The sequence below is a fragment of the Pongo abelii genome, chromosome 9 (assembly GCF_028885655.2).
Source record: "Pongo abelii isolate AG06213 chromosome 9, NHGRI_mPonAbe1-v2.0_pri, whole genome shotgun sequence".
NCBI lineage: Eukaryota > Metazoa > Chordata > Mammalia > Primates > Hominidae > Pongo > Pongo abelii.
In genome coordinates, this window is record NC_071994.2 from 92,900,003 (window position 1) to 93,044,181 (window position 144,179).

Below are 144,179 nucleotides of genomic sequence, written 5' to 3' on the forward strand. Positions count from 1 at the left end.
TCTATACAGTGAGCCTCTCATATGCAGAATAAGGCAACATTTTCAAGCAAAACCTGAAATTTTGTGGCACAGCACCTGGTGAGACTGTGGGTTTGACAAATATCTTGCCACTCTATCATCAAGTTAAACATTATTCTTTTTTATTAAAGCTTAATAATTAAAACTTAATTCTGCAAGTGAAATTTATATATACTGCTTTATTAGTACATATGTATGACACTTTGTTTTCAAACATTGCCATAACCTGTTGAAAGGAACTTGAGCTTCAGAGTTACCAAATTGCCTCTGCTATGATGGAGAAGAGGAGGAAAAAATGCTTAGATAAGAGCAATTTAACTTAAATGGAGGAAGTGGTGAGTTTTGTTATGTTAGAGGCTCACTGAATCATGAGCAGGTCAAATGTGTCAAATAGCTTCATTGAGAGACTGGTTTTCAATACTCAAAGTTTTTATATACCATTAGCTTTGATGGAGAAATTGAAAAGGATTGCCCTACGTCAATAGTGTTGCTTTGTTAAGTGTGCTTTGCAAAGTACAAGTATCTGCCAAGATGGTAATAATTAGGAATTACTTTTTGATAGCAGCCTTCTGTTGCAAACTTAATTAACAGAATTTTGAATGCTTGCAGTGTCTATATTGACAAAAGGCCAAAGACTTATTGAGCCAGCTAACTGGGCTTTTTACAATGGCTTTTCAAGTTTGCAGATGCCGCCTACAGAGACGACAGTCATATTTGAGGTAACATTGTTCATTCTTGGAACTCTTTACATTTAATTTTTTTATTCAATATTTGCCTTCTCATTGAATTATAGGCTTCATAAAAACAAGGATCATATTCTTGGAATTTTGCATAATGTGTGGCATGTTATAGCCTCTCAATAAATGTTGGTTGAATGAATAATCTAATTTTAATTTAGGAAGATTATTCAAACTGGCAAACTGTGTTAAATAATGCATTGATTTATTCCATTACTCAAACTTCAATTAGCAATAAAAAACACAAAATGAGCAAGAAAAGATAAATTTAATAAATGGCTTAGCAACTTTATTCATTAGTTTCTACCTTCTCTTTCTTCAATAATTCTTTTCCTGGAGATAATTTTGATCTGCCTCTTGAGGGCTATGTAGTCAACAGTGAATGGTCCAATGGGTAGCAAATAGAAAAAGCCAAGCGTCTAAAAATTGACAAATTACACAATCAATCCCAAAAATGTTTATATGTACAAAAATAACATTTGATATTTTTGAGACCTTTGTGTGTCACCTGTTAAACACTGGAGAGTTATTAAAATCCCAGTATTATTTCATAATGTCACACATAAAAATAATTCTGAGTGCTCTTGGAAAATGTTTCTTAAGCCATATTTGAGGGGTTTAGTTACTTCACTGGATATTGAACCTTTTGAATAATTCTATTCTAATTCCCTATATATGGTGTTGTGTGTATGCATATAAGGGAGAACAAACTTATTTTGTTGTGAAAATGTTTTTTGAAAGATGTTTCTCTCTAAAATAGAAAACACTGGAGGAGTCAGTCAAGGAATGTCTAACAGGCTAGCAGCTGAAAAAGCTGAAGTTAGTTGGGACTTAAATTGCATGCAAACATTTAGAAATCAATAGTTCATTAAGGAGGTTTGCTTCAAAGTTAAGTACCAGGTATGCTACAAAAGTTTCAAGAAATAAGTCATTAGGCATACCTATCAACAATTATGTTCAATTCATAGCCATTGAAACACAAGGACAAAAAAAATTATGTCCCAGAAAAATAAATTTGACTCTTCCAGTCACTTGTTAGGAGCAAATGTGCATTACCTAAAGCTATCAGGGCTGCAGACAATGCTGTGAAGTTTATCCTAGATATACTACTGTCTTTGAAATCAACATAGCAGTTTTGCTTTGGCTGAGAAAACTACTTTTGGTTAGATACGTGAAGCCAATCATAAATTCCTAAAATTTTTCTCTGAGATGAGATGGTTGGATGCAGGCTATTTACGATGGCCACTATTTTGCAAACCCATCTTTAAAGAGAAATGCTTCATGAATGTAGTATGGTGAGGACAGGGGAATGACAGGGGCCATTGTTAATGTAGGGGTCAATGGAAAGCTTACCCTTCACCCTCTGAAGTTTTGCTGGAAAATGAACTCACAAAAGGCAGACTATTAGGAACAAAAGGCTTACAAATTTATTGAACAACATAGCATAAGGGAATCGTAGTAGAATGATTACCCAATAACCAATGAGGTAGAGATGATAATATACCTATCTTTTTAGAGGAAAGGAAGATGGGAATGTGTCTATAATTTTAGGAGGGTAGTAAATGAATTTTAGGGGAATTCAATGGGCTTGAAGAATATACAATGGCCTGGGACAAAGTCTGTTGGCCCTACAGGGCAGACAACAGTTGTAACAGAAGTCTGCCAGTTGTGTTGACAGACTGCAGTCCTTCTTCCTGAGATATTAGTTCGGTTAATGAAAACTCAGGAAAGAAACTGTTTTTTTGTTTGTTTGTTTTTGCCTTTAGTAGTTCTGGACTTTAGGCAGATAAGGGAACTTTAAAGAACAGCTTTATTCTGTGCTATGGGAGAGACAAAGGATTGAGAGAGAGGAGCTGGAACAGACGGGTATGGTCAGAGAGACCCTCTGGCTTCTTCAGTTTAGCATGTCAAAGCATCATATTTTGGGAAATTGGTGTCTGAGCTTCAGCATTAAGAACCTACTCTCAGTAACTACTGGCAGTGCAAGGTCCTTTCAATGATTACTTTTACTAATGGGAACCTAAAACATTCCAGTGAGGCAGGTAAAAACCTCTGTTAAATGAGTGGAAACAGAATTGCAGAAATGTGGAGTTTTGTTTAAGTAAAGGGAAACAAAAGAACGCAATCTCATCAATTTTGATGCTGACAGTGATTGAGGTATTAGTGGTGTTAACAGCTTTAACAGCAGAGCACCCAGGACCAGAAATTCTTTCTGAGTTTGACGAGTGGGAAATTATAGCAGAGACTCTGGAAGAAGAATAACCAATAGATCAGGAAAAGCAATACTTAAATTCACTTCTGAGCCAAAATTGGGCATTTTGGGGGATGGGCGTGGCAAACAGCAGTCGAGTTCTTTAGGAAATAATTAGGGATATTTTCAGCAGCTCCCGCCACCTACTATGTCCGGGTTACTGCGGGATCCACAGAATGGAAGTTGCCCGCCAACAGGAAGAATGCCTCCTCCCTCTGCAGGGCTTCCTTTCCCCCATCGAGGGCCCCTGGGGACCACAGGTCCCCAGCGGGTAGGGCGGAGGCGTGGCCTTGCGAAGGTCAGCGGAGGCCACCCAGCGCTCACAGCCTTCTGCCAGCGCACTCTCTGTTTCTCTGCAGTCCCGAAGCTCGCAAATGTAGCAGGCGCCCCAAGCTCGGTCCTCAAGAAGCCATGGCGAAGTCCAGGGGCCCTCTGTACCTTTGGATGTGCTTGGCTGCTGCGCTGGCATCTTTCCTGGTGGGATTTATGGTGGGTAAGTGAAAGAAACACTCTCCCCTGACTCCGGGGCTCGTGATTCCCTGCAGAGATAAAGGGAGAAATCCTGGAGCTGGAAGGGATTGGACTGTACGCTAGCTCTGGCCGGCTGGGCTAGATATGATAAACTCTGCAAATTTCAGCAAAACTAGAAACCAGATGGAATGTATTTTGGGCTTCCTAATAGACAAAGTGTGCTCGAAATTCAAATTTATTAAATGTTCACTGAGTTCACTAAAGACAACCTACAGCTGTCACCATCTGCAGGGATGAAAAAAAATCGTTTTTTTCCAAGCAACGTTAGTGAGTCAAAACTTTCAACTAATACGGGCAGCACTAAAAACAAAGCAAAACGAAACAAAACAAAACAAAACCCTGCTCTATATGTAAATAAACATTTGTGGAATGTTCCCTATGTGTCAGGGACTAGAGATCCAGGGAAGAACAAGAAAAGCCATGCCTTCATGCGTAACGTGAGAAAATGAAAGAGCTTCTCTTAAATAAAACTCCTTTTAAGCATCTAAAAATTATATTACATATCAGAATTTACAGGTTTTCTGCATTTAATATGAACATTATTTTTTAAAGCTCACCATGATCTCTTTGTCAGATAAAGGCTTTTTGGGGGGAAGGACGGAGGGGTGGCTTCCAGTTTTAATAAAGTCAAAGTGATTTTGTGTATATGTGTGCATGTTTTTGTATTTTTTTTTCCTCAGGCTGGTTTATTAAGCCTCTCAAAGAAACAACCACTTCTGTGCGCTATCATCAAAGTATACGGTGGGAACTGGTATCCGAAATGAAAGCTGAAAACATCAGATCATTTCTTCGGTAAGTTTATTTTACGTATTTGATCTCAAAAATCATGTTTAAAATATCACAGTGAGAAGCATATTATACCTGGTTGTATGCATGAGGACAGTCTTCTCTGTGTGAAATTACATATTAGTCATCAACTTTTTTTTTTTTAATGTCTCTTTATACCAGTCTTGGGGTGAAAAAGTAGGTCTTTCTTCCCTAACTTTATCTAACAAGAAGTATCTGGTTGGCTATTGAGAGATGTTTCAACTTCATGTAACTTTGGATCTAACTGAATGTTATTCTTTGTTCTTCAGTGCCTGGGTTTTAATCAGCAATTTTTTTAGATACCGTATTCTGTCAGGGAAAGTTGACTTTCCCTTAGCTGGTTGACTAAGTGATTTAGTGGAAAAGTGATCAAAGTGTCTGATTCTGTCTGCCAAAAGTTAAACCTTTATCCCATTTTGCAGGTATAAATTTGTTGTTTACAAATAAGACAAAATGAAACCAAAAAGAATCATTGCCATTCCTCCAGCTTCTAACCAGGAAAAACAGTGGAAACTGGGGGAGTGATCATAAACTCCTTAAGAACAATGGCCATGGTATTTATTTCTGTATTCAGACTCTTTCAAATGGGTGTTATTTTTTAAAATCAGCTTTAGTGAAGTATAATTTACATAAAATAAACTGCATCCCTATAAATCCTACAATTTGAGAGTTATGACAGACGTATGCTATGCTGAACAAACCACCTCCTCCATCACGCTACAAAAATATTCCATTATGCCCTTTGCAGTTTATTCCCCATCCCCCTCCATCTCTGGCACTAGGCAATCACTAATCAATTTTATATCACTGGAGATTCATTTGCATTTTCTAGAATCTTATTTAAATGGAATCATATAGTATATGCTCTTTTGTATCTAGCTTCTTTTACTCAGAATAATGATTTTGAGATTCATCTAGATTGTTGCATGTATTAGTAGTTCATTATTTTTATTGCGGACTAGAATTCCATTGTATGGATATACTGCAATGTGTAGTTGATGGAAATTTGGGTTGATTATAGTTTTTGACTATTGTGAATAAAGCTGCTATGAACAGATGTTTACAAGTCTTTCTGTGGATATGTGGTTTATTTCTCTTGAAATGGTTGAGTTTGATGATAAGCGTTAAGTTTAACTTTTTAAGAAAATGCCTAAGATAAGTGAAAAGTGGTTGCATCATTTTGCATGTCTACCTCAAAATAAGGAAATCAGTATTCCAAAGAGATATGTGCACTCCAATGTTTACCACAGCAGTATTCACAATAGCCAAGATACGGAATCAACCTGATGATCAACTTCCATCGACAAATATTATGGTGTATATACAGGATGGATTATTACTCAGCTTAACAAAGAAAGAAATCCTATCATTTGTAGCAACATGAATGGAACTAAATGTCATTATATTAAGTGAAATAAGCCAGGCACAGAAAGACACATATTGCATGATGTAACTCATATGTGGGAGCTAAAAAAAAATTGATCTCATGGAGATAGAGAATAGAATGATGGTTACCAGAAACTGGAAGGGTAGTGAGGAGGGTAGACGATACTGAGGGGTTGGTTCAGTGGGTACAAAAATACAGTTAGATAGAAGGAATAAGATCTAGTATTACATAGCACAATAGGGCAACTATAGTTAACAATAATTTATTGTATATTTCAAAATAACTAGAGTGGATTTGAAGTGTTCCAAACTCAAAGAAATGATAAATGTTTGAGGTGATAGCTATCCTAACTACTCTGATTTGATCATTACTTATTGTATGCTTGTATCAAGATATCACATATACCCTATAAATGTGTACAAGTAGTAGGTAGCCATAAAATTTAAAAATAAAAAAATAATTTTATAAATCTATTCACGGCTTTGGCTTATTTTGTATTTAGATATAAGTTGTTTTCCCCCTGTGGAGTTTTTTGTTTGTTGTTGTTGTTGTTGTTGTTGTTTTGAGACAGAGTCTCACTCCATCACCCAGGCTGGAGTACAGTGGTGCGATCTCAGCTCACTGAAACCTCCATGTCCTAGGCTCAAGGGATTCTCCCACCTCAGCCTTTTGAATAGCTGGGACTGCAGACATGCATCAGCACACCCAGCTAATTTTTTTATTTTTGTTTATTTGTTTATTTTTGTTGTTGTTGTTGTTGGTAGCTAGAAGGTCTCATTATTTTGCCCAGGCTGGTCTCGAACTTGTGAGCTCAAGTGACATACCCACCTCACCCTCCCACAGTGCTAGGATTACAAGCATAGGCCACCATCCCCAACCCCCCTATGGAGTTTTTAGAGCTCTTTATATAGAGTTGACTATTGAGTAATGTGGGCATAGGGTGCTGACCCCCATGCAGTCAAAAATCCACACATAACTTTGAACTCCCCCAAAACTTAACTATTAATACCCTACTAGTGACCTTAGCAATAAAATAGACAATTAACATGTATTTTGTATATGTATTATATGCTGTATTCTTACAATAAAGTAAGCTAGAGAAAAGAAAACGATTTTAAGAAAATCATAAGAAAGAGAAAAAGCATTTACTATTCAGTAAGTGAATGTAGATTTTCATGAAGGTCTTCATCCAGTCTTCACATTGAGTAGGCTGAGGAGGAGGAGGAAGAGGAGGGGTTGGTCTTCGTGTCTCAAGGATGGCAGAGGCAGAGAAGGTAGAGAAGGGAGGCAGAAAAGGCAGTCACATTCTGTTTAATTCTTAGACATCATGCCTGTTTTTTACTTTTTCTTTTCTCTAAAAATATTTTTATACACTACCAGTTCTTCTTCCTTCATTTGCTTTAGTTTTATTGCCTATATCATAGAAAGGACCGTGTTGTAAAAGAAGTCAAAAGCAGTCTTGAATAATGGAAACCCTTCTGCCAGATTGTCTAATATCATCTTGTTTTCTGGCATTGCTTCTTCTGTGTCTTCTTCCTCATCATCTGGTACTGGTTTAGAAGTATTCATCTCCATCAAATCGTCTTCTGTTAATTTTTCTGGTGTCTACTACCTTTTGAATTTTTCCAAGATTACTATCATGAAACCCTTCATCACTCAATCTTTTTTTTTTTTTTTTGCCATATTCACAATCTCTTTCATGATTACCTTGTTTGGCTCTGTCATCAATCCTGTGAAGTCATATCAACATCTGCACACAGTTTTCTTTAGCAGGAATTTGTTGTGTTGGGCTTGATGGCTTTCACAGCATTTTCTATAACAATGATGGCATCTTCAATGGTGTAATTTTTTTCAGAATTTCATGAAGTTCTGTCAGGGTTCTCTTCCGTAGTATTGACAGTCCTTTCCATAGAGTGCAGTGAGCCTTAAAATTCTTATTATGACCCCTTGATCTAGGGGGCAAATTAGAGAGATGTGTTTGGGGGCAAGTAGATTACTTGATCTCAGCGTTTCTGGGTAGCCAGAGGTGTCTTCCAATACCAAAAGAACTTTAAAAGGCAATCCCTTCCTGGCAAGGTATTTCATGACTGCAGGAACAAAGTATGGGTGGAATCAATCTAGAACATAGGTTTCTGTTGTCCAGGCCTTCTTGTTGTACAACCAAAAGACTGAAAGCTGGTGTTTACCTTTTCCCTTCAAGTCTTGGGGGTTAGCAGCTTCATAGATAAGGGCAGTCCTTATCATAAACCCGTGCATTTGCACAAAACAGTAGAATTCGCCTATCCCTTCCTGCCTTAAATCTCAGTGCTTACATCTCTTCCTTACTCATAAATATCCTTTGTAGCATCCCCCTCCGCCCCCAGGATAGGGCATTTTCATTTGCATTAAAAAGTCTTTTCAGGCAGATATCCTTTCTCCTCAGTAATTTTCTTAATGTCATCTGAAGACTTGTCTACTGCCTCTTGGTGAGCAGAAGCTGCTTCTCCTGTTATCTTGACACTTAAAAAGTTAAACTTCTTTCTAAATTTATCAAACCATCTTTTGCAGGCATACTATTCTCCACCTTTACCTTCCTTTTGCTTTAAATTATCATAGAATGACTTTGCTTTTTCTCAAATCACATTAATTAGAGTTTATAGATATGCCTTTCTTATAGCAATCCTACACCCACATAAAAGCTACATTTTCAATACAAGAAAAAAAGGTAATTTGCAAAAGAACAAGGTTTTCACACTTGCTGGCATAGCTGCCATGACAGCTTCACAAATTTTTCCTTTTTTTTTTTTAACAATAGTCTTTATGCTGGATTTATCTTGAAAATGGACGGCAATCACAGCTGCACACCTCAGTCTATGGTATACCAAGCAATTCATCTTTTTCTTATAATGTATCATTAGTGGCACTCTGTATGGATCCCATGGTGTTATTCAAGGTTTACAGTATTGTACTAAACACGGTGAGAACTACATGAGAACCATGGGAGATCATTTTTTAAACTGCCATAAGCAATTTACTGGAGAAACAAACTGTTCACGTAGTGATGATTAGGGAGATGCTTAGTATCACACAGTGGTTTAAGCAGATAGTCACCGCACAAGCTCACTGCAAGAGCAGCAAGCTGTTGCTACAAAAGTATTACTGTAGTACACAATGTATTACAGTTAATTTTACATAATTATGATTTTATATTGTATCTTTATGTTTGTTTACATTTCTCTAGACTGCAAATGGCACCACGTAGTCTGTAAGTGTATGCATACGTTTTGATACATTTTAACTTTTTATAATAGATTCATGTTATTTTAAAACAGTAAATGATAAAATACTTTTACATGTACTTCACGCATTCGTGACAAACCTCTTCTTTTTTTTAAATATTTCTAGGCTATATGGTTCATTTATGAGTTTTTTTTAAATTGCTGCAAATCTCAAAAAGATTTTCCAATATATTTATTGAAAAAAATTCATATGTAAGTGGACCCATGCTGTTCAAACCTATGTTTCAAGGGTCAACTCTATTCTAGATATGTCTTTTGTTGGAAATGCAGTGAACAAATATTTTTTTCCAGTCTGTAATTTGTCTATTTGCCCACCCTCATTTGCAGATCAGAAGTTAAAACCTTATTTTGATGAGGTTTAATTTATCAATTTTTCTCTTTTTGGATCATGCTTTTGGGTTCATATCTAAGAACTTTTTGATCTGGACTTTGACCAATTTTGTCTTCTTTTTTACCCCAAAGACTTATAATTTACCTTTTACATTAAAGTTTCTGACCTATTTTGAGTTATTTTGTGCATAAAGGTGTAAGGTTTAGGTTAAGTTTATTCTTTTGCTTGAGAATGTCCAATTGCTGTATCACCACTTGTTAAAATGTTATCCTTCTTTCATTTAATTGCTTTTGCAACTTTGTTAAAAATTGGTTGGGCATAGTTGTGTGAGTCTATTTCTAGATTCTCTCTTTTGTAGAGACAGAGTCTTATTCTGTTTCTGGGTTTTATATTCTGCCCTATTTATCCAGTACCGTACTGTCCTGATTATTAAAGTGATATAGTAGATTTTAACAAAACATAGAATGATTCCTCTTACCTTATTCTTTTAAGCTATTATTGTAGCTATACTATATCTCTTACTTTTTCATTTAAAATATATAATAAACTCATATTTGTATAAAAAACTATTGGTGGAGCTTTGATAGGAATTACATTAATAGTATAGAGCAATTTGGGAATTCTTGATATTTTTGCTATGTCCAGTCTTCTATTACATGAACGTGGTATGTTTCCAACTATAGATCTCCTTCTTTTATCAGTATTTTGTAATTTGCATTAAGCAGATGCTTTATATGCTTTGTTAGATTTACATCTAAGTATTGCATTTTCTTTGGAGCAAATGCAAATTATATTGTGTTTTAATTTCAATTTCCACATACTCTATTGTTAGCATATAGAAATACAGTTGCATTTGTGTATTGATGTTGCATCCAGTGGCCTTGCTGAACTCTAAGAAGGTTTTGTTTGTTTGTTTGTTTGTTTTGGTTTTGGGGGGTTTTCTGAGAAAGAGTCTTGCTGTATTTCCCAGGCTGGTTTCAAACTCCTGGGGTTAAGCAATCCTCCCACCTCAGCCTCCCAAAGTTCTGGGATTACAAGTGTGAGCCACTGGACTTGGCTGGAAGGTGGGAAAGAGTTTGATTTGTTTGTTTGTTTGTTTTGGTTTGTTTCTTGTAGATTCATTGGAATTTTCTGTGTAGACAATAACGTCATCTTCAAAAAGGGAACGTCTCATTTCTTTTTTCTTTCTAATCTGTATGCCTTTTGCTTTTTTAAGAAAAACTGCCTCTTTATGCTGGCTGGAACTTCCATTACTCTGTTGAATAAGAGTAGTAAGAATGGACATTCTTTTCTTTTTTCTAATCTTAAGGAGAAAGATTTAGTTTCGCCATTAAGTATGATGTAGCTGTCGGTATTTTGTTGATGCTCTTTGTCAAGTTAAGAAAGCTCCCCTCTATTCCAAGACTGCTGAGGGTTTTTATCATGAATGGGTGTTGAATTTTGTCAAGTGCTTTTTCTGTATCAATTAATATGATCATATGATTTTTCTTTTTTAGCTGGTTGGTAGGGTAATTCCTTTATTTCTTTACTAATTTGGGACGGGGTCAAATTTAATCCAGAGGTATGTTATAGTTTTCTCCATGAATGCGAAATTGTCTATTTGTCCCATCAATTTGGTCAGTTTTTTTTCTATGTATTCTGAGGCTCATTCATTAGGCATCTACACATAGATGTTGTTATGTCTTCATAACAGAATGTCCTTTTATTTTTATGAGATGTGCTTAGTTATCTTCAGTAATAATCTTTTTAAGTCTATTTTATTTCATATGAATGGAGCCACGTCAGCCTTCTAATACTTATGTTTATATAGGATGTCTTCTTCCATCTACTTACTCTTAACTATCACTTTCATTAGAATTAAAATGTACCCTCTATAGAGAGAACACAGTTGTCATTTGCTGTTTTATCCATTTTTGTAATCTTAATTTAAGTATGCCCTCTGCGGGCAGCATATAATAGATATTTGCTTTTTTATCCACTCTGGTAACCTCTGCCTTGTGAGTATTTAGTCCATTAACATATAATATAGTTATTGATTGATATAATTAAACTTAAGTCTGCCACTTTATGGTTTGTTTTCTGTTTTCTTTCTGTACATTTACTCATTTTCTGAATTTTTGATAGTGGGGAAAATATATGAAATTTTATTTTATTTTATCTTTTGGCTATACCTCTTTGGCTATACTTTTTAGTGGATAGTCTAAAGGTTATATTATACATCTATTATGTTTCACTGTATTCTTAAATTTACTACTGTGTCACTTAATGTAAAATGGAGAAACTCACATTTCTATATGTCCATTTACTCTCTCCCCCACCATCCTTTATAAAGTAGCTGTCATATGTATCATACATACATGAAATATAAACCTCAAAAAATAATGCTATATTAATGTTATATTTTTTCTTTGAACATGTATATGTATTGTAAACTAATTAAAGTTAAAATTAGTATTTCATGTTTCTTAGATATTTATCAGTTTTGATGCTTTTCATTTGTTTCTGAAGATTTAGTTTGCCGTGTGCTATTTCTGTTGAGTCTGAATAACTTCCTTAAGTATTTCCTGTAATGTGGAGTCTGATGGTGACAAATTCTTAGTTCTTCTTCATCCATAAAATTCTCTACTTCAACTTTATTCTCCAAACATATTTTTCCTGGATATAGAATTCTGGGTTGACTCCGCTAACACACATGACGTTTTTAGAACTTTAAATGTTTCACTGTCTTCTAGCTGCCATGTCATCTGATGAGAAGTTTACAGTCATTAAATCATGTAACATGTATCAATTTTGTCTTTGATTTTCAGCAGTTTTACTATGTGTCTAGGCATAGTTTTTTTTTTTTTAATTTAGCCTGTTTAGGCTCTCCGAGCTTCTTGACGATGTAAATTTATGTCTTCCATTAATTTAGAAAGGTCTTGTTTACTATTTCTTAAATTATCTTTCTGCACCATTCTTTCTCTTCTTTTCTTCTAATACTCCAGTTAAACCCTACAGACAGATATATCGAGTGAAGTACATACACTACGGTTAACAGACAATCCCTGACTTATGATGGTTTGATTTAGAATTTTTCAACTTTATGATGGACTTATCAGGGTATTAAATGCATTTTCAATTTAGTAATATTTTTGACTTTCAATGGGTTTATAGGGACATGACCTCACCATAAGTTGAGTAGTATCTCTGTTTTCTACCCGTCTGTGCTGTTGATGAGATCACAAGGTTCCATGTTAGTGTCTATGGATGAACTCGAGTGAGCTATTGTAATGAGGAATAAATCAGCTATAATGTTCTTATTAAATTTCAGCTTATGTATTATCAAGGCACATCAGATATCAAGAGGTTAGTTCAAAATGTCTGTTGTGAGGTGCTTTTTTGATGATACAGGAAACGAATGAGTAGGAATGAACATCACTTAAAGAGAGACTCAGTCTATATATAGCTCATGCAATGGAGTAGAATGGCAGGGGATTTTGTGGTTTTTTTTTTTTTTTTTTTTTTTTTTACAGAGTTTTGCCCTGTTGCCCAGACTGGAGTGCAGTGGCACAATCTCGGCTCACTGCAACCTCCACCTCCCAGGTTGAAGCAATTCTTCTGCCTCAGCCTCCCGAGTAGCTGGGATTACAGGCTCCCACCGCCACACTCGGCTAGTTTTTGTACTTTTAGTAGAGAAGGGGTTTGCCATGTTGACCAGGCTGGTATCAGGTGATCCACCCACCTCAGCCTCCCAAAGTTCTGGGATTACAGGCGTGAGACACCGCACCCAGTCGTGAATGTCTTATCAAGTGAGACAGAGTGCTTATATTTAAATTTGCTTAACTTAAAAGGCCAGGTAAGATGTTAACACTATTGAACTGTTTGCACTGTATCATTAAGTGTCCAAAAGAAAGCTCCTAGAAAATGGCATGAGGTATCAGAAGTAAAATATGGTGATGCTCTTGCTTAAACATTAAAATTATCTATTTATATTATTACTATTATGCTTTAGTGTATAATATGCATAAGTTGATAAGCAATCTTTGAATGGTTTTCTTGATGATTAAATATCTTGTTGGTGTTGTTTTTTCTTTCTTTTGCATCCAATCACATACAAAAATTACACACCAAGAATGATGACAAGAACAAGGTAGAGGGAAACACACCATATTAGGGGCCCCCAACTTTAATGAATGAAGAGGCATGACTCAAAGTTTTGTAGATGACAGTACATACCTAGAAGGTGTAGTGGGTGGTGACTTTTTGTGTAAGCTTCAAAAAAGCTGTTAGTTTGGAAAGAAGAAAAAAGAGATATATTTGAAACAGCCAGTGGAGAGTAAGAAGACCTCCTAGCTGAACTTTAGCCATGAGATATATGGGGTCATGGAAAATAAAACAGCCTGCAGGTGAGCAGGGTCCTCAGAGGAAACCAGTTAAGACAAGGATGTTGGCTGGGCACGTTGGCTCACGCCTATAATCCCTGCACTTTGGGAGGCCAAGGACAGTGGATCACCTGAGGTCAGGAATTCAAAACCAGCCTTTCCAACATAATGAAACCCCACCTCTACTATAAATACAAAAAATTAGCTGGGCATGGTGGCATGCACCTGTAGTCCCAGCTACTCAGGAGGCTGAGGCAGGAGAATCGCTTGAACCTGGGAGGCGGAGGTTGCAGTAAGCCGAGATTGTACCACTGCACTCCAGCCTGGGCAACAAGAGCAAAACTCCATCAAAAAAAAAAAAAAGAAAAAAAGACAGAAAAGAAAGACAAGGAGGTCAAGAAAATATTCAGAGAAGGTGCTGAAGATATAAGCAAATTGTTGATTGCAGAGCTAAAGGGTTAATGAACACAGCAGAAGAGTTTAGAAGGCAAAGGAGGGCTTGAAGATTGAGTTAAAGGGCTTAAATGTGGGAACAATTGTATTTCTCCCAGCCACTTTCTTATTAACAGAGCCTCAACTGTGAGTATTCTCCCTCCCTCAGGAGGGTATGTGTTCAGTAAAGGTTACCTTCCTCCCAGCCCAGGAATCTCTTGATTAGTCCATAAGCCAATCATTATCCTCCCTCTGGCAATGATTGATTTTAGAAGGGGTAAATGACCCTATTTTGCCTAATGAAATGGGAGAAAAACTTAGCTGAGATCTTCTGCAAAAATGTTCCTTTGTTAAACACAAAAGAAGGAATAGTTGTTGTAGTTTGTACTTGTTTCTCCTGAAGTTACTGGGTGAATATGTATGCCTGGAGCTGTAATGCCCATCTTGGGACCATACAGAGAAAACCTGATATAAAATAAAGGATGTTATACCTTCCTGCTCTTTTTCTGTACTTCTCTATTTCATTTCAGGGAGTTCTTGAAAACTTGGGAGGCAAAAAAGTTCATGGCTAATCCTCCCTCCTAATTTAAGGAAATATATATATTTTTTCTAATTGCAAGAATCATATCTGCTCTATGTAGAAACAAAAATGATGAATTGTATAAAGTAGAAATTAAATATCTCTAGCCGTTTTGCTTTTTCATTCCTATACATATAAAATAACTTCTGTCTGAACACATTTGTACTTTTAAAAAATAAATATGGTAAGAAATTAAACATCTGATACCTGCAGTTTTCATTTTCTGATATAGAGAAAGACATCTTCTCAGAGAAGATGATGCTTGAAGAGTCCTTATGGATGATTAATAGTTTGCAGATGAGAAAGGAGAGTGATTAGAAGTGGTGATAGAGGAAGATTCAGGTAGATGAAACAATATTTTTGGCTGAGATAAGACATTGCGCAAAGGCTAAAAGGTATTAAAGATCATAATCATTTTATGAGAAAAATAAGTATACTCAGTGACAGAGAGTAGAGGAGTTTATAAGAGAGTGATGTGGAATTAATCTGAAAAGACAGGAGAGAAGACCTAACCTAAAAGTGCTTTAGATGCCATGTTGGAGTGTGAACTTTCAAATGCAGGGTACAGGGAGTTGTAGAAGAATTTTAAGCACATGGGTAATAACAGCAGATGAATTATTTAGAAATATCACTATTTCTCAGGATTGGATAACTACAATTTTGGATTCCAGTTCCAGCATTTATTAGCTGTAAAATTATGAGTAGATTATTCAGTCACTCTGTCAGTCTCCTCATTTGCAAAATGGGGATGACAGAAGAAGGATTGTGATGATTAAATGAGAAAACACATGTGAAAGTGAATGTAGAGTTCTTGTCATACAACAGGTTTTCAATACATGTTAATTTCCTTCTACTGCTGTATATTTTGTGGATGTCGTCTGGTTAACTAAAAAAAAAAATTAAAAAAGGGTTTATTTTTGTTCTACTGATGGTGGGGGACTTTTTTTTTTTTTTTTTTTTTTTTTGTGACGTAGTCTCACTCCGTCACCCAGGCTGGAGTGCATTGGCATGATCTCGGCTCACTGCAACCTCCGCTTCCCAGATCAAAGCAATTCACCTGCCTCAGTCTCCCAAGTAGCTGGGATTACAAGCACCTGCCACGATGCGTGGCTCATTTTTTGTATTTTTGGTAGAGACGGGGTTTCACCATGTTGGCCAGGCTGGTCTCGAACTCCTGACCTCAGTTGATCCACCCTCCTTGGCCTCCCAAAGTGCTGGGATTACAGGTGTGAGCAACCATGCCCGGCCAGGGACTTTAAAAATATTATTCACCCCAAGTAAAATAAATCTCACTAAGAACTATGTTTGTGAGGTCACTTAAATGTTACAACTCATTTACATCCAAAACCAAGAGAACACTGCCCAAATTAAATTCAGCAAGCCTGTACTTTTTGGGTAAAAGGCAAGAACTAAGCACTAGGGGATATGAAAAATAAAAATGCATGGACTTTGACATCAATGAGATAAATAAGCAACTGCATACATGATACAATCAACAGTAGAAATATATAAGTTAAACATGGAAGTGCCCAAGTGGTCCCTGCGAGATGTTAAGATCTAATTTTTTTTTCCAAAATGTCTCTGTTCTGACAAGCAGCAAAAAGGAACATTATTGATATAGAAGTATGACATTCTTCCAGGATGTCTTCTCATATCTGAGCTTTTGCTGATTGTGTCTACCATGGAATGTGTTCTTTTCTGAGGAAGCATAATATGAAAACTGCAGTTGCCCACCAATAACTTAAAAATTGGCCTATCTAGAAACTGGTAGCATTAGCTGTGTTTCTTTTATCTGTCATATAGGAATGACAACTTAATGCCCAAAGCATAAGTAGTGCATTTAGAATAGTTTTTAGGCACATCGTCTGAGCATAGTCTTTAACGCCCTCTTATATTTTATTTTCATTTTAGTTCTTTTACAAAGCTTCCTCATCTGGCAGGAACAGAACAAAATTTCTTGCTTGCCAAGAAAATCCAAACCCAGTGGAAGAAATTTGGACTAGATTCAGCCAAGTTGGTTCATTATGATGTCCTCTTATCTTACCCCAATGAGACAAATGCCAACTATATATCGATTGTGGATGAACATGAAACTGAGGTATGTGAAATTGTTGGTACTTTTTATATTTTGCAATCCGACCATTTTATGTGGATTGTAATGTAGGGTCAAGTAAAAGTAGAAATTTGTTAATAGTGAATTATTCAGTATCCACTATGTGTTCGACATGGTGTTAAGTCCTGAGGCCAGAATGAGACTAGGACATGGTTCCTTTGCCTAAGTAAGTTGAGGCAGACAATGGAATACTTCAGACTTCAAATTAGTACGGTAAGTGCTATGAAGATTATGATTAGAATTCATTATTTACCCAGAAAAGGGTCACTCAGCCCAGTCTGGGAGTTAGACAATGTTTCCTGAAGTCTAGACATGTGAGTCATGAAAGGACATAAGGAGTTAACCATGTGACAAAATAAGCTAAGAAAATTCTCAACAAAAGACAAAATATTGGCAAAGGCTTGGAGGCATATACTAGCCTAGTTTTATTGGGAGAATGTAGTGATTTTCTGTATTTCAAAAGTGTAAAATACAAAGTGGGCCATGATGTGAGATAAACCAGTAAATATGTTCTGGGAACAGATCATAGAAGGGCGTGTATGCTGTCCTAAGGAGCTTAAACTTCAACTTCAGTTCACGGGAGCCAATGACAAGTCCTGAGCAGGGGAAGAATGTGGCTAGAGGGGCATTTTAGACAGACAAGATCCTCTGTGGATTATACCTAGGCTAAGCAACGGGTTAAAGTTGTTGTCTTAAGACAATAGTCCAGGTAAAAGATAATAAAGTTTTAAATTAGGATGTTAGTAGGAATGAGGATGAGGGATGGATTTCAGAAATAGTAAGGAAATGTATTAGCAGGACTTGATTAGTGATTGACTTGGGGAAGGAGGGGAAGATAGAGTTCAGGATGACTCCGAGACTGTCTGGTGTGGGTGGCTAATGACTGAAGCTATTAATAGAGGTAGGAAATGCAGATCAAAAGGAGGCCCAGGGTGAGAGATGATAAATTTGAATTTTAACATGTTGAGTTTGGACATCCAGGATGAAATAACCACCAAACATTTAAATATATGAATATGAAAAGGTAAGCATCATAAGCATATTAGCTATTGGTAAAATTCTGATACTTAATGAAGTCTCGCAGGGAGGGAGTACAGAGGCAAGCAATGGGCTGGGGATAAAACATGGGGAAATATTATTTAAATAAAGATGAAAGAAAAGGAGCCCACAAAGGAAGCTGAAAAGGCATAGTCAAAAAAAGAGGATCACCAAAGTGCCACCTTTGAAGCTCTGCTGTTGCACTTCGTAAGGAAACTTTTGGTTACCTGGGATTGCATGCATTTATAAAAGTTTCTATTATTAGGAAGACAATAATAATGATAAGGCTCTTTCTCATTGTTGTCAGTGTAATTTATCTATTATAGAACCTAGTTCCAGGATGCTTAATCTGAAGTATATACTTGGAGGCAAAATGAATTATATCTTAATAATAATCTGGAATTTTTCTCTCTAACTTGACATATTTTAATTCTTGCTAGATTTTCAAAACATCATACCTCGAACCACCACCAGATGGCTATGAGAATGTTACAAATATTGTGCCAGCATATAATGCTTTCTCAGCCCAAGGCATGCCAGAGGTAAAATAAAATACATTTGTAATCCAAGTCTTTAAATGGTTCTTTTGCTATGTAAAACCTGTATGGAGGACTAAACCCAAGGAAATTAGGTGAATCATTCATGCAGGTTCATTGTTTGATATTCAGTACTATGAAAACCTCATCCCTCAAATTAAAAAATAATAATAAAATAAAATAGAAAAGAACACCAGACAGAAAAAAGAAACAAAACAAATACATTAAAAACTGACCGTGCTGAAGCAGTTGCCACTCTCTGAAATAACAAACGGCTGAACATGCCTTTCAGTGAGGCAGTAGGTGTTTTTTTGTTTGTTTGTTTTTGTTTTTGTTTTGTTTTGTTTTGTTTGAGACAGAGTTTCGCTCTTGTCACCCAAGCTGGAGTGCAGTGGCACAATCTCGGCTCACTGCAACCTCCGCCTCCCAGGTTCAAGCAATTATCTTGCCTCAGCCTCCCGCGTAGCTGGGACCACAGGTGCATGCCACCACGTCTTGCTAATCTCGTATTTTTTTTTAGTGGAAACGGGGTTTCTCTATGTTGGTCAGGCTAGTCTCGAACTCCCGACCTCAGGTGATCTGCTTGCCTCGGCCTCCCAAAGTGCTGGGATTACAGGCGTGAGCCACCGCTCCCGCCCAGCAGTAGGTGTTTTTACAAGCTTCTTTCCATTTTTCATAATTTGAATATTTTATGGATTCATAGATAGGATTTTATAGATCATACCATAGAGGTTCTTAAATTAATGCAATGGTTGGAAATTAAATAAATATAGTTAGGATATTTAAAATGACATTTATTTACTGTATTCCCTGTGGTTTTGCATACACTGATAATTTCTTCAACACAGGACATGCTGTTTAGATATGTCTGGCTGGGTGCAGTGGCTCACACCTGTAATCCCAGCACTTTGGGAGGTTGAGGCGGGCAGATCTTTGGAGGTCAGGAGTTCAAGAACAGACTGGCCAACATGGTGAAACCCCATCTCTACTGTTAAAAAATACAAAAATTATCTGGGCGTGGTGGCGCATGTCTGTAATCACAGCTACTCTGGCTGCTGAGGCAGAATCATTTGAACTCAGAAGGTGGAGGAAGTTGCAGTGAGCCGAGGGAGTGCTACTGCACTCCAGCCTGGGCGTCAGAGTGAAATTCCGTCTCAAAAATAATAAATAAATAAATAAATAACTCTTATACATTGTCGTTTTTTAAACCTTTTCAGGATTTTAAAAGATTCTGTAATGACTTCTGCATAATTACCGTGGGTCTGTTTATTATTCCCCAAATAAAGAAAGGAAACACTTTTGATGATGTAGTATTGTGAAGCAAACTTATTTTTTGTTTTTCTTCTTTAATTTTTGCAGTATTATATATATTTTCTTTTCCCTATAGGGAGATCTTGTATACGTGAACTATGCTCGCACTGAAGACTTTTTCAAACTAGAAAGAGAGATGGGCATCAACTGTACTGGGAAGATTGTTATTGCAAGATATGGAAAAATCTTCAGAGGAAATAAAGTACAGTATTATTTGTTTTTCTACAGAGAATGAGAGGATATATATATTCTGTAAATGTAAATGACCAACTTGCTTCTCTGTTTCCAAATTGCTTTCAAACATTTCTTTTCTTTTTTTTTTACTATTTGCCATGGGTACACGGAAACTCATGTTTTTATGTTTTCTCACATACCTGGAAAAGAAAATTATTTTTAATCATTTTTATTACAAAAGTAATATTTGCTTTTAGAAATTTAATTGAAGGAAATTTGTATAAAGAAAAAAATGAAAAGCTCCTCTGCATTACCCACTTCATTATTCAGATATAATCAATCTTAATAGCTTTTTTCAAACCTAATTATGTGAAATATAAATACATCTGTCCCTATATGCCCATTTTACATATATTTATTTATTTACTTTTACATTGTATAAGACTTTATTTTTTTTCATTCAGCCATGACTCATATTCTTCATGTCCACACGTTGAGAGTTATGTAATACATTGGTTAAGAGTATAGAACCCTAGATCCATATCACTTGGGTTCTGGTCTAGTCTGGCTCCTATTCTTTCTAGATCTTTTACTGTGAGCATGTTACTTAAGTTCTCTGTTGCAAAGTTTCGTCATATATAAAATGTGAATGCCGAGGGCACCAATCTCATAGAGTCCTTATTGAATGACTTTGTTTGAAAGCGCTTAGGATAGTGGCTGGTACTTAGTAATTTCTATATAACTGCTTATTAATTACCTTAATATTTTAAATGATGGCATCATATTTCACAGAATTGATAAGCCATTTATTTAACCATTCCACTACTGACGATGTTTGTCTTATCTTGAATTTGTTACTATTAGAAATAATTTAATTGTGAACATCTTTGTCCATATATGCTTCAGAAATTTGTGGGAAGATTATTGTAGTATAGTTTCATCGAAATTAAATGGCTAAATAATAGTGTATATTCTTTCAAAATTTTGATAGACATCATCACTTTTCCTTCAAAAAGTTGTGACAGATTATACTCTTAGTGATATAACAGGGTGTTCTCTAAATGTTGGAATGCATTTTTATGAATCAAGACTGTTATCCATCTTGTGCTACAATACTTTTGGTGAAGAAGAATTTAGTATCTCACAGGGTATATTTTCCTATTCTTGGCCAGTTTGGATTGTTAGAAAGATGTTTACAAAAACCCTGGGCTGTTTTTCACAAATATGACTGCTCTGCATACAATTTTAAATCAGTTTAGTTCCATAAATATTTGTAGAATGCTTACTCTATGTTGTGCAAGATTTTACAGGGCAGTAGTTTAAAATTAAGAAGACATGGTTCATGTTTTCAAAAACACCCTCAGCCTAATAGGAGAGATAGATATTTAAAAGATATTTTAATACATTAAGAGCTATCCTATAATATAGAAAATATAGAACTACAAAGAAGGGACATTAATTCTACAGTTGCAGGTTGTAATAGGAATGTTTCACAGAAGAAATGATAGCTTGTTTAGAATTCCACGGAATAATGGAAGTCTATTAGGTCTAACAGGTGGGAAATTGTGTTCAAAGCCAAGAGAACTGAATGTGTAATTGTATGGTAAAAGGCAGTGTCTAAATATCCTTCCATTATTAAATTAATGTCTTTCTTATAAAAGCCAACCATTTGCCATATCTGCATTATAAATTGCACATTGCCCCTGCAGGTTAAAAATGCCATGTTAGCAGGAGCCATAGGAATCATCTTGTACTCAGATCCAGCTGACTACTTTGCTCCGGAGGTACAGCCATATCCCAAAGGATGGAATCTTCCTGGAACTGCAGCCCAGAGAGGAAATGTGTTAAATTTGAATGGTGCTGGTGACCCACTCACTCCAGGCTATCCAGCAAAAGGTAAGGGATGAGCCTATCAGTCCACCAATTTTGCAAAAAATACTCCTTGCCCTTTTAGAAGGAATACAAGCAAGCATGTTCAGAATAATATTAAACTAAAATTGAGTACACTTATATCATTTTGGATTACTGCTGCTGGGAATTTTAAAACATTTGCTCTTGTATTATTTTAGTTTTAAATTTTCATGAGATGTCGGCATGGGGAATAAACACTCAGTTCATACTCTCCTTCTTCCTTTATTAGAGTTCAGAAATACTGATCCTCATACCTAAAGTAATGCTCCTTTTAACAAATGACAATTTAGGTTTGCTGAATTACTGATGGATTGTATCCTTCTTTATATCATACATTTCTTTTTTTAAAAAAATGAGTTTTTGTGTTATTTAAAACAAAATTGGAAGTTTTACCTATGTGAAATGATCTCTACAGTCAAAATAATGAACATACCCATTATCTTAAAAAAGCTTCCTCTCGTCTCTTTATATTCCCACCCTCCCAACTCTTCCTTCCCACTTCATCCGATCCCTAGGCAACCATTAATCTTGATTTCTGCTGTCAGCATGATTATTTTGAGATCTGTCCATGTTGGCATCTTTGTCAATAGTTTTTCTTTCTTTTGCTGAGTAGTATTCCCTTGAATGGCTATACCACAGTTTATTCCTTTACTTGTAGATGGACATTTGGATTGCTTTCAGTGTGGGGGCTATTACAGATAAAGGTGTAATGAACAGTTGTTGTACAAGACCTTGTATGTACATGTTCTTTTATTTCTCTTTGGGAAATATTTGGAAGTGAAATGCCTGAATATTATGGTTAGTTGGATATTTAACTTTTACAGAAATTTTAAAATTGTTTTCTGAAGTTGTTTCACTTTATATTTCAACAGCAATGTATGAGTGTTCTATTTGCTATGTCCTCACCAACATTTAGTATGTCAGTCTTTTCAATTCTACGTTCTAACAGATGTGTATGACTTCCAGGTTACAACTCTTCTATTTTTCAAAACGTTGTGTCTAAGTTTGGTCCTTTCCATGTGAATTTTAGAACTAATTTACAATTTCCACCAAAAAGCCTCCTGGGAGTTTGATTGAGATTGAATGAAATCTATAAATCAATTTGGGGAGAATTGGCAATATTTGGGAGAATTGAATTAACAATATTGAATTTTCTGATCCGTAAATAAAATATAACTTTGCATTCTTTAATTTCTTTCAGCAGAGTTTTATAGTTTCACTATATGAATCACGCATACCTTTTGCCAGATTTATCCACAAACATTTCATAGTTTTATGCTACTGTAAAGTTTTAATTCCAATTTTTCATTACTAGGAAATGAAAACATTATTCTACTTTTAGAAGAAATACATTGGTCTTGTATCCTGCAAACTTGTTAAACCCATCGATTCTGCTAGGTTTTTGTAGCTTCTATCAGCATTTTTACATACATGATTATGTCATTTGCAAATGAAGATAATTTTATTTCTTGGTTTTCAATCTACATGCCTTTCCTTCCTCTCTCTCTCTCTCTCTCTCTCTCTCTCTCTGTCTTTCTCTCTCTTTCTTTCTTTCTCTCCTTCTCTCTTTCTTCTTTTTGCTTTATTGTACTGGCTAGACCCTCCAGGACATTTTTTTTCTTTCTTTTTTTTCATATACATTTTATAGAGGTACTCCAGTACAATGTTGAATAGAAGTTGTTACAGCAGACGTACTTGCTTTTTATTTCTGTTCCAACAGGGAAAGTATCCAGTCTTTCTCTGTTAAATATTATGTTAGCTCTAGGTTTTTTATACATTCCTTTTGTCACAATAAGGAAGTTTACTTCTATCCTAATATACTGGGCGTTTTCATTAGAAATGTATGTTGGATGTTGCCAAATGTTTTTTCTGTGCACATAGAGATGATCATATGTTATCATTTACTTTTGTTAAGTTATATGATGTTTTTAATGTTAATCCAACCCTGTCATCCTAAAATAAATCCCATTTGGTGACAATGTATTATCCTTTTATATATTGTTGAATTTTTGATATATTTTTCTTAAGAATGTTTCTGTCTATGATCATAAGGGATGTTAACCTGTAGATTTAGTTTCTTGTAATACCTTTGTGTCATTTGGTATCAAAGAAATGCTGGCCTCTTAGCATGAGTTGGGAACCATTTCATCTTCACTTTTTTGCAAGAGTTTATAAAGAATGGGTTCAATGTTGTCTACAAATATTTGGTAGAATTATCCAGGGATCTATCTGGGCCTGAAGTGTTTTATGTAGAACTATTTTTCACTACAAATTGAATTTCATACATATATATATATATGTGTGTGTGTGTGTGTGTGTATGTGTGTGTGTGTGTAATATATATGTGTATATATGTAATATATATGTAATATATATGTAATATATATGTGTATATATATGTAATATATATATATGATCTATTTATTCTCAAGTGAGCCTTGGTAGTTTGCATTTTTTCAAAGATTTTTGTCCATTTCATCTAACTTGTTGAATTTATAAGCATAGAGTGGTTTATAATATTTTCTTACTATTCTTCTGTCTGCAGGTACTAGAGTGATATTCTCTCCTTTATTCCTGATGTTAGCAATTTAGTCATTTCTCCTTTTGTCCTGATCTGTCTTGTTGGAAGTTTATTAGTTTTATTGATCTCAGATAACTAGCTTTGGGTTTCATTGATTATCTTTACTATTATTTTTGTATCCTATTTCTTTTTTTAAATTTAAATAGAGACAGCTCTCGCTACACTACCCAGGACAGTCTCAAACTCCTTGACTCAAGCAATCCTCCTGCCTTGGCTTCCCAAAGTGCTGGGATTACACATATGAGCCATCAGGAACCCAGCCAGTTTCTATTTCTTAGATTTCTGCTGTGATATTTATCATGTCCTTTCTCCTGCTTATTTTGGCCTTTATTTGTTCTTTTTCTAGTTTCTGAAAGTGGAATCTGATGTCATTTGTCAGAAACTTAACTTTTTTTCTAAGATGGATTATTTAGTGCTATACCTCTCCCTATAAGCACTACTTTAGCTGCATCCTACAGATTTTAATATATTGTGGTTTTATTTTATTTTAGAGACAAGATTCCACTCTGTCACCCTGTCTGTCACCCAGGCTGGAGTGCAGTGGTCCAACCATAGCTCACTGTAACCGCAAACTCCCAGGCTCAAGTGATTCTCCTGCCCCAGCCTCCCAAGTAGCTGGAACTATAGGCATGTACCACCATGCCTAGCTAATTTTTTAATGTTTACTTTTAGAGATGGGTTTTGTTGTGTTGCCTAGGCTGAGTGTTTCTATTTTTATTTGGTTCCAAATACTTTCTGATTTCTCTTTTCATTTCTACTTTGACCCATGGTTTATCTATAAATGTGTTATTTAATTTTAAAATATTTGAGGATGTTCTAGTTATCTTTCTAATATTGATTTCTAATTTAATTCCACTGAGGTCGGAGAACATACTGAGAATTTACTGAGACATGTCTTATGGCCCAGAATATTGTCTCTCTAATACATATTCTATATGCACTTGAAAAGAATGTATATTCTGTTTTTGGTTGGAGTATTCTATAAATGTCAATTAGGTCAAATTAGTTAATAGTGTCATGAAAGTCTTATACACCTACTGATTTATTATCTAATTATATTGTTAAAATTTTGTTTCAGCAGGCAATTATCTCATGAAGCTACTTACATAATAAAAATCTCATGATAGAACTATTATTTTACACATTTTATTATTTTTAAAGTGTTTCATTTACATAAAATAAGGTGAATAAAAAATAAGGTGTTTCAGGCATGAAGGTAAATTTGGTCCCTTTAACTCTATCTTGGCTGAAAGTCACAGTTCCAATGAGGTTTTAAGGCTGGCAATATTCCTTGAATGATAATATATTACTATTTGAATAAGATGTTTCTCATTTATTCCCAAGATTGCATATGTTCTCTTGGGTTTTTTCCAATTATTTATAGTTTCAGAATCTGAGACACATTTTCTAAGCATCTGGTTAATAACGTTTCTCTAAGAAAGATTCAAGAGATCCTTCAGGAAATAAAATATTCTTGTAAAGGTCAAGAAAATTATGTGAAATGTCAAAACAAATTTGGAAAACTGCCATCTCTATAATTAACATTACCTTAAAATATAAATGATTTATTAAATAAAGATGTATTAGGTAAAACAATTGTCTGACTTTTGGGGAACTTTTTTTTTTTTGAGACAGAGTCTTGCTCTGTCGCCAGGCTAGAGTGCAGTGGCGTGATCTCGGCTCACTGCAACCTCTGCCTCCTGGGTTCAAGCGATTCTCCCGCCTCAGCCTCCCAAGTAGCTGGGACTACAGGCACGCGCCACACGCCCAGCAAATATTTGTATTTTTAGTAGAGATGGGGTTTCACCATGTTGGCCAGGATGGTCTCCATCTCTTGGCCTCATGATCCGCCCACCTCGGCCTCCCAAAGTGCTGGGATGACAGGTGTGAGCCACCACTCCCGGCCAGGAACTTTTAATTTTGGCATAATTGCAAATGTATAGCAAATCTGCAACAGTTATGCAAAAAATCCCTGTATATCTCTTGCTCAGATTTTTAAATTGTTTTCATTTTATGCATTTGATTTTTTAGAATACACTTTCAGACTTGATGTTGAAGAAGGAGTGGGAATCCCCCGAATACCTGTACATCCCATTGGATATAATGATGCAGAAATATTATTACGGTATAGTTTTCTTGTTGGATATGAGATTAAGATATTTTCCACTAGGTGTCTATTTTCTCATTGAAAACCAATATGGCATTCTTATGTTAAACACAAAGTTTTATAACTAAATAACTCCTGAAATAGGAATAACAGAGTATACTATCTTTTTATTTCATAAAAGTAGTCATTTTAGTGACTAAGAAATAAAAATAAAATATCGCTCTGTTTGCTACAAATGAAATTCTCAAATACAAAGCTATGTCCTAAGATAATTCTGATTTGAGATTTTTCAAGCAATTGAATTTTCATAGGTATTCATTAGATATTTATATTCAACATCTAGTATAAGAATATGACAATGTCCCCCACTTACTAGAGGTATGACTTTGGATCAGTTGCTTAAACTTTCTCCGGCTCAGTTTCTTTATTTTTAAGATGAGGCTAGTAACTGTTTCTCCTTGATAGGGTTAGTATGAGATCATATGTGTAAAATACTTAGCACCGTATTTAGAATATAGTAAACAATTATTGTATTCTATAACTGATATTTCTTTACATATCCCCCAACTCCCATTTTTAAATGCCTGTATGAGTATTACAACTTAATAATTGTTTGGGTGCCTACTGTGTAATCAGCAGCTTTTTTACAAATACATTTCTTCTCCTTAATGCAGTCATTAATTTCCTATATTTAGGATATCTTGGATTCAGTGAGTCCCCACATAAATAATTAAGGTCAAAAATAAGGAGATAGGCTTCCCATTTGCCATCACTACTTTATTTTTTCTCTTTGCTCTCATCACTAACGTATTACGTATTTTACTTACTGATTTCAGTATGGCTCTCTCATTAGAAAATGAGCTCCACAAAGGGCGGGCTTTTTGACAATACCTGGCACTTAGTAAATGACAAATATTTGTTATATATATGAATGAAATATTGTCATCAAACTTTAAAATTTCTCCTTAGAAATTGTGGTAGCCTTTTTATGTGACTTTCATTTTATTTTGTCAGCTACTTGGGAGGAATCGCTCCACCAGATAAGAGTTGGAAGGGAGCCCTTAATGTGAGTTATAGTATCGGACCTGGCTTTACAGGGAGTGATTCTTTCAGGTAATTTTGCATTACTTTAATAGTCTGAAAAAGTTTTATATTTTTCATGGAAACATGTCAAGATAACTGTTCTGCCAGGGATATTTTGCTTATCTCTTTTTCTCTTTCTAAACAACCATTTTACATTACTTAAGAAGTACTTACAAATAAAATATTGAATTATTTCACTAGTAACATCACAATATTAGTTTCATAGAATCGCAAAAATTAATATATTTGAACATAGGTTTAACATTTCAAAGATTTTTCAAAATTCTCTCTTCAACTTTTTTTTAAAATAGTTTTTCAAATAACTTTCAAAATGATATACATGTGAAAAACTAGGTGAAGGTGCTGGGCGTGGTGGCTCACACCTGGAATCCCAGAATTTGGGAGGCTGAGGCGGGCGGATCACCTGAGGTTGGGAGTTGAAGACCAGCCTGGCCAACATGGAGAAACCCCGTTTCTACTAAAAACACGAAAATTAGCCAGGCGTGGTGGTGCATGCCTGTAATCCCAGCTACTTGGGAGGCTGAGGCAGGAGAATCGCTTGAACCCAGGAGGCAGAGGTTGCGGTGAGCCGAGATCGCGCCATTGCACTTGAGCCTGGGCAACAAGACTGAAACTTCATCTAAAAAAAAAAACAAAAAAAAAACAACTAGGTGAAGTTAAGGGAGAAGTAAAGATGAAGAGAGAAGGGGGCCAACATTTATAGATCACTTACTGTGTGGGTTAAATTAGTTTAAATGGATAAATCACATAGCTACTATAAGACTATAAGGCTCAATAGAATTAATATTACAATTATTATTGTTATTAATACATGATAACACTCTTCTAGAAGAGATGTGATCACAAATTGTGTGTTTATTGAGCTTAGTCTTACAGAAAGAGTAAAAGTGTACCACTGGGTCAAGGGAGGCAAGAAATGCCAACTAGAGAAATCAGCTTGTACAGAGTAGTTGAACAGCATGGCATGATCAGAACTTCAAGAAGTTTGATTTGCCTGAAATGTGATGGGAGAGAGAAATGTAACACTGATAAATCAGAGTGCATATAGCTGTTTTTATTAAACCAAAATTATTATATCAGTCTTCTTTGCTAACAATTTACCCTTAACTACGTGAATTTGGATTCTCAGAATATTTTTTAGTTTCTGTAGGATTTCTTGTATTCCAGAAATTTTAAAATATTAGAAGTCCAATTTCCTTGTTTTATAATAAGTTTATAAATGTTTGATTTATATGTATTTATCTCTATCATTAAATCAGAACAGTGCTCTTTTAATTTAAGAGACTTTATTATCTAATTTGTGTATGCCCTCCAGAGAAAGGAAAATGTAACTTACTCAATGAAACGTAAAGCCCTTTCTGATTTACAAATAGAAACCTACAGAGAAAACATATAACTTCAGTTCTACAATTTTAGTCACAATTAAAGAGTAAACTCAAAAGCATAAACATTCCTAAGTCTAGATATAAAATAGCCGTGCTCCTTCACTGAATTCCATAGAATTCTCTATTGGTTAGAACTCAAAGTGGACAAATAAACAACAACAAAACTAAAAACTAGATTCTCTCATGTCTCACCTCACAGAGATCTTGAAAATCCATTAATCCATTTACAGATATTATAAAATGACAAGACATAAAGGCCAACTCCAAATCATTGCTGCCACCAATGAGGAATAACTTAATCTGCCCTAAGCAAAGCAGAAACATAACACACAACATCAGTAGAGAAAAAGTAAAGCTAGAGATACAGAGTATCAGCAAAGTTAAATTTCTACTGTTGTTTAGAATTTACATGTGAGAGCCAAAAGAAGATATGAAGAATTGGTTTAAGCTGCCCATACCTGGTTCTGCAAAATGAATCCATTGTACCTCAAAGTGGAACCTCTAAAAATCTTCCACAGTGAGAAAAGGAACACAAACCTTCACTAGACAGATTGTGCATTTCAGTGGTTTTGAATTATTTGCATTACTATCATGTTTCTACAAGTTAACTTCTCTTTACAGAGCTGTAAAACAGTCTAGTTAAGGAAACTGACAGGTAAAGTTGACCATAATGGATAAACCAAAGTTTTTCCCAATTTTTCCTTACAGGATTATATTCATTTATTTCATGAATATTTCTTGAGCATTTCCTATGCCCCGGGAACCATTCTGGGTTCTGGGGATTCAGCAGTGAATAAAGTAGGCAAAAATCTCCTCCCTGTGGAGCCTGCATTCTAGAGTTCAGTTTATTTGAAACGTGATGAGTTCGAAGTAATAATAGGACAAATAAATATTCTTCTGGAGCTCAAAAATACTAAAAACGAGAAAGACGCAGGTTTAAAGATGTAGATGTCCTTCTTTGAGAATCTTAGCAGATAGTCTATGTTTTTGTTTAGACTAATATCAATTTTTTTCATTCCTCATATGTTGCATTTTTCTTTACTTTTCTTCTTTTAATGACACAAAGCGGTGAATTTGGGTTTCTTACTAATCATATATCTAAGGCTCATATTTTTAGAAACACATGCTAAACAATATTTCTGCTTTTCTGCTATTAATTTTCATCTGTCAGTAGCAAAAAGAAATCATTTACTTAATGCCTTAAAATGAAAAAAAAAATCCATCAATTAGTTTTCCTCTGAGGTACTTTTAGTTGAATATTGCAAATGGATTAAATATCAGAAGCACAGAATACTTTTGGTGGGGGTGAGGGAAGCCAGACTTTGTTCTTAACAATATACAAGTTTCGGGGGCTTATTCATTCTTCCCTTAAAAAACGATCACAAACTAGAAACAAGGGAGGTCTCCCTACCTTTAGAATAAACGATGATTAATTTTGTTCCCTTGGGGAAAAGTAGCATTTTCCCATGTCATCTTGGATTCATAAAATGTGAGTGAGACTTTTTTTTTCTGTCTGGCTGAGCTTGATTGTATTTTCCCTTGTTTTCTAATTCGGTTGATTGTAACTCATGAATGAATATTTAAAAGCCTGACTCAAATCAGAATCAACAATCATGGCCTAGAAACATTTCATTATGTAGTTGTGCATTGTAGCAGGAGCTTCCCAAATTCTCATTTAACAACAGAATTTTTTATGTTTTTTATAGGTGGCACTAAGCCAGCTCTTAAACTTACATATCATTTCCATAATCATGAAGAAAATTTTTGAACCTAGGATTTAATTAAATATAAATAGATACATTTAAATAATATGCTTATACTTTTTTATTACATAATGGGCTGTCTTCTTCGTTTTCATAATTAACTGGGGTATATTTTTACATTTTAGAATAAATATGACATTTTGAATAATAGAATATTTTGAATTTTAAATAAATAACAATTTAGCTATGAGAAAATAATATAAAATAGACAGCTTTTAAAATTTGACTTCAAGGTGCATGCTTGGGTGCTTAGAAGTAAATTGGCATAATGTCTGTACCTTACTTGCGAATGCTTCAACAGTGTTAACAATTATTGAATTTAGGTGGTAGAGATATGAGAATCCATTATGCTATTGCACAGCTTTTCATAATAAAACACTATTATGAAGATAGTTTTTTATAATAAAACACTGTAAAAAAACATAATTTGCTGTACTAAGTAATTTATTCCTTTTAAAATTCTAGGAAGGTTAGAATGCATGTTCATAACATCAATAAAATTACAAGGATTTACAATGTAATTGGAACTATCAGAGGATCTGTGGAACCTGGTGAGTCACATAATTTTTTAAAACATTTTGTTTTTACAAAAATTAAAGAGTAAGTAAAGATAAACTGTAGTCAACAATTGAAGTGGGGTTTTTTGGCTGATTTGAAACTACTAAATTTTGAAGAAAACTGTACAAGTCTAAAAGAAGATTTTACTTTATAGTGTTTCTTGTCCTCTATAGAGGAAACTCAAGCAAGAGGATGTTTATTTTAAAAACATAAATTACAAATATTTATAATGTATTCAAAGTTGTAGGTTTTTTGAACGTATTATTTTCCAGACAGGTATGTTATTCTGGGAGGTCACCGGGACTCCTGGGTATTTGGAGCTATTGACCCAACTAGTGGGGTTGCTGTTTTGCAAGAAATTGCTCGGAGTTTTGGGAAACTGATGAGTAAAGGTAAACAAACTTTCTTTCCTAGGTGATGACAAAAAGTGACTTACTGAATTTTCTTTTATTTTTTAGGCAGTTGTACCTAACCATGTGTGTTAACAATTCTTACAGGCTGGAGACCTAGAAGAACTATCATTTTTGCCAGCTGGGATGCAGAAGAATTTGGACTTCTGGGTTCCACAGAATGGGCTGAGGTAAATAAGACAAAGAAGGTTCTTATTATTTTTTTGGTCAACAGGGAACAAATATGTATGTATCTCAGGATGATCAAAAATATATTCCATTACCTAATATGGTTTTGATTTGGAGAATGACTCAAGACAATTTAAGAAATAGTTTGTTTTTACTTTCACATCAGTTTGGCAATAACCTTTTATTACTAGACTGCAAACAGAGTTATTGGCTCTTGTCAAAATATTTTCATTTCCATTTGCATTTGTTTTATTAAAAATAAGAAAATCAGTAAGCTCAGAAAATAATCAAAATTAATGAGATGTTTTTGATGATAATTTACTTATCTAAAAACTGATACAGATGCTTAGAGCTAATTTTCAAGTTTTTGAAGTTTCTTTAGAGTTTTTAAATCTGAGAAAATATAAGATGTTCTATTAAGATGGCCATATATTGACTATATTTTCACATTTACAGATTCCATTTAAAATGGCAACCATAAGTATACTTTAGCATTTACAACAGATATGTGCTTCATTGTTAAGTATAAAGTGATAATTCTGTGAATTGAATTACTTTAATAAATTGACCTGCTTTACAATTTCATAGGTGGGGTTCTTTTTCTTCGCATATGATTGTCATTTGTCACTGACTCTTAATTATTTATATTTAAGTGTCTCTCCTAGGGCCCTTTTCTTCCAACTTCTTCCTTTAGTCTCTCTGTCAAGTAATCTCTAAGTTCTTAAATGTAAAAGGTAAGCACATACATTTTTTTAACTTTTAAGTTCAGGGTACAAGTGCAGGTATGTTACATAGGTAAACTGTGTCATGGGAATTTGCCACGCTGTTCAACTACTCTGTACAAGCTGATTTCTCTAGTTGGCATTTCCTGCCTGCCTTGACCCAGTGGTAAACTTTTACTCTTTCTGTAAGACTAAGCTCAATAAACACACAATTTGTGATCACATCTTTTCAAGAAGAGTGTTATCATGTATTAATAACAATAATAATTGTAATAATATTTCTATTGAGCTTTACAGTAGCTATGTGATTTACCCATTTTAACTCATTTAATCCACACAGTAAGTGATCAATAAATGTTGGCTCCCTTCTCTCTTCATCTTTACCCCTCCCTTAACTTCACCTAGTTTTTCACATGTATATCATTTTGAAAGTTATTTGAAAAACTATTTTAAAAACTAGGTGAAGAGAGAATTTTGAAAAACCTGGTTTGAAATGTTAAACCTATAACTCAAATGCAGTGATTTTTGAGACTCTATGAAACTAATATTGTGATATTACTAGTGAAAGATTATTTCATCACCCAGGTATTAAGCCCAGTACCCACTAGTTATTTTTTCTGACCCTTTCCCTTGTCCCACCTTCCACCCTTTGAAAGTCCCCAGTGTGTGTTGTTCCCCTCTATGTGTCCATGGGTTCTCATCATTTAGCTCCCACTTATAAGTGAGAACATGTGATATTTATTTTTCTGTTTCAACATTAGCTTGCCAAGGATAATGGTCTTCAGCTCCATCCATGTCCCTGCAAACAACATAGTCTCATTCTTTTTTACAACTGTGTAGTATTCCAAGGTGTACATGTACCACATTTTCTTTATCAAGTCTGTCATTGATGGATATCTGGGTTGAATTCATGTCTTTGCTATTATGAATAGTGCTGCAATGAACATATGTGTGTATGTGTCTTTATAATAGAATGATATATTCCTTTAGTTATATACCCAGTAATGGGATTGCTGGGTCCAGTAGTATTTCTAGGTAGGTGCACTACGTAAGTACTCCTCCATCTGCTATTTATCATTTATAAGTCTAGACTTTATTATAGAGCTGGAGAGGATGTGGAGAAATAGGAACACTTTTACACTGTTGGTGGGACTGTAAACTAGTTCAACCCTTGTGGAAGTCAGTGTGGCGATTCCTCAGGGATCTAGAACTAGAAATTCCATTCGACCCAGCCATCCCATTACTGGGTATATACCCAAAGGACTATAAATCATGCTGCTATAAAGACACATGCACACGTATGTTTATTGTGGCATTATTCACAATAGCAAAGACTTGGAACCAACCCAAATGTCCAACAATGATAGACTGGATTAAGAAAATGTGGCACATATACACCATGGAATACTATGCAGCCATACAAAATGATGAGTTCACGTCCTTTGTAGGGACATGGATGAAATTGGAAATCATCATTCTCAGTAAACTATCGCAAGAACAAAAAACCAAACACCGCATATTCTCACTCATAGGTGGGAATTGAACAATGAGAACACATGGACACAGGAAGGGGAACATCACACTTCGGGGACTGTTGTGGGGTGGGGGGAGGGGGGAGGGATAGCATTGGGAGATATACCTAATGCTAGATGACGAGTTGGTGGGTGCAGCGCACCAGCATGGCACATGTATACATATGTAACTTACCTGCACATTGCGCACATGTACCATAGAGCCTAAAGTATAATAATAATAATAATAATAAAAAGAAAAAAAATTAAAAAAAAAAACAGCCTCCAGCTCCATCCATGTTGCTGCAAAAGACACAATTTCATTTTTTATGGATGAATATTTGAATACTTAATTTATTTCTACTCTTTTCTCTGAGCATGGTGTTGTAAGTACCTCCTTGTGTCATTAAAAACGTGTAAATTTTATTAAAAAAAAAAAAAAGAGCTGTTTTAAAATATGGCACACCTGTCTTGCCATTGTGTTTAGTTTTAAAAATGCTTTCCTCCTAACTCGCTTTCTCTTACATTAGTTTAAAATACTATAATAGGAATAATATGAATTAAACAAATATAGAGGGGGTAAAAATCTCACTCACAATTACTTGTCTGGTATCACTTATCCTTTGTTGATTACATTTACACTGCGAATTGTTATTTTCACATTGGTATTATTAATATGCATTTTGAAACTATAACATTAATTTGATGAATCAAATTTTATTAGTTCAGGTCATTATCTTTTTTTCCCCCTGCCCCTGTGGTGGGTGAGGTCATTTGCTTTTACAAACATATGATTTAGAAACATGTGATTTCTTGTGACACATATATAAACACATATAAACACATGCACCTGTTTTTCAAATTTCAGCAGTTGAACATAAAGAAATCTAATATATAAAATAATAAAAACGCTTTGCATTAATTTATAAACATGTGCATTAAAAGACAATTTCAATACACTTTCCAGTCTTGTGCCAGGTTCTTAATTATATTCAGTAGCATGCTTACCTTCTTTAAAAACTCATAAGGAATCTTCTTTATTTTCACTATAAATGTGTTATAATGGAAACTCTGATTTTACATTTCTCTGTAATGGAGTCAACTATCACCTGGCTTATGCAGGCAAGTGCAAAGAGGTGACAGTTTTTATTTGTGCCATAACCACACACAGCTTTAAATGTTTTTACTATAACATATTTTAGAAAGCTAACAAGCTAGAGAGAGAGGTGAAGGGCTCTCTCAGCGTGTTCCTCTCTGTAAGTGTGTTAGTCTTGCTTTACTTTTTCTTTAATCTGTGTCTGTGTGTGTGTGTGTGTGTGTGAGAGAGAGAGCGAAAGAGAGTCTTGTTTGTCTTAATGTGTGCCTCCTCTCTAATTTTTTGTCTTCCTTTGTTATTCTTTCACTTCATATACATAGTAAATATAAACAAATAGAAATTTTATATTTCTCACTTTTGAAATGATAAATTTACTTGGGTATCCCCTCTATAAATGGATCTCAAACTTCAATGTATGTAAGAGTCAATTGCCAGTTATATCTATTAGAAAATACAGATTGGCTGGGCGCGGCGGCTCACGCCTGTAATCTCAGCACTTTGGGAGGCCGAGGCCGGCGGATCACGAGGTCAGGAAATCGAGACCATTCTGGCTAACATGGTGAAACCCCGCCTCTACTAAAAATACAAAAAATTAGCCGGGTGCGATGGCGGGCGCCTGTAGTCCCAGCTACTTGGGAGGCTGAGGCAGGAGAATGGCGTGAACCCAGGTGGCGGAGCTTGCAGTGAGCGGAGATAGCGCCACTGCACTCTGCCCTGGGCAAAAAAGCAAGATTCTGTCTCCAAAAAAAAAAAAAAAAAGAAAATACAGATTTCCGCCCAGCGCAGTGGTTCATGCCTGTAATCTCAGCACTTTGGGAGGCTGAGACGGGTGGATCACCTGTCAGGAGTTAGAGACCAGCCTGGCCAACATGGTGAAACCCGTGTCTACTAAAAATACAAAAATTAGCCAGGTGTGGTGGTGAGAGGTGACAACATGCTGGCAGCCCTGGCAGCCCTCGCTCCTTCTCGGCGCCTCCTCGCCTTGACGCCCACTCTGGCCGTGCTTGAGGAGCCCTTCAGCCCACCGCTGCACTGGGAGCCGCTTTCTGGGCTGGCCTACGCCAGAGCCAGCTCCCTCAGCTTGCCGGGAAGTGTGGAGGGAGAGGAGCAGGCGGGAACCGGGCTGCGCGCGGCGCTTGCGGGCCATCGCGAGTTCCGGGTGGGCGTGGGCTCCGCGGGCCCCGCACTCGGAGCCGCCCGCCAGCCTGCAAGCCCCGGGCAGTGAGGGGCTTAGCGCCTGGGCCGGCAGCTGCTGCGCTCGACTTTTCGCTGGGCCTTAGCTGCATCCCCGCGGGGCAGGTCTTCCGACCTGCAGCCCACCATGCCTGAGCCTGCCCTCCCACCGCTGCCGCCCCCGCTGCTGCCACCCCCGCTGCTGCCACCCCCGCCGGCGGCTCTTGCCGGGCCAGAGCTCCCCACGAGCACCGCTCCCTGCTCCAGGGCGCCCAGTCCCAACGACCGACCAAGGGCTGAGGAGTGCCGGCGCACGTCGCGGAACTGGCAGGCAGCTCCGCCTGCGGCCCCGTGTGAGATCCACTGGATGAAGCCAGCTGGGATACTGAGTCTGGTGGGGACTTGGAGAATCTTTATGTCTAGCTAAGGGATTGTAAATACACCAGTCAGCACTCTGTATCTAGCTCAAGGTTTGTAAACACACCAATCAGCACCCTGTGTCTAGCTCACGGTTTGTGAATGCACCATAGGCACTCTGTATCTAGTCAATCTGGTGGGGACTTGGAGAACTTTTATGTCTAGCTAAGGGATTGTAAATACACCAATCAGCACTCTGTATCTAGCTCAAGGTTTGTAAACACACCAATCAGCACCCTGTGTCTAGCTCAGGGTTTGTGAATGCACCAATCCACACTGTATATCTAGCTAATCTAGTGGGGAGGTGGAGAACTTTTGTGTTGTAGCTCAGGGAGTGTAAACGCACCAATCAGAACCCTGTCAAAACGGACCAATCAGCTCTCTGTAAAACAGACCAATCGGCTCTCTGTAAAATGGACCAATCAGCAGGATGTAGGTGGGGGCCAGATAAGAGAATAAAAGCAGGCTGCCAGAACCAGCAGGGGCAACTTCCCTCCGGTCTTCTTCCACATTGTGGAGGGTTTGTCCTTTTGCTCTTTGTAATAAATCTTGCTGCTGCTCACTTGTTGGATCCACGCTGCGTTTGTGAGCTGTAACACTAATCTCGAAGGTGTGCAGCTTTACTCGTGAAGCCAGCGAGACTACCAGGAGAAAGGAATAACTCCAGATTCGCGGCCTTAAGAGTTGTAACACTCACCTCGAGGGTCTGCAGCGTCATTTCTGAGCCAGCAAGACCACAAACCCACCAGAAGGAAGAAGCTCTGAACACATCCGAATATCAGAAGGAATAAACTCTGGACACACTGCCTTTGAGAACTGTAACACTCACCGCGAGGGTCTGTGGCTTCATTCTTGAAGTCAGTGAGAACAAGAACCCACCAATTCTGGACACAGTGGCACACGCCTGTAATCTCAGGTACTCCAGAGGCTGAGGCAAGAGAATTGTTTGAACCTGGGAGGCAGTGGTTGCAGTGAGCTGAGATCGTGCTGCTGCACTCCAGCCTCGGCAACAGAGTGAGTCTGTGTCTCTAAAATAAAATAAAATAATAAAATACAGATTTCCAGGCCTCACTTTTAGCCTCACTGTGAGTTCTGATTCAGTAGATCTAGGGCAGGGCCCTAGAATATGGGAGCCACATCCCTGCATAGTCTGACGCAGGGAATCAAGGAACCACACTTCGAAAATATTTTTTTTTTTCTTAGGGCTCTCTGCTATTGCTAGAAACGGTAGCTATTGCTTCATAGTATCCTTAATTCTTATATTAATTGCATAATTGTTATTAACCAACTGGTTTTCTGCGTTTTCTCAGAAATTAGGGTCACAGGTGGCCATAGCTATTTATTCTGAAAGATACTTGTAAACCACTTTTCTACAAAATGAATTTGCTTGTTTTGTTTACATTTTCACAACTGTAAGTAATGTGAATTAAGTAACATCTTTGCTTCAACTACAGGAGAATGTCAAAATACTCCAGGAGAGAAGCATTGCATACATCAACTCAGATTCATCTATAGAAGGTAAATTTTATTTCAATTTGAAGTAAAATTTTCAGAAAGGAAATTTTACTTCAAGTAAGTTTTATTTATTGTTGAGTAGAATACCATCTATTAAGACTGTAAATTTTAGCTTATTAAGCACCTCAGATATCCCCTTCCTATGAGATGCCTCAGTAATACCTTTATTTTTCATTTTGCCACAGAGAAAGTAATTAGGATTCATATGAATTGATATGATTTATAACTAAGCTATTGCTTTTAATTTCTTTGATATATTTACTGTTTGTTTATATTAAATTACTACTTAAAACTCTAGTATTAGCCACATATTTTCTCGATAAAGATATTAATGGAATTTGGCTAAAACAGTTCAGAAGAAAGGTTTTTCAGACTGTTCTGTGTAGAAATATTTCCTGTATTTGTTGTAACAAATTTGAAGTAAGTGTACTCACTCCTTTTGAACTACAAACTCCCATTGAATCTAGCTCAGGATCACCTGAGCCCAGGAGTGTAAGCCATAGAGAGACCCTGACTCAAAAAAAAAAAAAAAAAGAAAAAACTGATCTGGATTGTCTAGGCCAACAGGACATGATTTCTCATTAGCACTACTATGGAGACAGTATGATTCAGAAAATGAGATTTGTGTCTCTAGGCTTTCACTGCTTTGTAATTATTTCTAAATAAATGTTAGAATGTAATAATTACTGACATGGCTTTGTCTAATATCTTGATATATACTATTGCGTAGAATGAAACAAGTAAAAAATTAATGCTACAGACTTACCACTTCCTTTGCCAAAGTGCCCCTAAGAAATGCTGCCATAAGAATGACCCTTATAATCACTGTGAGAGCTGCTGCCTTAGCAACCAAAGTCCACCAAGACCTCCTTCTATTCAAAATATTTGGTGCAGCCTCTCTTGCTCCTGAAGAACTATTTCCACCCTGTTTTATTCTTTGGGAATAAAATCTTTGATTTGAAGATCATTATATCTTGTTTAAAATTAGAAAATAAAGTTAGAATTAAGCATAAATGGAATTTCATTTAGAAGTATGAAATAATACTCTGTGTCTTATTTATTTTTCAGGCAATTATACTCTCAGAGTTGACTGTACTCCCCTTCTTTACCAATTAGTGTATAAACTGACAAAAGAGGTATATAAGGAAATGTGTCTTCATATGTTTTCTTTGGAATGGATAAATGAGTAACGTGTGTTCCCCCCTAAATTAATGGTACTTATTTATAAGCTGGTGAGAGAAAATAATAGAATCATATAAACAAGTCAAAACAAAATCTTTAATGTGCCATTTACCTATGTGACATAACTAAGAAGATTTATCACCAGCTTCTTTGTTCTAGTAATAGTTCTTATTAATAATTGTGTAAATAGTTGTAACATATATTTATCTGGCAGAGGTATTTGATACAGCAGAAAGAACACTGAGCTGGAATAGAAAAGGCATACGGTTCAAAAACTGTCTTAGCTACTCATTCACCCATTCAACAAATATTCATTGAGTGGTCACTATATGTCAGGCTCTATAAAATGAATTATAGCGGCAATAGTGATAAAGGGACAAGGTCACTGAATTCGAAGACTTTGTAATCTAGAGAGGACACAGATTGGTAAATGAGGAATTAGAATTCACTAGAATATTTGATACTATGTATGATGGAGAACAGTTATGGAATAGAGAATATTAAATCCTGGGGTGGCTGGCGGAAGTTGAGGAGCATAAGAGGAAGTTTGCAGAGTCATTGATGCTCGGACTGTCAAATGAAGGGATGGAGAAGTAAGGGAGAGGGCATTCTAAGCAGAGGACACAGTATCTAAAAAAGATGTGGAGGTATAAAAGAACATATTTCCTGATCTGAAGGTAGCTCAGCACGGTCAAGCCAAAGGTGTTGGTGGGAAAGATGGTAAGAAATGAAGCATAACCAATGGGCCAAGGAGTTCAGAAATCTGTTATGGAGAAATCATTAAAGAACTTCTAACAAGGTTCATTGTTTTATGTCAGTGTAGTGAATACATTAAGTAGTTGCAAGTCTGAAGGCAGAATGGAAATAATTCTGCAGGCTTGCTAATCTCCCAGTAATTTATAAATATTAAATGAGTTATAGATATTTTAAAAACTAAAATCTAAAGGACTCTGAATCTCTAAAACTTATATAATCTACTCATTTAATATCTGTGAACATCATTTAAATAGTTCCTTGCCAAAGAATTTACCTGTGGAAATGTTTGCTTCAAGGTCAGCCTTAGATAACAATATGAAGTAGATATCACTTCTCTCTGGGTACTATTAATATTTTCTCCCTTAATCTTACCCCTCTCTTTTTACTGTTCATGTCTTTAAAAACTAGTTTTCCAAATGAAACACCTCTCATTTTCCTCATCACAATGCTCTCACCATCTTGGGTAGCTGATGTCTTTGATCCTTTCATTGGAATGTTACATAAAAGCATCTTATCTAAAAGTAAGCTGAAAAGAAAATCTTTACTGAGAGAACCCTTTTTGGAGCAGGAATTTATGATTTGTGCTGTCCTAGAGAGATGATCCCTGGCCTTCATGTCAGGAACAAGAATTTGGTGGTTGATAAGGGAGAAGTTGACATCTATGCCGCTTTGTACAAGGATAAATTCTTATCTATGGGCATACTAAGACCCAGTAGACAAGGGAGACTTGTTTTTACTCTCCTGTAAATGGATTATTACAATTTTATTAATCCCTAGTGTGTGTTAGCACAAATAGTCAAGCCATATTGGTGATGTGAGTATAGTGTAGGGGTAAGAGACAAGGCTGAGCTTGGAGAGAAGGGCAGCTGCCAGATGGAGCAAGAAATGGGGCAAAGTGTTGCTAAATAAGAGGAGGGCTATCAATTCTGACAATGCATATAGCTGAGGTAAGACTGATCTAGCCGAGTGTGGTGGCACATGCTTATAGTTCCAGCTGAGGCAATAGGATCACCTGAGCCCAGGAGTGTAAGCCATAGAAATCCTGACAAAAAAAGAAAGAAAAGAAAAAAGAAAGAGAAATAAAACTGATCTGGATTTTCTAGGCCAATGGGACATGATTTCTGATTATCACTACTATGGAGACAGTATGATTCAGAAAATGAAGAGGATTTTAGTGGGAATTCAATCCAAGGGGATGTAGGAACTGGAACAGAATCTCTCTCAACCATTGTAATTTGGCAGGAGCAGAGTAGAGAGTAGAACCCAGTCAGCTGGCTAGAAATGAGCAGAACATCTCTGCAGCTGCCTCATGTTGGTGAGGAAGGGTGTGGAGTGCCAAAACTGTTTCTAAGCTGTGGACCCTCTATGCAGTCATAAAGTATCATCTCATTCATACTAAGCTTAAGGGCAAGTGACCACTTCCCAGCGCTACCATTACTCTATGGGTGGGAGCAGATTCACCACTGTTACCTTCTACTTAAAGGCTGATGACGGCTTGTGTTATCAGTAAACACAACACATTTGTGCCTCTAAAATAAGTGGGATGAGATTGAAACAGGGAAATTGTTCAAAAACATGGGCCAGTACCCAACATCTTTATTAGATGCTCTTAAATTTAATTGCCATTTTCTCAGAAAGGCCTTGCCTGGAGACATATCTGTCTCCCATCCCCACATCTCTTTATAGCACTTTGATATTTTCTTTTAAGCTGCTTATTATAATTTTGTATTACAAAATTTGTTTGGTGTGTGTATTCCCAATTAGATTTCATTGTGAGGTCCAAGAGGGTAGAGACTATGTCTCTGTTTCCGCATCTCTTTTCTGAGTTCAGTGCTTAGTAAATATCTATAGAAAATTTTTTAAGAATAGCGGCACTGAAGTTAGAATAACGAACTCTGTCTAAAGGCCAGAGAAAATATCAGATGTTTATGTTCAGAAAGGTACCATTATGCCCATCTTTACAGGTGAGAAGACTAAGGTTCAAAGAGGGGAAGCAATACACCAAGTTATAATGCTTTCACAGTTACTTAAGTAGGGTCTACCTTGGGTCTATTTTTGAGCAAATCAGGGTTATAAACAAGTAAACAAAATATAGTCAATATGTGTAGTAGTCTAGATTTAAAATAGACCAATTTGACTCCACAGTCCACAATGTTTTCACCGCATGGCTCTGCTCTTCTTAGAGTGTCAAAAGACAAGGCAAGTATAAGTTTGTAAATGTACTTTTAATGAAAGGAATAAAAATGTATACACACACACACACACACACACACACACACACGCACTCTTAAAATTGCCAAGTAGAAATCTGAGGTTATGTAGAGTTTTTTTAAAAATCCATAGAATTTTAACTTTGTTTAAACATAATAAGACTGTCTAAAAGAATAGTCCCAGCACTAACCCCTGCCTGCCCTGCAAAACCAAGACTTACAGGTTAAGAAGCTGAGCTTGAAATTGTCACCTTTATTGTTCTGAGACCCCTTTATAGGTCTTATTAGGCAAAAATAATTTACAGAAGCAAATGTTATATCTGAAGTTTTCTCCAGTGTCTTCCCACTAAAAGAAATCTAAGCTGCCAAACATTAAAATGGCATTTGTAAAGATTTTAAGTTCTATTTAAAAGTTTACCAAAATAAGCAGGAAATTACATCTTAGGTACATGGCAAAATTACCAACACAGGTAGGCATCATGAATAAACAATAATTTGGGCTAGATTTATTTCTTGACATTGGCAAAAATATAATTTTTTTATAAATATATATATACATGTGTATAAATATATATGTACATATGTCATTAAAAGTAGAAGTTGATGACAAATTATATATAGTTTTATTTTGGCATAAATGTAGTTGCTTCTTCCCCTGATTTCCAGTATTTGATTTCTCTTTCTAGGTCCCCAGCCCTGATGATGGGTTTGAGAGTAAATCACTGTATGAAAGCTGGTTGGAAAAAGACCCTTCACTTGAAAATAAAAATTTGCCTAGGTAAGTTACTGGTATGCACCTTTTCTACCGTAGGATAAATTATAAATTCCCCTCTGCCTCTTGTTTCTCCAAGCATGAAATTCTCAAGCGTCTCATCAGTAATTTGAGTCAAGAAAAGATAATAAAGAATTCCTGGCCGAGCACAGTAGCTCATGCCTATAATCCCAGCACTTCGGGAGGCCGAGGCGAGTGGATCACCTGAGGTCAGGCATTCGAGACCAGCCTGGCCAACATGGCGAAACCCTGTCTCTACTGAAAATACAAAATTAGCCGGTCATGGTAGCGGGCGCTTGTAATCCCAGTCACTCAGGAGGCTGAGGCAGGAGAATTGTTTGATCCCGGGAGGCAGAGGTTGCAGTGAGCCGAGATCGTGCCATTGCATTCCAACCTGGGTGACAAGACGGAAACTCCATCTCAAAAAAAAAAAAAAAAAAGAAGAATTCTTCTATTCTATCCAGTTTTGTTTTGCTGATTAGCCAGCACGTGAATTCTTTCAGCCTATATTAGAGCACAAATAGATCTAGTTTTGCAATTTTTTAGCCAAAATAGTTTCACTACATTATTAGCCATTAGTTGGCATTCTTGCTTAAAATGTCATTTAGATATGTATTAGGTGTATTAATATGTAACTTCAGATGATGATGAAAAGACAAGTGCTAGATTATTTGTTTGTAAATTTATTAAGGAACATTATCAATAACCACTGAATTGTGTCTTTACCTGTGATTTAGAATTTATATAAATATTATTTTATTTTTATGTCATCTCATTCATGCTACAGCAGCTTTCTTAAATTTATATTTATTTGTTTTTATTTTCTTTTTTGTAATAAAAAGTATATATTTGTTTTCTACTGTAGTGCCATTTCTAATACAGACTGAGCATTCCTAACTCAAAAATCTGAAATCTGAAGTGCTCCAATATCCAAAACTTTTTGAGCACCAACATGATGTCACAAGTGGAAAATTCCACACCTTATAGCACTTAATACAAACTTTGTTTCATGCACAAAATTATTTAAAATATTATATAAAATTAAGTTCAGGCTATGTATATAAGATATATATGAAACATAAATGAATTTTATGTTTAGACTTGGGCCCCACCCCCAAGATATCTCATTGCATATATGTAAATATTCATAGTTGGAAAAAAATCTGAAGTCCAAAATATTTCTGGTTCCAAGCATTTCATATGGGATACTCAACGTGTACAAGCAAATAATAGTAACAGTTTATAGCTTTATTCCTCATTTCCAATCAGTCTTGTGAAAGTTTGAATGTGGGTCCATTATAAAACTTTCACATGCCAATTCAACAAAAATAGTAAAATACAAAAATGATTTCTAAAACATTGAAGAGGTCAGTCTCAAAAACATATCTACTAACCTAGTAGTTTGGAAATAAACAGTTATGTTATTAATGAACATGCAATTTTATATTCTGCTTTCATGATTTACCATTATTTTACTAAAAATTTTCATGTCTTACATCTTATTTATGTATATGCATATATATGTGATAGATAGATCAACAGAGGTTTCCTAATCATATGCAAAGAAATAAATTATAATTAGATTTATTTCTAAAATGAAATAAGGCACATTTATATTCTTCATGATTTTAAAAGTAGATTTTTTTATGGCATTTTTCTTACTAGATGATAGTTCTCTGAGGGCAGGGCCCACGTCTTCATTGTTTTCCCCTCTAAACAAAAATGGAAATGCTGAAAATATGATGGAGAGCATCATCACAAGATGCAGTCTTTGGTGGCACGGCCCAATTCTTGTTATAGGTTGGTGCAAAAGTATTTGCAGTTTTTGCCATTATTTTTAATTGTCAGCATTACTGTTAATTTTACAGCAATTTTCCTGCAGATTATGGGAAAATGTCTTGAGGGTGGTTGACCTTTTTTAAATTCTTATAAATGTAATATATAATTCCTTGCTATTCTTGGGGCAGGATTCCTTGTCCCATCTATTTAACTTTGTATCGTTTACTTGTTTATGTGTGTGTGTGTGGATTGCATTCTACATCTAGAATCAATAAGCTGGGATCTGGAAGTGACTTTGAAGCTTATTTTCAGAGACTTGGAATTGCTTCAGGCAGAGCCCGTTACACTAAGAATAAGGTAAGCCATTTTATCATTTTGAATATATAACATTTCATCTACAGTCCTTTGGCGAAGAATGTCACTGAGTTGTTTGGCACCGGACACCTGGTGGATGTGGCCTGGGAAGAGTTCCCAGGGATAGAGATAGACTGCATGTCCCTTTCCAGTTGGACAAGGAAGTAATTTGAATAATTTTGTGAAAATTTCATTGTTAGGGTTAATCAAATAAATGGTGATTCACAGAGTAATGCCAGACAGTTGTCTGGTTATCAGTACTAAGTAGTTCATATCCTTTTCCTGATTTGTCAGAAAACTCTCATTCTCTAGACTAGTCTTGCAGGCTCTGATGTACTTTTCATGAGGATAAATGCAGTTGGAGAACATATTTTGGTCAAGAGGAGCATTAGGGTAAGATTCATTATTGTCGGTAGCTCCTCTTCGTATTGCCACTTCTGCCTGTCACCTGAGTCAAGGGCTCTTGGTTGGGAAATAAAGCAAGTTTCTCTTTAACTTGATCCCCTTTTCTGTTCTGTACTGACTGGTTTGCACTACTGTCACACAGACATCCTGGTGATATGCAGGTACTTGGATATAACCAATATATACCATGTTTGCTCATCAATGTTATAAATTATTTCATAAACCAAATTGAAGATTACAGTAGCAGACACAGATTTGTCATAGATTTTAATCAATCGTCAAATCATAATTACAGTACACCTAAATCTTGCTTGCCCATTATATGTATATCACTTGCAAATTTGACTATTCAGAATACAACAAAGAACAAAGAAATAAAAGCAACTCCAGAGTAACCCAAAATAGATAAACTCAGAATGCTTACATTCATTACAATTAATACATAAAAGATGTGTTTTAACTCTTTTTCAAGGCCTGTTCACTTTTATACTCTGTCTTCTGTAATTTGATCAAAGTTATCTAGTTTCTAAGACCACTTTAGATTAGAAGCAGATAATTAGATAGGAGAAGGACTGATAAGGAGATTGCTTTTTAGTGATACTAACAGCAGTAAGAACGATAGCCATACAAGATGGCAAATGGTAAAAACTAAAATTAGAATAGGCAGACCGAAGAACTAAAAAGAATATTTATATAGGATACTACTATGTAATAGTTCATATTCATAATGGTACCTTAATTATGTAATAAAGCTTAAATGACATTTAGATATACACTGTTGGAGAAGGAAGGGAAGTTACTTAAATAAATCATCCTTAAGCTGTATACTTAGCTGCCCAGAACCTTTTTTTTTTTTTTTACCAATCAATTGATAGATAACTTTGAACTATGCTGAGGTGCAATTTGAATATGTATTCCCTAATTTTAGTTATCGAAGATACAAGGAGAATGTTCAAGGTGTAGCATTTTGAATGAAGGTTACATAAATTATAAAACAAATAATGAGAAAATTTTTAAAACCAGTGAATATTTGGCTATAGTGTTTTCGTTATTAGCGTTTTGCCTCATTGTGGTAAAACTCAGGGTGTTATATGGTTGTATTTTTTCTTTTTCTTGTTTTTTTTTTTTTGTATTTTTAGTAGAGACAGGGTTTCTCCATGTTGCCCAGGCTGGTCTTGAACTCCTGAGTTCAGGCAATCCACCTGCCTCGGCCTCCCAAAGTGCTAGGATTACAGGTGTGAGCCACCATGCCTGGTGTATTTTTTCTATAGTTATTTTTATGCTTACATAAAAATACTATAACTTGAATATTTAATGTTTATTTATACTTGCCTCTCCATTTTTTTTTTCAGAAAACAGATAAGTACAGCAGCTACCCAGTGTACCACACAATTTATGAGACATTTGAACTGGTAGAGAAATTTTATGACCCCACATTTAAAAAACAACTTTCTGTGGCTCAGTTACGAGGAGCACTGGTATATGAGCTTGTGGATTCTAAAATCATTCCTTTCAATATTCAAGACTATGCAGAAGCTTTGAAAAACTATGCAGCAAGTATCTATAATCTATCTAAGAAACATGACCAACAATTGAGAGACCATGGAGTATCATTTGGTAAGAAATAGTTGGGCAGATGTTTTACAATCTTTAAGTTAGAGCTTTAAGATATTATCTCCTATGATGATCAATGCATATTGTTTCATTCTAAAATACGTATTTGCCTTACTTATTTTGACTTCTACATAAAAACTTTAAACAAGCACCTGTTAAAGAATCTGATTTAATCTGGCGTGTATAGAATGAATCCATTATGGCTGAGTTATTACCACAAACATTGGGATGGTAAACATTTTTCCTGTATTATGGCCTTTAAAAACATTTTTACTGGCCAGGCGCGGTGGCTCACGCCTGTAATCCCAGCACTTTGGGAGGCTGAGGTGGGCAGATCACGAGGTCAGGAGATCGAGACCATTCTGGCTAACACGGTGAAACTGTGTCTCTACTGAAAATACAAAAAACTAGCTGGGCATGGTGGTGGGCGCCTGTAGTCTCAGCTACTCGGGAGGCTGAGGTGGGAGAATGGCGTGAACCTGGGAGGCAGAGCTTGCAGTGAGCTGAGATCACGCCACTGCACTCCAGCCTGGGCGACAGAGCAAGACTCCTTCTCAAAAAAAGAAAAAAAAGATTACTGTTACAGAAACAATATTAGAAAAATATAACATTATTTGTAAAAGATTGAGAAAGCCACAAATACTATTACATATGTATTTTTAATTATTGTCAACAAAATGATTATTACTGCATATATCTTTTAGTGTTGGTCTATATGAAACATTTTTTCCATGGTTATAAGTATTCTTTTATTAATGACTGTTTAGTGGTTGCTCTTCTACACTGTGCATCTCCTATACAGCAAGGATGAATCATAATGCAGTGTCTGTAGTAGCATTGAGGATTGAGTTTGGAAGCTGTTTGCCTGGTTCAGATACTAGCTTTACCATTTCTTCATTATGTGACCTTGGGAAAGTTATTTACTTCTCTATGTGTTAGCTTTCATACAATTAAAAGATAAAAAAATCATGTTTCAAAGATCATTGTGGAGATTCAGTTTGGTAATATATAGAAGCTGTGGTGGGTGGCACTTAGTGCTTATTAAATATTACCTATTATTACTGTTTTATTGCAAACATTGTCTTTTTTTATTCTGGGGGCACTATTTTTAGTATATACCCAAATTATCAAATATGCACTGAGTTTCTACTGTGTACCAAGCACTGTGTTATTACCTGGGAGATATAAGTGTGTACAAGGCATGGTCATAGTCCTAAGAAAGCTTAAAGTCTCATGTGGGGAAGAAAGCAATATACAGATAATAGGTTACTATGGGGCTATGTAGAGAGTACTATAAAAACACAGAAAATGGGTATGGAATAGTAACGACTTCTGAATATTATTACATAAAGGATTAGTAATCTTTATATAATATATACAGGATTAGTAATAACAGCAAATATTATGGTCTAGAAAAAAAACGAAGCAAATAAAATGTGTTTATATCAATACAATTGGAGTATCTCTGCAATGATGGGGGAAATAAGGAGAGATAAAACCAGAGAAATAAGCAGAGCCTACAGCAAAATGGACATTGGTAGTTCTGTGGCTATTCAGCATCCAGTTGTCTTCCTAAATACCCCGATTTCCTTTTGGTGAATGATCTCTAATCAGTTTTTATAAGTCAGGGTCTAATTAAGAGGCAGAAACCACACAGTTACAGTGGAAGGGCTCTCTTTAGACAAGGTTAATTCCTCTACCTACTTACCTTCTTAGAGGCCTGGTTTGATCTGTTAATGCCTTTCCCTGTCATATTTTCAAAAATCACCGTTACTATTGGTGACTATCCATTAGATTAATTATTCTTATAGCTTTTCTATTTCAAAAACAACATTTCTTCTGCCTGATGTGTCCCACTTTCTTCACAATCAAAATTCTTCATTTAGTGCCAGGCAGAAACAGTTCCTGAAAAAATGTATTAGTGTAGGAATGAAGGTATAATTGATGAATGAATGAATGAATGAATACATGATCTACACTCCCTGTCTATAGTTTTTTACCTCTCACTAGCCAATCCACTGTGCTGTCTTATGTCCTTTCTGCTTTAGTAAAACTGCTCTTGCAAAAGTCGTCATTGACATGTGTCACTAAATCCCAGGACACGTTTCAGTTATCTGTCTTGACTTCTGTCCTGCATTTGAAATTTAAAATTCTGTTTTCAGCATTCTTTTCTCATAGTTTCTATTCCATCTATTATTACATTATTTGAACATGGCTTAAAAACAAATATTAAAACTTAAGGAAAATCTAGGACTAAAAGACTAGGACTAAAACCTAGGACTAAAATCTGGGACTAAGAAGGTTTTTAAAAATACTGTGAATATACTTATACTGAATGTACCATTTACTAGCTAAAGCATTTAGAGCTCAGGATTTCTATTAGGTCAGACCTAGTAGAAATTCTTTCCATTAGGTGTGACCTAATAGAAATCGTGAGCTGTAAGTGCTTTATCTATAAAATGAATATCGTGTCTCCTGATTTGCTTGCACCACAGGATTGATGCAAGCAACAAATCAATAATGTATGTTTAAAGTCCTGTGTAGAAAATATGGAAAATAATACATTATTGTAATAAAATAATATACAGTCACCCCTCTATATTGATGAGTTCTGCATCCACGTATTCAACCAATTGCAAGCCAAAAATATTCAGAAAAAAAACCCACTAAGTTTCAAAAAAGCAAAACTTGAATTTGTTGTGCTCTGAGCACTACATTGAATCCACATGAAGTTATATATAGGCATTGTATTAGGCATTATAAGTAATCTAGAGATGACTTAAAGTATAGGGGAGGATGTGTGTAGGTAACAGGTAAATACTATGCCATTTTATATAAGGGAGTTGCTTCCATGGAATATGGTTATCTGCAGGGGATCCTGGTACCCAGGCCTCACTGATACTGAGGTATGTCTGTACTGAGAACCTAATCAGTTTCCTCAGAAGCATTGTGAATTAAAGAAGAGTTTGACCAGATCAAATCTGATCCTCTTTCTCAGTATCTGGTTATATCAGTTTGTCACAGGTTGCCTGTTGAACAAGATCTTAAATGCGCTATTTGAAAACAAGAATTGGTATTTTTTTTGCCCTGTAATAATTACAGAATCATATCTTATGCATAGCTGTATCCAGTGTCTAGCATACAGTTATTGTCCCAATGAATGAATGAATGAATAAAAAAATGAATTCTGGGTTTCTGGTAAACTATGGGTTAAGGAATTATTTGTGTCCTAAATTTTTTGAAAGTCATTTCCTTTAAGAAACAATTCTACCATTTTTTGTTTTCATACAATATTACTTTGTTATATTTTCTACTAATTTTCATGGGTCTTCAAGAAGACTCAGTAGAAAAATGGCTTTGACATCTATGTGGTCATATCAATCTGGAATGGGGAGGGTGGGAAAGAACCTCTGAAATACAAGCTAATTTCTCTTCTGCTTTTCTATTTTTAAAAAAGACTCCTTATTTTCTGCTGTGAAAAACTTCTCAGAGGCTGCTTCAGATTTTCATAAACGACTTATACAAGTTGATCTTAACAAGTAAGTTTCAAATCCCTTTTTTTTTAAAAAAAAAAAGCAATCTGGTTACTAGAATGAACTGTTTTCACTCATATGAGCATTAACCTCTAAATCACTGCTATTCAAATTATAGTCTGCAAATCAGCAATAGCAGTAGTACCTGGAAACTTGTTAGAAAGGCAAAATATCAGACCCCAACCAAGACATGCTGAATTAGAATTATGCATTTTAACTACAACCCCCACCCTGCCCTTCAATGATTTATACTAACAATAAAGTTTGGGGAGCACTGCTCTGAATGGTAGACTAAAAACTCATCCTAAAGAGACAAGGGCCAAATGGACCTGTCATTAGGAGTTTGCATGATGAAAATTCTGACTATAGCTGTAAATTCATAGCTTTATGAGTTTAAGTGCATTTGTAATATATTTTACTAGTTCTTTGTTCAGTACTCCTATGTACCAGTTTAGAAATTCTTTTTTCATGGGTAATTTTTTTTGCATTTTATTTAATTTCTTGCCACTTTCAGATTGAAAATAGTTTCAAAGTATATTTAAATACCATGTAACAAGCATAAATTTATCCACAGATGTGTCCATGTCACATTTATTTTTTCAGACCTAATCAGAGTAAACTTTGCTACTTCCCATATTGGAAGAAAGCTATTATCAGTAGTTTTTAGGGACCTCATTCTCCTTTGGATTGTAGGGGAGCCCAGGGAACTTATTCAACTCCCCAAAGGGATAGTCTGAGTGTGAAAAGGGATTCCTATCCATTATGTGCAGCTATCTCTTACCCTCCTTACAGACTTCTGAAACCTTCATTCACTCTTTGTTGTCCAGCCTGTATCTGCTCCTTTTTTCCTCAGTAGAACTGAATGACTTATCAGGAATAACTTGATAGCTCACTTTGTCTACCTTTCCAGGAGGCCTGGCTATCCTTCTAGAAAGAAGTAAAGAATGTCTTTGAGTCCTTTTTGATTGGTGTGTGATCTAAAAAAATATAACAAACGATTTCCCATTAGGTCTCTCTGCTGACTGTAAATATTAGAAAGATGACTCTGCTGTTGTTTGTAGCTCACCATGTAAGGCATTACTGTGTTAATATTCATTTTGTTAAAAATTGATCAATTTTGGAAATATATTTTCCCGAGCCTTGTTTTTATTTAATATTTTTTTGAAGCATGATTCTGCGGTTTGGGTTATAATTATGTATATGTTCTTCTCAAAGTCCCATTGCAGTGAGAATGATGAATGACCAATTGATGCTCCTGGAAAGAGCATTCATCGATCCTCTTGGTTTACCAGGAAAGCTGTTCTATAGGTAAGGAAACAACAGGCGCCAAATACATCACTGTGACCAAAACCAGCATACCTAAAGTTGGCTTTAAACTAATGCCATTAGATGGGTGAAAGGCAAATATGTACACTCTAGGGAATTTGGGTAAGATTGTACATTTAATAATAGTATAATACATATTAGAAAAATAAATTTCATATTGTTTATTGCTTTGCTTTGAGTGAAAATGGTAAAGGCTAGTTGAAAAAGAACTCTTTCTAACAAAATCTTCAAACTGTACACTCTTAAAGGGAATTTTAGAGCTCATCTAGTTAAACCTTATACATATGAATCCTTTTTATAGAATCTCAGATAAATAGTTATCCAGTCTCAATCTTTTAGTGATGAGAAGCTTACTACTTCATGAGGAAGCCCATTTCACTGTATGAAAGGTCTTATTAGAAAGTTTTCTTCATAAAGATTTAACATCTATTTTCCTGTAATACTTTTCTCTTTGAGTTTGTTCTATTAAAGTCAAGTAAAATAAGTCTAGCTCTATTTCCATATAGTATTTTAGGTTTTTGAGATGGTTCTCAATGATGGTTAGATTTCATTTTTCGGCTTTATGATGGTGCAAAGGCAATACACATTAAGTAGAAACCATACTTCAAGTACCCATGCAACCACTCTGGTTTTCATATTCAGTGTAGTACTCAATAAATTACATGAGATATTCAACACTTCATTATAGAATAGGCTTTGCGTTAGATAATTTTGCCCAACTGTAGGCTAATGTAAGTGTTCTGAGCACATTCAAGGTAGGCTAGGCCAAGCTACGATTGTTGGTAGGTTAGGTATATTAAATGCATTTTTGACTTGTGATATTTTCAGTTTATGACGGTTCTATCAGAAAACAACTCATCGTTAAGTCACGAAGCCTCTGTATCCTATTTTCCTATCTGTATCTCTATGTCATATTCTCTCAGTGTCTTGGCTGCATCCCTTTGGATGTTCTCTATTTTCTCAAGGTCCTTCTAAAACAGTGGTTCTCTGGTGGAAATTAGAAAGATCCTAGCATTCAAAGCCAGAAAATCTATATTCTAGTTCACTTGCAGATGTGTGATTTAGAGCAAGTATCTTCTAGGGTTTTCCCATCCGAATTAAGATGATGATAATTGCTACTTTAAAGGCTATTTATCATCAAATAATATGCAAAAAAGGTCTATATGTTACCTTTCTTATAAATGTTAATGATTAATGTTAACATTTAGATAATTACAAGCATAGGCTTTTAGAACCCAGCTCTGCCACATACTTCATGTGACCTGGAAAAATTATTTCTCTAAGCCTCAGATCTCTCAGCTACTAAGTGGAGATTATAATTGCTTTTACCCAATAGGCCTGTAGATTTAAGGCCTGTAGAAGATTTAGCTCAAGAGGGATGCACTCAATAAATAGCAGCTATTTTTATAAATAAGAACACAAATGTTTGTTTCTCATTGATACAAATGAAATAGCAATGATCAATTATTTATATGAATCAAACAAAAGCCAAAAGCAATATCTACAGTGTTTGTTAGTCCTCTCAGGTGTTATTAGTCTATCTTTATGTATTTATTTTTTATTTATTTATAAGAAATCTATATTTTGTCATTATTTTAAAAACTCAGGCTTTATAGAAGCATATAAAATAAAAAGGAGCAGTGTTTCTTCAGCATTCCCCCCTACCCCCTACACCCAGTTCTGTTATTCTCTTCAGAGAAACTCAATGTTAAGGGTTTGGTGTAAATTTTAATGCACTTATATACATATTTATATATGTATATAGTCAGCCCTCTGTATCTGTGAGTTCCACATCTGTTGATTCATCAACTGCAGATAGAATATATTTGAAAAAAAAAAATGAATGGTTGTGTCTGTACTGATTTACAGACCTTTTTTGGGTCATTATTCCCTAAATATAGTAAACAACTATTTGCATGGCATTTACATTGTATTAGGTGCTGTAAGCTATCTAGAGCTGATTTAAAGTATCTGGGAGGACTTGTATATGTTATATGCAAATAGTAAGCCATTTTATATAAGGGAGTTGAGCATCCTTAAATTCTGGTTATCCAAAGGGGATCCTGGAACCAATCCCCCATGGATACTGAGGAATTATTGTATATACTTATACATTTATATATACATATAATATTACATTTATATACAATATATATGCAAATATTTCCATAAAAATGTACACACACATTATATAGACATTTTTATTTACATAAACATCTATATTTACATATTATATTCATATAAATTTACATACGTAATCATTTATATTTACATGTATAAATATGTAAACCCATTTATATTTACATAAATAATGTATGGGACCATACATTATAATTTTATTTTTTTTCCTTAAGAATGTATCTTAGGCTGGGCGAGGTGGCTCACACTTGTAATCCCAGCACTTTGGGAGGCTGAGACAGGAGGATCGCTTGAGGCCAGGAGCTCAAGACCAGCCTGGGTAACACAGCGAGACCCTGTTTCTACAAAAAATTTTTAAAAGTAGCTGGTGTGGTGGTGCATGCAATCCTAGCTACTTGGGAGGGTAAGGCAGGGGGATTGCTTGAACACAGGAGCTTGATGTTACAGTGGAGCTATGATCATGCCATTGCACTCCAGCTTTGACAATCTCTAAGATTTTTTTTCATTTTTTTAGAGAAAAGATTTGACTCTTGTGAAAATACCTATCTACCTCTTATTGAGTTTCAGATTAGGTTTTTTCCACAATTATTTACTATTATGAAAAGTATTGGCATTGTATGGATGTCCTTGAGTCCTATTTGAACGTTTGTTAATATCTCTATAATCAGGACCTGGGATTTCAGGGTGAAAGGGTAAACACATTTTAAATTTGATTAGGTTACTACCAAACTGTCCTCCAAAGACTACCATATTTTTAAAAATGCACTTTGAACTATTAGCTGAATGTTAAGATTATATTCTAATGCTAATTCATATTATTACGTTTTAGTCTACTGCAGTAGTATGGAAATAAGTTCTTCCTTCATGATCATAAGGATTACTTTATGGATTGATATGACATATTGCATATGCACACTTTTCCCAATAACTGCTAAGATAAATGTAGCTATAATAGCAATTCCAGCTACCCAGAATTTCCCATTTGTCTTAAAGAATTTATTTCAAAATTATTTTTTCCTCATCAGGCAATGTAGATCAGGTTAAAAATGATCTTGCAAATCTTATAAAACCTAAGAGTAAAAATTTTCAGTACGTATAATGGATCAATGACATTTTTAAGATCTGCTATTTCATGAACCTCAGGAATGGAGAGATTACCAAATTTGTAGTGTAATAAAACTGTTCTACCATGTAGAATTGATAGACTAAGAAAATTAGACTAATCTGATGTATATATGTATAGCCATTATATATATATGTGTGTACATTACATATGTATGTATTGTTAAAAACGTTAGCCAAATTATATTTAACAGACTTTAATTGAGCAAAGAATGATAGACTCAGACTCCAGTGCAGCCAGGTGATGAAGAGTTACAGACAGAAAAAGGAAAGTGACATACAGAAAACGGAAATGAGTAACAGACACAGTCAGATTGGTTACAGCACAGAATTTACCTTATTTGAACAGTTTGAACTGACCCCCTTTAATTGACCAAAACTTGGTGATTGGCGCAAGAGTAGACTCAGTCTGTTGACAACTCCATTTAGATTATCGTTCGCTATGTACACAGAAACCTTTAGGCTGAACTTAAAACATTTAAGGAGGCAGCTTTAAGTTAAACTTGATTTAACAGTTGAGATTCAGTAATGAATAAATCAGAAAACATTATACATATTTTAAAATAAAATGTTAATGTGGAACATATAAAACATTCATCTTAAATTTCAGAAGTATAACTAAATGTTTATTGTGAATAAAAAACACGTGTCTTAGTCCATTCCTGCTACTATATCAAAATACCTGAGACTGGGTAATTTATAAAAAAACAGAAATTTATTCCTCACAGTTCTAGGGGCTGGGAAGTACAAGATCAGTATCAACCAATTCAATGTTTTATGAGCACCTGTCCCATATATGGCTTTTTTTTTTTTCAGGGTGTCCTCAGTTGGCAGAATAGATGGAAGGGCTAGCTAGCTTTCTTCATCCTCTTTTATAAGGGCTCTAATCCCTTAATACTGTCACACTGGAAATTAAGTTTCAACACACGAATTTGGGGAATGAACACATTCAGACCATAGCAGCATGCTTGATAAATTTTGCAAACTTAATTATTTTGAGTTGTGGGTAATATATCGTAACTATCACAACAAAGGCAAATAAGTAATAAATCCTTCCTTATCTACCGCTGAGCTCATTTTCTATATTCTATTACTCCTCGTTTTTTCCCTAATGAAAGTTCCACAAAATTAATTGCTCTGTGTGGTAAGCATAATAATGGCCTCCCACAGATCTCTATTTTCTAAACCCCAGAACCTTTGAATATGTTAGGTTACATGACAAAGAGGAATTAAGGTGGCAGATGGATTAGTCACACTAATCAGCTGACTTAAAATAGGGACAGTATTCTGAATTATACTGGTGGTCCCAATGATGCAATCACAAGGGTCCTTAAAAGTCTTCCTGCAAGAGGCAGGCAGGAGAGAAAGTTAAGGTGATGCCACTGCGAAAAGACTCATTCTAAAATGCAGTTGCGGATTTTGATGGTGAAGGAATGTGGGAGGCCTCTAGAAGCTAGAAAAGCAAGGAAAAGGCTTCTCCTCTAGTGCCTCCAGGAAGGAATGTGACCCTGATCATACCTTGATTTTAGCTTAGTGAGACTTATGTCAGACCAACTGTAAGATAATAAATTTTTTTAAGCCACTAAGTTTGTGGTAATTTGCACAGCAGCAATATAAAATGAACACACTCTGTAATGGAATCTAAAAAGGATTAAATAAAGCTTACTTTTCTTGCAAACATCAAGTGAAATACTGTAAAAGTCTTTAAAAGCTGCAAAGCATTTAATTATGAAATTCTAGAAACATTTGTGGCCGGGCATGGTGGCTCTCGCCTGTAATCCCAGCACTTTGGGAGGCTGAGGCGGGTGGCTGACTTGAGGTCAGGAGCTGAAGACCAGCCTGGCCAACATGGTGAAACCCCGTCTCTAATAAAAATACAAAAATTAGCCAGGTGTGGTGGTAGGCACCTGTAATTCCAGCTACTCGGGAGGCTGAGGCAGGAGAATTGCTTGAGCCCAGGAGGTGGAGGTTGCAGTGAGCTGAGATCATGCCACTGCACTCCAGCCTGGCCGACAGAACGAGACTCTATCTCAAAAAAAAAAAAAAATTTCGCATTATCATAACTCATCAGTGAATACTTACTATGTACTGAGGGGAAGGTTGAGGAAAAAAGAAAGACTATGAAGTGTTGACCGTATTCTCTAGTCTGCTACAGTGGTTCTTGACGCCTCTTAAAAATTCAGAAATATTCATTGTGGAGGGTAATTAAATCATCATATACTTGAAATCTTGAGAACTAGACCAGAGTTTGAATTCTTATGGGACTAGAATAGCTATTTGAGTCCACCATTTCATAAAAGGGTATTTGAGTTGCTTAAGCATTACCAATTGTCTGATCATTTCTTTTAGCTTGCTGCCTGTTTATCTGAGAAAATTATGGAAAGGATTTAGTTTCAGAATAGCTAATATTTACTGAACACCTATTAAGTGTCAAGCTATGCTTTCCATCCAATATTTGATTCTCACAACAATCCTTTTAGGACAGTAATTTTATCACCACCATTTTTAAGATATCAGGCACAGGGAGGTTAAATAACCAGTGCAAGGCCACAAGGCTGATGATAGTTGATAGTATTCTGTTGATAGTAAATATGCTAATATTCTGATTTTTAAAAAACAGGCAGTCTCACTCTACAACCTGCTCAGTCACTACTCTAAGCAGAGTCTACATTATTTCAATTATTTTACAAATCTGGGACAAGTTTAGACAACTTAGGCAATTTGCCAAAGGTCACTGAGATATTAAATGCCAGATCAATGATTCAAAGGTTATTCGCTTCCTACATCAATTTTTTTTTTGCTATATTCTTCCTTTACAATTCTCCAGAAGAGGGTAAGTATACTAAGGAATATCTATGACTTGCATCTCTAATTTCTTGACTCATATACAGGTCAGGATACCAATGCTTATAAACAACTTAGCACATATACTGATTTTAATTAAAAAAAAAAAGATCCGAGGCCATATTAAGATTTAAAAGCCAAGATAATAAATCCTGATGTACTTTGGTAAATCTGAATGATGAGTGTTATAGATTTGTCATTAATCATTAATACTGACTTATATGGAGCTCTATATTGCTTCATACAGATTTACTCTAGAATAAGGTTTGGGGTTTGACTGTTGGACCTAATTCCTGATGTGAGTATTAATAAAATACATCCCTTTCTGGAAAGCAAAATTCTACATAATTATTGCGGAAAGAAGTAGCTTAATCCCTTGAGCTACTTATGTTGAAGTAAAAAAGCAACTATAAAACTTTCTTTCTAGATCAAAAGTTGAGTGTCTTTCCGGACAACCCACATATAACTGTCTTACCTTTGTGGAATGGACTTCATTATCCTTGCCATTTGTGACATTTTGAAATACAGGCTTCTTTAAATACTTGCTTTTTAATGTCTAAAAAGTATTGGGAACAACTGTCATTCTTGTTTAATCTATTTTTAAAGGCAACACAAAAATAAATTATCTTTCTCAATCTCCTCTTACTAAAAACATCCATAAACTTACATGTTATCACCACATTTGTGGATGCTCACGGGCCACTGAACAATTATTCTGCACGACTTACAAGAACTTACTTTCTTCCACCTGTTTTGGGTTCGCAACATGGTATATGATTCCTGAGATATGTCTTGGCGAATGCATATTGTTAGCTTCTTTCCTGGCTTGAAATTATGATTGGCATAAGTAAATCAATTGTCTTCTTATTATAGGAACAAAAGTATCACAAGGAAACATAATGTGGTCTAAACAAAAAGCATGCAAAATGCATGTATACACTTTAGTTCAATTTGCCTTGTTTTCTTCTTTTTAGGCACATCATATTTGCTCCAAGTAGCCACAACAAATATGCTGGAGAATCATTTCCTGGAATCTATGATGCTATCTTTGATATTGAAAATAAAGCCGACTCTCGTTTAGCCTGGAAAGAAGTAAAGAAACATATTTCTATTGCAGCTTTTACAATTCAAGCAGCAGCAGGAACTCTGAAAGAAGTATTATAGAAGGTCTCAAGTGGCTAGCCATTAAAGGTGTTGCTAAAAGTCTGAGGATAAAATTCACCTTTCTGATAACTTATGAAGCCAGGGTGTTCCAAACTCTTTTCATGTCATGTTTTGATTATAGGCCTTGGTCTTTTCATCTGCAAAGCGTTTTTTTTTTGCTCTTTAAAAGTTAATAATTATATTAGCAAAGTGTTAACCTAATGAAGTAAAAAACTCCTGTGTGGCAGAAAGTAAAAGAAAATTTCCTAAATTATAGCAAGGAATGTGAATTCTCAGACATTGTGAGTGTGGGAATGTAAAATGGTAACATCACTTTTGAAAACAGTTTGGCAGTTTCCTATAAAGTTAAACATATACTTTTACTTTAGGACTCCAGAATTCCACTTCTAGTTATTTATTCAAGAGAAGGAAAAACAATGATCACAGCAATACTTGTATGCATGTTCATTGCAACTTAAAAGCGTAAAAACCCCAAATGGCCATCCACAGATGAATGGATAAACTGTGGTATATCCACAATAGACTACTTACTACTCAGCAATAAAAATGAAGTAACTTTCAATAAATGCAATATTATTGGCAGACATTGTTGAAGGAAAAAAGCCAGACAAACAGCTACATAGAAAATGCTTCTATTTAGATGAAGTGGCAAACTAATCTGTAGTGTTAAAAATTAGATTAGTGATTGCCTAGGCAAGTGGCAGGTTGGGGAGGATGGCTGCAAAGAAGTATGAAGAAACTTTCTCCAATAGATGAGAATTTTCCGTATCTTGATCTGAGTGGTAAATTGTAAACTTAAAATATATATATAATTTATTGTATGAAAATTAAGCCTCAATAAACGTGATTATAAAAAACAAGTCTGGCAAGGAAACCAGAATCATATACCTTCTCTTGTGAAATCACCATGAAGTGTGAATGGTCAGGAAAAAGCCAGTAATATTCATACATTTAATAATTTCAGCTCTACTGAATAAACATATAAGTCTGATGGGTGATGAAAATAGCTACTATAATCTTCATATTCTAACTCCTATAAAGACTGTATATCAGAATCTGCAAACTTTTATGCAGATCCCAGTGACTCAATTACATGTTCAACTATGATTAAAGCTTCAATAAACTTGGTTGTTCATCTACTTCACCAAAATAAGAATTAAAAATCAGAAGAGCCTTCATAGGCAAGCACAATAACTAAAATAAATCACAGCTCAAAGCTTAACTACAAGGAAAAACTACCCATTACCCTTGCTCCCAGGCCAACAATACAGTTTAACTTAAAACAGTGGGGGCATTTAGTTTAGAGGCATTTTCTATACATCTCAGTATTACTAGAGGGTATTTCATTGATCCCCCACAATAAAATAAGTTGCAAGTATAGCAATGACTCATCAAGGTAATTTTTAAATATGTTCCATTCCTTCTGCTTAAAGAGGCAATAAGGTGTGCTATTTATGAAGTATAAATATACACGATTAAGACTTTTGTAAAAGTTAGGGAGTTAACTTCACTACCTCGCTACACTACCAAAGTATAACACTTTAACTTTTGCCTTGAAGCACTGTGTTGTAGAAAAAATACTGCATTAAGACCCATGAATCATACTATCTACTACCCAACTGAGTAATCACTACATATCTCTGGGTATCAGTTCCCTCCAACTCTATCATTTCTAAAGGAGACAAAGCACAAAGGTTTAGAAATCTCTTGGGTGTTCTTCCTACTGGTAGTTTTCCTGAAGACAAATGCGAGCTGCCAAAACAGCATATGTGGTCTGAAATATGAGTTTGGAGTAAAATAGTAATCATTGCAATTTAATTTTTCCTTTAATTAAGTTTTATCATTTTTAATCAATATCTGATTGTTAGCAATAGAACAAGTGATTGTGTGGCATGCACTATAATCAGTTCAGGATATTGAATATAGAATACGTATTATCATATGTTAAATAGGGCATATGTTTGAACTTTTTAAAAAAACTGAGATCAGCTGAATTAAGCTGCTAATCATTATTCCCCTTTGATCTCATTCCTTGGTCCGAGTCCTGAGAGAGATACTATTCCTCTTAAGGATATTTAGGAAATAATGACACGGAAATATTTTGCTTGTCACAGTATATTGCCTGTTTTAAGACCTACTTTTAAAATCAAGCCATAAATTCTTATTATAATGCCATATTTTTAATCATTTAACCTACATATGTTTAATCAGAAGTTGTCTAATATAAAAACTAGTAAGCAAAAAGCATGTGAAATGTATATACTTTAACCAAGAAATTCTAAAAATTGGTTTCTATAGAGACAACTGGAGAGAATGACAATGTATGTGACACAAGGGTGTTTACCACAGCATTTTTTATCATAGTAAAAAATTGCAAAAAAAAAAATCACAAGCTAAATATCAATGGAGAATTGATTATAGTATAAAAATGATCATAAAGTGATTATATATACATTTTTCACTTATATAGTAAGTTGTCCATGACTTAGTGGTTAAAAAAAGTGATAAAACTAAATATATGAATATCAAAATACCAACAGTGCTTGCATTTCGGTGGTAGACTTTTATGTGACTTGTACTCTGTACTGAATTGCTAAAATTTTTTTACATCAGAGTATATTCCCTTTTATAAGGGATAAAATAATGTAATAAAAACTACTGTTTTCATTTTGAACAGACAAAAGTACAGAGTTCTGGGATACAATACAGTTCACAAATAGTAATCCTATTTTGTACCCTTGAAATTTATTAGTTTATTCTGAGGATACAAATAACATTTATATATGCACACATGAGCCATCTTAATATTTCCATTTAGTTCAGAATTTCAAAAATATCAATTGATCCTTGAACTTTCAAGTATAGAAATGAGTTTAGGGTAAAATAGTAACCACTGAAATAATTACAGTACTGTATTAGATTTGTCTTTTTCTTTAATTGCTTAACTTCATGAACTCATTTGATTTTTTCTTTTAATTTTTATTCATCTACTTTTTCCAATCCCCAATGTGATTAAATTCAGAAGAACAGTATCTTTTAAGTAAATGATGCAAAACTTCCTTTCACATCATCTCACGTCTTTTCCCCCTCTGTATTAGTAGATAATTATACTATCTACAGCCTAAACGATCTTCCTAAACGTGATCATGCTATGTGCTATAAAAAAATCCTTCAATGGGGACCTCCACTACCGAAATGATGTGGTAGTACTGGCAATCGCTCCCAGGTGCAGTAACTAGGAAAAAATGGATCAAATGCAAAATACATTACAGATATGAAAGAGCTGTGGAAGTGCTTAAGACTAGATGTACTAAAAATCTTTGAGTCTTTTCTAGATAGCTGAGACTACCAACTGTTTTCTTTCCTGGGATCATTTGCCAATTCTAGGCATGGACTAAAGATCAGGCTTTGTGTGGACTAAAGCACTTTACTGGGGAAAATCAGCAGGACTTTTACTGACTGCATGATCTATCATGATGTACTAGAATCTAGAGGAGCCCTAAACCCAATACTGAGTGAGACTAGAGCTTACGGGCTAGGCAAACAAGTTTTCTGAACAGGCCAATACCACCTCTCAATGCCAGGCTTCTTCATATCCTATTCTTTCTCCCTTCTCCTCTCTTGTATTTATCTGGCCACTTCCTTTTTTTTTTTTCCCCCTCAGGACTCTGCTATTTATCCTTCACGAAATCCATCCATAAAATCTACCAAATATGCACCACAGAAACTTTCTACAGGCTTATCTTTGGCATAATTTTTATTTAACAACCTCCTATTTTCCTTGTTGTATCCTTTCTTGGAAGCGGAGTCTGTTCAATTATCTCCAGCACAGAGGAAGTGACCTGAGTGCTGAATAAAACAAAATAAGCAATGGAATCGCTACATTAAAGATGCTTACAAACTTTTATTATCAATAAAATCTATAAATTTTACACCTATCAACTCAGAACAATTCACTGGGAGGAGAAAAACTATTAAAAAGCCTAACTTCAAATGAACTCAAACTTTTCTGCCAAATCATAAATATGAAAAGTAGATCCATGTATGCTAGAGGATCTCTCTGGGAGAAGTGTCCTACAATTTATAACATTTTACAAGTGGTTAGATCCATTAAAACTTCAAAAACTTCTAGACTGTCTTTCTCCTGTAATGTGGTATCTTCCCTAACTTGCTAAAACTGAGAACCCAGCTAGCTTTACATAATTGAAATGATTGAATTTGTTTGCCTAATACACTAATATTTGATTTTAATGAATTCTCTCACTCCCACAAAGTGTCTTATGTTAGCTGCCTTCATACGTGGCCTTTTAATCAACCACATCTAAGAATACCGAGATGCAAAAATTGCTCAGAGTCCAGATGATAATAAGGCTAAGGTTATTTCTAGGCACAAGCATTTAGAACAAACTGCCTGCAAGGGACAAATTTACCGCCATGGGCCTTTTACTTTGACTCGGTCTTACAGCTGCAAAATCCATCCCTAATTTTTGTCAACTGCCCATTGGCCTTTTAGAGGTTCTTAGTAGAAAATCAATGGCTCAACTAACTATTGCGAAAACTGAACACATTATCTTCTCATGGTAATTTAGTCATTTAATTAATATTAGGAAATAAAGGAATAAGCACTAATAAGCAAATGGCCATTTAGATTCTGGGTTTTGCGTGGTGACTTGCATGTCTTCAGTTTCATGGTTAAGAGTGTAAGGACTTTGGAATCAGTTTCTAATTTTAAAATTAAATTTCACCATTTGCTATCTATGTGACCCTGGAGGCAAGCTATGCACCTTTCCTTTGCCTACATTTCTCCATCTGTAAAATACAGGTTATACTGTAAATAATCATGGTGATGTTCTGAAGAGAAAAGCTATCATAAGAGCTTGGCAAAGTGTTTGGCACATTCTAATTATGCAACAAAAGCTATCATTATGTCCACAGCTTCAAGTTACCTCTTGTAACTAACACTTCCTAAATTCCTATGGCTAAATTACAAATTTCTACTCAAGTGAATTAAGTCCTGTGATTAGACACCTACTTTCCCTGAAGGTTTTAAAATTATCCTCAGATTCTGGCTTTCATTTGTCTTCCCAATGGCTTTCTGTTCCCTTAAATTTGTCCTCCATTTCTGCCCCCAATTATTCAGCTCTTTCCTACATAGGATTTTAAGTAGCTTTACTGGGGGTATGGTAGAAAGAGAAAGGGGACTTGAAGGAATCTTTAAGGCATCAAAAATAGTCTAAGTTGGCCTCAAATATGAACTGAGTAGTCTGGGCTCAATCTGTTACTGGAATTCAGCTTTCTTTAGTAGGAAGCCTTTGAAGGTTTTACACAAAATTATAATGAACCCATTTATTACTATCAGTCTAAAGAACCATTTAAAACTTGTGGATTTTCTTGACACAATTTCCACATTTTTCTGTACCTTAAGAATATATCATGCCTAGTTTTATCAATCATGTTTTATCACTGATACTAACAAAATCAAGGTCTGTGGTAGATTTATTTTGCTTTTGCCCATCCAGCCTTCCTTGCCCATTCTGGAAAAAGAATGTTTTCATAAGGGAACCCATTACAGATGGTTTGGGTGGCACACTGAATATTTAGCAGGTGAGCCTAAATACTCCTTTATTGGATTTACTTATTCCCATGCTTGTGTACTCCTACTTACATCATAATCAAAAGCAGGGATTACCAGTTTTTTGAATTAAAACAAGATGCCCTCAAAGTTCAGAGTGCTATGAATGTTGCATCCTCAAAGTTAGCTAGTGAATTTACATTACTGCCTATTATGACTCTAAATCCTGACAGCCAGACAAGGCCTATGAGCCTCAGATCTTACAAATAGCCTGGAGTACTTCTTGAGGATTTGTAAACATTCCTTGGACTCAGCAGTCCCTTGAGAAAATCATTTCCTCCAAAATCTGTGTCTGTATTCTCTATCTTGTTTAAGCTCTCCCTCCATTCCCAAACCTAGGAATTATCCTAAATTTTCATCTAGACCCTAATTCAAGATCCTCAGTCTCTCTTCTCTTCCTACTGCTTCTGCTGTATTTCATGCCCTCATCCTAACTGGTCTGTCTCTACACCAACTCTAATTGTTCCCTTCTATCAAAGCTAAACTTGATGCTGTTTTACTGGATGTTTTATCTAACACAGAGGTAAGAATTATTATTTACGAGCTACATATCACTATCAAAAAGGCAATGAAAACTTTTGTGCTTTTTGCAGTAAGGATTCTGAAACTTCTTTGGAGGCTGTTAAGAAAAACTAGAGACCCTAAGAGTCATCAAATCACAAGTGATGAATTGGCTATTATATCCAAAACCATCCAGGCAAAATTACTACATAATTTTATAACTTTACTAACACAACAAAAAAATTGTTCCTGGTTACCAAACACATTAAGAGTTTTCCATGCTATATGCCCATGTTATATAAAGCCTATTCACTCAACTGACAGAAGCAGCACAGAATAGTGGTTAAGAGCATGGAACAATACAGAGGCAGGCTGCATGAGTTTGAAATCTTTATACCACAACTCATTAGTCTGAACTCTGGGTAAGCTACTTAACCAACGTCATAAAGTCAGTTTCCTCATCTGTAATACAAGGATAAAAAAACCCACCTCATAGCATGGTAAGGAAGATTAACAAGTTAATCATAAAAATAAAATCTGAATAAATATGAAACTGCAAAATGAGATAAGCAAAATGAAAAGGATCAGGGTGTTTAAAAATATTAATGCACCCATCTAACCTCTTTACTGAACGAGGGGAAAGTGCCTCAAGTTCAGGGAGGTTTCCCTTTTCCAGACTCAATCACTAATCTTACTTTTATTAGCAAAGTTTTTAAAAAAGAATTTAAACATTTAAACAGCATCTCTGCCTAATGAAAAAAGAATGGCAAATTGAATTATTTTAACACATAATATTTAAGCAACATAAAAATGTTTAAGGCTGGAAGTTATATTTCTTTCCAATGGACGTTAAAGGTGACCCACTAAACGGAAAAACTAAGAAAAGTCATTGAGTTTTTAGTGAAAACATCGTCTTCAGAAAAACTGTTCTTAAAGATATTCTTCACAATGAAGAATTCTGTTAAGTTAAAATCAAAGAATATGCAGAAGAAAACCTCTGCAAGCCTGGTATTTTAGAGATAGTGCCATATGTATAAAGCCATAGGCATATACGTAACTGAAGAAGGCAAGCCATCCAACACCACCAGATTAATTTAAGTTGTAAGATACCTGGGCAGTAGGGAAGCAGTCAGGGATAATTAACAACAACAAAAAAAAACCTATCAAACAATCAAAACAAATGAAACAGAAAAACCTATTAACAAAACCTAAAAACAGGCTGGGCTTAATAGCTTGCATTTCAAAACCGAGGCCATGGAATTATGATACTGGTGAAAACAAAGTAAATAACAAATATGAATGCCAGGTCAAAATAATTTGCCATAAAAGATGAACAACAACAATAAACCCTGTTAATGTTCAAATAGATAATTTAAAAGTACCTGACTGCTAAAAAAAATAATTTACAGAGTACATACCCATATATCCAAAAGGGACACCAGCCCTCATAAATGAGATTTTAAGAGTTTACTTACTGTGAGTATACGCATGACATAAATTTTCAGGCTGAGGAATAGCTGATAAAAAAAAAAATAGGGAGTTTGGAGAGGGGAAATAACTCAAAGTCCCTTTAAAATATTTGCAAGAACTCTTTAAGTTTCTCTACACTTTGATGGTTGAATAATTTTCTGAAGAAAATTCTTAATTAAATCCTTGCATAAAACATAAATTAGAATAAAGTAAAATCATTACAGTCCTTTGCCAGTATAGTTACACCAAGAAGTTACATCTTCAACCTATAAACATTTGTTGATTCCTAATCGTATCTTAATTGTTTATAAATTACTGGCTTAAATTATTACCAAAAAAGTAGGACAAGTCTTAAGACCTTGAAGAATTCCACTAAAAACAGATGGTAAAAATAAAATGTTCTACTTAATAGTATTATACAAAGGTTAATTTCTTAAGTTTTATAAATGTTCTGATAATGTAAGATTTTAACATTAAGAGAAGATTAATATAACACATAAAGAACTGTTGTATTATATTTTTACAACTTTTCTGTAAACCTAAAACTAGGTCAAAGAGGTTAAATAAAGGCTCAGTTTATTAGGATCTTACTTCCTTTATACTAGTAAATGTGCTATGAAAGAAAAATAGCATTTTAGGTTTCCCATCTTTAGTTACCAAGTATATATATAATATACCTAACTTTGACTGCTTTGCTATAGTAATTATTTTTAATGCTAAAAAAGACAAAGCAAATTTCTAGAGAAACAAATCAATAAGCACTTTTTATTAACTTTTTTGACAAACCGATAGTAAAACATATGCTACCTAATGATAACTGTGTCCCTTTATGTATGAGTCTAAGAGAAATATTTGGATTTTTATCTGGATAAGAAATTCAAAGCCTCCTTAAGAAGAAAGGAAATACCATGGTCACTAATGTAACCAGACTAAATATAAAAGCTATATGTGTGTGTGTGTGTGTATAAATCAATGTTTTGATCAATGTAACTAATCTGAGGTTACAATATCTCACTGCTTCAAATAATATTTTAATTACATGTAACAGATTAAGATACTGTTTAGGGGAAAACAGCCTCAGAAGTATGAACAAAAAGGCATATTAATCATTACCTTTAATCTAAGTATCAACCTTTCCCCCAACCCACGAAGACTTCATGTCTCTAAATGGTTCCTAAATCATGGAAGACAACTTGAAAAATTTTAAATACATCTCCAGGTATCAGATGCTTATGTACTCCATGTGGGTCCAACTTTTACTGCCCAGAGTTTCTTGTCATGGTAATGTAACATCATGAAAGTCTGGTTGCCAGATCTTTATGTTTTTATTTGTAACAGAGCTAAACCTTTTAACAATTATGTTAACTACAACTAAGTTATTTGCTAATGGTAGTAGAATGATATATATGCTTTATTAAGGAAAACAGTACTTCTGCAAATTTTTCTTTGTAAGAATTCCATAAATACCAAGGAAAAGAAAAGACTCAAAGGGTTTGGGAAATAAACCCCTTTTAATTTTAAATCTACGTAAGTTTAATTTATTCCCAAACTTTCTAAGTTCTTCCAGAGTTCTGGCCTTCAGAATATTTCCTAATTTTTCTTCTTGAGTTCTGTACTAACTCAAAACCTATCCAAAAGATCTAATTCTGTGTTACCTATATTTAATATAAATAAAGTACAATATATAATCAACACTGTATCACTAGAATTGTGAAGCTCTTCATGACTTAAAAAAAAACTCCAAAACAATTAAGCTATTTTATTTAACATATAATAGTCATAAAGCAACTCCATATATTTAGTTTTCTGATATCCTAATGTATTTCCACAAACCTTTTAAGTCTACAATTTTATAGTTTTCCATCAGGGAGGCAAGATATATATAATTTCTTTTTATATTTAACTAAAGGTTTTAAGAGGGCTTAGTCTCTAAATCAGTAACAATTAGTCATAACACCATACAAACACATTTAAATATTCAGGAAAGAGGTTTTTAAGATTATTGCTTAGTCTTGTAAAATGGTGAATTTTAACCAAATTGATACCTCTGTAATCTTATTTATGTTTCCTATACTCTTACATCATACTGCTTGGCAAGTAATGTAAGTTTTGACATAATTTAAAAATTCAAGTAGTTGTAAACAAATTCTAATTTGTTAAACAATTTATATATTCCCCTTTCGTTACTATACTACCTCAGAATTAATCCTCCTTAAAAAAGTGATCATCCCACATAGAAAAAACTGCAGAGCTTCATCTCTTCCTTAAATATTTTCAAGTACTGTAAGAACACAAATCCATGAAAAAACTGATTAAAATTTGACATTTCATCTTGCTTTACTAATTATGGAATAATACAAAGACATAAAAAAACATGTTCCTTAATATTTCTTTGCTTAACAGATAAATACAAAGAAATACTGGAATTATGGTTATGGGCTATCTTCTAGCCTCTTCAAGTATAGGACACAACTATGGTTCCTACCAGTAGGGAGAAATGAATATCAATCTTACGTAACACAAAAGAAAGATGAGAGGCACAAAAAGACAAACTGACTTTGGCTTTTAAGAACCTAATTTTAACCCTGAAATGCCACATTCAGTAACACAACAACAAAACAAAAGATTACAGCAGCAAGCCACCACTTCACACAGTATTAAAAATTCTGAAATAATGTAATAGCCTTCCTCCCATCTCCCACTCAATCTGTTGTGTCATCTTTTTGTTTTTCCTGCTTTTTAGCTGCAGGCAGTTCAAGGCTTGCCCACTGCATCGGTTCAGCTTTTCTCATAGTGATTTCAATCTTTGTTGCAGTCATAGTTACATAACTTCGCTTTACATCGATCACCTGTAACATATCAAAGAGAATTACAGGAAACCTCAGTGGTTTTATTAGTCTCAGAGGAAAACGTCAGACTTGCTTATGCCAATAATCCCAAATCCAAGCTTCTAAAGGCCTCTTTTATATCTAGACTTAAACTTTTTGGTAGGATACACTGTTAAGTTATATATCTATACTTTGCATCAATGTTTACTAAAGAACTGTCTTTTATTCTACAAATGATCTCTTAAGTTATCAGAAAAAAAATTCTTATAAATTTGTAATACTTACACCCCATAATTTCACATTTTGATCAAATTCCTTCTCTCCTTCAAATACAATATGCACATTTAACTGAAAAAGACATACATAGTTAATTGATCAAATTCAAACTGAAGATTTATGGTATCAAACACTGATTATAAAAATAAGACTGACAAAAATGAATTAAGCTATTTTAAGAAACTGCCAATACTGTATTGTTTCATATGAGAAAAGCCACTGACAAAAAAGAATAACTGGCTTCAAGTTTCATATTGAGAACTAAGTGCTGTATTACTTGATATATCTACTACAGTATCTCCAGAATGGTTCAGCAGTAACTCTACTATACAGAAATTTTCATTTAAAATAGTTTCATAGAAGTAATTTAATTTTTTTTAATGGGAGTCATAATAAAATCTTACCCCCAAATCAGGTGAGATATAAACAATACTTTAAAATACAGTAACATAAAGGATGATGTATAGAAAAGAACTTTTACCCAAAATTATAAGATGTACTTACCAATGTGCTATTTGCTTCTACTCGGCTAAGTTCTGGAAGTGAGTTTTTAGCATATACTGAAATGGTAACTTCACCTCCAGTCTGATGCCAGTCATGTCTACATGGAACAACTTTTTTCCCCTGTAATGTAAGAGAAACTCTGTAAGTTAAAAAAGTGCCACATAATTAATTTCTTAAAAAGAGGAATTTGACCCATCTGAGAAAAAACTACCATGCACAACAACTAAGCACTTAATGTTTAAGGGCAAAAAACTTCTATATTTCCCAAGAGGCTTAAACAAGAAAATATATCATGATACAAAGATTCCTCATAAATTTTATGATTTCAGAACACACTTATTCCTTCCCTTTGTTTTTTTCTTTCAGGGCCATAATATTGATACACATTTAAAAAGACAATTTAAGAACTCCGACTAAATTTAATCCAGTTTTAACATTCTGTAACCTACTAAGTACTGTCATCAAAACATTGTTTGAAGACTGAAATGAAAGACATTTGTTTACTGGGATAAATCAGACAACACCTTAACCTCATGCACTAGAAACCTTATTTATTTTCTACAAATCAGAATCTAAGAAAACAATCTGACCAGTTATTACTTTCTTCCCATTTTAATAAAGAACAAATGATTTTTGGATTTTCTGATTATGAAAATAATCCTTACATACCAGTAGTATACTATACTGCCCTACTAGTATTTTTTTTTTATAGAGGCAAATGATGATTTGTTATATAAATGAGAACAATTTAGTTACATAGAAACTCTGAGACACTACTGTTGTAAAAGGTAATATTTTCGTTTTGATAAAATTACATTAACTAAATTTATATATATCAGTCACATTTTTCCCCTTAGCTACTAGCTTAGATACTTAATACTTGATAACTGCATACATTAAAAAACAAGAGAAATTACATCATTTTATCTAGGATTATACTCCCAAACTTAACATAATGGAAAATGACATTTTATTTTTTCAAACTAAAATTTTCAAACTTTTGGACTATAAAAAATATAGATACTCCCACTTTTTATTTAAAAACATTTCTGATAGTTTTGTGGTAGATGAATTTTTATAACTTCAGGGTATTTTTATAATATCCAACCATGTGTTATTAAAAAGCAGCAACTAGGGCCAGGCGCGGTGGCTCACGCCTATAATCCCAGCACTTTTGGAGGTCGAGGCGGGTGGATCATGAGGTCAGGAGTCCAAGACCAGCCTAGCCAAGATGGTGAAAACCCATCTCTATTAAAAATACAAAAATTAGCTGGGTGTGGTGGTGCGCACCTGTAGTCCCAGCTACTAGGGAGGCTGAGGCAGAACTGCTTGAACCCGGGAGGTGGAGATTGCAGTGAGCCTGCACTGCACGTCTGGGCGACAGAGCGAGACTCTGTCTCAAGGAAAAAAACAGTGGGGGAGGGGTAGCACTACAGAAGACTTAAATATTGCAATCTCTAAATTAATTTGAAAATTTAATACATTATAAAATACATTAACAATAGCTAACAGACAAAAACTTACTGAGCAATAAGTTGCTCATCCTCTTACAATTTAATGGGGTTTTGGGAAATTATTTGCATAGCCCCCAAGTCTTTTTAAAAAGCTGTCCAGGGAAGTAGGAAATGATGCTTTTTTCCCCCCCTTTTGATAAATATCCCATTAGCAAGCAGAGGCATTCAAAAGAATTCCACTGAAACAAGACTGCAATCCTCCTCTCTGGCCACTAGATGGAGTGTTTGTGCATCTGTAAATGATTGAAGTTTTAAGTGGCCAAAAGAATAATCAGAGGTCTAAACGTTTAACATCATCAAATTCATAGAAAAGTAATTTTTAAAAAACGAAAAGTAGGAAGAGGCCATGGAGCTAATTTTCTTAATTAAAAAAGACAAAAATTTTTCAATTTTGTCAGGCTTAAGTATTTCACAAAACCTCACATGCTTGCACCAAAACAGACAATGGCTATTTTGCTCAAAAGGCAGTGCACTGACAGCTTGACTCAGATTCATTTTATTTCGTAGTCATATCAAAGCTCTATGGTGCAAAAAAGAAAACTTTTTTTTTTAAATCTAAAGACAGAATAATTTCAAATCTTTAAAAAATGACTCAGATGAATATAAACCCAGAGTGCTATTTTTGGAAGAGTTACTTACAGCATCTTTTTTAGTCCACATGTGTTTCCCTTTTGTACAGCCCTCTTGGGCTAAGAATGTATTAAAATCAGAAGTTTTTCTTCTACAACAGCTCCAGTATTTCATCCTTTAAATTATCACAGAAAAACTTCAGAAATAAAATCTCACAACCAATTAAATCCAGAAGTATTTTAGGGATAAATCTGATTTTTAAGAAGCCAGTAAGTGTACAACTCTAGTATTTTACAAGTGTCTAAGTTACTAAACAGCTAAAAATGAATGTACAGTATATCAGGAAGAATGTGGAAACAATGGAAGATTTTTATACAGTGCTGCATTTCTATAAACTAGAGCATAATACAGAAGAGAGGCTCTCAACTGCAGGATGCGGAAACGTATGGGTCTTCTCAGGATAATGGTGTCTTAGTGCCCCAGGGCCCAAAATTCTAAATGCCCTGCAATGTGTAGGACAGTCCTTCAAACAAAACATTTAGCCCAAATAGAGAGCATCACTTTTAAATGCAGGATATAAAGAAAAACAGGCGGTTTATATCACAATGATATAACTTAAGAACTGTAACCTTGTTTCTGTTTTCTCATGCATAAACACACAACATACAAACCCCTGTGTTTGTGTAGGCTATTGTGAAGATGTTAATGACAATGTAAGTAAAATGCCTAATAACACTGCATGGCAAACAATGTTTAAAGACAGGTTTAACTTTCTAAATTCTACCATAAACTATTTTAATAAGTCATGCATAAGTTACCCCTCATGGAAAATAGGTACTCCAGAATGATATACACAGACTTCTTCTAGACTCTCTAGACCCCGGTATGTCTAAAAAAGAAACAAAGAGAAAAAAAATTAGCTGCGTATCTCACAGTTACATCTCATACATATTTGCAGTACTGGTGACCTCTATGAACTTTGCAAAATACTTAAATGACAATTACCTAGAAAATTCATAAATCCATCCCACGCCATTCTGTTAAAAAATGAAAAATGATTCCCTTTTGGACTTGGTTAAGTTTTAGGTTCCTTTGAGAAAGTCATATTAAGATGCTTTCAGCCTTTTGAGTATGAGATCCCATCCAATCATATTCAAGTACTTACTTAGTTACTAATTTAGAAAACAATGTTGAAACCAAGGGATTAATACTCTCAATAGAATACAGTTATGGCATGACTTATGTGTACAGTAAACTCCATGTAAGTATTGTCAAATAATATGAGAAATCTAATAAGCAATTCTGGAAGTTCTAGAGTGATGGTGATTTCTTATCCCTATAAAGGGTAAAATGAGCTGCAGACCTATATATATATCCAGGGTTTGTCTGGAAGATCCGGGCCCCATTGCTGCTGTAGATGGAGGCTCTACAGATGAATTCACAAAAAATTATGTTAATAAAACATGGATGTAGCCAGTAGTATATTTTCTATTTTTGTATTTATAGCACTACCTACAAACAGAAAATAAAATTCTGTGTTTATCTTTTATAAATCCAAAGTACAGTATTAAATGTGTATTTCTCCTTAAGATATTTCATAAGAACATAAAACTCAGTATGTTAGCATCTACCAAACTTTATGCTATTTCCCCCACAGTCTATTCTTTTCCCCATATTATTTGATGGCACCGTACAGACTCAGTTTCTCAAAGCAAAATCCATTAGTTCCTCTTCAGCATCTCCTCTCCCTCCACCCATAGGTAGTCTATAATGAAATCTCATCAATTTGACTTGAATATATTAATTTGTTAATCTTCCTCATAATCTAGCAGTTTTTAAGCAATCAGACTATACTAACAGGCTTCTACTATTTCTCAGCCTTCGATTTCTATTTTCTACTATCTAATTATCAAATTACTATCACCTTTTTGTTTAAAGTTCTTTAATTACATCCATGTCACACCTTACACAATAATCAGTTCCAGGTCATTTACATATTTAAATGTGCCTCCATATGAGAAAACACTCACAGCCCTGAAGTAAGCAACGATTTCTTAAATAGAACATGGAAAGCACTAGTCATAAACAAAATGATGGACAAATTGGATTTTGTTAAAATTAAAAAGCCTGTGTTTATCAAAGTCATCATTAAGACAGTGAAAAAGCATAGAATTTCTGACAAGAGTCACAGCTAAAATACATAAAGAATTCTTACAAATTGGTAAGCAAGAGACATTAGAGATAGGTAAAAGATTCTGCACACTTCACAAGAGGATATACAAATGGCTAATCAACATACATAAAAGCAGTCATCATTAGGGAAGTACAAATCAAAACCATGATGAAAACACTATACACACACTAGAATGGTTAAAATACAAAAAAAAAAAAAAAAAAAAAAAAAACTTGTATAACAAAATGTTAACAAACCGTAGGACAAGTTGAACCAGCCTCACATACTGCTGGTAGAAATGTAAAGAAATACAACCACCTTGGAAAACTATGTGGAAGTATCTGTTAATGCTAAAGATAATACAGGTGGGCATACCTAATCCAAAATCTCAAATGCTCCAAAAATCTGTTAACTTTTTGAGAGCCAACATGACAGTTAAAGAAAATGCTCATTGGAGCATTTCAGATTAGGGATGCTGAACTAACTGATAAGTATAATGCACATATGCCAAAATTAAAAAAAAAATCCAAAATACTAGAAATGGAAATGTGTATGTGTCACAAAAGTCATGCACAAGAATGCTCATAATAGGCCGGGTGCGGTGGCTTCACGCCTGTAATTCCAGCACTTTGGGAGGCTGAGGCAGGTGGATCACCTAAGGTTCAGGAGTTTGAGACCAGCCTGGCCAACATGGTGAAACCTTGTCTCTAGTAAAAATACAAAAATTAGTCAGGCATGGTGGTGGGCACCTGTAAACCCAGCTACTCAGGAGGCTGAAACAGAAGAATCGCTTGAACCCGGGAGGCGGAGGTTGCAGTGAGCCGAGAGCCTACCATTGTACTCCAGGGTGGGTTACAAGAGTGAAACTCCATCTCAAAAAGAATGTTCATAATAGCATTATTAAAAACAATTTTTTAAAATCAAAGGACAATATAAAGTAGAAATTATTTGTGGCACATTCAAATAATGACATACCTTAAAGAAATAAAAAAACAAAACTAGAGCTATATGCAACAAAGATAAATAAAACAAGCATTATTATGCAGAAGATGACAAACACAAGTACATATTCTATGGTTATTTTTACATTAAACTCAGAAACAGAAAAAACCTATGTTGACTGACAGAAAAACATCTGAGGGAGATAATGAATAAGAAAATGCATAAGGAGTGCTCTGCATTGCTGGTGTGTTTAACTTTGTGAAAATTCCTGGAGCTATAAATTTATATTTGTATATCCTTTAACAAACTTCAATGTTATATTTCAATGAAGAAGACTAAAAATTTCTTCAATTTCAGTGGCCTCCACACTCTAACGTACAATCTAACTTCCCTGCACCACTAAACCCTTTTAGGATCTGGCCAGGTCTACTTATCTCTATTAATCTCAATTCCACAGCAGCAAATTTGTACCATTACATAATTTTCTCTACACTTCTGCTATTACTTACGCTTGAAATACCCTTTCTCTGTTTTCCCTGTCATTCACTTTTCAAAACGCATCTGATACCTTCTGCTTGATCTTCCTTTATTACCCTACCATTTGCACTGCCTTCCCCAATCCAGTAATTACTAATTCCCTTTTATCTACTACTTCTACCTCATATACATGTAAATACAATTGTATCTCCATTCCTTAAGTGATCTAAAATTTAACATGAGGAAAAAGTATAAACCTGCCCCCACCCCATTTTCACCTTGTTGGTTAATGGTGTCACCAATCACCTAGATGCTTGAATTCCCTTCACATCAAATCCATTAGCAAATCCTGCTAATACAGGCAGATGCTCCTTTGCTTACAATGTGGTTATAGCCTGATAATACCATTGTTAAGTCAAAAAAAATCTTAAGTTACACCATGGTAAGTTCGGAACCATCTGTACTTTCAAATTCTATCATTCATTCTACACGCACTGTTCTAAGCATTCAAGATACAACAAAGAACAAAAAAAATCCCTATCCTCACAACTTTTACTCAGCATGGGGGTTAGATGGTATAGCTCAGAAGTAAAATAAGTACACAAAATAAGTAATATAAAGTGATAAAAGCGATGGAGAAAAAAGGAGAGGGAGAAGAAATGTTGGAGGATATGCAAGTTTTATATCAAGTAGCAAGAGGCAGCCTTACTGGTATGTTTGACCGCATCCCACATTTAATCACTTCTCAACAAACTACTCTCCAATCCCACTGTCTGGTCTTCCACAACAGCATCCTAGCTGGTTTCTCTTCTTCCAATTCCACTCCTGCTGCATCACCATGTATTTACCATTCACCAGTCACAGAATCTTTTTAAAACCCTTCCCTAAAGCAAGCAATAGCTTCTCGTAATACTTAGAATAAACCCCAAATACCTCATCATGGCTTAAAAGAACCACCATAATTTTGTCTACCTCTCTTACCTGCTATCCTTGCCCAAGCTCCACAGACCTTGTTATTCCTTGAATAGCCAAGTTCTAAAGCCTCTGCTCATGTTACTGCATCCAAAACACTCTTCACCCAGGTTTACATAATCCATCCAGTACAACATGAAGATTTCTGATTTAGTGTTACTATGTCAAGAAGGGCTTTGCTGATAAGCACTCCTTAGTATGTTTTATTTTCTTCCTATCATCCTGATTTTGTAATATCTAACTACCTATTTGTTGCTCTTCTCCCCATTCTAGAATATCAGCTCCATAAGAACAGAAACGTTTGCTTTATTTGATACTATGTCTCCAGCCCATAAAATGTCTGGCACATAAGTGCTCAGTAAATGTTAAGTAAATTGGAATTACTTATTTCCATTATTCTACTGGACATGATGCTACTCAGAGTCTCTTATCCATGATTGTAGCCCTAGTCCCCAGCATAATGTTCAATATATAATATGCATGCAAATGTTTGTTGGATTGAGTCAGCAAACTGCACTTTCCTCAAAATAAAAATTTTACTTCATAACACATCACAAATCTTGTGATATATACCTTTGAACACCCTCCATTCTTACATGAGGTCCCAATCTTAATTTCATCATTGTCTTCTTCTGTAACAAAGAAAAAAAAATCAAATTAAAAAGTTAAAATAGAACTTCGCTGTGGCATCATTCTTAAAAAGTAGGTTTTTCCAGAAAACAATACTTTTTAAAAAACGACTGTGACTAGGTTTTGCTTATATCCCCAAATTGATATATGACACATTTCTTCTTCTTCTTTTGAGGACCTGGTGTCTTCGACAATGCAGGACACAATTTTTTCCACAACAAAATGTTATATCCAGTATCTTAACTTTGTAAAATAAATCATGAAAGGGTGTTTTCCTCCCATGGTACCAGGTAAAAAGTCAGAGAATAGTGAATATATTTTGTATAATGTACAAGAAAACATTTTAAAATATCAAAGAAATTTAGCTGATTCTTAAAAAAATAATGACCCATAAAAGAAAAAAAATTTAATATAGGTTCTCATTTTGAATAAAGACATATGGAATTAACCTATTAGGTTCTGGAGTATTTGTAGTTTATCATATCTGACATTTAGAAGAAAAAAAATTTCTTAACTACAATGTGCAACTTTTCCCTATTTATATGCAGTAAACTACTATTCTCTCTTTTGGATAACTGCTTAACTGTACCAGAAAATAATTAACCATAAAACAAACTAAAATCTTACCTTTCTTATTTTCTTCATTCCCTGATGACAGTTTAAGTTTATCAAGTGCTTGTTTTAGGGAGGCAGATATTTTTAATTCCAAATTTGTCATTGGTTCATCTGGGCTGGAGAATTTTGAAACCTTATTACCATTAATATACCAAAATATTTTTTTGTACTCCAAATTAACAACCTTAAAAGCTTTTTGAGAAACCAAATGCTTTGTGTATCAAATGATTCCCATTAAAAAGTTAAAAGAAGGTATTTTATAAATAATTGTTACAATGTATCTACATTCTGTCTTAACAGAAAAGCTCCTTATATTAGAATAGTAAGTCTCAAATAATCACACTATTGTCAGCATATTTAAGTATTAATCAGTTGCACTAACGAGAAGGGAATAAAGACTAGGAATCCAAGGTTTTCAAGATGAGTAATGCTGAGGAAGGGACCATAATGTACTTTTACATCCCATGCCCAAGCTCAATGCTGAGCACATAATAAACATGAAATATAAGTAAGTTCTAAGTGAATCCATACTCACTTCTACCAGTGGAGATAATTTATGTGGACACTGGCATATGGATCTGTAAATTCAGATATAATTGTATTGCAAGGCAATTTCAGTAGGGTTAAAAAAACAACATCTTCTAACATTTCATAATGACTAAGTGTTGTATACACAATTTATTTAAGTCCATTCAATAAATAAGTATTAAACATATTAATAAACACAGCAATAAAAATAAAAATTGTAGGCTATTCATTCTATATCCACAATGAAAAAACTGACGAAAGAGGCATTTTAAAAGTACATAGGCAAGGCATGGTCGCTTATGCCCATAATCCCAACACTTCAGGAGGTTGAAGCAAGAGGACTGCTTGAAGCCTGGGCAATAAAGTGGAACCCCGTCTCCGCAAAAAAATAAAAAATATTAGTCAGTCATTGATATGGTTTCCCTGTGTCACCAACCAAATCTCATCTTGAATTCTAGCTCCCATAATCTCCACATGGTGAGTGACGGACCTGGTGGGAGGTAACTGAATCATGAGGATGCGTTTTTCCCACGCTGTTCTCATGATAGTGAATAAGTCTCAGAATATCTGATGGGTTTTTTTCTTGCCTGCCACCATGTAAAACATTCCTTTATTACTCCGTCTACCTTCTGCCATGATTGTGAGGCCTCCCCAGCTATATGGAACTGTGAGTTCATTAAACCTCTTTTTCTTTATAAATCACTTAGTCTCGGGTGTTTCTTCATAACTGTGAAAATGGACTAATACAGTCATAGTAGCATACACCTATAGTTCCAGGGAGGGTTAGGCGGGAGGATGGCTTGAGCCCAGGAGTTCAAGGCTGCAGTGAGCTATAATGCCACTGCATTACAGCCTGGGTAAGAGAGGGACTTTTCTTCTTTAAAAAAAAGTATGTAAAAACCTATATCCTCATAATTGTTATAATACCACCAAATGAATTTAGGATAAAATATTTAGTTTTTCTCATCTCACTGCCTTTGTCCTTTTTTTCAAAAAGTCAGTCTCAAGATCCTCCTGCCTCAGCCTGAGTAGCTGCAACTACATGAGCACACCACCAAACCCAGCTAATTTTTTTTTCTTGGAGAGACAGGATCTCTTTCAGATTGGTTCTCAAACTCCTAGGCTCAAAGGATCCTCCCTCCTAGGCTTCTCATAGTGCTGGATTATGGGCTTGAGCCACAGTGCCTGGCCTCTCACTGCCCTTTAAGTAAAATAACAGCCCATCATTTAAAGAAAAAATTAACTCATACTATTATAGTATAGACTGTATTATATTACTAAAGAGATTAAGAATGAGCCATGACTGAAGTTTTGTCTTTTCCCAAGTATTTTTCTAACTGCTAAATTGGCCAAAGCATTCAATGGTCTCCTCTAACTATGAAGATGGAGAGAGAATAAAATCATCCTGAGTAGTTTCCTTAGCAATAATCTGTACTCAGAGTGCTAATGAACAAATAAATATCTAAAGTCTCTTAGGGTTCTTATCTTGGTTCTATATTATTCAATACTCTATAAATTTATTTAAGTAGGATCAATGGAGAATAAAGGGAAAATCATGAGTTCATAGCATGAATAAAAATTGCAATAGGTGCCTACTTGCGGCCAAAAAAAAAAAAAAAATCACCTTTTTTTAAGTCCTGTAGTTTGCTTCTAGAACAATTTAGTACTCAAGTGTGGCATGAAGAAGACCTGGTTCAACAAAGGTACTCAATATACATGTGTGGGAATACAGAGTCTGGTTATCAGAAGGCAAGTATGAAGAATCTGTACAATTCTATTGCACAATGAGCAAAAGCTTTTTTAAGACTACTTTCACAAATATGTCATCTAAATCAAATGCATTAAAAATTGACCAGTAGTAATGAGATTAACTGTAGTTTTCAGGCATCTGAAAGTAAAGATGGATGATTAGGCTTCTGCATTATTTTCTATTTCAAACTGATGCCATGACAAGGAAAACTGCTTCAAAGAATTTTACCATGCCACAGTGAAAAAGATGCACTCTAAGGCACAAGAAAAATGTGACTTCCCTACCCTGATGATACATGTCCCTGTAATTATGACAGTACAATATGCAAATCTGTTATGTAGTTATATTGTGTACATGCTCTCAAGTTGAAGAGAAATAAAAATTTAAGGCAGATTTAAGGGAGAAACCAAATGGTTCAAAGCTTGGTGGCCTACATAGTAACTACAAATGGTATCATGCTAAATCATAAAGGAAAGTACCATGCACAAGTGCTACTATTCAAGTGTGACAAAAATATGTAACTGTATAAAGTATACCTTGGTCTTTTTATTGCTTCTACTGGCTTAGGGGCTTGAATGATGTGTTCCTGAAATTTGGGTTTTAATTCAGATAGTTCCTTCTTCTCAGTAGTCTTGACTTCCGGTTTGACTGGCTCAGGTGGCTTCTCACTATTATGTCTACCTTTTGTACAGCCCTGTTAGTGAAAGATATTCATTAAGAGCTATCTATTTTACATTTCATGATAGAAACACTATCTTTTCAGTTCTTTATTGATATTGATTCTATTTCATGTTTTCTCCAGTTTCAATACATTGATTTTAAGAAATTAAAAACAGAACTCCAAATTTGCCATATTTGCTGAATCTCTGAATGAAGGCTTTTTTAAAAAGTCTTTGAATTACACTTCATAAACATCTACTTATTCTATTAAAAATATGGCATAAACCTCTTGTTTACAGAAGAATTCTGGAGAATCTCACAAAGAACTGTAAAAAATAGTTATACAGAAAAATCTGTTAATCAAAAGGCCTCAATTTGAGACCTAGTTCTCAACATACTTATTGGTTATATGACCTTAAGCAAGATAATCTTTTTAAACCTCCATCTCCTCATTTGTAAAACGGAGGTAATGTCAGGTAAGATATTTTCTGAGAGGGTTAAATAATAAAATGCCTGGCACATTTGGCAGGTGATAACATTCAACAAACGTTAGCTACTTTTCTACTACATTCTACTGAATTATATATACTCTTTAACACCTCTGAAATGATACAATCAATAGCATTATCAGTTTGTTAGTAGCTTTAGTTTTCTTAGTGGTATATAAAGTGGTTTTATATAAAAGTAGTATATAAAATATTTCAACAGCATCTTAGATAAAACTTTATCGTTCCTAACTGAAAAGGCTTTAAATTGTTGCTTACCACTTTCTCCTTCTTGATGTTCTTTCAACATAACAGAAAGAACAAACCTAAAATGATAAGCAGGTAACTAATACCTTAAAATGTTAATTTCCAAAACAGATTCTTTACTTTACAAGCTGTGGAAGGGAGATGAGCTGCTTTTTGAAAGGTGTTATCTGCAAGTTGATGAAGACCAATCAATCTATATCAGAAATCAGACTCCTCAAATCTGAAGCTTTCTATAACATGTATTTTTAGGAAGATAATCTAGAAAAAATAATTAGTACTTACTACAATGCTTAAGAAATCAGAAAAATCAGTTGTTCTTCTCTTACAGCAAGACCAACCCTATGAAAAACAAGAGAAAGAAACTAACAACTATTTGCATGAGAAACACAACCCACTGAAACACTCTACTTGCACTTATCTACTTGAATCCTGCAGTAACTTGCGTATACAGAGTGCAAAATTTTAGTGTTGCATATAATTCACCTAATCAAGTAAAATGAATATTAATCTTTGATTTTTAAAAAACCAATTAACCAATGTTAAAGTGATTTGTGCTATGCCCTATCATCAAGGGAAGCACCTTTATAAAACAAAAACTGCTTCTCTTTTCAACAATCGTGTCTGCTTTTTAGAAGAAAAACATGTTATAATTCCTAAAACTATCATATTTAAAGAATATTCAAAATAAGTATAGGTATTTTACTTTTAAAATCTATTAAGTTAAAGATAGTAACTATAATTTAGTTTTTAAACAAAATCTATTTTAGTTTCACAATAAGCATTCTATTTTCAGAACAACAAAGATTAATTAACACAGCAGCCAAAGCACTATTAAGCCTTTGAAGGTGATCTTTTCAGTGAGAAGCATAAAGACACAGAAACTATTACTATTTGTGATTTTTGAACAAACCATCAAGTAGTTTACCAAAAAATGGCTTTAATAATTATCTCTAAATTCCAGTGTTTATAGAGAATAGGGAAACAAAAATGCAAAATCTCTAAACTTGGAACTTCAGATTTAAGATTTGGGACTAAATTCACATTAAGACGCAACTTTGCACACATCCACCTGGACCCTGCTGATTTTCAAAAGACTGCATAAAAATTTGGTAGTGATTTTTCTCATAATATGCACCTGTCGGTTTTCTTTAAAGGTAATTTCAAATATCCTATAATTCAAATTTTCCTTTATTTTGACATTTAATTATCTTTTACTCCGAATTGAGATGTAGATCAATTACTACAACCTTAAATATAGGGTTTAAATAGCATCAATAATATAGTCAACAGAAAAGTTATTCTATAGGAGAAAAAGTTTTACTGTCTTAATCATGTACTAAATTATGTCAGATACTGTGATACACACATGTAAAATATGATACAGGCCAGCTGTTCCCAAATGCCAATCTGGATTCTATGCTAGTCTTCAGTGCAATGAGAAAAGGAAAGATAAATTTAAGTTATGTGAATATAAGGTTGCTAACTGTCTTTTTTCAGCAAGATTGTCCTTTTCTCTGAATATGCCCCTTCTAATATTAAAATAGTATTTCTTTTGTCAATGCAATGTTTAACTTCTTACTTGGTCAATCAACTAGTATCCCTGTATTGATGTATACACATTTCGTCTGAAATCTTCCGGACTGTGAAATCCAATAATCTTGGACAGTCTAGGACTTTAGGAAATGGTTATAAAATAGAGACCATAATAAACACTACAACTGCAAAAGAGAGAGAAGCAAAAATACTTCAAAGTGAAATCATTAAGACTTGGAGTGATTAACAATGCGGTAAGAGAAAAAATGGGCAATGGACCAAATGATCAGAAAGTCAGTAGTATCATTACTAGGAGCAGTAAAGTTGAGAGGCAGACTACTTTTGGAATCAACGGTACACACTAGAAACTGGTTTGACGTTGCCAATGAGACACATAAATAGAAATATGTTGTAAGAGCCATCGGCATAGAGGTGACATTTGAGAAAACGAATGAATGAACTGAATGAGAGAAAACAGCCAAAGGTTACCTTTAAGAGCTAAGAGGAAAACAGCATAGGGGCAAAAAAGAAAAAGATACAGTAAAACAAAAATATCAGAAGAAATGGCAGTCTAGGAAAGATAAAATTCCACAAAAAGAAAAATAAACATTTCCACAGCACCACAGTTTCCACCACAACAAAGATTTGTAAAAACTAAAAAAAATGTATGGAGGAATAAGGTCTCAACTTGCCCTACTGAATGTCTTCTCTGTTTTCCTCACTCAGAACCAGACTAATACATCTTTTGTTAGATTTAGTGGTATAACAGTGAAGTGCCAAAACAGTCTAATTACTCTCTGGAAGGTATAATTAGACATTTAAAGGGCACCAACAATATTTAAACATGTTAAGACTGCTTATGTTCCTAAGAACCAAAGTTGTAGAACCTAAAACCATGGCAGCCCTACCACAGCATTATCTTTTGAGATATACAAAAGAAACTCTTTAAATATATCATATTATCATGAATTTTAAAAAGACGACCAGCAAAAATCTAGTCAAACAACATTCTACTAGTTCTCCAGAACATCCAAGTACAGCTGGAAAACAGGTAATGTTTCTTTGAAGTTAAAAACACTCTAAACTTACATGTCTGTCCCAAGATTGGCACTAAATCAGAATCTTTTCTAAAATTCAGAGCTGTTATTAGCCAGTAGTGACAGACTGAGATTCAATACAACCACTCTATTTTCCCTCAAAATTAGAAAAGTGAAGAAATGGGTGTAGAAAATGAAAATTATGACCAGCATGGTAATCCCAGCACTTTGGGAGGCTGAGGCAGGTGGATCATCTGAGGTCAGGAGTTCGAGACCAGTCTGACCAACATGATGAAACCCTGTCTCTACTAAAAATACAAAAATTAGCTGGGCATGGTGGCAGGAGCCTGTAATCCCGGCTCCTCAGGAGGCTGAGGCAGAATCACTTGAATCCAGGAGGCAGAGGTTGCAGTGAGCTGAGATCGCGCCACTGCATTCCACCTGGGCGACACAGTGAAACTCCATCTCAAAAAAAAAAAAACAGAATTAAAATACAATTTTATAACTGGAAAAGACCTTAAGATCATCATCTACTGTCTTTTCTTTGCCTTTAGTGGAGTATACGCTTAAAGCACCTCCCCCGCAAAGGTCATTAAGAAGAAAGTCACTAGCTGAGAAAAAAAGATGAGAAAATAAAGATTTAGCATTACATCTCTCAATTTACTACACAGATATGAAAAAAATGAAAATATAGTTCCTACCTTTAATGCATCGTGAAAGACTGGAACACCTGGGTGGTATGTGCAAGCATCTGGAGAAAACAGAGAAAAAAAAAAAGTACCACTCTTTATAATGAAGAAAAATATATACATGATCATTTCCTTAAGGTGTTAACCTTTAATCCTTTTTCCAAACGCTGGTACCTTAAAAAGGTACAAATGATTGAGTTTGACACGCAGCACAAAGTGTACTATATTAAAATAGTATTAAAAATTCTAATTCAAGCGTATGATGACTAAGGACAAAAATACAGAATTGTTTATGTATAACAATTATATTTTATATTCCCCTAATCTTGGTAGTAAAATTTGTTTAGTACCAAAACTTCAAACCCCCAAATTTTGACCATCATTTTTCAAACCTGCTTTTACAAATATACTATCAAACTTGAAGTATTCTTACATGCATTCATCCATAAAGGTTTCACAAGAGATTCCCTAAAAGACATTTTGTAATAACAAGCTCAACATTTTAAATACTGTAAAGATTTTTTGCAGTATTTAATTGGTAATTTAACTTTCCTAGACACAGTCATTCCTAGGTACAAACCTCACTAAAAAGACTAGGGCGCCTCTGCCTGGCCCCTGCCCTGTTTGGGAAGTGAGGAGCTCCTCTGCCCCGCCCTCGCCCCATCTGGGAACTGAGGAGTGCCTCTGCCTGGTGGCAGCCCTGTCTGGAAAGAGAGGAGCGCCTCTGCCTGGCCACTGTGCAACCTTCCAAGTGTGAAGTGACAGCCTTGTGTGTGATCTTTCTGCCTTCCCCAAGTGTGCATTTTCAACATTAAAGTTTACTTTTTAATTAAAAAAAAAAAAAATAGAAGTCTAGGTGGGCCTGGTGGCTCATGCCTGTAATCCCAGCACTTTGGGAGGCTGAGGTAGGCAGATCACCTGAGGTCAGGAGTAGGAGACCAGCCTAGCCAACATGGTGAAACCCTGTGTCTACTAAAAATATAAAAATTAGCCGGGCGTGGTAGTGCATGCCTGTAGTCCCAGCTACTCGGGAGTCTGAGGCAGGAGAATCACTTGAACTTGGGAAGCGGAGTTTGCAGTGAGTCAAGATCACGCCACCACACTACAGCCTAGGCGACAGAGCAAGACTCCGTCTTAAAAAAAAAAAAAGCTCTGAAGTTCTACAGCCTATTTTCTAGATTCTCACTGGGTGTTATTCTGTACTTCCCTCCCCACCACACCATCAATCTTTGCTTCTCTTATGTAAATGGATTTATTACAATTTGTGTTGGGAACAGGCCCCCAAATCTGGCCATAAACTGGCCCCAAAACTGGCCATAAACAAAATCTCTGCAGCACTGTGACATGCTCCTGACGGCTTTGACGCCCAGGCTAGAAGGTTGTGAGTCTACCTGAATGAGGGCAAGGAACAACTGTCCCGCCCAGGAAAAACACTTAAGGAGTAGTTAAACCACAAACAATAGCATAAGCCATCTGTGCCTTAAGGACATGTTCATGCTGCAGATAACTAGCCAGAGCCCATCCCTTTATTTCCCATAAGGAATACTTTTAGTAAATCTCCATTAGAGGCTCTCAGCTCTGAAGGCTGTGAGACCCCTGATTTCCCACTCCTTACTATATATTTCTGTGTGTGTGTCTTTAATTCTTCTAGCACCACCAGGTTAGGGTCTCCACGACCGAGCTGGTCTCAGCAATTTGCAAGATGGAGTACTATATTTTTAGAAATCAGGTAACAGTCCGCTTCATCCCTCTGCAATCTGCTTATAAGACTATCTTTCAACCTTTCGAGTCTTTTAGCTTACAATGCTCCACAACAACCTTGTCCAACATGCCGCCCCAGACAACTCTGAATGTAGCCCAACACAAATTCGTAAACTGTCTTAAAACATTATGAATTTTGTTTTTGTTTTCTTTTAAGCTCATCAGCTATCATTAGTGTTAGTGTATTTCATATGTGACCCAATTATTCTTCTTCCAATGTGGCCCAGATAATTCTTCTTCTTCCAATGTCACACAGGGAAGCTAAAAGATTGGACACCCTTGCTCCATCACCTGATTCCTGGTGTTGCCTCAAAATTTACTACTGGTGCTCACAGAAATCTCCCTACCCCGTTACTAGCCAGTATTGCTTCCTTAGTAACCATGTGCTGCATAAATACTAGCTAATGTAGAAAGTGTTAGGTATCTTCCTGATACAGTAAGTAAATCCGTGGATCAGAAAGATGTTATTAATTAAGGGTAGTTGTGGAATTAAGGGCTGAAAAAGGAGGTTGGAAGTAGAAATGGGTATGCAGAAGGACATGAAGTTGAGAGGGGAATGGAAGTAGAGAATAGATCCAGTATTTTCAAACACCAAATTTAAAGTAGTCAGAGACATAAAACGCAATGTATAACAGAGTCAGAGGCATAAAATGTCACAATAAGTCAATTCTGGCAGCATGGCAGAAGGAATGAGTCAGATCTGAACCATACAACTAATACGAACACAGTTTGAAAGCCACTGCTTTCAAAAACAAGAAGTAACAAGAAAATGGACATTCTTCATCCTTTCTTTAATATCCATCCTTTCTTTATCAGTTTTAAGAGTTTTGGCAAAATTAATATTTTATGGGAGAGAAGCTACAAGACAGTAGTAGTGGTTAAAGTGTCCAGGGCTTCTAACATTGGGTCTGACCCTGGCTAAATTTCTCACTGAGCTATTCGCTAGTAGTTCCTTCAGTTTTCCTCGTATACGTCGATTAAAAAAAAATACTGTTGGTGAAGCTGTGTTTATTCTAGAATAAGTGTTTAACATATGTAAGTTACCAACTGTGTCTCCCTTAAACACCCTTTAACTTGAGTTACAAGTTAAAACGTTCTATCAGCTTAAAAAGGAGTCTAACTTCTGTCTCTAGGGGGAAAAAAAATCATGAGACTGTAAGTCAACGAGCATGGTAATTATGCCGTAGCACCAAGAAAAAAAGCATTTAGTGTAGATTGAGAAATATTTAAAGATGACAGATCCAGCATCTGACTTACGCAAAATGGAACTTGCTTGTGTATTTACCTCTTTTAACTTATTTCTGTCAACTGTACAAGGTCAAACTTCTTCCTAAAAAACCTCCTAACCAACCTTTCTATTTAGTTCTTGTCTCCTACTCCGTATCTCCATTTTCTTCTCCTTCAATTCACTCAATCAGTTTACCTGAAAAATTTATTCTAAGTCTCTAAAAAAACCCGTCATTTCGCTAAAGTAAATATACTTACTGGAATTTCTCTCCTGTAACTAGTACTGCTGACCACCCAAGTTTTGAGACGGTTTTCCTGGTCGCTTTCTGTTTCCTAGGCACTGCACCAATTCACACATGGATACAGACTTCCAACAAATGACTATCTCCCCTGAACTTTATTGTCTCATAAGCAAAGCGTCAGTCTTTCCCCTGTATTCTCTATTAAAGTAGAATATCTGCAGACATAAGTGCAATTAATTTTTTACATAGGCTGCCAACACCAAAGGGCTTTAAAATCATTTCTCGATTTTGTCATCGACTGAAATCTCACAATTTTACTCTTGAGTAGCATCATATTTGCATCACAAAAATGTCAGTGGTGGTAACTTGAGTATTGCATAGGTTGGATTTTCCTTTTCCTTAAAACCCTGTATCAATAGTCTTATTTTACATAACGCTATCAATTTACCTGTGTGCCAAAAGTATTTCAAACATCTCAAAGGTGAAGAGTTTAAAAGGCATCAGTTTTCATCTCCTCCACAATAATGAAGGATGTTATTAATACTACCTCACTGAACTGAGCTTCTCTATCAAATGCGTCTAATTAACACTACATGCGTCCCAGGGTGGTTATGAAGATTAAATAAGATAAAGCAATAATGGCTGGCATGCAGAAAATATAAACTAAATGCTAGTTCAATCTGAAAACGTGTTGTCACTTCCCAGGATACGCAAGGAATCATCTCACTTCTTTGTCAATCAAAATTTCAATTTACTGATCATTTACCGTCCTTCACCTAATAGTCATTTTCGCTTTGGATCCTTAACTCGACATCTAGGTGCTGGAGATGACATTCACTCATTTTATACTGGAGTAGGCATGGTAGTAAAACGTGGAGGCCACAAGAAGAACAAGCAACAAATGCAGCTAATAATAAAAAGATAACTAACGTACCACCAGGATGAACCTATCAAAACAGCGTAAAGATACAGAGTAATGTCCCTTACCAAGAACACTTGTAAGAGGTTTGTAACAGCGGATCGACTGAACACAAACTTCTACAAGGCAAAGCTTACATGTTAGGGCAACCCGCTGCTCATGCCGGCCACCTCTCCCTCTCGCGCAGGCAATTACAGCCATCACTACTTCGGGAACTACAAAGCAAGCCCACCAGTACCTCGTTAATTTTTGCTTCCCCAGAGACTGGAGGGCCCGAGGAGAAAGGTGTTCGTTCTAAATTCCAGGCGACTTAAAAGGAGTGCGGGGACGACGGGGGAAACTCGTGGATCCAGGGGAGCGTCTCTCTCCGCAGTGGCAGAGGACAGTCAGGCGCCGGGGCCGGGTGCTCGCCAAGGGAACGCGGCGCACCAGAGGGGCGGCCGGCGGGCTGCGCGGGCAGCCAAGGGAGGGCCAAGAGGGGCATGGACCTGGGGCCGCGCGAGGACGGCTGCAGGAGATCCGCGGACACCCTCCGGCCCAAAGGGCCTCCCCTGCTGATGAGGTGGAGAGGGGAGGGAGGGCTGGCTGCGCGTTCCTCTTACCGTCGGAATTGGTCTCAGGATCGAAGCGCTGACCGCAGCCCCGGTTGTAGCACAGCAAGGCCATTTTCTTTTCCCACCGTCACAGGCAAGGCCCAAACACCGGGAACGGCAAGAGCATGCGTTAGCCACTCCCGTGTCGCTAGCACCGGTCTGACGACTGAGGCGACTACCGGCTTCCGGAAACGATCTGTTGCGTTTCAGGAACCTTCGCGAATTTTCCGGTCACGCAGGCGCAGAGAAGGGACGAGGCGGACGTAGCGGCGGGAGGCTGGCCCTAGCCCCGGCCGCAAGAGGTCGGTCTACAGCTGGTAGCAACTGGGGGTCGGAAGTGGAGCCCAGACAACAGCGGAGAAGAAATTTCCGGGGCACAAAATGAAGGTGTCCAAGAGACTGACAATTCTCTTCTGACTGCCTCAGTGCTCACTGGCTGTGGGTATCTCCTGCAGCAAAGTGGCCGCCCCGCCCTCTCATCCCCTGCGACCCAGCACCCTTCTTCCTTGCCTTGAGGCTGCGCCTTAGACAGCCCGGTGGGTATCTGTTTACCCCTTAGCACTAAGGGGTAAGTGCACAGTAAGTGCACAATCGTACAGTGTTTCCAAATCCTCAGGGTAGACGTGCGAGCTTAGTAAATGAGAGGAATAGCGGACGAACCTCTCCGTGTGTTTGTGTCTCGAGTGCCTTCATCTCAGGAGCAATTTTAATAACTTAATAGTTGCGGTCACATTACTTTGAAAATACAAAAAACGTAAAAATCAGAGTAGCAAAGAAAATTATGGATCTGATGCTGTGCCAGAATTGATCACAATTGCTCTAAGGCCCTGGGGTAATTGTTAATATTTCATGTGAGCCTCCACTTAAACGATTTATCAATACTCAGTACACCACTCTTGGAACAGCTAGTAAAACTTCAAGTGCATTATAAAAAGTGCAGTAATGCATTGGCTTCAACTTGCATATTTCCCAAACTTGGGGCGTCTGCAAGAAAAGCAAACACTTTTTTATAACATATACTGAAGGATCTTATAAGATCAGCAGCTTATAAGTAAACCTAAAAATCTATACACTGTTTCCATTGATCTCAAGGTTATTTAGAGATCTGCTCACGTCTTCCTACCCATAAAGACTTTTTAGTTTTTCATATTCTGTTTCTCTTCTTCTACCTAGAAGTATTAAATTTTCATATTGTGATCCACCATAGATACATATGTTTTCTTCATTTAACCTAACGTGAGTATTTTTCTATTTTGTTTCACAATCATTGTTACAAATGACGGAGTATTCTGTTGAATAAATGCACTGTAATTTAACCATTCTCTAATTTCCCCAACTTTATTATATATAAGTTACAATGATCAACCTGTGTATTGTTTTTCTTATTTATAATTTCCCCCTTTAGGAAAATTTTTGGAAAGCGACAGTTCTGGGGTAAAGGGCATAAGCCTTTTTAAATAACTTTAAGATTTTAAAGATATATAGAGCCAATTGCTTTCCGAAAGGTGGTACCAATTTACAATTTCACCAGCTGCGAATGTAATAGACCGTAGAAATTGATCATAGACAATTGGACATGAGTAAGTGGAGAGCTCTAAAAAGTTTTAGTTGTGACCAAATCTGTCTTGAGTATCCTAGTATCAGTCAACATTACCAGGATTGTTAGTGAACTAAACCTTTTAAATAATTTTAATGTTTATTTCTAGTTTTTCATCTGTAGCATTTTACAATCAGAATATAATTGCTTATGGTAGATAATTTGGAAAACGCAGAAGTATGCTAAGAACAAAGTCAACAATAATTCCACCACCCAGCAATAAGCACTGAATGGCTAAAATAACTCTTTGGTAAATTTATTTTCAGTGTTTCCTGTCACCCCAAGCATTTATAGATATATATGTTTAAAAAGAGTCATATTATATACAGGTGTTTATGTTCCTCCCTTGGGTATTTTGAGAAACTATAAAATTAAATCATTCTTATGATTAAGAAAAACAGTGATACAGCAACAGCCTGTTTCCATCCCACCTCCACTTACATTTCCATTCCAACACTTCAGTGCTGACTACCACCCACTGTTTGAAAAACTTTCTGGAATTTACATGTATATTTTATGTACACTTTGAATATATCTTCCCTTCCTTCTTTATCCCCATACATATCAAAATATGCTTTAACTTTGACTATCTTGTTATTAACAAAAGACTTAAATAAATATGTTAACTTAAAACAATTGTCAATTATTCTTGGTGCAAAATGGATGTTTATCAGAGTACTCTCTTTTTCTGCATTTAAAAATATTTCTTAAAATAATTCAGTTAAGTTTAATTAAGCTCCATTTTCTTGGGCTGGGTGCTGTGGCTTACGGCTGTAATCCCAGTACTTTAGGAGGCCAAAGTAGGTGGATCACCTGAGGTCAGAAGTTTGAGACCAGCTTGACCAACATGACGAAACCCTGTCTCTACTAAAAATACAAAAAAATTAGCCGCGTATGCTGGCGCGTGCCTGTAACCCCCGCTACTCGGGAGGCTGAGGCAAGAGAATCGCTTGAACCTGGGAGGCAGAGGTTGCAATGAGCTGAGATCACGCCATTGCATTCCAGCCTAGGTAACAAGAGCGAAACTCTATCTCAAAAAAACAAATTAATAGTATAAATAAATAATAATTAAGTTCCATTATCTTAAAAACGATTATAGATATGTATGTATCCATGTAAGTGTATAAAATAATATTTGAAAAGACCATTAATCTCTTATAATAATGGATATGTATAAAGACAAGGATGAGTTTAAAGGAGTAAAGTTAATATTTTACTTTATACTCTTAGATATTTTTTGAAAATGTAAATACATACTCATTTTTGATATAGTTAACATTGTGAAGAGGACAAAAAACCAACTTAACAATGACTATTTTTATTTGATCTACTTTATCCGAAAGATATGAAAATTTCATCTATTATGATTGTGTGTTGAGCAGTTTGTGGTTTATGTATTTTAAACATATGTTATTCATCGTATAAAGGTGCATGTCTTTTGTATTTACATAGTTTATGTTTTTAATATAAAAAGACCTTCTTTGTAACATTTTGTATTTTTGTCTTGAAACTTACCTTGATATTAATGCTTCAACTTTTGCTATGTTTCTCTTTGTTTTTGCCTAATAAACCTCACCCTATCCATTTATATTTAACCTGTGTCATCTTGTTTTGGGCATATCTGCTGTAAGCAGCAGATAGATGGCATCTTGTTTTTCTTTTTTTAACTAAAATCCGAGAATCTTTTTATTTTGCAGAGACGCTTAACCTTTTTATTTCTGATTAATGCTTGAAAGTTCAGGTGCCAGAGTGGCCCAGAACTTATTAATGGTTTTATAAGTCAATTAACGTCAATAAGCCTGAGTTTTCTTATCTGTAAAACATTGATAACAGAGTGCTGTGAAGATTAAGTTAAACAATGCATGTAAAACATATAGTCTAGTGTAAGCACTGAATGATAATTTCACAAAAGTTTAGCAATGAAAATGGTCAACTAAGATGTTTAGTCATATTTGGTTATTTCATTTTTGTTTTCCCTTTTATATGCAGTTGAGTCTGCTTCCTTGCTTTTATTTTATTCTATTTTCTAAATAAAGTATATGCTTGCTTTATTTTGTCCATGATTTAAAATATATATATATATATATTGGTTTTAATGTATTTCAGCATGTATTAAGTAGTTAATGTGTGTTGGTACATTAGATGCAGGATACAGTGGTGAACTGAAGTGACATTTTACCTGTCTTCGTTGTATTTGAATTTTATAAGAAAGATGGATGTGAATCAAATATTCCCAATTATGAATTCAATCACTGGTAATTGCCATAATTGCTATGAATGGGAAGTACGTTATGCTAAGTTAGTGGAGATGGGAATTTGCCTAATCTTGAGTTGGAATACAGGCATAGGTATTAGTCTAAACAGAAGTCCTGCAATGGAAGGTAGTATAACATTAAAGAAAGCACAGAGTCATCGAGGTAAACCAATGCTTAGAAAGAAGGGATGCCAGATGTATTAGGACATTCTTGCATTGCTATAAAGAAATATCCAAGACTGGATAATTTATAAGAAAAGAGGTTTAATTGGCTCACATTTCTGCAGGCTGTACAGGAAGGGCGCAGGAAGCTGTAACTCATGGCAGAAGGCAAAATGAGAGCTTGTACTACACATGGTAAATGCAGGAGCAAGTGGTGGAGGAGGTGCCACACACTTTTAAATGATCAGATCTCATGTGAACTCAACTGGAGAGCTCACTCATCACCCAGGAGATGGCCCAAGCCATTCATGAGAGATGCGCCCCCATGACCCAAATACCTCCCACCAGGCCCCATCTCCAAGATTGGGGATTACATTTCAACATGAGATTTGGGCAGGGAAAAATATCTAAACTATGTAATTCTTCTCCTGGCCCCTCCCAAATCTCATGTCCTCACATTGCAAAATAGAATCGTACTTTCTCAGCAATCCCCCAAAATCTTGACCTTTGCCAGATTTAACTCAAAAGTCCAAAGTTTCATCTGAGACAAGACAAATCCCTTCCACCTATGAGTCTGTAAAATAAACAAGTTAGTTACTTCCAAGATACGATAGGTGTATAGGCATTGGGTAAACATTCCCATTCCAAAAGGGAGAAATTGGCTAAAAGAAAGGGGCTATAGGCTCCATGCAAGGCAAAACCCAAGCAGGCTGTCATTAAATCTTAAAGCTCCAATGTAATCCCCTTTGACTCCATGTTCCACATCCAGGGCACACTGGTGCAAGGGGAGGGCTCCCAAGGCCTTGGGCAGCCCTACCCCTATACCTTTGCAGAGTGCAACTCCCCCAACTCTTGTCATGGGCTGGGGTTGAGTGCCTGTGGATTTTCCAGGTACAGAGTACAAGCTGCTAGTAGATCTACCATTCTCAGGTCTGAAGGATGGTGGCCCCCTTCTCACAGTTCCACTAGCCAGTGCTCATTAGAGACTTTGTGTGGAGGCTCCAGCCCCGTATTTTCCCCTCCACATTGCCCTAGTAGAAGTTGTCTATGAGGGCTCTGCCCCTGCAGCAGGCTTCTGCCTGTACATCCAGGCTTTTTCATGCATCCTCTGAAACTCTCAGAGAGGCTTCCAAACCTCACCTCTGGCACTCTGTACACCCACAGGCTTAACATCTCGTGTAAGCCATGTAAGCTTATGGCTTGCATCCTTCAAAGTGGCAGCCCGAACTGTACCTGGACCCTGTTGAGCCATAGCTGGAACTGGAGTGGCTGGGATGTGGGGAGAGCAGTTTGCCAAGGGCTCGGCCCATGAAACCATTCTTCCCTCCTAAGGCCTCTGATGGAAGGGGCTGCCATGAAGTTCTCTGAAATGCGTTCAAGTTGTTTTCCCCATTGTCTTGGATAGTAGCACTTGGCTCCCTTTTAGTTATGCCAATGTATCTAGCAGGTGGTTGCTCCACAGCCTGCTTGAATTCCTCTCTACAAAAAAGCTTTTTCTTTCTCTGCCATATGGCTAGGCTGCAAAATTTCCAAACTTTTATGCTCTGTTTCCTGTTTAAATATAAATGTCTACTTTAAGCCATTTCTTTGCTTCTATATCTAAGCATAGGTTGTCAGAAACAGCCAGGCCACATCTTGAGCACTTTGCTGCTTAGAAGTTTCTTCTGTCAAATACCCTAGGTTATCGCTCTCAAGTTCAAATTTCCTCAGATACCCAGGGCATGAACAGAATGCAGCCAAGCTCTTTCCTATGGCATAACATGTGTGACCTTTGCTCCGATTCCCAATAAGTTCCTCATTTTCCTCTCAGATCTTGTCAGCCTGGATTTCATTTTCCATATAACTGTCATCATTTTGGTCACAATCATTTAAGCAGCCTCTAAGAAGTTGCAAACTTACTCTCATCTTCCTGTCTTCTCTAGAAAGACATACTCCACATGATCCTAACCTCTGGCCGTTATCCAATTTCCAAGCTGTTTCTACATTTTCAGGTATCTTTATAGTAATACTCCACTCTGAGTACTAATTTTCTGTACTCGGTCATTTTTGCATTACTATAAAGAAATGCCTAAGACTAGGTAATATGTAAGAAAAGAGATTTAATTTGCTCATGGTTCTGCAAGCTGTACAGGAAGCATAATTTCTGGTGAGGCTTCAGGAAGTTTTACTCATGGTAGAAGGCAAAGCAGGAGCTTGCACTTCACATGGCAAAAGCAGGGAAAGAGAGAGAGTTGGGGAGGGGAGGTTCCACAGACTTTTAAATGACCACCAGATCTCAGAGCAAGAGCTCACCTGTCACCAAGGGAATGGCGCAAGCCATTCATGAAGGATCGACTCCCATAATCCAAACACCTCCCACCAGGCCTCACCTTCAAGATTGGGGATTATATTTCAACATGAGATTTGGATGGGGGCAAATATCTAACCTATAACACCATCTGAGGCTGGAAAGGTAGACAGAGGCCCAACAACACAGGCAGCCTGAGAGGCAGCTGTAAGGATGATTAAAAGGCTTTTATCCTTAGGGCAAAGAGGAATAATTGGAAGGAGTTTTCCATGAATGTGATTTTTCCAGAAATCTCAAAATTAACTGAAGGCATGCAATAATCCAAAGAGCACTTATTCAACAAAAGTGCTAAATATTGGTAAGAACAACAAGTTGTGTGACATTTTAATTTGCCCGTTTCCATTCTCTTCTTTATACCTAAATGGTAGGTATGAAATCCAGCAGCCTCTCAACAATAGGTATGTGAAGTGGAATTCTAGAAGCTACAAGAGGAGGCAGAATGGCATTGTCTAAGCATTGACCCATCTGACAGCTCCTTGGAAAAGCTCAATTTTTAAGGCTTATGATCATTTTGACTTACTGAAAGCTTGTTGATTGGGAAAAATCTTGTCTCTAGGACATTTGCTGAAAACAATAAAAAGTGATCGTTTAACACGGCAGCTGCCTGAGGAGACTATACGAGTTGAGGCCCATAAGAAGCTGGCCAATAAAAACGTAAATGGAAGAGTTTATGAGTGAGATAACACAAGAATCTTTGAACAACACTGACATATTCCTAAGGAATTTGAAGAAAGCCACATCCATGAGTAGGGCTGTGTGCATGTAAAAGAATGATCTGAGAAAGTTCCATCCTTTCACCTCTACTTGAACTTTAGGTCCCGTGAAGCAGGAAGGGAAGACTAATGCAGAATTGTAAACTATCAGAACATTGAGAGCATGTCAATACATACAAAGAGCCTCTCGACAAATAATATACAGCTTATTCACTCAGGGTATACAAGGAAATCTTTGTCTAATCACAAGCTAACTACAAAGCTAACTGTACATAGGACTCAGTGGCCACACATAACAGGGAATAAAGAGTTTACAGAATTAGGCCAGGAGATAAATAACAACAACAACAACAACAATAAATGGCAACCAAAAGAAAGGCTGGGAGGAGATAATCTGATTTCTAGAGTTGCCACATTATATTATATAAAATATCCAGTTTTCAATCAAAAATTATAAGTCTTGTAAATAAGAAGAATGGCTCATATACAGGAAGAAAAAAAATCATGCAATATAAACTGTCCCTGAGGTAGATATTGGACATAATAGATAAAGACTTTAAATCAATTATTATAAATATGTTCAAAGAAATAGAAGAAACTAATTCTAAAAAACTTAAAAAAAAGAGACTGATGTCTCAGCAAATATTACTAATGAAGAAATAAAAAGTAAAAATTCTCAAATTGAAAAGTATAATAACTAAAAATTTACTATAGGGATTCAATAGAAGATTAGTCCTGGTAGAAAAAGAGAATTTGAATATAGGTCAGTTTACATCATCTAGTCTAAGGAACAGGAAAAAAACTGAATAAATAAAGATACATAAAGTCTCAGAGACTAATTGAACACTAGCATGCTTACCAGCATACACATATTAGAGTCACAGAAGAAGAGAAGATAGGAAAAAGGGGAAGAAACAGTACTTGAAGATATAATAACTAAAAACTTCTCAAATGTAATTAAAACATTAATGTACACATCTGAAAAATTCAGGAACCCCCAGTAAGACAAACTCAAAGAGATGAACATATACAAAATAATAAAATTGTCAAAAGCCAAAAATACTGAGAGAATTTTGAAAGCAGTAAGAGAAAAATGGGTCTCCACATACAAGGGATTCTCTGTAAGATTAACACATGATTTCATTTCCAAAACTCTCTTGTCCAAACTGAAATAGGATGACACATTCAAAGTCATAAAATAATAAGATCATCAACTAAGTAGTCTATTTTGCAAAATTATACTTCAAAAACTAAATATAATAATATTTATAGATTTCAAGTATTAGTATGTGAGCATCTTGTGAGGGTGAGGCATTATTTAGCCTACCACAATACCAATATCATAAGGTTCTCCAAAGCAACTGAAAATGGGTTCTATCAGTTTGGTCTTATCCATATCTATCCTTGACTTAAACTACTTCTGAGTGATATAAATATTTAAAGCCTTTTCCAATATCTGATTTATTTATTTCTTGGTGAATTAATACCCTCTAAACTCCCCAATTGTAAAATGAAGAATTTAGGAGGTTTGTGTTCTCTAGATAGTGAAATGATTAAAACTATTATGAACTTCTGAGTTGAAAACAGATTAGAATCTCCAACACTTAGTAAGGATGTGGTTTTAGGAAAGGTATTTTACTTTTGATGTCTTATTCGTAAAATGAATTCAGTATTGTCTACTTCTTTAGTTTTTTTGGTCCACAGATAAAGAAAATTGTGCTACCAGGTAGATCATATCCAGAATCTCACCCACACCTAATTTAGATTATTTAGATGATGAGATTTGGATGAGATTTGAGGATTTGAATTGATGCTATAATGGGTTCAGAAATTTTGAGGACCTTGAGATAGAGCAAACATTTGGAGTAACATTAATCTTTGGCAGCCAGAGGGCCAGACTGTGATGTGTAGAATAAGGTTTACCCAAGAATTTGTATACTTTAATTTCTAGAACTCTGAATATTATGTTACATGGCAAAGGGGATATAAGGTTGCAGATAGAATTAAGATTGCTAATCAGTAGACATTAAAATAGAGATTTTCCTGGACATCCAAATGGGCTCAATGTAATCTCAAGCTTCCTGAAAAGTAGGAGAGGCTATACAAGAAGAGGTTAAAGTGATGTGATGTGAGAAGGACTCGACTCACTGTTGCTCACTTTGAATATGGAGAAAGCAGTTTACAAGCCAATAATGGTGGGTAGCCTCTAAAATCTGGAAAGGGAAGGAAACACACTTTCCTAACTTCCAAAAAGGAACATAGTCCTTTTGACACATTTGTTTTACCCCAGTGAGACCTGTGTTGGGCTTCTGACATACAGAGTTGTAAAATAATACATTTGTCTGTTTTCAAGCCACTATAATTTAGGTAATTTAGTACAGGAGCAAGAGAAAATTAATGTACCTGTTTGAGTTTTCATGAGGATTAAATTTAATTAATGTATATAATACTGTCATCCCAGTGACAGGTTAATTAATAGAAATTCATGTTATATTTCTTCTGATAGCTCTTTCCTCTTTTTAGATTTTACTAATATAATGAGGAGAATTGAAATCACATTATTAATATTAAACTAATAGCTTTCATGTTATATATCCCCTTTGGAAATAATTTTTGAAATTTATATTCGGCTTTGTGACCATATCTGCAATATTTCTACTTAGTCATATGTTAATTTGCTTTAATAACCACTGTCGACATACCATAATTTACTCATATCAGTTTCTTAACTTTAGAGTGATGTTCTTTCTGAATTCTTTTAGTTCTAAGGTGTCTCTTTTGAATGACAACTTACCTGAACATCAAATTTTGGGTCAAAATCGCTTTCTGTCAAAATTCTTCTTTAGGTATAACTCTGGTATTTTTGGATGTTTGGTATTGCAAAAGAGAAGCTGGAAGCCAGAGTAAATTTTGTTTGTAGGTTATCAGTGTTTCCTCTTTGGATACTTGTAGACTTTTTCAAAACTATTATGTCATATATGTTGCTAGCTTCTGTATTCAATACTTTGTCAGACTAGGTAACTGATCAACTGTCCCATGGAAAACAATTTAAAACATGGCATACAATTCTTTAAAACTTTTTATACATTCACCAATGCAAGAACATCAGAAATACTCAGGGGACAAAAACTATGAGAAAGAGCAGTCTTTAGCTCCAAAGCTGAAACATTGAGGATGGCTGTCATCTTGAAATGATCTTGTGCTCAAGTTGTCACCAAGAGCAAGAGAAAAGAGAAACATTCCTGGATCTCCCTGAGGTGGAACTGTTGAGAAAATTTGTCCTCCCTTCCTTTATTAAGCTGGGAAAGCAAAGGGCTATATCCCTGCTATAAAAATGAAATAGAAATAAACCTACATTGCTCTTTCTGCTTCTTTTCCTTCATCCTCTACAGAAGACTACCAGGAGCATTGCTTGCTTCACATCTCAGGTATAAGTAAAGAAGGAAAAAAGCCAACCTTTACTCAGGTTGGTAGTCAAGATTCACACTCTAGAGATTGTTAAGAAAAATTTTAAAAGTCTAAAGTAAAAATTTAGTGTAAAGTGCTCTTTTTAAATTGCCTGATAAAAGCAATATACATTCTCTCTGCATTCATCTACTTCAACCTAGGCCTCAAAAGATACCAATAGATAAAGTTGCAGGAAATGTGAGCTCTCAGTGAAAAAACAAAAAGTATAAAATACCATGAATGAAAGCTAACAAAACAATAGTGGAATTAAACTTCTAAACGGTTGAAATTTATCAAATACAATAGATTTAAAGAAATAAAAAGGACTGACAACATAAGTAAGAACAATAAACTTCAAAAATGAAAAAGAAAAAGAATCAGAAACAGCCAGAAATAAAAATATATATAGTTAAAAGTTTATGAATGAGCTTAATAGCTGACAGACCCACCCAAAAGGAGGATTTTTGAACTGGAATATAGAACTGAAAAAAATACATAGAATGCAAAAGAGAGAGAAAAAGAAATTGAAAATACAGAAAAAAGGTAAAGACAAGAGGAGATTAAGAAAGTCAAATATTTGTCTAATCAGAGAAGGAACAGGGCAAAGTGAAATAGAGATAGTATGTAGGAAGATAATTGGTAAGAATTTTCTAGAAATGATAGATAAGTATGTACAGAGTCAGGAATCTCAATGAATCTCAAGCAGAAAGAAAAAAATTACAACATTTTTAAAATTGTAAAGTAGCAAAAGCAGAAGAGACCTCAGAGAAGCTGTAGAGAAAAGACAGAGTATGTAGCAATTGACAATGGAAGCCTGAAAAGAGCAGCATTATACTATCAGTAGCCAAGATAAAAATGTTTTACCGTCTCATTAAACGTTATATACTCAATAATATAATATTCAAAATGAGCAAAAAATGTGTATAAATATGTAACACTGATAGAAATACAATAATAATGGGTTATATTAGAACACCCCTTAGCCTTTGACAGATTAAGTAGAATGATCCACTCCAAAAAAAAAAGAAGCAAGATAAGATCATAGAGAATTTTATTTTGTATTAAGATACAGTAGGTAGTGGCAAGCTATTTTGTCTCCTATTTCAACAACTATAAAAAGAAATACATCATAAGATTATATTTTTAAAGACATTGCATAGGTGTAGAAGCAAAGAAGCTTATATATCAGCTAAAATTTTAAAGACAGAAGAATTCTTCCTAGTTGAATTGTTAATCAGTCTTTCCTCTTTGAGGTCACTGGATTAAGACTGAGCTTGCCATAGATAGAAAAGCTCTACTAAGTTTAGCTAAACAAAGTGAGCTTTCTAAAAACTGCTGCATGGGCTGGCATGACAAACTGAAATCCAGAGAAACCGAAGACATTGTTGACTAAAGAAAGAAAAATAAAGCTTTTAAAGAATTAAAGTTAGTTTTATTCACAAGTCTTACTGAGGACTGTAGATGATTATAGCCTGAAAGGAGTCTTTTGGGGAGATTCTATCAGACTGCTCCAAAACAGTGTTTCAGTTCATAACTTATATACAAGTTGTGAAAGTTCAGTATGTATGAAATGCATTTTAAAACTTTTTTCTCCTTTCTCTCTACTGTTAAGATGTAACCCTGAAATAGACCGTAGAAACATTTTTTTCTTAGTCTTAAAATACAGCCTTGAAATGTACTTTGAAACTCTCCTCTCTTTCCCACCAGACACTCCCTTAAAATACGCACACTTATCTAACTGTATGCTTGTTTAAAAATTCCAGGGACTTATTTTACAACAAGCCAAGCATGGAAGCCCAGTTGTGGGATTCTCTTCCACTTAGAAGTTACCTCAACATGGATTATCTGCAACCTGGCTACAACTGACATGGTACCAGCTGGAACTCCAGGTGGACAATAATTCAAGATAGCACTTGCAGCAAGACATGCAGACCTGCATCCTGTGCTACTCCTGTGTGTTTCTCATGCCAAGCCTCCACTTTTAAATCCCTGCCCTCAGCCGAAGACCTAAAATGGTCTTTTAAAGATATGAGTCCGGCCATTTCCCAGTTGGTAGCATTTGATGTATAAAACTGCTTTCCTTTCACCACACCTCACTTCTTGAGTTTTCAGCCTCTGAGCAGCAAGCGGCTGCACTTCAGCCAGCTACAAGTATATGCTCAGAAGTTACTTACATTGAAGCAAAATCATATCACCGTTTAGGTGCAAGAGTATATCTGGTTGTGGATTACAGAGGCATAATCACTAACCATGTCAGAAGTTGTCTTATGTGTAGGAAAAGGCAAGGACTAGGGTCATTTATCTTTTAAGGAATGTAGTGACTCAGGCAAGAGATGTGGTGTCCATGTGCTGTATCCTTGTTTTATCTTCAAATCATCCTTCTGGAGAGCTGCATATCATTACAAAGTCAGGGCTTTGTGAAATTTTGCTGGCAAGCAGAAATGAACAAACATGGCTTCTTACATTTGCAACTTTGTCTCACAACACACATTCAATTTTCTCTAAGGGACATTTTTTAAGTGAAAGGGTGGCACAAGAATATGGGAGCTAGACCAGAAAGGCAGAGTGAAGATCTCCCTCAGTCTCACAGTGCTTGCAATTCAAAGTCCTGCTAGAAGAAGGATCAAGAAAACACACACACATGCACACACACACACACACACACACATGCTCACACAAGACAAAACTTATCCTTGAAACATTTGACAATAAAGGAGGGGTGAGTCTGTCCATATCCCTGAACCACACTAAATTCATGATGTGATTAAGGTAGTCAGCACTTTGCTATTTAATGTTTAACATAGCACACTATATATTTTATTGTGTAAATTATATACTTGGCTTTTGTCTCTGTTTCCTGGCATATAATTCTTAAAATCTTTGGAATCTCCAAAGTGATGTTGTTTTGTATACTAACAAGTTTACTGATGGCTAGTAGACCCTAGGTAGCTTCAGGATGAAGGCTGGTCATAGAAGAAAACAAGACATGATTAGAGGATTGGGACTTTCAGCCCCATCTCCAACTTCCAGATAGGATAGAGGGGTTGAAGGTTAAGTCAATCATGAAAAGCCAATAGCTTCATCAATCATGCCTGTGTAATGAAGGTTCCATAAAACCCCAAAAGAACTGGGTTTGGAGAGCTTCTAGATAACACATGGAGGATCCTAGAGAGTGACACACTCGTCGAAGCTCCTCCCCTTCTCTCATACCTCACCCTGTGCATCTCTTCATCTGTTTTCTTTGTCCAATAAACTGGTAAAGGTAACAAGTGTTTCTCTGAGTTCTGTGGGCCATGCTAGAAAATTAATCAAACCCACAAAGGATGCTGTAGGAAGCTCAATTTGAAGCAGGTCTCTGTGGGATCTGATGCTGCTGACAGGAAGACAATGTTAGAATTGAATTGGAGGGCACTCAGGTGGTGTCTGCTATAGAGCTGATGGCTTGCTTGGTGGTTGTGAGAAACCCCCATATTTGGTCACTGAAATCTTATGTGTTGATTGTTGCAGTATGAGAGTAGACAAAAAACAGTTTTTGTTTTTAAAGTTTTAAGCTACGTCTAAACTCACATAACTTTCAGTAGAACAATGGAAGCTAGAAAACAATAGAATGAAATCTTTAAAGTGATCAAATGAAAAAAAAACATCAAAAATGAAGGTTTGGGTTTGGATTTGGGAAATCTGGTAACATCAATGGAAGTATAGATTTTGGATCTTTCCAGATCACTGCATGGGAACAGGGTAGTTACCAAAACCAAAGCCTATGGATGATATTTACAAAAGCAAAACAGAAGCTTAGGTGATGATGTATCCTTATGAACCCCAAAATACAAGGGGGAGAGGATAAACCATTAAGACCCATAAGATTTGTGTGTTATCAACATCTGTGCAGAGGAAAGCAAAGGGAAGCAACACAGCACTGACAGATCTGAGAAGAGAAGAACCCCAAAATAGGCAGCATGCATTCATTAGAAAGCACAGCGCACTAATGTAACACAACTGATGGGTTTAGTTCACTGTAAAAGTGACTGAGTGCAAGGGACCCATAGTAAGGCCTCAGAGAGCTGAAACTGATTATTTCCTATTAACTTTCAAACTGAACCAACAGGCATTCCTCCCAGGGCAGGGCTCAAATCTAACGAGGATCTGCTTGGAGTGGAATCACAATAAGGATGACAGAGCAAAAAGAAGATGGGCTGGATAAAAGCGCTAGAGAGAAAGAACTGGAGAATCTCAGAAAACAAACTGTCAATTTTTTTAACAACATACACAAAAAAATGGATGAAGGGTAACTATTACGTTATAAAAGCTATCTAAATCAAAATCTCTTCACATAGCCCAGAAAGAATAATTTCACATGAAAATGAGAGACACAAGATATTAAGATCAAATCTCATATGAATCTACCATGAGAAAAAAATGTGAATAAGAAGTAGAATAATAATCCTACAGAATAACTGGAAAGACATATTCAAGAAATAAACACAACTTTAATAGAATGTTTTAAAATGGGCTGAAAAACTTTAAGAAGATGATTCAAGACACAAAAGAACAGCACAAATCAGAATTAGAGTAACAGAAATTACATAACAGAACTTAAGAATCAGAGGCTGGGCGCGGTGGCTCAGGCCTGTAATCCCAGCACTTTGAGAGGCCAAGGTGGGCGGATCACGAGGTCAGGAGATCGAGACCATCCTGGCCAACACGGTGAAACCCCGTCTCTACTAAAAATGCAAAAAAATTAGCTGGGCGTGGTGGTGGGCACCTGCAGTCCCAGCCACTCGGGAGGCTGAGGCAGGAGAATGGTGTGAACCCTGGAAGTGGAGCTTGCAGTGAGCTAAGATCGTGCTACTGCACTCCAGCCTGAGCGACACAGCCAGACTCCGTCAAAAAAAAAAAAAAAAAAAAAAATCAGAAACAACATTTTAAAAATTAACTCATATACAGGTTTTTTTGTGGAACATAAATTTTCATTTCTCTTGAATAAAGATAAATGAAATTGTATAATTGCTGGGTCATATCATAAGTTAGTTATATGGTAAGTTGGTATGGTGAATTACATATTTAATTAAGAAAGTACTATACTGTTTTCCATAATACTGGACCATTTATATTCCCATCAGCAATATGTTAGAACTTCATTTTCTCCAAATCCTTGCCAGCATTTTATATCCTTAAAAATTTTAGCCATTCTGATAGACATGAAGTAATAATAAATTTTGAATCAGGTGTTAGCCCTTAAAAATCATTTTTCTTTATCAAGTTGTTTTGCCTATTCTAGGTTCACTTGCCTTTTCATGTGGATTTTAGAATCTGCTTGTAGAACTGATTGCTTGCTTGGTGGTTGGGAGAAACCTCCATACTTGGTCACCGAAATCTTATGTGTTGATTGTTCACAAAAAGCCTGCTGAGATTTGACTGCCGTTGTGTTGAATCTTAAATCAGTTTGGGAAGAATTGACATAACAACATTAAGACTTCCCACCTATAACATGGTGTATCTCTAAACTTACTTCAGTGGTTTTCAATTACTCTTAGCATTTTAAAGTTTTCAGTTTATAAGTTTTGCATATCTTTTGTAAGCTTTATTCTTGAATATTCCAATACTTTGAATGTGATTATAAAGATATAATTTTTTTAAATTAAAAAATAATTTAGAGACAAGGTCTTGCTGTGTTGCCCAGGCTGTACTTAAATAGCCTCCTGAGCAGCTGGGACTTCAGGAAATTTCTATTTCCAATTGTTTGTTGCTTGTATATAGAAATACAATTGATTTTTGTATTTTTATCCTGAAACCTAAACTCACTCATTAGGGCAGTTACTTTTTATAGACTCCATTGGATTTTTTGAATAGATAATCATGGCATCTGAGAATAGAGACAGTTTAACTTCTTTCTTTCCAATGTAGTCTTTTATTTCTTTTCTTGCTATATTTCATTGACTAGAATCTCCACCTATATGTTGAATAGAAGTGGTGAGGGCTGCTATGCTTGCTTTGTTACTGATCTTAGGAAAAGCACTCAGTCTTTTACCACTAAATATCATGTTTACTGTAGGTTTTTCAGGAGTTACTCCTTAATAAGTTGAAGAATTTTTCTCTAGTTCTAGTTTGCTGAGAGACTTTATCATGAAACAGTATTGAATTTTGTTAAATGCTTTTTCTGCATATATTGAAATGATCATATGAATTTGCTTTTCTAATTTGTTAGTATGGTGAATTACATTGATTGAATTTTGAATGTTGTGCCTACCTTACATTCCTAGGATTAACTCCACATGATCATGATATATATATATTTTCCACTTATAGTTGAATTAGATTTGTAACATGTTCTGAAGAATTATAGAATTTATGGTCATGAAGGATATTGATCTGTAATTTTTTTTCTTATTAATGTCTTTTTTTTTTTTGTTTTCCTAACAGGGTAATAGTGGACATATAGAATGAATTGGAAAGTATTCCCTCATCTTTAATTTTAAAAGACGTTGTGAAAAAAAAATATATTTTTCAGAAAAGTTTTGTTTTCATTCCACAGTGAAGCCCTCTGGGCCTGAACTTTTCTTTGAGGGCATTTTTTCCCACTTTTATTAAGGTATAATTGACAAATAAAAATTGTATATATTTAAAATGTACAACATAATGTTTTAATATATGTTTAAAATGTAAATATTTACCACCATTGACTTAATATATCTATAACCTTACATAGTTACCATTTTTTGTGATAACAATTTATACTTTTCTTAGCAAATTTCAAGTACACAATATTATTAACTATAGCCACCATCCTGTACATTACATCCCAAGAATTTATAAATCTTACATATATGAAACTTTACACCGCTTGATCAACATTTTGCCATTTGTCTCACCCCAGTCCATTCTACTTACTGCTTCTGAGTTCAACTATTTACAATTCCACATGTGAGTTAATGTAGTATTTGTCTTTTTGTGTTTCATTTATTTTCCTGTATGGATTTCTTTTTTTTTTTAATTATACTTTAAGTTTTACAGTACATGTGCACAACGTGCAGGTTTGTTAAATATGTATACATGTGCCATGTTGTTGTTGGTGGAATAGGAACAGCTCCAGTCTACAGCTCCCAGCGTGAGCGACGCAGAAGACAGGTGATTTCTGCATTTCCAACTGAGGTACCGGGTTCATCTCACTGGAGAGTGTCGGACAGAGGGTGCAGGACACTGGGCGCAGCGCACCGAGCATGAGTCGAAGCAGGGCGAGGCATCACCTCACCTGGGAAGCGCAAGGGGTCAGGCAATTCCCTTTCCTAGTCAAAGAAAGGGGTGACAGACGGCACCTGGAAAATCCGGTCACTTCCACTCTAATACTGAGCTTTTCTGATGGTCTTAGCAAATGGCACACCAGGAGATTTTATCCCACGCCTGGCTCAGAGGGTCCTACTCACACGGGGCCTCGCTCATTGCTAGCACAGCAGTCTGAGATCAAACTGCAAGGCGGCAGCGAGGCTGGGGGAGGGGCGCCCGCTATTGCCCAGGCTTGAGTAGGTAAACAAAGTGGCTGGGAAGCTCGAATTGGGTGGAGCCCACCGCAGCTAAAGGAGGCCTGCCTGCCTCTGTAGACTCCACCTCTGGGGGCAGGGCATAGCCAAACAAAAGGCGGCAGAAAACTCTGCAGACTTAAATGTTCCTGTCTGACAGCTTTGAAGAGAGTAGTGGTTCTCCCAGCACGCAGCTGGAGATCTGAGAACGGACAGACTGCCTCCTCAAGTGGGTCCCTGACCCCTGAGTAGCCTAACTAGGAGGCATCCCCCAGTAGGGGCAGACTGACACCTCACACGGCTAGGTACTCCTCTGAGACAAAACTTCCAGAGGAGCAATCAGGCAGCAACATTTGCTGTTCACCAATATTCGCTGTTCTGCAGCCTCTGTTGCTGATACCCAGGCAAACAGAGTCTGGAGTGGACCTCCAGCAAACTCCAACAGACTTGCAGCTGAGGGTCCTGACTGTTAGAAGGAAAACTAACAAACAGAAAGGACATCCACACCAAAACGCCATCTGTACATCACCATCATCAAAGACCAAAGTAGATAAAACCACAAAGATGGGGAAAAAACAGAGCAGAAAAACTGGAAACTCTAAAAATCAGAGCGCCTCTCCTCCTCCAAAGGAACGCAGCTCCTCACCAGCAACGGAACAAAGCCGGACGGAGAATGACTTTGACGAGTTGAGAGAAGAAGGCTTCAGACGATCAAACTACTCCGAGCTAAAGGAGGAAGTTCAAACCCATGGCAAAGAAGTTAAAAACCTTGAAAAAAAATTAGACGAATGGCTAACTGGAATAACCAATGCAGAGAAGTCCTTAAAGGACCTGATGGAGCTGAAAACCATGGCACAAGAACTATGTGACGAATGCACAAGCCTCAGGAGCTGATTCGATCAACTGGAAGAAAGGGTATCAGTGATGGATTTCATGTGATATCATATTCCTTCTGCTTTCTGTACCTAATTCAACATTTCTCATAGTAACCTTGTATGGTGAAAGAATCTTTCAGCTTTTTTATATCTTTTTTCTTTTTTGAGACAGGGTCTCACTCTGTCTATTTCTCAGGCTGGAGTGCAGTGATGCAATCCTGGCTAACTGCCACCTCTGTCTCCAGGCTCAAGTGACCCACCCACCTCAGCCTCCCAAGTACTGGGACTACAGGCATGCACCACCATGCCTGGCTTTTTTTTCTTTTTTTTTTGAGATGGGTTTTTGCCATGTTGCCCAGGCTGGACTCAAACATCTGGGCCAAGCAATTCTCCCACCTCAGCCTCACAAATTGCTGGAATTACAGGTATGAGCCACCATGCCTGGCCCCAGCTTTTTTATATCTTAAAAGAAAGTTCTTTATTTTGCCAGTCTTTTTGAATTGCCACTGGGTATATAATTCTAGGGTATCACCTTTTTCCTTTATTATTTTAAAAATGTTGCCTCACTCTCTTCTGGTTTGCATTTAGACAAGAAATAGGTAGTCTTCCATATCTCTGTGTCTTTTTTTTTTTGTACTGTGTCTTTTTTTTTTTTTTGATGCTTTTAAGATTTTATTTTTATCACTGGCTTTGAGAAACTTGATTATGATATACAAAACTTGCTGTAGTTTTCTTCATATTTCTTGTGCTCAAGGTTGATTGAGATACTTGGATCTTCATGTTTATAGTTTAAATCACATCTGGAAAAGAGTAGGCTATTGTTTATTCAAACATCTTTTCTGGTTTTCCGTTTCCTTTGAGGTCGCCAATATTGTATATATCAGGATTTTGAAGTTCTCCCACTGCTACTGATGTTCTGTCCACTACTTTTTTGTTGTTTGTTTTTCCCTCTGTTTTATTTTCAATGATTTCTGTTGATACTAATTACTAATCTTTTATTCTACCATGTCTAATTCATCATTAATCTCATGCAATATTTTACATCATAGTCTTCGACTGTAGAAGTTTTTAAAAAATATATGTGTCTAATTAACATGTTTATCTTTGATTTAGTTTTTTGAACATGTGGTATAGAGCTATAAAAGAGCTATAATAACTCTTTTAATGTCTTAGCCTATTAATTATATTATCTGTGCCATCTCTGATTTAATTGTTTAATTTAAGTTGTTTGATTTTTCTTCTCATTATTGAACACATTTTCCTTCTTCTCTACATACCTATTTAAAATTTACTTCCTAACATTGTGAATTTTACCTGGTGGGTGCTGAATATCTGTTCTGCCTTGCAGTTAAATTACTTAAACATTTTATTATTTGGATATACCTTTTAAGCTTTTTTAGGGAAAAGGAGAACAACAGCAACAGTTAATCTGTGGGTATTTTTGCCTTCTGAGACAAAAACCTTCAGAGTACTCTAGCTCACGCCTCATGGATTGTGAAGTTAACTCTGACAGATGGGAACGAAAATATTGCCACATTGTATGATCTCTTGGGTTTTCTGTAATCTTTTCGGATGAAATCTTTTTGGATGATGCTTTTCCCATCTTTGATTAGTTTTCTCAAATTCATGTGCTGCTCAGTACGCAGCAGCTCCTCAAGTGAGACTCTGTAGATCCCTGGAATTCTTTCTCTGTGCAGCTCTCTACCTTTCAGTACTCTGCCTTGTAAATTCTATCCACCTTGGCCTCCTTGGAACTCCAGCTCTAACTCTTTAACTCAGGAAGACCATTCCACTACCTTGCCTAAGTTCCTCTGTGTTGTAAACTTGAAACTTTCTCTAGGCTGTAAGCTAGGGTTATTGTATTACTCATCTCATTTGTGTCTTATCTCTCAGAGATCACTGTCATTTATTGCCTAATGTCCATTGTCTTGTGAACTGTTGTTCCATGCATTTTGTCTGTTTGTTTTTGTTTTGGGAAATAAAGTAAATCTTGCTTCTCTTCTTCTGTCTTGGTTAGAATCAATGTCACAGGAGATTTTGAATGCTTTTTCAAACCACTAATGGTACCAGTTGTCTCAGGTTGGGCTTTGTGGAAGCAGACATTGAGACATGCTTGGCATACAGGATATTTACAGGAATCAATATCTGTAGAAGGAAGGAGGTGGAAACAGGATTGGGTAGATGGAGATTTCAAACTATGATGTAGGCCCAACATTATCTTGCCAATCCCATGGGGAGCTCTGAAAAATATAAATATTGTCTTGTGGTGAAGTGAAATGGTCAGGTCTTTATATCGACATGACAATCACTCATTGCTTGTGAAACAGCCTGGTAATGTATCCTATTATGTAAAGTGGCTATCTGCACCTGAAGCTAATTGTAACCTGATACAAGTGACAGAGATTGTATAGTGCTCTGCAGCAACAGTTCTTGAAGGGAAAATCTTAATGACACATCTACATTTCCACCACATTGGTTACATGGAAATGCTATTGATGGTAAAGGTGGCACAGCAGAGCAGCAGTAAAAGAGATGAACTGTTCAAAAAGTTTTGCTGGGTTAATTAATCATATGTAAAAAAGAGTAAACTATTACCTATACCTCTTATCACGTACCTAAAAAGGATTCTTATTGGATTACAAATATGAAAGTAAAAGCAAAACAAAATAAAACGAAAAACAAACTTCTGAAAGATGACATACAAGAACATTTCACTGGAGAATGATTTTTGAAACAGCATAAAGAAAACAAAAATCACTAAGTAATATATAAAGTATGATATTTTGCAGTTAAGAACTTTTTCATCAATGGATGAGAGTAAAAAAACAAACTACGGAGTGAGCTAAATTATTCGTAACTGATAGACATTTGTATCAACACTGTACAAAGAACATTTACATAACTGTAATAGAAATCAGTAGGGGAAATAAAATTTTAATCACCATCAAACATATGATCAGATGCTTGTCCCATTATTAATAAGTTGGAAAAAATGTGCTTTAAGATACCACCATACATTTATGTTTGGCTAAAGTTGAAAATATTGTACTTTAAGTGTTTCCAAGAAAGTACAACTACTGGTTCATGTTAATTGGTAAAAATACTTTGTCAAATTTTGGCACTTTCTCATAACGATGAAGATGAGCCTCTTTCAGACCCAGCAATGCTACACATTTACATGTATATTAATGCACACACAAAGACACCCAGGAAATACGTACAAAGATGTTCAGAACAGCATTATTTATAAAATCAAACACTGGAAATAATCTAAGCATTAATTAACTATAAAGGGTATGCATAAATTGTGGTATAACCATACAATGTAATACTATACAAAATTAACAAATGAATTACAGATACACTCAACAAAAATTGATGAATTTCACAAGCATAATGTTGAGTAAAAAAAGCTAAAGAAAAAAATGCGTTCAGCGTAATTACATTTACATAAAGTTCAGAAAAAAGGCAACCATTAAATTTAAGAATACATACCATCATGGTAAACCCATATAGAAAAATTAAGAAATTATTACTACAAAAAACATGCTATGGTTACTTATGGGGAGGTGAGAGATCGTGGTAGGAAAGAGGAATGATTCTGAGGCACTGGCATATTCCATTTCTTTAGATCATGGATGTTCACTTTATGATTCATAAAGCAGTATGTTTATATTTTATGTACGTTTCCATATTATTACTTCCATATCACGGGAATCTGAGGCCTAGATTATTTAAATATTTTGAAATTTCCAGTGGCAACACAGCTCTTAAATATTATAGCAGAAAGGCTGGGGGCAGTGGCTCACATCTGTAATCCTAGCATTTTGGAATGCTGAAGCAGGTGGATCCCCTGAGGTCAGGAGTTCAAGACCAGCCTGACCAACATGGTGAAACCCCATCTCTACTAAAAATACAAAAATTAGCTGGGGAGGGGTGGGTGGTGGGTGCCTGTAATCCCAGCTATTCAGGAGGCTGAGGCAGGAGAATGGCTTGAACCCAGGAGGCGGAGTGCCATTGCACTCCAGCCTGGGCACCAGAGTGAGACTCTGTCTCCAAAAAAAAAAAAAAAAAAAAACAAAAACAGAAACAAGAAAACATTATAGCAGAAAAATTTTATGCATAAAATTAGATTAAATAATCAAATTAGATACAGATTGTGGTGTATTGTGCTAACTAGACAAAGAACTTGCAACTCTTATTTACAGAGAAGGACCACTGGAAGCTGGATAGAAATAGATAAACAAGCAATTTATGTACCATCATCCATCCAGCCTCCCAAGCCAGAGACATAGCATATCCAGCGATGAGCAGTCACCTTTCACCTTCCTTCAGGATAAGTTGTGAATTGGAATACCATGTAGGATTAGTTACAGACCTAACCCGATGATCTACATACAGCAGGAAGTTCCAACCTCAGGGCTTAAAAAAAGATTTTATTTTGGTAAGCCATGTCATATTGAACACATACGTTTATTGCCATTTTCTCCTCAGATTCCACCAAAATTATAGTGTAGGAATAAAAAAAAAGTATGTAAATCCACAAAGATAAAGAGAAGAGATTTAAATAGAAGACTGCAACAAATGATGTCAACCAAGTTTTGTTTTATTTTGTTTATTTTAATTGTCTTTATTTTGGTATATAGGAACTTTTGCATTTTTGTTTCAGTGGTTTTCTGTGTATTAATATCTTTATATAATTACCTCTTTCTTTTCTTACTTAGGCTTCTACTGTTCAGTTTGTCAGCTTTAACTGAGTGACCTTTAACTGCTTTCTACAGGACAACGAGATTATTACATTATTTTTCTTTCTTCCATCTTCTCTAATTTTTTTTTTTTTACTTTGTCAGTGTATTAGTCTGTTCTCATGCTGCTAATAAAGACATACCTGAGACTGGGTAATTTATAAAGGAAAGAGGTTTAATTGACTCGCACTTCCACATGGCTGGGGAGGCCTCGCCATCATGGCTGAATGTGAATGAGGAGCAAAGTCACCGCTTACGTGATGGCAGGCAAGAGAGCTTGTGCAGGGGAACTCCCATTTATAAAACCATCAGATCTCGTGAGACTTATTCACTACCACAAGAACAGTATGGGGGAAACTGCCCCCATGATTCAATTATCTCCACTTGCCCCACCTTTGACATGTGGGGATTATTACAGTTCAGGGTGAGATTTGGGTGGGGACAGAAGAAAGCCATATTAGTTAGTAAATGTAGCGTTTGTATAATAGTCTTCCACCCTTAAGCCCAGCTTTATTATGCATTTATAGTTTAAATACATTTATTATATAAATTATTTATTAATATATGTATATATTAAATTGACCTAAATTTATAAGTATACATATTAAATTGATCTAAATTTATTTATTCATTTATAACAAATATATTTAATAAATATGTTCACTGGTTTCCATCCATCTTTTGGCTGCAGTTTCCTCAGTCATTCTTGTGGTCATATAAAGCTTGTACTCTAGTGGAGTCCTCAGGAATAGCCTATGAAAATAATATTCCTTGAGTTCTTACATGTTTAAAATAGCTTTTTCTAAAGGCCTGAAACTTGAAGGAGAGCTTGATATAAAATCCTTTATATACTTCTAGACATTTTTTAAAATTTTGATTCACTATTATTTTGTTTTTTGTATTGCTTTCTGTAAAGGTTGTACATCTGAGATATGGTGAATGCTATTACAAATTCACTTAAGTAATTTTACATTGAAAATAAAAGTGTTTTATGAATACGAATATAATATGAATACTAATTTTGTTGGAGCACAGCAGAATGGTACAATGTTATGAAATTAAGAAATTTATGAAGCAGAAATATACTTGAGATTAGTGTTGGTGCATTGTAATTTTGGTTAGTTAAACTATGATAGTGCACTATTTAAAATATAACTGTCAGAATTTACAAATATTTTTGTATACCATAGAATGACTAAACTGAATTTTTTTGTGGTGAAGCCTATGTTTAATTCCTTCTCTTCCTGAAAAACAAACAAACAAAACCTCAGTATGGCTGGATGTTTTCTTCTCTTTCTTCTTAGCATCAATCAAATTTTTAGGAATGTCCTAAATTTATTTCACTACTTTGTAAATCAACATAAACAGTACTACTCTATTTCACTATTTTGTAAATCAACAAAATGGTATTGCATATTTTATAAATGATTCTTCGAAAATTCAGTTGCATTTTCTTTTCAGAAGGAGCTGAACAAAACAGTTAATAAATTTACATTGCCAGAAAACCTTCAGCTTTGGAAATTCTTAGAGAGTTGTGATTTTTAAAAATAAAGATTTCAAATAAGAATACATTGAACTTTATCCCTACAAAGCAAGGAAAAAACTAAAATGGATACAAAGAGTAGGAGGAACTAGAGATGACAAAGTTGTATATTAAAAAACATAAATATATATTTTTACTCTTTAGCACATGCCTGTGTGCACTCATGCAACCATATACACAGTTATTTGAGGAATACAACTTTTCTAATGTTATCTATATTTGAGTTTCCTCTATAAACAGTAATCTTGATGGAAGTAATTTATTAAATTTTTATATCCAAATTGTGAAATACACTTTCTTATGATAAAATCTTATATATGTTTTTACCTTTAAAATTTCCTTAATTGGTTTTAATAGCTTCATAAAAGAGCTGAAAAGTATCCCAGCACTTTGGGAGGCCGAGGCGGGCGGATCACGGGGTCAGGAGATCGAGAGCATGCTGGCTAACACAGTGAAACCCCGTCTCTAATAAAAAAAAATACAAAAAAATTAGCCATGCGTGTTGGCGGGGGCCTGTAGTCCCAGCTACTCGGGAGGCTGAGGCAGGAGAATGGCGTGAACCCGGGAGGCGGAGCTTGCAGTGAGCCGAGATGGCGCCACTGCACTCCAGCCTGGGCGACAGTGCGAGACTCTATCTCAAAAAAAAAAAAAAAAAAAAAACACCATGGAAGTGAGAGGAGTAAACACAAAATAGTGCAACACTTGTCCAACTTAGGAATGGGAACTGGTGTGTAAAATCTCCCTGATTCTGTCTCAAGTGGAAAATACACCTGAGATAATTTCTACAAGGTTTCTTAGAAAGATTGAGCCCCAAGTAATACTGCAATAATTAGTGCAACAGTATACTCTAAGGTTTAGTTTTCTTCCTTCCTTTCTTTCTCTTCCCAGTTTCCCACTTCTCTTCTTTGAGATAATTTAATAACAAACATTAAAAAAAAAACTATCTGCTTACAAGCCTTTGTATTCAGCTCTGCTTTTGGAGAGGACCTAGGCATGAGACAAACTGAAATATTTTGAAGTATAAGCATTTTTACTGAGAATCTTTTTTTTTAGATTAAAGATTCAGAAAATGAAATTAATCATATTTCAGAATTTGATGGACTAAATGCTCTACTAATAACAAAAACAAGTTTACAGGCAGAGTGTTCAGAACCGTTGATGATTAGGAAGAAGAATTTTTTTGTGCAACGATGGCTGGCATTTCCAAAAATATTACATTTCCATTATTATGTAACATCCCAGCTTTCCTAAACCATTTCAATTTTTATTAAACTTTAGTTTTTTAAATGGCACATAAAAGTGCTAAATGAATTGCTTTGTTCAGATTTGAATAAACTACCTACAGTTTTGAATTCTTTGACTGAATTTTTGTATATTTGTAGTATACTTTTCTACAATCCTATCAATACAGAAAGTTACTAAGACTTGCGGTTTCTACAAAATTTTATATGCATGACCCTAACTTTGGAGTATTCCAGACCATATTTCTCAAAAAAGTCTATTTTAGAGATAATTTCTCCTATATCTTTCTTCCTTCCAAATCAGTTTGTTATAGCAGGAAATAAGTTTTTAAGGAACATTAGGACATATAAATCCACTCCATGTATCTAACTAAAATGTGAACTCCTGGAAGGAAGGAATTTTTGTCTCTGTTTAAAACGATTATATCCTCAGTGTTTAGAGCAATGACTGACATAAGGTAGGTACTCAGTAGATACTTGTTAAATCAAATAAATTAATATATAAGAACTCAGTAATAGGAAAGAAGCTCAATAGGTATATTCACAATGAAATCATCACTGAGGTTTTTCTTTAGCCTATAGAATTTGGAATAAAATTGCACAAAAGCAAATTTCAATAAGAAATTAGTTTAGAAATATTTATCTTACAATTAACAAAACAGTATGACTGTAAATATATACACATAAAAAGTCCATGTAGAATTAAAAATAAGTTTGCATGAAAGCAGAAGAAGAAATGCTTTTTGATTTTTAAGGGTTAAGTTGAAGTTTCTTTCAAAATAATGAATAACATTATGGATAATTATAGGCTCAGTAAATACTACAAAGTTTAAACATTGGTATAAAAAGATAAATAAATATTGTTTCTGTCCACAAGATGGCAGCAAAGATTTATTTTAGAATCAGTAAACAACCTGTCATTAAACAAAATAATGTGTATCTTAAAAAGCTAATGTGTAAGAAATGCAGATTTTTTTGTTGTTGTTCCTTAGAAGTAAAACTTCATCAGAAAGGTTCTATCATTGGTGCATAGAGTTTCTGCGACTTTTTATACTTGCCTTCTCCTTTCTAAACTCTCCACTCTTTTTTTTTTTTTTTTTTTCCCCTGTGTTGCAGCAGTCTCTCTCTCGCCCAGGCTGGAGTGCAGTGGCCCGATCTCGACTCACTGCAACCTCTGCCTCCCGGGTTCAAGCGATTTTCCTGCCTTACCCTCCCGAGTAGTTGGGGCCCGCGCCACTACTCCTGGCTAATTTTTGTATTTTTAGTACAGACGGGGTTTCACCATGTTGGCCAAGCTGGTCTCGAGTTCCTGACCTCAAGTGGTCCACCCGCCTTGGCCTCTCAAAGTGCTGGGATTACAGGCCACCGCGCCCGGCCTTATTTCATTTTTTAATATACATCCAGATTAATCTTAAATTAGAAATCTGAACATGTTACTCCCTAACTAAAAATACTTTGATAATTCCTTAAACCACAAGGAATAAAGAATAATCCGGCCGGGCGCGGTGGCTCAGGCCTGTAATCCCAGCATTTTGGGAGGCCGAGGTGGGCGGAGATCGAGACCATCTTGGCTAACACGGTGAAACGCAGCCTCTACTAAAAATACAAAAACAAAAAATTAGCCGGGCCTGGTGGCGGGCGCCTGTAGTCCCAGCTACTGGGGAGGCTGAGGCAGGAGAATGGCGTGAACCCGGGAGATGGAGCTTGCAGTGAGCCAATATCGCACCACTGCACTCCAGCCTGGGTAACAGAGCAAAAAAAAGAACCCACTTAGTTTATTCACTCAATCAATTATCAGTAACCATGTTCTCTTTACAAGGCACTATGTATGTATCATGGGCACTAGAATAGAAACACAAATAATTCACGAAGCTTTCCATTTTGAATATTATAAACTTGTGAAGATACAGCTGCAAGAAAGCAATTAGCTAGAGAATGGTTTGGGGACTGTGAAGGCACAAAATAATAAGGCTTAAGGGTAAATTTGACTATGGATCATCCAGGTCTGGAACTCAGGGAAAAGAACTGGGCTTGAGAGGGCAGTTTAGAAATCATCAGCATATAAGTACAATTAAAAAGCTATAAACATGAGTGGATAATTTATTATTGATTTATATGGTTTGGCTCTATGTCCCCACCCACATCTCATCTGGAATTATAATTACCACGTGTTGGGGGAGGGGCCTGATGGGAGGTGATTCAATCATGTGGCGGACTTCCCCCTTTCTGTACTTGTGAGAATTAGTGAGTTCTCACGAGATCTGGTTGTTTGAAAGTGTGTAGCACTTCCTCCATCTCCCGGTCTGTTTCCTGTCCTGCCATGGTAAAGAAGTGCTTGTTTCCTCTTCGCTTTTCACCAGGAATATTTTTCCTGAGGCCTCCCAGTCATGCCTCCCGTTATGCCTGCAGAACTGTGAGTTAATTACATCTCTTTTCTTCATAAATTACCCAGTATTGGGTATTTTTTTATAGTAGTCTGAAAACGGAATAATATTGATTCTTAGAGTTATAAATAATAATTACAAATGTATTCAAGAGCTACAGAAATTATTAAAGTGAAATTCACACAGATTTTTCCATTGCCTAACATTTTGACACACACATATGTATCATATATACACATACACATATATAATATATATAGTGATATCTCACACTTATCTTAGACATAAACACAACTTTTATGTGTACACTCTAAATATCTATGTATAATATATCTGAGGCAGAAAAATAGGAAATTAGGATAGACAAGGGTTGAGGCATAAGTAAGCAAAGAATAGCAGGTGCAGCCAGTTCTAGGCAAACGAATAGCAGGTGCAGCCAGTTCTAGGCAAAGGAATAGCAGGTGCAGCGAGTTCTAGGCAAAGGACTAGCAGGTGCAGCCAGTTCTAAGCAAAGGAATAGCAGGTGCAGCCAGTTCTAGGCAAGATTAGGCAGCATACAGGCCACGTCTTCACTCCTGTGATAACAAGATAGAAGTTTCCACTTCAGCCTCAGTTGGGTTGCAGGCCCATCTTTCATAGGGTGTAACCAATTGGAGGCCTCTAAAGGGCACCTAGGGGTGTTGCCAAGTTATTTTGACTTTATAAAAACCCTAATTGGAGAGGCTCTTGATCTGCTTGCTACAGCCAGCTCCCACTCTGTGAACTATCTTCAATAAACCTGTGCTTTCCTTGCTCCATTCTCTGGTTGCTTTGTCTTTCCTTGCTTTGTTCTTTTGTCACTTTGTTTCTGCATTTTGTTCAATTCTTTGTTCAACAGGGCAAGAACCTGGACAATTCTATCCAGTATCATATTTATGTATACATAATACATCATAAATAGTGCCATAATGTGCTTCCTGTTTTTGAACTACAATTCACTTAACAGTAACTCAGGAGGAGGGAGGTGGAGGACACAGCAAGTAAGACTGAAAAAGTGTGGCCAGGAAGCTAAATAAGAATCTAGAGAATAAGGTCATGTAAGACAAGAATTGCAAGACTTTTAGGAATGGATAATTTATTGTCAAATGCTGCAGAATTAAGAACCGAAACAAGAACTAAGAACTATTGACTAGATTTGGCAATTAGACTGGATGTGACCTCTGCCAGAACAGCTTCAGTGGCATGGCAGGGTGGGAACCTGATTGCTGTGTTGAGACGCAAAGAAGGGGTGTTAGTAATCATGAACTGTTTCTATGAGAAGGTCCCTTTGAAAAGACAGGGAAAAAACATTCTGTTTTCTCCACAGCCTTATCAACATTTGTTATCTTTTGTCTTTTTAATAATAGTCATCCTAAAGGTGTAAGGTGATATTTTATTGTGGTTTGATTTGCATTTCCCTGATGATTAGAGATGTTGAGTACTTTTTCATATGCCTGTTCACCATCTGAATTTCTTCTTTTCAAACGTGTTTATTTAAGTACCTTGCCCAATTTTTAATTCAGTTATTTATACTTTTGGTACTGAGTTGTGTAAGTTCTTTATATATTTTGGGTATTAACTTCTTATTAGATGAATGGTTTGCAAATGCTTTTTCCAATTCCATCAGTTGCCTTTTGATTTAGGTGATTGCTTCCTTTGCTGTGCAGAACTTTTTAGTTTCATGTAACACTGGTTATCTATTTTGGCTTTTGTTGCCATATCCAAAAACATATTGCCAAGACCACTGTCAAAAAGGTTTTTCCCTATGTTTTCTTCTAGGAGTTTTACAGTTTCATGTTGTGTTTAAGTCTCTAATTCATTATAGATTGGTTTTTGTACGTGTGTGATAGGGGTTCAATAGAATTTTTTTTTTTTTGCATGTGGATAACCAGTTTTCCAAACACCAATTTTTTTTTCTTAAGAAATTATACCCATTTTATGTTCTTGGCACCCTAGGAGAAGACACATTGACCATAAATGTATGGGCTTATTTCTGGGCTCTCTAGTCTTTTCCACTGATTTAGATGTTTGTTTTTATGACAATACCATACTGTTTTGATTACTATAGCTTTGTAATATGATTTGAAGTCCAGCAGTGTGATGCTTCCAGCTTTATTCTTTCTTCTTAAAATTGCTTTGGCTATTCAGGGTCTTTTGCAGTTCCATGTGAATTTTAGAATTGTTTTTTCTATTTCTGTATAAATTGCCATTGGGATTTTGGTAAGGATGAGATTGAATCTGTAGATTGCTTTGGGTAGTGTGAACATTTTAACAATTTTAATTTTTCCAATCCATGAACAAGGAATGTCTATTTGTGTCTTTTGAAAAATTTCTTTTGGTAATGTTTTACAATTTTCAGGGTACAGGTCTTTTATTTCTTAATTTGTAAGTATTTCCTTGTTGTTATTGTTGCTAATTTAAATGAGCTTGTTTCTTGGTTTTCCTTTTGGAAATTTTGTTGTTAGTATATAGAAACACCACTGATTTTTGTATGTTAACTTTGTATCCTGTAATTCTATTGACTTTTTAAGTTAGTTATAATAGTGTTTTGTGTAGCGTCTTAAGGGATTTCCAGGTATATGATCATATCATCTGCAGAAAGAGGTGATTTTTCTTTTTCCCTTTCAATTTGGATACTTATTTTTTTTCTTCTTCTTGCCTGATTGCTCTGGCTAGGACTTCCAGTACTATGCTGAATAGCTGTGGTGAGAGTTGGCATTCTTGCCTTCTTAACAGATCTTAGAGAAAAAGCTTTCAGATTTTCCGCACTGATTATTATGTTATCTGTGCCTCTTTCATATATGTCTTTTATTGTGCTGAGGAAAGTTTCTTTTATATCTGCTTTGTTGATAGTTTTTATCTTAATGTTGAATTTGGTCCAATATTTTTTCTTGTATCTACTGAGATTATGTAGTTTATTCTTCTGTTAATTTAGTATATCACATTGAGTAGTTCTTACATGTTGAACTGTCCTTGTATGTCAAGGATAAAATCTGCTTAGTCATGATATATGATTATTTTAATTCTTCTGCTAATATTTCATTGAAGATTTTCACATTTATGGCGGTTGAGAATGTTGGCTTGCAGTTTTCTTTTTTGGTGTTGATTTTTTCTGGCTTTAGAATTGTGGTGTTAGCTTCATAAAATGAGCTTGAGAGTGTTATCTCTTCTATTTTTTTGCAAGGGTTTAAGAAGGGTTTGTATTAGTTCTTTGAATATTTGGTAGAATTCACTCATTAAGGCTTCTTGTCCTCAGCTTTTCCTTGTTGGAAGGTTTTTTATTACTGATTCAATCTCCTTGTTTGTTATTGGTTTACTCAGCCTTTCTATTACTTCTTAGTTCAGCATTAGTAGGTTGTATATTTCTATTACTTATTTCTTTTAGATTATCAAATTTGTTGGTGTATAATTATTCATCATAGTTGTTTAATTTCATTTTTATTTCTGTGACATCAATTGTAAAGCCTCCTTTTTCATTTCTTTTTTTCATAATTTGAGTCTTTCCTTTTTTCTTAGTTTAGCTAAAAGTTTGTTAATTTTGTTTATCTTTTAAAAAACCAGCTCTGTAATATTATTTTTTCTCTCTATCTTATATTTTGTTTCTTTCTGCTCTGATCATTATTATTTTCTTCCTTCTGTTGCCTTTTGGTTTGGTTTGTTCCTTGAGTTGTAAAGTTAGTTTGTTTAGTTAAGATATTTCATTTTTAATGTAGGCATTTAACACAATGAAGTTCCCTCTTAATATATGGCTTTTGCTGAATTTCATAAGTTTAAGTAAATTGTATTTTCATTTTTGTTTGTCTCAAGATATTTAAAAAATTCCCCGTTTGATTTTCTATTTTACCCAGTGGTTGTTCAAAAGCTGTGGTTTAATTTCCATGTGTTTGAGAATTTTCCAGTTGTGTTTTTGTTATTTCTAATTTCATTCCACTGTGATCTGAGAAGACACTTGATATGGTTTAAATCTTTTAAAACTTGTTGACTTGTTTTGTGATCTAACATATGACTTATTTAGGATAATGTCCTATGTGTGCTTGAGAATAATTTGTATTCTGCTGCTGTTGGGGGAGAAGGTCTGTGTATATCTGTTAGGTCTCTTTGGTGTATAGTTTTGTTTAAATTAGCTGTTTCCTTATTGGAATTCTGCCTAGATGTTTTATCCATTATTGAAAGTGAGAGTATTGAAGTTTCCTATTATTGTATTATGGTCAATTTCTCCCTTTGGCTCTGTCCATGTTTGTTTAATATATTTATGTGCTCTAATGCTGAATGCCCATATATTTATAATTGTTGTGTCTTCCTGTTGAATTAAGTTTTTTATCATTAGATAACAACCTTCTTTGTCTTGTGACATTTTTTGACTAAAAGACTATTTTGTTTGATATGAGTATAGTCACTCACATCTCTTTTTCTTACTGTTTGCATGGACTACCTTTTCCCAGCCATTTACTTTTAGTCTCTGTATGTCCTTATATCTAACGTTAGTTTCATGTAGATTGTATATTGCTGGATATTGTATTTTTATTCATTTTGATTGGGAGTTTATTCATTTACATTTAAAAAGATCATTGATATGTAAGGACTTGCTGTTGCCATTTTGTTCATTGTTTCCTTTTTGTCTTGCGGTTCTTTTTTTTCCTATTTTGTTGTTTTCTTTTGGTATTTGATGATGTTTGTGGTGGTTTGGGTTGATTGATTTTATGTTATTTTTCATGTACCCACTGAAAACTCATTGTGTTCCTTTCATGTTATCATGTTTCCCTGATTCTTCATGATTCTTGTAGCTCTGTATAGGTGTCTGTACATTTGAATAAGTAATTACTTCTTCCAGATTTTATGGACTGGCTTTGGTAAGGAAACACCTTCACTTATAGGAAGGTGGGGGTAGGAAGGAGATGTGGGGTGGTGACTATGGGGTGTATGATGGAGCATACTACAGTAGCAAGTCTGATGGCATGGAGTGCCAAATGTGAGAATGTGCAGTGATTCTAGGTTTAGGAAGGCATGGTGGCTAGGGGGCTCAGGCAGTTAGTGTCAGTGGCATTAGCAACTTCGTGGTCCTCAGTGGCAAGAGACCCACTGTACCAAGTCTGTAGTGGCTTTGAGAGCTGTTGGAGTCCTTAGCAGTGCCTCCAGTTCTAGTTGTGGGTATACCTAGACCTGGGCTGAGGCAGGACACAGCAAGTGAACATCAGTGATGAACATGCATGTTGGTGAAAACCAGGGGCAGCGGTGGGCAAGTATGTGGCAGTAGGCACTGGTATGTGCAGTGTGTGCACAGTGATGGGAACTAGCTGTAGGTATGCACCCAGTGTCAAGGGCTGGGATCAGTCAGAGGGGTTAGGGCTGATTTTTGGCATGGTTACAGTGGCAAAATCAGTGGTGAGTGCACAAGGCTACAGAGGTTAGAGCTGGTGCCCTGTGATTGTGGTTGCAGGGGTCTTCTGCAGATGTATATGCTATGGTGGGACCAGCAGCTGGGGTCAGGGCTGTCTGCATGTGCACATGCTGTTGTGAGGGCTGGGGCTGTGGTGTATGCGCATATAGAAGTAAGTGTTGGCCATATTGGTCAGAGCTGGGTCCTGGACTCACAGTGTGTGTGTGTGTGTGTGCGCAAGGCAATGAGGACTGGTGGTTCGGGTTGGCAGTAGATATGTGCATGGTGGTATAGATGAGACTACTGATGGGACTGGGGTTGGTTGTGGAGCATATGGGGTGGCTGTACTCTGTCCAAGGCTAGGGCACTTGTAGTGTGCTGACTGGGGTGGCCCGTAGAGGAGTGGGGACAGCAGCTCAGGTAGCGGGGCTCTGCAGAAGTGAAAAACTGCAGGATCCTTTGTGACAAAAGATGTAGGGGTCTGTGGCATCTGTGCTGGCTGTTGGATTTCTCAGTGGTGAGGTCTATTGGCTTCTGTGTGGAGCACACTTCTGGGGTCCTTGACAGCCCACATTGTGAGGTCTTTGGTGGTGAACATAGTGAGTCTCAGTGGCTGTGATGGTTGTTGATGTCCTCAGCTGTGAAGTCTCCCGGGATCCTCTGTAGAGCACACCGCTAGGGACAACAGTGGCACCTGCAGTATGGCTGATACTTATAGTCCACAACCTTCTTTGTTCCTAGCTGTCTCCAGATGTCTTGACTATTCCTATCTCCTTAGTAATCTGGGTGGGATAAAACCAAAGTGGTCCTCAGGCAGTGCTCTGAAAAGGCTCTCCTTTTCCCTCATGAAGGAAACTTATGGACTTGGGGCTCCCTTTCAGTACTGAGCTGTGTGGACCTGGGGGATGGGATGATGCAGGCAAAAATAAAACTGTTCTTTCTACCCTTTCTGTGAGATTATTCTCATTTTTCTTCCCCGCCACGTGGCTGCACCTTCTTAACTGAACTCCTGAGCTCTTCCAGAGGTATTTCCATTTGTGGATAGCTGTCTAATTGTTGCTCTTATGGGTATACAAAGTCTAAGAGCTTTTCCTCCATCCTGCTGATGTCTTTATTCTTATTATTAAAAGCAAAATATATATTAATTTACCGTTAAGAAAATGTTTATTTAATTTTTGTTTCTGCTTAAGTTTCCCAATGGTACTCCTAAAATCTTGTTAAATTTTTGTTATGTGACTTTTTAGCAATATAAAAGAGTCAAATTGGGAAAAACAATACAAATAGCTGTACACTAAAATTGTAAGAAAAAAAAAAACCCATGTAATGAGAAGAGCCAGGAACTGGAGTAACAAGACCTGGCATTGAGTACAAGTGCATAATCTTGGGTATATACTTTATTTTTCAGGCCTACATGCTTCTGTAAAAACTTTTTGAGGAGTATCAATTAAGAAGTTTTTGTTGTGAAAATGTGTTGTCAACTACAAATGGTTGTAAAAATATTAGTAAATGTTTTAAAGAAATATTCATATTAAAGCGCATTATACTTTTGAAGCTTTATTAAAATTACAGTATCTGATTCTCTGTATATTTCACAGATTTTGATCTTCATATTGACAGCAATTTGGTTCTTATTACCACAATTTGACAATTAAAAGTCCTTCAGTAAATGTTTGTTATGTGAATAATTAGTGAATAGTGGATCCTATAAAAATATTTATCTTGTTTTTAAACATCTGAAAGTCTTTATTGCATATTTTAAATACAGGCACAGAATATTTTGGCTTGACTGGTTTTAGGTAATGGGTACTTAACTTCAGATTTTGACCCTAAGGTAATTTTGCTTTTTATTCAGAAGTTTAAACCATTTTAACCAGAATTATGACAAAATTGTTTGAGAAAATATTTGGAAGAAAATAAAAATATTTTGGGTAATAAACATCATGTCAGTTTATTGATCAATTTCTGTACAGTTATCTATTCACAACTTTGCTATTTCACTTTAAATGTACTGAAATTTTTATCAAAATATATTTTTTCTTTTAAAGTTTTTAACTGAGATTTGATACACTGATTGTTTTGTCTCTATAAAATATTATTAGTTATAACTGCTGCTATTAGATATTTTTTGGTGATTATTATTTCTACCAAATCCAATATACTTTCACCGGATTTTATATATTATGATGTTACACATGAAATTTTATCTATTTACAATGTTTTTTTTTTCCTGCTTATTTGTACTAGTTACATTCATCAAAAATTTAAAGAATGAATGTTTATATTTATCTCTCAGCTAATCTTAGAAAAAACATACAGGGCAATTAATTGCCTTCAGTTAGTTTAAGATTGAGCCAGTATCCAGGCTGGTTTCTTGTATAGATAAGCCAATTATTCCTTACTCTTTTTTCTTTTTCTTTTTTTGAGACGGAGTCTCGCTCTGTCACTCAGGCTGGAGTGCATTGGCGCGATCTTGGCTCAGTGTAGGGCAACCTCCGCCTCCCGGGTTCAAGCTATTCTCCTGCCTCAGCCTCCTGAATAGCTGGGATTGCTGGTGCCCGCCACCACGACCAGCTAATTTTTGTATTTTTAGTAGAGGGGTTTCGCCATTTTGGGCAGACTGGTCTCTAACTCCTGGCCTCAGGTGATCCCCCTGCCTTGGCCTCCCAAAGTGCTGGGAATACAGGAGTGAGCCACCCACGCCTGGCCTATTCCTCATTCTTTTAATCCCTCTGTGTCCTGGCAATCTTTCCAATTCAGTTTTATTTCATTATGTATTTATAATGTGCCTTTTCTTTTTTGAAACCCTGCAAAATTTGTCAGCTTAATATCATTTTAATAGACATTTAGAAATCACATATTTGGTAAGTCATCTGTGATTCCAAATAATATATGCTTAGCCTCTCTCCATTTCTTTGAATAGCTGTTAATATAAATTATATTATATGAAATATTAATGATAAAGTACTCAGTTGGTCATGAGATAACCAAATGAGGAATTCATAAAAACAAATGTGGAGTGTGTTTAGAGAACTGAATAGATACTATATTATAATATAAAAAAGGAAATTTTAAATAAATAGAGTTTCAGGGCAAATATTCTAATACTAAAATCATGCTATGAAATACCCTCCCATGGAAGTGTGAAAACTTCAGTTATTCAAAACCAGCCTGGAAACAGCATTAAAAATATACTCCTGGGAGTCATTTTATACAGTGATTGAGTTGACTAGGAGCCTGATAGGCCTTTACCATGTCTACTTTGTGTGACTTAAATAAAATGGCAACTTTTATATAGTATTTGCCATTGGAAAGTAAAATTTAAAAACAATGTGAATAGTGCAGGTAACATGATTCTTTTAATAAAATACAGTCACATTTTACTAGTCTATTAAGTAGTAAGTATAATGAGGACTTTCAAAGAATTTTGAAAATAAAAACTTGTTAAGTGTTGTCAGTCTCTATTACATATTTTTATTCACACATATTACTTGTCTGGGAAAATAATTTTGTAAAATAAAAAGTGGGAAAGAGGGCTAATATAATGAAAATGAAAAAAAAATAAGAGGGAAAGCAGAAAACATCTGCTAAGCACTTTAAATGGCATCAGACTTTAATAGGACCAGTTCAATATTTACTAACATTAAAATAAAATCCAGATGTTTCTGAATGTGTTAAAGAAGTAAAAAATTACTATCTTTTTAAAATGAATACTAGTAGCATTGTAATTTTGAATATCTCATGATAAATACTAAATACTTCACTGGTTGAACTTTTGATATCTGCTTCATAATATTTCAGTTTGTTATTGAAAATAAGTAAACATATCTGAAAGATAATGATGTAAACTGCAACTTCAAAAGTTAATAGTAGTTTAATCAACATATATTTCTATATTTGTTATATCACATTTCTTAAAAAATAGAAGTACAAGGTATTTTGAAAACAAAACCCCATAAAATGTCCACATGTGTACATTTTTATGGTTCTCTTGAGTCATCTAAATATTTTTTAATTGCTAAAAATAGCCAAGAACATGAAATCATTCTGTTCTTTTACATTCATTACTATGTAAGACAACAAAGATAATTTAGTTATTATTCTGTTCCAGGCTGTTTTTATTAAATTCTCACAAAAACTGAGATGGGTACTTGATTATCTCAATTTTATTCAAGTTAGGAAGGTGTCTTAGTTTATTTGTGTTGCTATAGAGGAATACCTGAGGCTGAGTAATTTATAAAGAAAAGAGGTTTATTTGGCTCAGGTTCTGCAGGCTGTACAAAAAACATGGTGCCAGCATCTGCTTCTGGCCTCCTGCTGCTCCCACTCATGGAAGAAGATGAAGGGGAGCCAGTGTGTGCAGAGATCACATGGCAAGAGGAAATAAGAAAGAGTGAGAAGGGAGGTGCCAGGCTCTTTTAAATAACCAGCTCGCAAGGGAACGAATAGAGTGAGAACTCACTCAAATCCCCCCACCTACCGCAAGAGAGGGCATTGATGTACTCATGAAGGATCCTCCCCCATGACTCAAACAACTCCCATTAGGCTTCCAACTCCACTATTAATAGAATAATATATTAACATGAAATCTGAAGGGGCAAACATCCAAACTATAGCACAAGATGAGACATAAAACAGTCAATTAACTTGCCAAACTTGTCATAGTAAGTTACAAAGACTTAATTGAAACCTAGGCATTCTGAATCCAGAGATCATTATCTTAATTATGAATGTCCAAAGCCTTTTAAATATGGCAATTCTATTGTGTCTGGGATATAGAGAATTAACACAACAGAATAGTAATGTATTTTGTGGTAATTTGTATAATTAATTTGAGGGCACTTTTAGGTGTAATTGGTTAATATTATCTTCTAAATAAGTGTTCTATTGTAGCCATAGTTTAGTCTTACTTTCATTCCTAAGTGCCTAGTACAATGTCATTATTTAATACTGTGAATACCTAATACATCTATGTTGAATAAATTATTAATTATACAATGTTGTTATCTAATACTGTGAATACCTAACACATAGATGTTGAATAAATTATGCATTGAAATTTCTCAGTAAAATTTGCTCAAAGAAAAGAAGGGGGAGCAATATTTGAGAGTGAATTTTATTTTGTGGAGGATAGTTTTAAAAAATTGATTAAACTTTTAATTTTGGGATATTTGAAGATTGACATGCAGGTGGGAAAATAATAGCTATAATAATAATGATAATCACACTAACATGTACTCTTCACCTGGTTTCTCCCAATGTGATACCATCTTATAAACTATACAAAAAAAATAAAGAAATTGACATTGATGCAATCTGCTCATCATATTCAGATTTCCCAGTTTTAGATGTATCCATTTGTGTATGTGTATTTAGTTTTATTCAGTACATGTGTAGGTTCATGTAACTACCTTCACAGTCAAGATAAAATAGTTTCATCACTACCAGGATTCCTATTTCAATTTTAGAACCCAACCCATCTTTCTCCACTGCACCCTTACTTCTTTAACCTCTAACAATACTAATCAGTTCTCCATCTTTATAATTTTACCATATGGAATGTTATATGAATAGAATTGTATAGTATATCACCTTTTAGGATGGGCTTTAAAAAAAACTGAGTATAATTTCCTGGAAGCATATCAAATTTGTTGCATATATTAATACTTCATTCCTTTGTATTCCTGAATAGTATTCCATGGTATGAATGTGCCACTGTGTGTTTAGCCTTTCAGTCACTGAAGGACATCTGAGTTTTTAGCCATTACAAATAAAGCTGATATGAACATTTGTCTGTAGATTTTGCATGAACATAAATATTATTTCTTTGGGATAAATGTCCAAGATTGCAACTGCTAGACCATATGGTAATTGTATATTTTGTTTTATAAGAAATTGCCAAACTGAGGCTGGGCATGGTGCCTCATGCCTCTAATACTGGCACTTTGAGAGGCTGAGGCATGAGGATTACATGAGGCCAGGAGTCTGAAACCAGCCTGGGCAACATATCGAGGACCTGTCTACAAAAATAAAAATAAAAATGTTAGCTGGGCATGGTGGCGTGCATCTGTAGTCCGAACTACTCAGGAGGATTGCTTGAGCCCAGGAAGCTGAGGCTGCAGTGAACTATGATGGAATCACTGCACTCCAGCCTGAGAAACAGAGTGAGATCCTGTCTCTAAGGAAAAAAAAAAAAAAAAAAAAAAAAAAAAAGAGGAAAAAAAATCCTGCCAAACAAATCCACAATGACTATTCTGTTTTGCATTTCTATAGCAATGTATAAAGGATCCAGTGTCTCTGCATCCTTGCCAGTGTTCTTAATAGGAGTGAAAGTATATTAAAAAGTTTTAGAGCAGAAATGAAAGGAAGTAAGTATAATTGGAAGAGGGCCAAGGGGGCAACTTGAGATATTTAAGTGAACAATTTGACTTGGGGTTTTCTACATTGGCAGGCTTCCAGAGGGTTGCAGGTCTTCTCCCCCAATACTTCCCTTTTAGTGGGCTGTCCACATGCATAGTGGCCTGCCAGCACTTGGGAGGGGCCACATGTGCAGTGTGTTTACTGAAATTGCATGCATGCTCATTTGAGGCCTTTTCCTCTTACCAGTGTCCCTAAAGGAAGGTCATAAACCAGTTAATCTCTGCCATTTTGCTTCTTGGTGCCCACGCTTGAGCCCACTTGCTCAAATCCTGAGTTCTTATCAGTAAGCTGCTGATCACCACTTTCAGGTTTGTTTTTTTTTTAAATCTATCAGGAGAATGCCTTTCCCTGTGCTAACTGCAACCAATTATTATTTCAGAGAGATAGTTTAACTACCACCTATCATCTGATGATTGCCTGACATTCCTAGTAGGGTGGAGGACCCTTTCTTTCCCTGCTCATGTCTGACTAACTACCTCTAACATTTCCCCCTCAAGAGTCCAAGACCCCAATTCTGTGGGGAAAATGAGTGAGAGTTATTCTTCTGTAACTTCCTGCTGACAGAGTTGGAGTGATGGTTGTTTTGTGGATCTATTTTGTCTCTCTGATGGGAAGTCTAGTGGCCTTCTATAGAGGGTTAACTCTTGAATATTGAGAGGATGATATCCCTCACTGAGAATCATCTGGAGCTTAGTGGCCCAATACTCTTGTTTATTTTGAGCTGTAGCCAGAGATCACCTATATAAGAGGAATAAGCACAGTTATTCTAAATTGCAGACAAAAACTTAAAAACAACTGATGAGATTAGAATTTAATAACAGGTGTACCATAGTTCTTGAAACCTAATTATTTACTCTCTAGTCCTCATTTTTATTAAAAACAATATGATAGGACTGATTTGCAAAATAAGCTTTAGTCTTATTATACTTGGCCTGATTATTTGCATAAAGCACAACAAGAACAATTATTTGCTACATAGGCTCCTTTGAAAATTGGCTTTGATGAAACTTTGTTCCATAAGACATCTCAGATAAGACTTCTTATAGCCTTAAGTGCACCCATAGGTGTGTACTGTTGAATACCTGTGGGAGTTAGGCAAATTCCTCTCCTTTTGAGTTCCTAAGATAACTTGGGGCCCCTAAGCCTGTCAGAAAGTGACTTTTTTAGTTACTAAAAGTCAGGAACCCTGCACAGGGGCTATGTAGACAAGGTATGAGGGCAGTTTTCCAGAGGAGATTTTATTGGCTCTATAGGTCAATTTTGATTCCTTAAAGCAGTGGTCCTCAATCTTTTTGGCACCAAGGACCAGTTTCATGGAAGAGAATTTTTCCACGGACCAGGTTGAGGGGGATGGTTTTGGGATAATTCAAGTGCATTATGTTTATTGTATACTTTGTTTGTATTATTATTAGATTATAATATATAATGAAATAATTATATAGCTCACCATAATGTAGAATCAGTGGGATACTTGAGCTTGTTTTTCCATAACTCTCCCATCTGGGGGTTATGGGAGACAGTGAGAGATCACCAGGCATTAGATTCTCATAAAGGATGCGCAACCTAGATCCCTTGCATGCAGAGCTCACAATACGGTTTGCACTCCTGTGAGAATCTAATGCTGCCACTGATCTGACAGGAGGCAGAGCTCAGATGAGAATGTGACTGATGGGGGGTGGCTGTAAATACAGATGAAGTTTTGCTCACTTGCCCACCACTCATATCCTGCTGTGCAGCCCAGTTCCTAACAGGCCATGGACTGGTACTTGTCCATGGACCAGGGATTGGGCACCCCTGCCTTAAAAGAAAACACACCATCCCAGTTAAAGCCTTGGTAAAAATAACTAGTTTCTGGAATTGTGTCCTGTTTTAAAAGAAAACAGATTCTTATTGCACATATGCCAATAACTATATTGCCATGAGTTAAGAATACTCACAAAGAGTTTCCAAACTTTGGAGAAATCTGGTAGAGAGAAATATGCTCCAAATTTTGCCTAAAGGAATGTACCTTACACAAGTTTTAAAAGCTGTACATATCTCAAAATAAAAGTTTTCTTGACTCTGAAAAACAAAGGATCAGCAAAAATTTAAGCAAAAAGTCAAAAAAGATTACTTTGGTCTTTGATTAGGTTAGTCTATACAATTAATTCCTGTTTTGCTTGATATTTATGAACACATTAGTTTTCCAAGAGAGTCTTGGAATTTTCTCTCCATTTTAATGTCACAGTCTCCAAAGTTATATGAAACCTGCATTCAAAAGCACCTGTTAGAGTACTATAGCTGATTATAAAACCACCTTTTAAAGAGGATGAAAACAAGACAATAGATGACAAAAAGTCTTAGGGTAGCTACAGTAAAAAACACAATAGATAAGGAAGTTTGGTTACCTTTGTGGCACACAATAATTTTACATAAGAATTACAATTATTACTGATAATGTATACTGAATCATATCAGAATTACAGGAGTTTTGCACAATTTTGGAACACATACCAACAACATATTTATACAAATATAGTCCAAAGGAAGCCAGATTTTACCTTTGCATTAGTGTACTATTGATGGTAAACCCAATTCTTAATAAAATCTTACAGACAAATCTATCCAATGTTAATCAGTTTGACCATAAGGTAAGGTTCTCATAAACCTTTTGTAATTGTTTTTGACAATTTATTTTTGGTTAAAGAGCAGATTAGTGCTTTAATAAAATTCTGTTATGCTTTTATTCCAATGTTCAATTTGTAAATAAACTGAGTAATACCCTTTTAATTTTGGCTAATATGTTCACACACAGAATTCCTTTTTATTTTTTTTAACAAGACATTTATTCTCAGCAGCAGGAAATAATGAATTAGCCCATCCATCTTCATTTACATTGCCAAGGGAAACATGACAGGATGTGGGAACCCAGCATTGAAATGAGGGGCCGTGGCTTGGGAACCCCATCACCCACATTTCCCTCACATCTCCCAGGTCCTCTCAAGCAGTACAGGACAGTGCCAAGCAAACCCATTTATCCTTTCCCATCCCTTCCCAGAAACTTGACAGTGATGCTTAGCGTAGCACACATGTCCTTCCTTAGATTGTTCCCCTGCTTCCTCTCCCCAATACCTGGCAGCAGAAAATGCAAAAGATCTTTTGAATATTTGCCCATGTCAGAAAGCCACACTATCACCACATAAATTTCAAAAAATAAATTCAATGAAAACATTGTATTCATTGAGTTGACACTTGATCTCCACGTCAGGAGTTCTCTAAGCATATTGTTGAAAACCAGCATCATGGCCAGGCGTGGTGGCTCATGCCTGTAATCCCAGCACTTTGAGAGGCCGAGGCAGGCAGATCATTTGAAGTCAGGAGATTGAGACCAGCCTGGCCAGTATGGTGAAAGTGAAACCCTGTCTGTACTAAAAATACAAAAATTAGCCAGGTGTGGTGGCATGCTCTTGCAGTCCCAGCTACTTGGGAGGCTGAGGCAGGAGAATCCCTTGAATCTGGGAGGCAGAGGTTGTGGTGAGCTGAGATCATGCTACCACACTCCAGCCTGGGTGACAAGAGTGAGACTCTGTCTCGAAAAACAAACACACAACAACAACAACAACAACGAAACAATGTCACGTCCCTAGGATCCTTTCTTCCTTTCTTCCAACTGGTTACTCATCCTCTGAATCATTTTAGTAGTGCCTTTGTAACAATGTTTTCAAAACATCTTCCAAGTCTCCTAGTTCTATGAAGGTTGTCACTAAATGAGTGCAGGTTTTGGGAAAGAGCTGACTTTAGTTGAAAAAGCAGAGGAAACCTCAGACATTGCACAGTGTTAGGCATTAGCCTTACCACTCTTGTAAGCCTCCTCAATTAATGTCTCAGGTCTACTTGGTGAGGACTCCAAGGTCCTTCCCAGCCCCATAAGCCATCCATCAGGGTGAGCTGAGAGATCAGCCAGGGAGAACAGAGCCACTTTGACTGAGAGGAATCTTTTTTGGGGTTGGTTAGTAAGAAGGACAGTAAAATGGGAGAAGGAAACTGCATTTGGGGGTTGAACGCCTCCAGCAAAAGCAGGCGAGGCATAGAGATGTCTTACCACTGGGAACGTATCTGAGTTACATGGCACCAAAGTATGTCAACAGTGGCAAATCTGTATGGGTCTGCAGCAACCTCAGTTCTTGCCTCCTCAGAAGAAAGAATTCAGCCAAGGCATAAAGCAGAGTGGGAGACCAAGGCAAGTTTTAAAGCAGGAGTGAAAGTTTATTAAAAGTTCTTAGCGGAGAAATGAAAGGAAATAAAGTACACTTGGAAGAGGGCCAAGTAGGTCACTTGAGAGATTCAAGTATGTGTTTGACTTTTGACTTGGGGTTTTATACATTGGCAGGCTTACAGAGGGTTGCAGGTCTTCTTCCCTAATACTTCCCTTTTAGTGGGCTGTCCACACGCATAGGGGCTTGCCAGCACTTGGGAGGGGCCATATGTGCAGTGTGTTTACTGAAGTTGTACGCATGCTCACTTGAGGCCTTTTCCTCTTACCAGTCAAGGGTTCCTGGAGGAAGGTCATAAACCAGTTAAACTATTCCACTTTGCCTTTTAGTGCACATGCTTGAACCCATTTGCCCAACTCCTCAGATCTTATCAGGAGGCTGCTGATCACCAGTTTCAGGTTTTGTTCTGTCTATTGGGAGACTGCCTTTCCCTGGTGCTGACTGCAACCAATTATTATTTTAGAGAGACAGCTAACACTACCTGATCTTCACCTGATAGTTGCCTGACATTCCTAGTGGGGTGGGGGACACTCTCATTTGCTGCTTATGTCTGACTGACTACATACCCAAAACAGAGGTTCAGAGAGTACATATTTTTGGCTTTGTGGTCACTGTCACAACTGTTCCATTCTGTTGTTATCATGAAAAAGCTGTCATAGACAATTCATGAAGAGTGTGGCTGTATTCCATTTATATTTTAGTTACAAAAACATATCATAGTTTGTATTTCATTTAGGCTGCAGTATGCCAACCACTCTTTTAAAGAAACAAGTCATAATTGATATAAAATCTCATTTTTGAGATGATTGAATATTCAGATTTTCTAAATATTGTATGCAATGTTTAATATGCTAAAGGCATTGCCATCAACTTAGTCACTATTTCTCACCTAACTAATGTATGGAACCAAAGGGAAACACTCTTTTATATCCATAATAGTTGTTTAAATTATGTTTACTGTGTTAAAACGTAGAAATAGGTATGTTTCTTTAGTTTACAGCTCATATATATTTATATAACCAAAATACAAAACAAATAAAATTAACAATAATAGCGTTAATTTGATGTAATGAATATCTTGTTAAAAATACATTACTTTCCTCAAGATGAAATGATAGATTTATTTGTTAATTGATTTTGTTTTGAGATGGAGTCTTGCTCTGTTGCCCAGGCTGGGGTGCAGTGGTGTGATCTTGGCTCACTGCAAACTCCTCCTCCTGAGTTCAGGTGATTCTCCTGCCTCAGCCTCCCAAGTAGCTGAGATTACTGGTGCCCACCACCACGCCCAGCTAATTTTTATATTTTTGGTAGAGACGGGGTTTTGCCATGTTGGCCAGGCTGGTCTTGAACTCCTGATCTCAGGTGATCCACCCCCCTCAGCCACCCAAAGTGCTGGGATTACAGGTGTGAGCCACCATGCCTGGCCTTTTTATTTTTAATTTTTAAAAAATCTTTATGGGTACAGAGTAAGTGTATATATTTATGGGGTACATTAGATATTTTGATACAGTCATTCAATTTTTAATAACCACATGAGGGTAAATGGGGTAACCATCACCTCAAGCATTTATTATTTCGTTGTGTTACAAACATTTCAGTTATACTATTTTATTTATTTTAAAGTGTACCATAAATTGTTGGCTGTAATTACCCTGTTGTGTTACCAAATAGATTTAGTATGTGATACTCATTCCTTTAAAGCAAAGACTACTTATAATTTCACATGACTGTGTGATAACTCTCTATAACTTTTTTCTTTTTGAAATACTTTAATACCTTGTTCATTTAACATTGATAATGAAATTTAATCTTCACTTGGAAAAAATTCATTAGTTATATATAAATGGTTATTTTCTTGTTAGCCTCTGACAACCTCTTAATTTTAATATGATTATCATGAACAGAAACTGGGTGCTGAATTTATGAAGTAGCTCACAGGTTCAGGATGATTTTCAGATGGCCCAGTATATACTTAAATATTTTAACTTATAAATTATGGTATAAAATTTAAAACATATCTTAATAATAACCCCTGTAAATATGTTCATGAAACACCATACAGGAGATGGAGATTTTGAATCTTTCCCTTCAAAAGCTGACAGCACAGTCTTTTGTGAAAATAATGCATGTTAAAGTATATGTCTGGGCTTTTGATAAAATGAGAATCTGTAATTTACCTACAGATATTTGCTTTGGTATTATTATTTTATTCTGAAAGGTTCACATGGAATCTTTATCAGATCTGAATTTTAGTTAATGCTACGATGTTGTTATAAGATATAACTTAGTGCATTTTTATATTATTTAACAAATTTTCATTGGATACCTACTACATGCTAATATTTGAAGTAAAAATAAATGTAATAATTGGTCCTTGCCCTGGAATAGTTTATTATCTAGCTTAGGAAGCAAGATATTCACACAAAATTGGTAATATCAGTAGTTAACACTTATCAGATTCTTACCATTTTTCAGTTTTTATTCTAGGTTCTTTACATATGTTAAATCATGTAATCATATACAAAACTTTGTAAGACAGGTACTGTTATTTTTCCTTTTTTATAAAAGAAGTTAAAAAATCACAGAGAATTTAGATAACTTGCCCAAGATTGCACAAATAACAAGTGGTACCATTTAAACTAGTCAATGTGATTCAGTAGCCCATGCCTTTAAACTTACTTAGTATTGTTTCTTCTAGAAGGAGATAATATCAGGTTGGTTGTTCAGGGTCAAGCTTTAAGTCATATTATTTTACAAGTTCCATTTTTACCATTTTATTAAACCCATTTGCCATACAATTAGTACATTAACACAACCATTTTCGGTCATTATATAATTGAAGAAATTATTTGCCATTATAATGCTCACATTTGATGCATATTTAGGAAAAGCCTCTTCTACTTAAACATCTTCAACTTTATTTTGGGAGACTTTCTGAATAACTGCCCTAGATCGGACTGGAAAGAGAGTTGCATTTAATGTGGAGATTTTATTTCCTGACTGCTCATGTAGACACACAAAAAGGTCAAGAAAATAATGTATTATGATCAAATAAGCCTACAAGAGTTGGAAATTATTTGGATTATAATGATGTATTCTAAAGGATGTTTCTATATGTAAGGCAATTTTAATTGTTGATACTTCCAACATTCCTGAATTAATCCAGTCAGGAATGAGTGATATTTTTTTCTCCCAGTAACTTCAATAATAACATTAATGGGACGTAAATTTGATGTGAAAAAGTTTTTCAGTAAATGTATGTTACTTATTGAATATAAATTTTCTAAATAAGTCCAAGTAACCCCTTTGTCATTCATGGCTCAGTAATTTAGGCTTTAAAAAATTTAATTAATTTATTTATTTTTATTATACTTTAAGTTCTGGGATACATGTGCAGAACGTGCAGGTTTGTTATATAGGTATACATGTGCCATGGTGGTTTGCTGCACCCATCAACCTGTCATCTACATTAGATATTTCTCTACACATATCCCTCTGATTGTCCCCCACCCCTGAACAGGCCCAAGTGTGTGATGTTCCCTTCCCTGTGCCCATATGTTCTCATTGTTAAACTGCCACTTACGAGTGAGAACATGCAGTGTTTGGTTTTCTTTTCCTGTGTTAGTTTGCTGAGAATGATGGTTTACAGCTTCATCCATGTCCCTGCAAAGGACATGAAATCATTCTTTTTTATGGTTGCATAGTATTCCATGATGTACACACATTTTCTTTATCCAGTCTAATATTGATGGGCATTTGGGTTGGTTCCATGTCTTTGCTATTGTGAATAGTGCTGCAGTAAACATATGTGTGTGTGTGTCTTTATAGTAGAATAATTTGTAATCCTTTGGGCATATGCCCAGTAATGGGATTGCTGGGTCAAATGGTATTTCTAGTTCTAGATCCTTGAGGAATCGCCACACTGTCTTCCACAATGGTTGAGCTAATTTATACTCCCACCAACAGTGTAAAAGCATTCCTACTTCTCCACATCCTCTCCAGCATCTGTTGTTTCCTGACTTTTTAACGATTGCCTTTCTAACTGGCTTGAGATGGTATCTCCTTGTGGTTTTGATTTGCATTTCTCTAATGACCAATGATGATGTGCTTTTTTTCGTATGTTTGTTGGCCGCATAAATGTCTTCTTTTGAAAAGTGTTCATATCCTTTGCCCACTTTTTGTTGGGGCTGTTTTTTTCTTGTAAACTTGTTTAAGTTCCTTATAGATTCTGGATATTAGACTTTGTCAGATGGATAGGTTGCAAAAATTTTCTCCCATTCTATAGATTGCCTGTTCACTCTCATGGTAGTTTCTTCTGCTGTGCAGAAGTTCTTTAGTTTAATTAGATCCCATTTGTCAGTTTTGACTTTCATTGCCTGCTTTTGGTGTTTTAGTCATGAAGTCTTTGACCATGCCTATGTCCTGAATGGTATTGCCTAGGTTTTCTTCTAGGGTTTTTATGGTTTGAGATCTTACGTTTAATTTTTTAATCCATCTTGAGATAATTTTTTTAAAAGGTGTAAGGAAGGGGTCTAGTTTCAGTTTTCCGCATATGGCTAGCAAGGTTTCCCAACAACGTTTATTAAATAGGAAGTCCTTTACCCAGTGCTTGTTTGTGTCAGGTTTGTCAAAGATCAGATGGTTGCAGACATGTGGTGTTATTTCTGAGGCCTCTGTTCTGTTCCGTTGGTCTATATCTGTGTTTTGGTACCAGTACCATGCTGTTTTGGTTACTGTAGCCTTGTGGTATAGTTTGAAGTCAGGTAGCATGATGCCTCCAGCTATGTTCTTTTTGCTGACGATTGTCTTGGCTCTGTGGGCTCTTTTTTGGTTCTGTATGAAATTTAAAGTCGTTTTTTTTCTAATTCTGCGAAGAAAGTCAATGGTAGCTGTATGGGAATAGCATTGAATCTACAAATTACTTTGGGCAGTATGGCCATTTTCACGATATTGACTCTTCCTATCCGTGAGCATGGAATGCTTTTTCATTTGTTTGTCTTCTCTCTTTTATCCTTGAGCAGTGGTTTGTAGTTCTCCTTGAAGAGGTCTGTCACATCCCTTATAAGTTTTATTCCTAGGTATTTTATTCTCTTTGTAGCAATTGTGAATGGGAATTTGCTCATGATTTGGCTCTCTGTTTGTCTATTATCAGTGCATAGGAATGCTTGTGATTTTTGCATATTGATTTTGTATCCTGAGACTTTGCTGAATTTATCAGCTTAAGGAGATTTTGGGCTGAGACGATGAGGTTTTCAAAATATAAAATCATGTCATCTGCAGACAGAGTCAATTTGACCTCCTCTCTTCCTATTTGAATACCCTTTATTTCTTTCTGTTGCCTGATTTCCCAGCCAGAACTTCCAATACTATGTTGAATAGGAGTACTGAGAGAGGGTGTCCTTGTCTTGTGCCAGTTTTCAAAGGGAATGCTTCCAGCTTTTGCCCATTCAGTATGATATTGGCTGTGGGTTTGTCATAAATAACTCTTATTATTTTGAGATATGTTCCATCAATACCTGGTTTATTGAGTGTTTTTAGCATGAAAGAGTGTTGACTTTTTTCAAAGGCCTTTTCTGCATCTGTTGAAAGAATCAGGTGGTTTTTTCCATTGATTCTGTTTATGTGATGGATTATGCTTATTGATTTGTGTATGTTGAAGCAGCCTTGCATCCCAAGGATGAAGCTGACTTGATCATGATGGATGAGCTTTTTAATGTGCTGCTGGACTCGGTTTGCCAGTATTTTATTGTGAATTTTTACATCAATGTTCATCAGGGATATTGGCCTGAAATTTTCTGTTTTTGTTGTGTCACTGCCAGGTTTTGGTATAAGGGTGATTCTGGCCTCATAAAGTGAGTTAGGGAGGAGTCCCTCTTTTTCTATTGTTTGGAAGAGTTTCAGAAGGAATGGTACCAGCTTGTACCTCTGTTATAATTTGGCTATGAATCTGTCTGGTCTTGGCCTTTTTTTGGTGGGTAGGTTATTAATTACTGCCTCGATTTCAGAACTTGTTATTGGTCTATTCAAGGATTTGACTTCCTCCTGTTTGAGTCTTGGGAGGGTGTATTTTTCCAGGGATTTATCTATTTCTTCCAGGTTTTCTGGTTTATTTGCATAGAATTGTTTATAGTATTTTCTGATGGTGGTTTGTATTTCTTTGGGATCAGTGGTTATATCCCCTTTACCATTTTTTATTGTGTCTAGTTGATTCTTCTTTCTTTTCTTCATTAATGCGGCTATTGGTCTATCTATTTCGTTAATCTCTTCAAAAAACCAGCTCCTGGATTCATTGATTTTTTTGAAGGGTTTTTGTGTCTCTATCTCCTTCAGTTCTGCTCTGATCTTAGTTATTTCTTGTCTTCTGCTAGCTTTTGAATTTGTTTGCTATTGTTTCTCTAGTTCTTTTAATTGTGAGGTTAGGGTGTTAATTTTAGATCTTTCCTGCTTTCTCCTGTGGGCATTTACTGCTATAAATTGCCCTCTAAATACTGCTTTAGCTGTGTCCCAGAGATTCTGGTATATTGTGTCTTTGTTCTCATTGGTTTTAAATAACTTATTGATTTGTGCTTTAATTTCATTATTTACCTAGTAGTCATTCAGGAGCAGGTTGTCAGTATCCATGTAGGTGTGGAGTTTTGAGTGAGTTTCTTAATCCTGAGTTCTCGTTTGGTTGCACTGTTGTCTGAGAGACTGCTTGTTATGATTTCTGTTCTTTTGCATTTGCTGAGGAGTGTTTTGCTTCTAATTATGTGGTCAATTTTAGAATTAGTGCTATGAGGTGCTGAGAAGAGTGTATATTCTGTTAATTTTGGGTGGAGGGTTCTGTAGATGTCTATTAGGTCTACTTGGACCAGAGCTGTGTTCAAGTCCTGAATATCCATGTGAATTTTCTGTCTTGTTGATCTGTCTGATATTGAAAGTGGGGTGTTAAAGTCTCCCACTATTATTGTGTGGGTGTCTAAGTCTCTTTGTAGGTCTCTAAGAACTTGCTTTATGAATCTGGGTGCTCCTGTGTTAGTTGGATATATATTTAGGATAGTTAGCTCTTCTTGTTGCATTGATCCCTTTACCATTATGTAATGCCCTTCTTTGTCTCTTTTGATCTTTGTTGGTTTAAAGTCTGTTTTATCATACACCAGGATTGCAACCCCTGCTTTTTTTTGTTTTCCATTTGCTTGGTAGATCTTCCTCCATCCCTTTATTTTGAGCCTATGTGTGTCTCTGCACGTGAGATGGGTCTCCTGAATACAGCACACTGATGGGTCTTGACTCTTTATCCAATTTGCCAGTCTGTGCCTTTTAATTGGGGCATTTAGCCCATTTATATTTAATGTTGATATTATTATGCTATTATGATGCTAGCTGGTTATTTTGCCCATTAGTTGATGCAGTTTCTTCGTAGTGTCAATGGTCTTTACAATTTGGTTTGTTTTTGCAGTGGCTGTTACTGGTTTTTCCTTTCCATATTTCATGCTTCTTTCAGGAGCTTTTGTAAGGCAGGCTTTTTATTTCTCTAAGACCAAGTCACTTAATTCACAGCATATCATAATTCAGCAATTGTTTGTCTCCACAATAACTAATGCTATAGAATCTAAGTGCTTATAAATTAATATCTTAATAACCCTAATAAAATTATATGGTCTTATTGATTTTTGTGTCTCTTTCACTGTTACTGTAACACTGAAAGTATATGATGTGTTTGGTTATAATTCTCATGGACAAAATGGCATAGAGTTGACTCCTTAAATGAGTGGCTTCTTTCAGTAGTTTTAAAACTAAAAATAGAGTCATTTCTGGAGGCAATAGAAATGATCAGAATGATAAAATGAGAGGAAAAATGGAATGTGTTTTAATAAAACATCAACATTTATTAATATATGTTTTCTGCCTTAAGTTATATATCAAAATTTTAATTAGATATGTGTATAAACAGTGAAAATATATGTAATATATGTATTTTATGTTACATAGCTTAAGCAAGCAATTATTCTAAAATGTTTATTGATTCTTTGCAATTTTTTAAATTTAGTTGGCCAGTTTTAATGAGTGCCTACTACCACTTTTATTTGATTCAAAAATGCCTTGTTCTCAAATTTTAACATTGTGAAATTCAAGTACATTGTTTAATCTATGTTAACATTGCAGTCTCATTGCCAAAACTTTGGTAAAGCAATGAGTAGCCTTGTGGTCCCCATTGCCTGCAGTCTTAACAATGGGTACGTGCATATTTATCTAATTGTCAACTTAGCTAGATTATTTGCAAATTGGTAACCAAAGAGAAGATTGAATTTTAATTTAATTTGGAATCATAATTGCAGCACCAAATTCATAAAAACTATTACATTGGAATGCAACGTTAAAATGATAAGTATTGAGCACAAAGAGCATAATATAGATTTGCAAAATGAAAATTTATTATGAGTAGAGCAAATATTTGTTAATGGAACATTATATCCATATTTTTATACCATGAACCAAGTAATTTTTGTACTTAGAGAAAAATACACAAAAAGATAAAGCTGAGTTTTATTTTGTTATTGAGACATTTAAAAAAGAATTTCTGATCACACTCCAGGCAATGCAATTAAAGAGAGAAGAAATTGCCAAATCTCTTGAAACAGATCACAGAATTTTCAAAACTAGGAAAGTTTTATGTGATGATTCCTATATCATGAAAATCTATCCCTCAGATGCTAAGCATGTAAGTTTCAAAGGCTTTCAGCTAACTTCTATTAGAAACCGTTAACTACCAGGGATGCATAAGTCTTATAAGGAGAAAAGGAAAGTTTCAATTTAAATAAATAGAAAATGTAAATTAAATCTTGATATTATTTGATATGCCGAAAACTATACAGTCAATTCTAATGTGCTAAAGTGGTCAGGGTAATGAACATCGGTATAAAAAGCAGTATTTCTCTGTTAAGTAACTGTGTATACCTGGAAATGATTCAAAAGAAGATTTGAATTATGGATTATTGAAAACATTTCTAT

At 35.6% G+C, this 144,179-nt stretch overlaps 2 protein-coding genes across 5 annotated transcripts; one reads left to right on the plus strand and one right to left on the minus strand.

The window, feature by feature from the left end:
• The first annotated feature begins 3,284 nt into the window (after positions 1-3,284).
• Positions 3,285-60,366, plus strand: NAALAD2 (N-acetylated alpha-linked acidic dipeptidase 2). Of its 3 annotated transcripts, none has more exons than XM_002822347.6 (19): positions 3,285-3,499; positions 4,218-4,329; positions 16,625-16,811; positions 18,305-18,406; positions 19,788-19,913; positions 21,595-21,781; positions 26,409-26,502; positions 27,499-27,597; positions 31,202-31,287; positions 31,567-31,686; positions 31,792-31,874; positions 38,246-38,309; positions 39,375-39,442; positions 43,141-43,232; positions 45,272-45,362; positions 47,117-47,381; positions 50,836-50,917; positions 52,127-52,219; positions 59,317-60,366. In XM_002822347.6, the coding sequence occupies exons 1-19, from the start codon at positions 3,418-3,420 to the stop codon at positions 59,504-59,506; spliced, it is 2,223 nt and encodes a 740-aa protein (XP_002822393.2). In that variant the 5' UTR covers positions 3,285-3,417; the 3' UTR covers positions 59,507-60,366. The 3 variants fall into 3 exon arrangements, with proteins under 3 accessions (XP_002822393.2, XP_063567394.1, XP_054380875.1); XM_054524900.2 differs by having other exon boundaries at positions 3,394-3,495; XM_063711324.1 differs by lacking the exon at positions 31,567-31,686 and having other exon boundaries at positions 3,291-3,499.
• Positions 60,367-61,481: 1,115 nt separating this feature from the next.
• Positions 61,482-90,504, minus strand: CHORDC1 (cysteine and histidine rich domain containing 1). 2 transcript variants are annotated; one of them, NM_001131646.1, is given in 11 exon segments: positions 67,850-69,958; positions 70,223-70,285; positions 70,718-70,837; positions 72,871-72,976; positions 73,620-73,690; positions 77,939-77,997; positions 78,623-78,726; positions 81,425-81,582; positions 82,583-82,639; positions 85,572-85,621; positions 90,311-90,469. In NM_001131646.1, coding segments are annotated over 11 exon segments (999 nt in total). In that variant the 5' UTR covers positions 90,375-90,469; the 3' UTR covers positions 67,850-69,811.
• Positions 90,505-144,179: the final 53,675 nt, after the last annotated feature.

Coding starts and splice junctions, on each gene's coding strand:
- CHORDC1 (XM_024254424.2), bottom strand. CDS start 90,374: ATGGCCTTGCTGTGCTACAACCGGGGCTGCGGTCAGCGCTTCGATCCT. Junction 78,727..81,424: donor GAAGCAATAAAAAGACCAAG/GTATACTTTATA, acceptor AAAATTCTCCAG/CCCAGATGAACCAATGACAA. Junction 73,691..77,938: donor AGAATGGAGGGTGTTCAAAG/GTATATATCACA, acceptor TTTCTTTTTTAG/ACATACCGGGGTCTAGAGAG.
- NAALAD2 (XM_002822347.6), top strand. CDS start 3,418: ATGGCGAAGTCCAGGGGCCCTCTGTACCTTTGGATGTGCTTGGCTGCT. Junction 3,500..4,217: donor CCTGGTGGGATTTATGGTGG/GTAAGTGAAAGA, acceptor TTTTTTCCTCAG/GCTGGTTTATTAAGCCTCTC. Junction 21,782..26,408: donor TCCAGGCTATCCAGCAAAAG/GTAAGGGATGAG, acceptor TTGATTTTTTAG/AATACACTTTCAGACTTGAT.